The 110,552-nt window shown below is 43.2% G+C and overlaps 5 protein-coding genes across 11 annotated transcripts; 2 read left to right on the top strand and 3 right to left on the bottom strand.

Annotated features, from left to right (window-relative positions):
- Positions 1 to 5,535: 5,535 nt before the first annotated feature.
- mkrn4 (makorin, ring finger protein, 4) lies at positions 5,536 to 11,562 on the bottom strand. Of its 4 annotated transcripts, none has more exons than XM_046366197.1 (8): positions 11,104 to 11,562; positions 10,106 to 10,240; positions 9,715 to 9,998; positions 7,929 to 8,065; positions 7,310 to 7,569; positions 7,090 to 7,197; positions 6,777 to 6,897; positions 5,536 to 6,640 (listed from the first exon to the last, which is right to left on the bottom strand). In XM_046366197.1, exons 1-8 carry the CDS (start codon positions 11,154 to 11,156, stop codon positions 6,491 to 6,493), a joined length of 1,248 nt encoding a protein of 415 aa, XP_046222153.1. In that variant the 5' UTR covers positions 11,157 to 11,562; the 3' UTR covers positions 5,536 to 6,490. The 4 variants fall into 4 exon arrangements, with proteins under 4 accessions (XP_046222153.1, XP_046222154.1, XP_046222150.1 ...); XM_046366198.1 differs by having other exon boundaries at positions 7,310 to 7,566; positions 11,104 to 11,557; XM_046366194.1 differs by lacking the exon at positions 11,104 to 11,562 and adding an exon at positions 10,700 to 10,842.
- Positions 11,563 to 14,985: 3,423 nt separating this feature from the next.
- On the bottom strand, positions 14,986 to 30,360 carry ppardb (peroxisome proliferator-activated receptor delta b). Of its 2 annotated transcripts, none has more exons than XM_046366192.1 (8): positions 29,998 to 30,360; positions 27,003 to 27,455; positions 26,640 to 26,791; positions 24,267 to 24,405; positions 22,278 to 22,480; positions 20,377 to 20,583; positions 16,222 to 16,465; positions 14,986 to 15,880 (listed from the first exon to the last, which is right to left on the bottom strand). In XM_046366192.1, the coding sequence occupies exons 2-8, from the start codon at positions 27,379 to 27,381 to the stop codon at positions 15,633 to 15,635; spliced, it is 1,572 nt and encodes a 523-aa protein (XP_046222148.1). In that variant the 5' UTR covers positions 27,382 to 27,455; positions 29,998 to 30,360; the 3' UTR covers positions 14,986 to 15,632. The 2 variants fall into 2 exon arrangements, with proteins under 2 accessions (XP_046222148.1, XP_046222149.1); XM_046366193.1 differs by lacking the exon at positions 14,986 to 15,880 and adding an exon at positions 15,956 to 16,130.
- Positions 30,361 to 34,572: 4,212 nt separating this feature from the next.
- LOC124045168 (differentially expressed in FDCP 6 homolog) lies at positions 34,573 to 50,850 on the bottom strand. Its single transcript, XM_046364413.1, has 11 exons — positions 50,670 to 50,850; positions 42,316 to 42,456; positions 41,956 to 42,141; positions 40,351 to 40,578; positions 40,051 to 40,197; positions 39,683 to 39,791; positions 39,155 to 39,453; positions 38,758 to 38,924; positions 37,730 to 37,928; positions 37,167 to 37,257; positions 34,573 to 35,227 (listed from the first exon to the last, which is right to left on the bottom strand). Exons 1-11 carry the CDS (start codon positions 50,763 to 50,765, stop codon positions 35,016 to 35,018), a joined length of 1,875 nt encoding a protein of 624 aa, XP_046220369.1. The 5' UTR covers positions 50,766 to 50,850; the 3' UTR covers positions 34,573 to 35,015.
- Positions 50,851 to 52,931: 2,081 nt separating this feature from the next.
- Positions 52,932 to 70,879, top strand: LOC124046135 (trophinin associated protein). 2 transcript variants are annotated; one of them, XM_046366191.1, is made up of 14 exons: positions 52,932 to 53,095; positions 53,423 to 53,532; positions 53,724 to 54,051; positions 54,317 to 54,965; positions 55,112 to 55,233; positions 63,507 to 63,558; positions 64,876 to 65,013; positions 65,222 to 65,370; positions 65,636 to 65,690; positions 69,066 to 69,124; positions 69,311 to 69,406; positions 69,531 to 69,990; positions 70,164 to 70,381; positions 70,640 to 70,879. In XM_046366191.1, the coding sequence occupies exons 2-14, from the start codon at positions 53,471 to 53,473 to the stop codon at positions 70,712 to 70,714; spliced, it is 2,463 nt and encodes an 820-aa protein (XP_046222147.1). In that variant the 5' UTR covers positions 52,932 to 53,095; positions 53,423 to 53,470; the 3' UTR covers positions 70,715 to 70,879. The 2 variants fall into 2 exon arrangements, with proteins under 2 accessions (XP_046222147.1, XP_046222146.1); XM_046366190.1 differs by having other exon boundaries at positions 53,715 to 54,051.
- A 4,084-nt stretch (positions 70,880 to 74,963) lies between these two features.
- On the top strand, positions 74,964 to 101,725 carry pfkma (phosphofructokinase, muscle a). Of its 2 annotated transcripts, XM_046366189.1 has the most exons (22): positions 74,964 to 75,139; positions 76,730 to 76,803; positions 77,076 to 77,153; positions 77,708 to 77,897; positions 79,689 to 79,854; positions 82,708 to 82,861; positions 83,034 to 83,129; positions 88,448 to 88,540; positions 88,748 to 88,873; positions 89,089 to 89,153; positions 89,287 to 89,350; positions 89,456 to 89,602; positions 90,070 to 90,140; positions 90,322 to 90,409; positions 90,698 to 90,850; positions 97,102 to 97,266; positions 97,940 to 98,001; positions 98,165 to 98,276; positions 98,417 to 98,516; positions 99,036 to 99,141; positions 99,560 to 99,713; positions 101,653 to 101,725. In XM_046366189.1, the coding sequence occupies exons 1-22, from the start codon at positions 75,058 to 75,060 to the stop codon at positions 101,653 to 101,655; spliced, it is 2,349 nt and encodes a 782-aa protein (XP_046222145.1). In that variant the 5' UTR covers positions 74,964 to 75,057; the 3' UTR covers positions 101,656 to 101,725. The 2 variants fall into 2 exon arrangements, with proteins under 2 accessions (XP_046222145.1, XP_046222144.1); XM_046366188.1 differs by having other exon boundaries at positions 74,965 to 75,139; positions 99,560 to 101,725.
- Positions 101,726 to 110,552: the final 8,827 nt, after the last annotated feature.

The raw sequence follows: 110,552 nt of genomic DNA, 5'->3' as shown, positions 1-110,552 counted from the left end.
GAGAGCAAGCAATGAGTGTGGGCATTGCAGCCTGGTCTCATAGACTAACATAGTAAACATAGTAACATAATAACATAGTAAATGTAAATCCAAGACACTCAAATTAGTATGATATGTTGTTGGGCAGACAGGCTTCGCTCTGGCTCCACTTCCGATTATGCACATCACACTGGCAACTCTCTTGCTTACCCGTAGCTAACCAGTCACCAGCAGCCTTCTAGTTAGTTACATTTTGTCTGGTTAAGAAACACAAGTTGCTTTACGAAATTAAAAACAATAGCAGCATTAAGTTCAATGATAAAACAACGGTCAAGCTATGTTTTTCTCTACCTTGAGTATAGAAAAGTAGGCGGTCCTTGAATTTTTAGTCTCACTCAACCCTTCCACTTTCCCCACTGCATTTTATATCCAGGTTCTGTAGCAAAACGGATAGAGAGATTACCGTTCAAAAGATATGGCCCATAATACAGGCGCTATGTTTTTTTCTTTCTATCATGCATTGGAAGGCTATAGCTAACAACCTGGGGAGCGTTCAGTAGGATGCAATGTCTTGGAACGTTCAGATAGATATATGCTATGTAAAACAAACATGCCTCTCTGACATGTAGAGTAAGGAATAACGTTGGCTCCATTCATGGAATTTCTATATGCAACATTCGAGAACGTTTTGCAATGAACGGGACCTTTTTAACATTACCATTTGTCGGCACAGAAAGAAAGGAAAATGGATACCAAACAATTTATTGACTAAATTCCTCTTGCCACTACAATATATCCGACTGTGTAAATAACTTTATTTTGAGTTAATGTGGACGCAGTGACTGAGACATGGACCAGGACTCGAGCACTTCTGCCATAGGTACTTGTGACTCGACCATTGGTGACTCGGACACGAGCACAGGGGACTCAAGGTTTAGTGACTGACACCTCTCCCTCTCGCTTTGTGCAAAGGTGTCATAAAGGCAAAGTATGGCTACTTTGAAGAATCTCAAATATAAAATAGATTTAGCTTGTTTAACACTTTTTTGGGTTACTACATGATTCCATGTGTAATTTCATAGTTTTGATGTCTTCACTATTATTCTACAATGTAGAAACTAGTAAAAAATAAAGAAAAACCCTGGAATGAGTAGGTGTGACCAAACTTTTGACTGGTACTGTATGTCTATATACATATATAGTTTATTAGGTACACCACCCCAATCACAAAAATGGTTTTCTCCTACAGACAGTGAGTCACGTGGACGTGACTTGCTATATAAAGCAGGCAAACGGGCATCGAGGCATTCAGTTACTGTTCGATTGAAATGTGCAAATGATCGTCGGTGCCGGGCGTGCAGGTTCCAGTATCTCAGAAATATCTGGCCTTCTGGGCTTTTCACGGACGACAGTGTCTAGGGTTTACCGAGAATGGGACGACAAACAGAAAACACAGTCAGCGGCAGTGCTGAGATCAAAAGCAGCTCATTGATGATAGGCCGAAGGAAAATGGCAAGAATCAGGCAAGCTAACAGGCGGGCCACAAACAGGCCAATAACTGTGCAGTACGACAGTGGTGTGCAGAATGGCATCTCGGAATGCTCAACTCGGCAGTCCTTGCCACGGACGGGCTATGGCATCAGACAAACACACCGGGTTCCACTCATAGCTAAAAACAATAAGAAGCAGCTACAGTGGGCACGTGATCACACTGGACAATTGAGTACTGGAAAAACATTGCCTTGTCCCACGAATCCTGGTTCCTGTTGCGTCATGCTGGTGGCAGAGTCAGGATTTGGCGTAAGCAGCATGAGTCCATGGCCCCATCCTATTTGGTGTCAACGGTACAGGCTGGGTGGTGTAATACCAATTGAGCAATGTTTCCATGCCCCAAAGAATTCAGGTTGTTCTGAAGGCTAAGGGGGTCTGACCTGTTTCTAGATTGGTGTACGTCATAAAAATGACAGAGAACTGAGGCAGGTAGGCCTGGAGTAGCGTTACAGCTGTGACTAGACAGTGTGAGGCGGGTTTAGAGGGGGAGAAGACATGCCAGGGGAAACAGTATGGGAGAAGTAGTCTGACACAGGAGGGACAGCACCTCAAACATAGAGGATGTGTACTCCGAGGATGTGCAGACCAACTGGCAAGTGTCTTCACTGATATTTTCAACCTGTCCCTGACTGAGTCTGTAATACCAACATGTTTCAAGCAGACCACCATAGTCTCTGTGGTTCGAAAGGCTGGTCAAGGCTCACATCAACACCATTATCCTAGAAACCCTAGACCCACTCCAATTTGCATACCACCCCAATAGATCCACAGAAGAATCTCTATTGCTCTCAACACTGTCCTTTCTCATCTGCACAAAAGGAACACCTATGTGAGAATGCTATTCATTTACTACAGCTCAGTGTTCAACACCATAGTGCCCTCAAAGCTCATCACTAAGCTAAGGACCCTGGGACTAAACACCTCCCTCTGCAACTGGGTCCTGGACTTCCTGACGCCCGCCCCCAGGTGGTAAGGGTAGGTAACAACACATCCGCCACGCTGATCCTCAACACAGGTGCCCCTCTGGGGTGCGTGCTCAGTCCCCTCCTGTACTCCCTGTTCACCCATGACTGCAAGGCCAAGCAAGACTCCAACACCATCATCAAGTTTGCCGATGATGCAAGAGTGGTAGGCCTGATCACCGACAACGACGAGACAGCCTATAGGGAGGAGGTCAGATACCTGGCCGTACAGTGCCAGGACAACAACCTCTCTCAACGTGATCAAGACAAAGGAGATGATTGTGGACTACAGGAAAAGGAGAACCAATCATGCCCCCATTCTCATCAACGGGGCTGTAGTGGAACAGGTTGAGAGCTTCAAGTTCCTTGGTGTCCACATCACCAACAAACTATCATAGTCCAAACACACTAAGACATTCGTGAAGAGGGCATGACAAAACCTATTCCCCCTCAGGAGACTGAATGATTTGGCATGGGTCCTCAGATCCTCATGTGACAAATAGAATTGGATTGGATTTGAGACATACAGTACATATTCACTTATACTGGTACACCCTTCTCTGTTTTGTCTTTTTTCTAACTGCTGTTTAGTCTGCCGTTGTTTTTATCTCTGGTTGTTTGTGTTTTATTGTAAAGCAACTTTAGGTCCTTGAAAAACGTTATTTAAGTCCCATGTATTATTATTATTATATACATATTTGGCATCAGCCAATGTGATTTGAGGTGCAGCCCGAAAACCAGTGGAACAAAACTCAAAATACAGGTGCAACTCTCTCAGACACAATTACAAATGTGTAGATTGTATTAGTTCAGAGTTCAAAACATGACATTTTGCCAGCCATTGGCCTTCATCAGTAAAACATCTTAAGCCTGACATGCAGCTATGAGGCGAACTCCGCTCGACACCCCATGTTGAATGAACTGTGAGGTGAAGAACATGACCTTTCTCATTGGGAGGTTCTTGATGAGTGTGGCTGCTGTGCTGTGACTGAGATCAGGAGTGAGCGCCAGCAGTCAGCTACACAGCTGAGGTAAGGCATGAAAAAACAAATGCATGGTTTTACGAACTAAGAAAATTGTATCAACTTCAGTTAATCCGTGATTTCTATTTCCTACGATAATAGAATGCTGATGTGACTGAATATAGACAACGCTGTAATGCCTTTTAGTTCTCTCACCTTTACATGCTCAGGCAGGGCATCGCATGGACTCACTGCTACTGCTGGCTTCTGTGATGAGATTGTCGACTAACTATCTGGCCTTTCAAACCCTCCGTTCCTACTGCCGACCCCACACTGCTGCTACAGCTCCTCTCGGTCTCTACAGCAGGGAAGAGACTCATCTTCCTCTGCCGTCCGGAGTCCCCCTCAGGTTTCAAGTCCAGAGCCACACAGCTATTGCTCTGTGCAACCACTAACTCTAGCCCACTCTGTGAGGGTGGTTGTGGATCTATAGGTTCACCATCCTATTGCTTTAACACCACCCCTCGGAAGCTTGCATAGTCCCCTCAGTCTGTCTTTGCACTGGTGTGTGATGAGGGGCCAGGGACTCCCAGGAGCTGGACAATCAGAGCAGGCTCCTCCTGCCTGAGACATTCTAGCAGAAGGAGAATACTGGTCCTGTAAAGTACGAGGTGGAGGAAGGATAAAAGGCTCAGTTGGAAGGTGACTGGTTTGCTGAGGAGAAGACCATAGCTAAGGGTGATTGTTCGTTGTGAATGTAAAACAGTATACTATAGTTGTGTACAGCTACAATGAAAATATTAGCTATAGGCCCACTCAATGCTGTTCACATGTGCATTAAGATTTAGTGGAACAAACTCTGACATGTAATTTCTCCAGGGGTGTAAAGCACTTAAAAGTATTTTTGGGGATATCTGTACTTTACTGTTAATATTCGACTACTTTTACTTCACTACATTCCAAAAGAAAACAATGTACTTTTTACTCCATACATTTTCCCTGGCAGCCAAAAGTACTGGTTACATTTTGAATGGCTAGCAGGACAGGGAAAAGCTCCAATGCATTTATGAGGACAACCCTCGTCATCCCTACTGCCTCTGATCTGGCTGACTCACTTAACACAAACGCTTTGTTTGTAAATAATGTCTGAATGATGTTGTGACCATGGCAGTCAATTTATTTTATCCATTTAAAAAAATATATTTTTAAATGGTGCCATCTGGTTTGCTTGAAATGCTGTATTTTTACTAAATACATTGCCTTTCTTTACACAAGTATTTAAAACGAAATATCTTTACTCTAGTATTTTATTGGGTGACTTTCGCATGTCATTTTCTGTTAAGGCATTACTTTTACACAAGTATGACAATTGGTAAATTTTTATATCACCGCATTTCTCCAATTTCCCATCATTTCGGGATATTTCTGCCGGGCAAAGTGTCGAGAAGAGTGTGGATGCAGCGATCCGGGTCTGACGTCACCGGAACACCCACAGACCCTGGAGGGCACTGGTAGCCCCCCCATGAAGAGAGCAACAACCGAGAGAAGCCATCAAACCCTTGCTGGCTGGCTGAAGCTACAGAACCATTTAACTGTATGTATTAGAAGTGATTCACTCTTTCGCAATACAAAACACTTGAAAACGTGCAAGTCATCAACACAAAGCCGTTTCGATGACAACCACTATAGGATTATGGCTTTAGTATGAAACGGTTAGAACAATCAACCCAATGACCAAGTGTGACATGAAGCCAGCAATGGCTGTATTTAGACAGGAAGCCCAATAGGGATGTTGTTTTTACCAATTCACATCTTTTCAAAATCAGAGCGGTCAAAACATCAAATTTGGGCTGCTTGTGTAAACATTACATTTACATTTAAGTCATTTAGCAGACGCTCTTATCCAGAGCGACTTACAAACTTTATTGGCTTCAAGTCAAATTTGGTTACTGGTGTGTGTGTTCAACATTAATACTGAAGGCAAGACAGTGGTAGTCATCAAACCCCGAAGCAGGTTAGACACGGCCATTCCCCGAAGCAGGTTAGACAGAATGAGCAAAATCAATTAATAAAAACAGGCAAACTGTGAAACTATGTTTTATTCTCTTTTCTGTGCGTGCAAATACAAACAGGTTAGAATTAATAAAAATCAGACATTAGAGTCTTCAATCAGCATGTCAACAGGAGTGTCATGCCCTGTCAGCAGTACAGTAAAGCATCTCAAGTACAGTGGAGACTGCTGAGGGGAGAATGGCTCATTATGGCTAAAATGGAATGGTATCAAAAACATGGTTTTCATATGTTTGATACCATTCCCGCACATTATCATGAGCAGTCCTCTCCTCAGCAGCCTCCACTCAAGTATAGCAGACAGGTGACAAATAGCAGGGCAGGGCAAGGTATTACCCGGAGGCATGGCAAGATTTGTATGATGCTATAGGAGTATTCGCCATATCTTAGGTCAAGGCAAAGTATACTTCCAATTTAGATATAAAATATATAAACTACACATTCTAAAAAATAAATCTCACTTTCTAAATGGTGCAAAATGGCAAGTAACACTTCTTTAAATCTTTTCAACAGGACCAACCAATGGAACAGAGGGCAAGCCAAAGCAGAGCACCACATCAATTGACCAACTAATCAATTAACCCAGCCTCTACTTGCAATGAACCAACGCCATCAACAGCAAGAGAAGAACCAATCGTCCTGTCTAACAACCAGCCCTGGATCCAACCAAAAGGTTAGCGGTTTGTTAGGACTGTTCATATCAAGTGTGGGAGGCTTAACAATCCTAGTAAGCGAACCAGTGGTAATCCTAGCCTTCGGTACAGTTCTTCAAGCAACAGGTCTGCAAGTGCTGGGCCTATACCTCAAACGATTATTTTGCCCACCAGGAAAGCAGATATATGCAGCATATATAGGGACTTCAGTTCTGAGAGACAGTGAGTGAATAAATGGCAGTCTTCTTTAATTGGGTTAGAGTAGATGACCTAGCCAACCATTGCATACCAAATCCTTGGAGCAGGGTGGTGCTCAGAATAGGTCATAATCGTCATATTCACTCAGGTACAAGGGGAACTCATCGTCATCCTCATCATCCAGCAAGTCATCCAGCAGAGTCATAGCAATGACATAGTCAAGAAGTTGTAGGCTGCCCAAGTCATCCAGACTCATCGCATGGTGCTATTGGAAAAGAGAAAACAAAAAAACAAAAATCTGCAATTTAGATACGCATTGAGTGGTCACAATATCAACTGTTCCCGTTTACATGCATCTATGTTAAAATGTGTGTGAAGCAAAAGCGATGCCAAATATTTACAGAGTGAGCTGATCTGCGTCGGCGAGGTGGTCGGTAGCCATGAGGCAGGTCATGCCAATAGAGACACTCAGTCTTGAAGGGACAGCATCCATGACGCATGAAGAAACTACATCTTCTTTTACTGGAAAAAAAACAGCGATGTGACCAGGACAACAGAGTCAGAATTTTGGCTAGGGGACAGGGGCATTTCAATAACATGAATGGAGGAATAGCAGGAATCCTTGATTAATCAGGAAGAATCACATTACTTTAAAAGCCAATATCCCAGAAAGAGCACTATTTGACAATTCTAGACAGAATGACAAAAGCTAACCTGCATTTCGCTTTGAAGTTACGGATAAGGGTTTCCTTTGGTTGTCCCTCCACCCAGTACTTGTTAGGGACGTAAAACGCGGACTTCACTCTGCACTGTGGGCAGCTCCTTTGGGAAAGAAAACAAATGTTTAGCCCTTCCAGGCAAGTAAAAAAATAAAAATAAACAGAACTTAAAAAAAAAAAATACTGCCATAAACTATGCTGCCCTGCCATCTTACTTTATAACTTCTTCATGGAAGTTTTTAGTTTTCCTCCAGGTGACAATGCAGCTCAGGCAGAAAGGATGGCTGCAGTTGGGCAGGATGCCAAAGCGCCTCTCCTCAGCACTGGTCTTCTCGTACACAGTCTCCATGCAGATGCCACAGGTCACATCTTTACTTTGGTTGAAGGATTCCGTATTCTCCTGGGCCGTCTGGAAGGCAGCAGTGGCAGAGGAGGCACCATGCTCTGCTGCTACCTCCAGGGAGGAAGGCTCCTGCTAACAACAAATGTAACAGGCTTCATTGTGCTGCTTAGCAGTATTACTTCCACGCTCAACATCCTAACCAGTAGGTGAACTTGTGTGTTGGCGAGGCACAGGGCACATGGTCGCTCTGCTTGACAATATATTAACCAACTGCGCCACCGAAAATTATCCAATTCAGCAGCGGTGACCTTTCAAGCTGTGGCACAAGCATCTAGGACAAACTTGAAACCCTTAAACAAAGAACAAATACTAAATATTTCCATGTGCTATCTGGGTATATTCTACATCTCGACTTTGAGATTGCATTAAAAAAAAAAAAAAATCCTTGAGGTAGCAGAGAAAGTAACCTAATTTCCATAACAATGACAAACCTGCTGATTGACTAGAGGCCTCCATTCGCCTGCTTGAGCCGACAGTGTGCTGGATGGAACTGCAGTTTGGGCCGATGTGTTAGGACACTGTTGGACTGAAGCTTGGGGCTCTGGGACATGAGCATGTGATGACTCCGCTGCAAATAAAGGGACATTAGTAGTACTTGGTTGTAACACACAAACTCAACAAAGCAAGAAACGGCCCTTTTCGAGGACCCTGTCTTTCAAAGATAATTTGTAAAAATCAAAATAACTTCAGATCTTCATTGTAAAGGGTTTCCCATGCTTGTTCAATGAACCACAAACGAATGAACATGCACCTGTAGAATGGTCGTTAAGACACTAACAGCTTACAGAAGGTAGGCAATTAAGGTCACAGTTATGAAAACGTAGGACACTAAAGAGGCCTTTCTTACTAACTCTGAAAAACACCAAAAGAAAGATGCCCAGGGTCCCTGCTCATCTGCGTGAACGTGCCTTAGGCATGCTGCAAGGAGGCATGAGGACTGCAGATGTGGCCAGAGCAATAAATTGCAATGTCCGTACTGTGAGACACCTAAGACAGCGCTACAGGGAAACAGGACGGGCAGCTGATCGTCATCAGTGGCAGACCACGTGTAACACCTGCACAAGTTCGGTACAGCCAAACATCACACCTGCGGGACAAGTACAGGATGTCGGCAACAACAACTGCCCGAGTTACACCAGGAACGCACAATCCCTCCATCAGTGATCAGACTGTCCGCAATAGGCTGAGAGGCTGGACTGAGGGCTGGTAGGTCCGTTGTACGGCAGGTCCTCACCAGAAACAACGTCGCCTATGGGCACAAACATGTCGCTGGACCAGAAAGGACTGGCAAAAACTGATGAGTCGTGGTTTTGTCTCACCGGGGGTGATGGTCAGATTTGCATTTATTGTAGAAGGAATGAGCATTATTCCGAGGCCTGTTCTCTAAAGCGGGAATAATTTGGGGTTGGAGGGACCGTCATGGTCTGGGGTGGGGTGTCACAGCACCATCGGATTGAGGCGGTCATTGCAGGCAATCTCAACACTGTGCTTTACAGGGAAGACATCCTCCTCCCTCATGTGGTACCCTTCATGCAGGCTCATCCTAACATGACAATGCCACCAGCCATAATGCTCGTTCTGTGCGTGATTTCCTGCAAGACAGGAATGTCAGTGTCCTGCCATGGCCAGCGAAGAGCCCGGATCTCAATCCCATTGAGCATGTCTGGGACCTGTTGGATCGGAGGGTGGGGGCTAGGGCCTTTCCCACCAAAAATGTCCGGGAACTTGCAGGTGCCTCGGTGGAAGAGTGGGGTACCATCTCACAGCAAGAACTGGCAAATCTGGTGCAGTCCATGAAGAGGAGATGCTACATTAAGTACTGCAGTGCTGGTGGCCACACCAGATACTGACTGTTCATTTTGACCCCTCCTTTGTTCAGGGACACATTATTCAAGTTCTCTTAGTCACATGTCTGTGGAACTTGTTCAGTTTATGTCCGTTGTTGAATCGTGTTATGTTCATACAAATATTTAGACATGTTAAGTTTGCTGAAAATAAACTCAGTTGACGTTTCTTTTTTTGCCGAGTTTACATACACAGTCAAATTCCTCTGTACAGTACTACAATACAGCATCCTAGTCCCAGATCAATTTGAGCAACCTTTGTAATGCCAAACATTTGAGTTGGCAAGACTGGACAAACAGATCAGGAACCAGGTCAACAGTATACCCCGATACCAGGGTAAAACCAAGCTAAGGGGACCAATTGAAGTCATACCCCGTCGGTGCGGTGAAGTTTGCGATGAACCTTCGGCTACATCCTCTTCTGTGATATCAGTGTTCTGGCGGCCAAAGTTGTGCTGAAGGTGTGCTACATAGGTCTGCATGGACTCTGCGCCCCGACGTCCTTGGCTGTAGAAGCCCTGTGCCTGCAGTAGAGATGGCTCTGATCCTCTACGTTCTGGTAGTGCATGGCCAACCCACGGGGTGTGAACCACAGGTGCTGAACCCCTCCTACTCAACCCCGCATTGGCTGCCTCAGGAGCAGTGACGTGGAGATATCTGTAGAATAGGCAAAACATAATTAAATGACACAGAAAGTAGGTAGTGTAAAGGTTTATAAGGTAGTCTGATTAGTAAGTCAGGTCATTATGAATTTAATGTCTCACCTGCAGCCATCTCCAAACCAGCATCCACCTTTCTGGAAGTACCTGCATATTTGGGATGTCGGCGGCAACACTGATGGCAACTCGTGTAGATAATGACAGCGCGAACCGAATCTGCATGAACCGTTCAAAAATTGCCTGTAAAACAGATGTCATGGAACCATCACATTCACTGTAGATTTGAGACTCGGCATACAAAAAAAAGAAATAACCTGTCAAGACTGCAAGACAAGCTCATGCTCTTCTCGATGTGGGTGTGTAGTGACCGGGGTTCGAACCCTTTTAACCGAACATGTTAGTTACGCGTTAGCTAGCTAGTTAGCAACGAGAGGCAATTGAAGTCCATAGCAACGACATCTCAAAAGTGTAGTTATAACAATTTCCAATTAACGTCAAATCAATAACTGCTCTTAACAGAGTCATTATGCTTTAGTCGTACAAGAACTTGTGTGCGCTACAACCGGATGTAAACATCATTTGCAACAGATCAAGACACGCCTAGTGCGCGTTAGGTTAATCGTAGACTAAAACAACAAAAAAAATCAGAATGGGCTGTGTTTGCGAAACCCGACCCAGTTCTCAAACCAAATAACATACCTGCAAATACTTCTATTAAATGAAGGACGTTCATAAGAGTCATGGTACGGAAACCCATATTGTTCCATTATTGCTTGTCAAATAAAAGTCGTCTTTGTTTTTCAAGACCAAACTACAGCAAATGGCATACAAGCGGTTAACATACTACGTCACATACACCATGCCTCGTGCTCCACCACAACTTCACTTTTGTTCATGTTATTCAAATATAACAAGCAGGCAAAAAATAGTCAAGACCTGTGCAGCAGCCAACTACAAAAAAGCGCCCTGTGCAGCAGAACATTTTCAGAGGAAGATGAATTGTAGGCCTAGTACTGAACAAATGAATTACATTTAGTCACACAGTTCTTTCAAACAAATCGCATTCAAGGCCATATGAAACAAGTTAATTTTGGGATGCATACCTACAAGTCACACCACTACGAAAATGCGAAGATTGCCCTATATCTGACTCCATTTTGTGGCCTGCGTCTTGTTGATGTTATTAGCCCCCCTCAAAAACACTAGCTATAAACTTTCCAGCAAAATAGAAAGTGGGCGTTACTTTCCCATCTATCCAATTAGGAAAGGAACCAATGAGGGATTCGATTCATCTGGCCCGGGTAGACGTGTTTTGCACCGGGAGAAGGAATCGGGCAGCTTCATGTCGTGAGCCAGGTGCCCCGTTCAAAGTCCACTGCGAAATCGGCTCAAAACAAAAGTGACGTAATTCGTACGTGAGTAATGAGTACGATTCTGTTTTCATCTGCAACATCGATAGCTTTTCAAAATATGTATCTGCCTTCCCGATGAAAACTAGTTTGAAACTGCAAACACATTTTAAATTGAAAAGAGAGGTATGGTCCTGGACGATGCGCCATGCTGCCTTGTTGACATGACCAAGCAGCGCAGATCACTGATCGATTTGAGAATGGCGTTCCTTCCTCACAGCTTTTGCCCGTTCACGTCACGGGTAATAGACCGGAACCCTGTAGCTCAGCATAATCGAATCCGCACATTGAAAAGCCATGATCAAACACCACATCCGACCAATAGGAACAACACCCTAATTAAGCATAAATGTATCAATAACTGTAAATGTCTCATTAAAATATTGCTTATGATAATTTACTGGAATGTACTCGTCTTTGAGATTACCTTTGTAATAAAAAGCAGTATATCAAATACATATTAAATACAAAAATTGAGACAATCATGTACAAAAACTATTAAAGTGCTGCAACTTGTATCTGTTCATTATTTGGGCGAAGTCACAAAAATAACAGTTGCCTTCACAGAGTTTTTGCCATTCTGATATCTTGAAAAACTGTTTCAACTGTAGATATAATATTCTATTGTTCCCAATTTATCTCATGTGCCTCTAACAAAATTTGGCCCCACAAAAGGACACTCCCATATAATAAACTGATAAAACTTACAAACTTGCTTTTGGGGGTAATTTTGTGAATACATACTATATACAATAGCTACATATACTGCAATTGGAAAACATTTTAGTCTCACTTTATGTACAATGTACTTCTAGTATGCAGAGTGTTCATAGGTGTCACCAATTTCATGAGGTAGTTGAGTTCTACAACTTTACATAAAACACTTTTTATTTGCTATTTTGCATTTATTAAAATCCCAACCCCAGAGAGTGCAGACCTAGAAACAATAATGAAATTATAGAATACATAAAATCCTTGAAAAAGTAGTTTGTTCAGTGTTGTACATTGTAGTCCTGAGTGGATGCAGAGTCCAAAGGTGTGATTTTGGTCTTGATATTCATCTCTCATTATTCAAATGTATTATGCCAGACATATCTTTAATCCACAAAGCAGCCACGTTGTCTGTCCTGAGTCGTGGTAAGATAGGCAGGCACCACTACATTACATGTACCAGTAACGTAAGTAATACACTAAGGTATTTTTGCTGGTTCTCCATCCATCTAGATTAGATACAGAATCACACCTCTCAAAGTAAAAGGCCAAACTCATCTAGAAAATATTACTTCAGTATTTTAGAAAACATGTTGGGGGTAGTCACATTTCACAGTGGTACCTGTCCATAACCGATGATCACTGAAAGATGACAGCCTTAAAAACTTACGTAAGACTTTGTGTCATTAGTTGTCATAATTATCTATACATTTATAATTTGTGTACCCAGGTATATTATAACATTCCAACTCACCACTTAGGTACCTTGGATAAACCAAAGAGCACACATCTGTACAATCTAACAAAATTACCACCATTATTCTGGTGAACATTATTCATTAACTTTTTTTTATTCCCTAACTACAATTAAATTCCCTAAAACAATTGCTCTACTGCTAACAGTACCAGTAGTGTATGAAACGATTCTGAGAGAAGTATGAAAATGTTAACAAATATTCAGTTGAATACAGTATAACCAAGGAAAGGTAGAGGCTCAAGTTTATGTTAATAACTCGTTTTTCGAACTCTAACATTATCCATATTGATTAACATTCCTGTTTTCCTTTTGACCTGCACCATCCCGTTTTCCTTTTGACCTGCACCATCCCGTTTTCCTTTTGACCTGCACCATCCCATTTGCCTTTTGACCTGCACCATCCCGTTTTCCTTTTGACCTGCACCATCCCGTTTTCCTTTTGACCTGCACCATCCCGTTTTCCTTTTGACCTGCACCATCCCGTTTTCCTTTTGACCTGCACCATGTTGTTAAGAAACTTCTATATAGTCTCTTTAGAACTTATAAATACTTTGTAACCTGAATAAACAATTTCCTTAACAGCAAACCTCCAAATGCATTCATGAGACGACAAAATTTTACTCATAATGTGAAGTGAAACCTGTTAAAAAAAGGTTTGCCAGGTATTGGCAACCGACTCAATTAGGGTAGTAGTACCCATTCACAACATTACTCTGGAAGAAGAGGTCTACATAATTGGTCTCGTACCTCCATTAGTGTTAGTGTTACCTCCATTAGCGAAATCCCTACAGCAGCACCTACTCATTTATGGGTTTTTCTTTAATTGTACTATTTTCTACATTGTAGAATAATAGTGAAGATATCAAAACTATGAAATAACACATGGAATCATGTAGTAACCAAAAAAAAGTGTAGTGTATAAAACAATAAATCAAATAATATTTTATATTCTTCAAAGTAGCCACCGTTTGCTATGATGACAGCTTTGCACTCTTGGCATTATCTCAACCAGCTTCATGAGGAATGCTTTTCCAACCGTCTTGAAGGAGTTCCCACATATTCTAAGCACTTGTTGGCTGCTTTTCCTACACTCTGTGATCCATCTCATCCCAAACCATCTCAATTTGGTTGAGGTCGGGGGACTGTTTAGACCAGGTCATCTGATGCAGCACTCCATCACTCTCCTTGGTCAAATAGCCCTTACACAGCCTGGAGGTGTGTTTTGGGTCATTGTCTTGTTGAAAACAAATGATAGTCCCACTAAGCCCAAACCAGATGGGATGGCGTATCACTGCAGAATGCTTCGGTTGCCATGCTGGTTAAGTGGGCCCTGAATTCAAAATAAATCACTGAGCGTCACCAGCAAAGCACCATCACACCTCCTCCTCCATGCTTCACGGTTGGAACCACACATGCAGAGCTCATCCGTTCACCTACTCCGCGTCTCACAAAGACATGGCGTTTGGAACCAAAAGGACAGATTTCCACCGGTCTAATTGCTCGTGTTCTTGCCCCAAGAAAGTATCTTCTTATTGGTATCCTTTAGTAGTGGTTTCTTTGCAGCAATTCGGCCATGAAGGCCTGATTCACGCAGTCTGAACAGTTGATGTTGAGATGTGTCTGTTACTTGAACTCTGTAAAGCATTTATTTGGTCTGCAATCTGAGGTGCAGTTACCTCTAATGAACTTCTCCTCTGCAGCAGAGGTAACTCTGGGTCTTCCTTTTCTGTGGAGGTCCTCATGAGAACCAGTTTCATCATAGCACTTGCGACTGCACTTGAAGAAACATTCAAAGCTCTTGAAATTTTCCAGATTGACTGACCTTCATGTCTTAAAGTAATGATGGACTGTTGTTTCGCTTATTTGAGCTGTTCTTGCCACTCCTACTTTGTCACAACACAACTGATTAGCTAAAACACATTAAGGAAAGAAATTCCACAAATTAACTTTTAACAAGGCACGCCTGTTAATTGCAATGTATTCCAGGTGACTACCTCATGAAGCTGTTTGAGAGAATGCCTAGAGTGTGCAACACTGTCAAAGGGTGGCTACTTTGAATAATCTCAAATGTAAAACATATTTTAATTTGATTAACACTTTTTTGGTTACTACATGATTCCATGTGTGTTCTTTCATAGTTTTGATGTCTAAACTATTATTCTACAATATAGAAAATAGTAAAAATAAAGAAAAACCCTGGAATGAGTAGGTGTGTCCAAACATTTGATTGGTATTGTACATTAATATATACATAACATCATTATGTAAACATATTGCTGTCAACAACAGTCAGTATTTGCTCTAAGGGGACAATATTTGCTAAGACAGGGTTTGCTCTAAGGGGACAATAAAGTATTGAATTGAACAGTGTGGCTTTGCTTATGAGGAGGACTAGTACATGAATGTCTTTATAGATCTCCTACAGTAGAGAGTGCAGCAAGGTACGGTCCGATCCTGTTAAATCTGGTTTAGTCCAATTCCTGTAGGAGCAGATGCAACAAAGTCAAGTCCGAGTTCGTCCGGTTTAGGCCACTGTGTCCAGTCATGTTCTTGTTGAGCTCCTGCAGTAGCGGGAGCAATGAGGTCTCAGACTAGGGGTGTGTCTGAAATGACAACCTATTCCTTATGTTGTGCACTACTTTTGAGGAGACGAGTACATGTCCTTGTAGAAATCCTGCACTAGCAGAAGTCCCAGTCCAGTTCAGTTCAGTCTGGTTTAGCCCAGTCAGTACATGTTCAGTCTGGTTTAGTCCAGTCAGTACATGTCCTTATAGATCTCCTGTAGTAGAGGGTGCAGAGAGGTTTCCGACTCTGTCTTCTTGATCTTCTGCACCAGCAAGGCGTTCTCTGTGACAAGCTGTCTGAGGTCGGCCATCTTGTTCAGCAGCTTGGGGAAGAGGTAGAGGGAGTCCTGGTGGTTGGCCTGCAGGTGCTGGTCCAAGGCCTGGAGAATACCGTCCTGACTCTGTTCGACCTGCTTCACGTTCATTAGCCCTGGGCGGTCTGCAGATAGATCGAGAATAGTTAGATGGGTAGACCACAGACGTGACAGAGCTGCCAACTCGCAGCACAACCTCACTAAAAGCTTTCCGTGACTCCACGCATCCCATCTCCTCACCTTCTCAACCATATTGGACCATATCTTATTCTCCAATGTGTTTTGCGAAAGAGGTGTGGAGAGAGGATACCAGGAATCGAGGGAAAGATGAATTGAGAAAGAGCTCCCCCTCAACTCCAGACAGGATAATAGCAGCTACGAACAACATTAGAGCCTGGGTTATTTGGGGAGAACAGTACTAATGTCAGAGTTACTGTGATACTACTAGTACAAAAGTATCCCATACCTCCACACAGGATGATAATGGCCACAAACAGAGCCAGGTCACTGTCATCCAGCTCCAGAGCATTGAACTTCACAGCAAACTCAAACTTGGGCTCCATGATCTCACTGAAGGGTTTACGGAGGCTCCTCAGGAACTCCCGGGTCACAAAGCCCTTCCCGTTGGCCACCAGGAGGCCATCTTTGTTCATGAGGGAGGGCAGCATGGCGAAGATGGCCTCATGGACGCCATACTTCAGTAGTGTCACCTGAAGGAAGCAGGCAGGTAAATAGGGGAGAAAATAGAATTCAACACCAAAGTAAAAGTGCCATTAACAGCAGTTTGAACAGTTGACAAAAGAAAATGCATGATGATTTCATCGTATAACTATGGGAGATATTTCTACATTACTGTCAGTACATTTCACTGAGTGTGACAAGAAATTAAGTTGACAATCAATAAGTGAAAAGACAAGGTTGCTTTTTTTTGTTTTTCCCCCCCGACATAACATAGGTACAACATATCCCCTTTTTGTATGCGACACTTTTAAAATGTGCCTTTAGAGGCCATGCAATTCAGTACTCATCTATACAACAAAAGCAATTTAGATCAAGAGTCCATATTAACAAAGGTAATTGAAGGACGAACAGTACAGGTAGATAGCAATAAAAACTGTACCAGAGGCACAGAGTAAATGAGAGGAAAAACAAAAGATCCAGTGTAATATATTATAAAAATAGAGCGAACTGGATAGAATATGGGGAAAAATGCACCAAATGATATTTAAAAAAATCTTCAACATAGAAATGCTACCATTTTTCAAAATTGAAACTTCTTACAAGTGGAGTCACGCATGATTCACCGAATGATATTTTGGGGGGAAAAAAAGTCTCCTCCCTCTCCACTAACCGAAGCTAATTATAATATTTTTTCCCCAATTAATAATTTAAAATGAACATCTGTACAGAAAGACTCATGTGAAGGCCAAATTAGAGAAGGAACTTCTTGATGCAATTAAAGCTTTAAGGATGGGAAAACTCCAGAGGACCAGATATACTCAGAGGACCATTATTAGCATGTTTTAACAACTCCTATATAAACGGTAGATTATCAGACACACAACAAGAAGGTCTGATTTCATTATTACTAAAACAGGATCCAAATTGTATATATAAAGATCCAGTCGATTTTAAAAAATTGGAGGCCTCTTACACTTCAGAGTTGTGATGCAAATTTTTTAGCTAAATGCTTGGCGCAGATAATTAAAAAAGGTTTTGTCAGATATTATTCATCCTAGTCAGACAGGTTTTTTACATGGACAATACCTTGGAGATTACATAAAACAAGTGCTGGAAACACATGGAATATCAGGGAAACCAGAACTGGTTTTCATAGCTGATTTTGAAAAGGCTTTTGATAAAGTATGACTGGAGTTTATATATAAATGCCTATAATATTTCAATTTTGGATAATCTCTTATAAAACGTGTTAAAGTTACGTTTCATAACCCTAGGTACAAAATAGTAAATAATGGCTACATCTCAGAAAGTTTTAAACTGCCAAGAGGAGTAAAACAAGGTTGTCCACTATCGGCATATCTATTTATTATTGCCATCGAAATTAGCTGTCAAAATTAGATCCAACAATAATATTAAGGGATTAGAAATCCGAGGCTTAAAAACAAAGGTGTCATTGTACGCTGATGATTCATGTCGTTTTCTTTCAAATCCACAATTTGGATCCCTCCACAGCCTCATAGAGGATCTGGATACTTCTGCTAATTTCTCTGGATTAAAACCAAATTATGATAAGTAAATATTACGTATTGGGTCACTAAATTTTTTTTTTTTTAAATACAAATTAAAATAGAAAAATATAAAAAAATCAGCTTCTACATTACCGTGTAGTTTACCAATAAAACAGTCTGACACGGATGTGGACATACTCGGTATACAAATCCCAAAATAAATAAATGATCTAAAAAAAAAGGTATAATTTTTGTAAATGATATCATAAATAAGACTGGTGGAGTTGTCACACGTGCAGCTAACACAGAAATATGGAAATGTCTGCTCTACCCAAAATTACAACCAACTAATCGCAGCATTACCATAAAACTGGAAGAGGCAAATGGAAGGTGGAAAAAGTAAGGAACTTGTCTGTCAGCCCTGCATTAAAGACCATAAATGGTTAAAGAAAATTGTCACAAATAAACACATACACCAATTTAATTTAAGGACCAAAGAATTGACAGCTGTGCCAAATAAATTGCAAAATAGTTGGGAAGAGATTTGTGATGTACCATGGCACATGGTTTTTGAATTGATAACGCAAAACAACGCCGGATTCAAAACTTCAAATTTTCCCATGTAAATGATACAAAATTCTTGCAACCAATTATTGCGCAAAACAGAGAGGTAGCCATTTTTCCTCCCGGTCCTAGTGAAAAGCCAACTGTCCCGGTTGATATATTATCGAATAGATATTTGAAAAACACCTTGAGGATTGATTATAAAAAAACGTTTGCCATGTTTCTGTTGATATTATGGATATTATTTGGAATTTTTGTCTGTTCACCGCTATTTCCGGTGGATTCCTGGGCATAACGCATCAAACTAACGGAGTTATTTGGATATAAAAAATATCTTTATGGAACAAAAGGAACATTTGCTGTCTAACTGGGAGTCTCGTGAGTGAAAACATCTGAAGATCATCAAAGGTAAACGATTAATTTGATTGCTTTTCTGATTTTCGTGAACAAGTTACCTGCCGCTAGGTGTACATAATGTTTTGTTAGTATATCGATGAACTTACAAACGCTTGTATTGTTTTCGCTGTAAAGCATCATTTGTATGTATGTACAGTTGAAGTCAGATGTTTACATACACAAATACATTTAAACTCAGTTTTTCACAATTCCTGACATTTAATCCTAGTAAAAATTCCCCGCCTTGGGTCAGTTAGGAACACCACTATTTTAAGAATGTGAAATGTCAGAATAATAGTAGAGAATGACTTATTTCAGCTTTTATTTCTTTCAGCACATTCCCAGTGCGCCAGAAGTTTACATACACTCAAGTATTTGGTAGCATTGCCTTTAAATTGTTTAACTTGGGTCAAATGTTTTGAGTAACCTTCCACAAGCCTCCCACAATAAGTTGGGTGAATTTTGGCCCATTCATCCTGACAGAGCTGGTGTAACTGAGTCAGGTTTGAAGGCCTCCTTGCTCGCACATGCTTTTTCTATTCTGCCCACACATTTTCTACAGGTTTGAGGTCAGGGTTTGTGACGGCCACTCCAATACCTTGACTTTGTTGTCCTGAAGCCATTTTGCCACAACTTTGAAAGTATGCTTGGGGTGATTGTCCATTTGGAAGACCCATTTGCGACCAAGCTTTTACTTCCTGACTGATGTCTTGAGATGTTGCTTCAATATATACATATCATTTCCTACCTCATGATGCCATCTATTTTGTGAAGTGCACCAGTCCCTCCTGCAGCAAAGCACCCCCACAAAATGATGCTGCCACCCCGTACTTCATGGTTGGGATGGTGTTCTTCGGCTTGCAAGCCTCCCCCTTTTTCCTCCAAACATAACGATGGTCATTATGGCCAAACAGTTATATTTTTGTTTCATCATACCAGAGGACATTTCTCCCAAAATTACAATCTTTGTCCCCCATGTGCAGTTGCAAACCGTAGTCTGGATTTATTATGGCGGTTTTGGAGCAGTGGCTTCGTCCTTGCTGAGCGGCCTTTCCGGTTATGTCGATATAGGACTCGTTTTACTGTGGATATATACACTTTTGTACCAGTTTCCTCCAGCATATCCACAAGGTCCTTTACTGTGGTTGATTTGATTTGCACCACAGTATGTTCATCTCTAGGAGACAGAACGCGTCTCCTTCCTGAGTGGCATGACGGCTGCGTGGTCTCATGGTGTTTATACTTGTGTACTAATTGTTTGTACAGATGAAAGTGGTACCTTCAGGCGTATATATATATATATATTTTTACCCCCCCAAAAAAAAATATGGGGGATTGGAAATGATGCAGACAATTACATTGATGGAAGCAAGAATCTATCCACAATATTACAGCTGATCCACCCCTTAAAAAAAAGAAAAAAAGACAAACGTTAGCAAGCTCTGTTGAGAAGACTGTGGTCCATGCCATACCTGGTCGTTGAGGAAGAGATCCACAAACCCTGGGATGTTCTTGGCGAACTCAGTTAGCTCTCGTACCGTCTCCACCGTGGTGCACTGACAGCGGTAAAATACGTGTACCCCTATCTCCTTTGTGAGGGGCGCGCCCGGGATTAACTGGTTCCACACTAGACCACTCTCTGCTTGCCACAGGGTGTCTACATCATGGATCACAAATGGCTGTCGGGGTAGAGAAAGAGAAAGCATTAATCTTTTAACAGTCTGGTCTTCCTTTTCTTTAAAAAACGAACATATGTAATTGTTAATGACAAGTAAAAACTCATTACGAAAAACAGATTGATAAGAAGCTAATTAAAAACTAAAGAGCTCTACAAATAATCAGCCACTAAATATTTCTTTCTATGAAGAGGTTACTAGTAATATGCATACACATTGGTGCAACCAGAAAAGCCTTCCCCCTCATCCAAGTTCAGAGGGGTTGTTGTGAGTTATGACCATAAACATCATTGGTTTAGCTTGGAAGGCGTATCCTACCTTGGTGCAACCAGAAAAGTCTTCCTCATAATCAAGCTCAGAGAGTGTGCTCTAAAGGTTTTAACCAGAGGGGTAACCAATACCCATGCACTGTCAGGTCCAAAATTATTGGCACCGTTGATAAAGATTAGCAAAAAAGACTGTATAAAATAAATAATACAAATACAGCTACATTACGTGCATATATTATTTTATACTAAAAATAAAAATACCCCAAAAGATAAGGGTTAAAATGATTGGCACCATTTTTCAGTACTCTATCACCCTACCCTTGTGAGGATAATGACACTGAGCCCTTTTCTATTATGTTTTATGAGATTGGAAAACACATTGGGAGAGATCTTAGACCATTCCTCCATACAGAATCTTTACAGATCCTTGATCTGTGCTCCTTCCAAGCTGAACCAATGATGTGAGTTATGACCATAAACAACAACCCCTCTGAGCTTGCTGGAAGTGGATCTTCCAGCAAGACAGTAACCTCAAGCACACATCAAAATCCACAAAGAAATTATTAATTGACCACAAAATCATAATTTGGCAATGGCCATCTCAGTCTTTGGACTTTGAACCCATTAAAAACCTGTGGTTTGAATTGAAGAGGACAGTCCATAAGTGCAGACGAAGGATATCAAGGATCTGGAAATATTCTGTATGGAGGAATGGTCTAAGATCTCTCGCAATGTGTTCTCCAATCTCATAAAAACATTATAGAAAAATCCTGTCATTACCCTCGCCAGGGGAGGCAAAAAAAAGGATGGTCAAAATTATAGGCACCCGCCAATAATTTTTACCACCACCCTTCTTTTTTTTTTTTTACTGAGCAATTGTATTAGTATAAAATAATCTAATTTCCAAATGTTTTGGAGCATACAATACAGCTCAGTATTTGTATTATTTATTTATAGTATTTTTTGCTAATCTTAATCAAGGGCATCAACACTGAGTGTACAAAATATTAGTTACACCTTCTTAATATTCAGTTGCACCCTCCTTTTGCCCTCAAAACAGCCTTAAAATGTCGGGCATGGACTCTACAAGGTGTCGAAAGCGTTCCACAGGGATACTGGCCCATGTTGACTCCCACAGTTCTGTTAAGATGGCTTGATGGGTGGTGGACCATCCTTGATACACACGGGAAACTGTTTTTGCGTGAAAAATCCAACAACGTCGCAGTTCTTGACACACTCAAACAGGTGCGCCTGGCACCTACCACCACACCTTTGACCTGTCTCTCCCCTTCATCTACACTGATTAAAGTGGATTTAACAGGTGACATCAATAAGTCATCATAGCATTCACCTGGTCAGTCTGTAACGGAAAGAGAAGGTGTTCCAAATGTTCACACTCAGTGTATATTTACATAAGAGTGAGCGTACCGATGTGCAGCTGGTCTTGCCGGTGAGGATGCTGCGGGCTTTCTTCTTGGTCATAATGAGGTTCTTCAGGTAGGCTTGGTACACCTGTTTAGCCAGGGTCTTGAGGTCTGAGCCACCAAGGTGGTGGGGGTCCAGCTCCTCTGCTAGCAGGCCAGCCACTAGCTTCTTCTTCTCAGCCCCCGGCATACGCCCATACCGGATCGCTGCCGGGCGAACAGGCAGAGTAGTGTTAGCATTGAAGGTGAAACAGACATAGACAGTTTAGCATCATGCATACAGCCATATTAGATAACTGGGTAGACAGTAGCATTAGCATCGAAAGCTGTACAGTGCATTTGGAAAGTAATTCAGACCCCTTGACTTTTCCCACATTTTGTTACTCTAAAATTAAATGTATTGTTTTCCTCATCAATCTACACACAATACCCCATAATGACAAAGCAAAAACAGGTTTTTAGAAATATGTCATGGCATAAGTATTCAGACCCTTTGCTATGAGACTCTAAATACGAGTTCAGGTGCATCTTGTTTCCATTGATCATCCTTGAGATGTTTCTACAAATTGATTGGAGTCCACCTGTAGTAAATTTAATTGATTGGACATGATTTGGAAAAGGCACACACCTGTCTATATAAAGGTCCCATAGCTGACAGTGCATGTCAGCACAAAAACCAAGCCATGAGGTCAAAGGAGTTGTCCGTAGAGCTCCGACACAGGATTGTGTTGAGGCACAGATCTGGGGAAGGGTACAAAAACATTTCTGCAGCATTGAAGGTCCCCAAGAACACAGTGGCCTCCATCATTCTTAAATGGAAGAAGTTTGGAACCACTGAGACTCTTCCTAGAGCTGGACGCCCGGCCAAACTGAGCAAACGGGGGAGAAGGGCATTAGTCAGGGAGGTGACCAAGAACCCGGTGGTTACTCTGACAGTTCCTCTGTGGAGATGGGAGAACCTTCCAGAAGAACAACCATCACCAATCAGGCCTTAATGGTAGAGTGGTCAGACGGAAGCCACTCCTCGGTAGAAGGCAAATGACAGCCAGCTTAGAGTTAGCCAAAAGGTACCTAAAGGACTCTCAGACCATGAGTAACAAGATTATTTGGTCATATAAAATTAAGACTGAACAGAATGCCAAGCATCACATCTGTTAGAAACCTGGGACCATCCCGACGGTGAAGCATGGTGGTGGCAACATCATGCTGTGGGGATGTTCTTTAGTGGCAGGGACTGGGAGACGAGTCAGGATCGAGGGAGAGATTAATGAAGCAAAGTACAGAGAAATCATTGATGAAAACCTGCTCCAGAGCGCTGAGGACCTCAGACTGGGGGTGAAGGTTCACCTTCCAAAAGGACAATGACCCTATGCACACAGCCAAAACAACGCAGGAGTGGGTTCGGGACAAGACTCTGAATGACCCAGCCAGAGGCCGGACTTAAACCCGATCAATCATCTCTAGAGAGACATAAAAATAGCTGTGCTCTGAAGCTCCCCATCCAACCTGACAAAACTTGAGGATCTGCAGAGAATGGGAAAACCTCCCCAAATGCTGGTGTGCCTAGCTTGTAGCATCATACCCAAGAACACTCGAGGCTAATCGCTGCCAAAGTTGCTTCAACAAAGTACTGAGTAAAGGGTCTGAATACTATGTAAATGTGATACCAGTTTTTATTTTTAATACATTTCAAAAAAACATGTTTTTCTTTGTCATTATGGTGTATTAAAAAATATATATATATATTAGAATAAGGTTGTACTTTTCAAATGCACTGTATAGCTCCACCAAAATGAGGTTCAAGAGTTTCATAAATTAATATTGTTAATATTGAAACACATTATCAGTAGTTCTTAGGGACAGTTTTCAAAACACAGATTAAGATCCTCCATTCAGTCCAGGGCTTTATCTGCATCTGTGATACTGGCCCTTAATCTGTAAAAGGACCAAGTATTTCCAGACCCTGAAAGACCCATTAATGGTCTCCTCTCACCGTCATGGGACATGCCCAGGGCCAGGCACTTCTGGAAGCGGCAGTACTGGCACTTATTACGGTTCTTTTTCAGGATCTTACAGGCTCTCTCACAGCGCTCGTACTCCAGCTTCATCCGAATGGTCCGCCGGAAGAAGCCCTAGACCAATTGATACGCACAGGGGAGAGGGAGCAAGCGAGTTCAGTTTATTTACAATTGAAGGCATTACAGGAAAGACAGATATAACACTGCATTCACCACAAGTCACACATGATGGCCATTGAACTTGAGTTGCAGGTTAATAACATTTGACTGCAGTGGGCTAAATTAGGGTCACACAGAGTTGTAGTCAAACAAATCTACTTTGAAATAAAAGTATACAGTGGGGCAAAACAGTATTTAGTCAGCCACCAATTGTGCAAGTTCTCCTACTTAAAAAGATGAGAGATGCCTGTAATTTTCACCATAGGTACACTTCAACTATGACTGACAAAATGAAAAAAAAAAAAATCCAGAAAATCACATTGTAGGATTTGTAATGAATGTATTTGCAAATTATGGTGGAAAATAAGTATTTGGTCACCTACAAACAAGCAAGATTTCTGGCTCTTACATTTACATTACATTTAAGTCATTTAGCAGACGCTCTTATCCAGAGCGACTTACAGACCTGTAACTTCTTTAAGAGGCTCTTCTGTCCTCCACTCGTTACCTGTATTAATGGCACCTGTTTGAACTTGTTATCAGTATAAAAGACACCTGTCCACAACCTCAAACAGTCACACTCCAAACTCCACTATGGCCAAGACCAAAGAGCTGTCAAAGGACACCAGAAACAAAATTGTAGACCTGCACCAGGCTGGGAAGACTGAATCTACAATAGGTAAGCAGCTTGGTTTGAAGAAATCAACTGTGGGAGCAATTATTAGGAAATGGAAGAAATACAAGACCACTGATCATCTCCCTCGATCTGGGGCTCCACGCAAGATCTCACCCCGTGGGGTCAAAATGATCACAAGAAAATCCCAGAACCACACAGGGGGACCTAGTGAATGACCTGTAGAGAGCTGGGACCACAGTAATAAAGCATACCATCAGTAACACACTACGCCGCCAGAGACTCAAATCCTGCAGTGCCAGACGTGTCCCCCTGCTTAAGCCAGTACATGTCCAGAACCGTCTGAAGTTTGCTAGAGAGCATTTGGGTGATCCAGAAGAAGATTGGGAGAATGTCATATGGTCAGATGAAACCGAAATAGAACTTTTTGGTAAAAACTCAACTCGTCGTGTTTGGAGGACAAAGAATGCTGAGTTGCATCCAAAGAACACCATACCTACTGTGAAGCATGGGGGTGGAAACATCATGCTTTGGGGCAGTTTTTCTGCAAAGGGACCAGGACGACTGATCCGCGTAAAGAAAATAATGAATGGGGCCATGTATTGTGAGATTTTGAGTGAAAACCTCTTTCCATCAGTAAGGGCATTGAAGATGAAACGTGGCTGGGTCTTTCAGCATGACAATGATCCCAAACACACCGCCTGGGCAACGAAGGAATGGCTTCGTAAGAAGCATTTCAAGGTCCTGGAGTGGCCTAGCCAGTCTCCAGATCTCAACCCCATAGAAAATATTTGGAGGGAGTTGAAAGTCCGTGTTGCCCAGCAACAGCCCCAAAACATCACTGCTCTAGAGGAGATCTGCATGGAGAAATGGGCCAAAATACCAGCAACAGTGTATGAAAACCTTGTCAAACGTTTTCTGTAAGTCTTCACCTCTGTCATTGCCAACAAAGGGTATATAACAAAGTATTGAGATAAACTTATGTTATTGACCAAATACTTATTTTCCACCATAATTTGCAAATAAATTCATTAACAATCCTACAATGTGATTTTCTGGATATTTTTTTCTAATTTTGTCTGTCATAGTTGAAGTGTACCTATGATGAAAATTACAGGCCTCTCATCTTTTTAAGTGGGAGAACTTGCCCAATTGGTGGCTGACTAAATACTTTTTTGCCCCACTGTGTAGTTGAAATGTATTCAATATTAAGTGTGCACCCTAATATTACACTTTATATACAGCACAGAAAATTGAAATGAAACAAAACTGTTGGACATTGGAAGACCGGATTGACGGGTTATTTAAAATAATGTTTTAAAAAATATATTAATAACATTCCACCCATGAGGCCACTTGGTCATTTGACTGCAGGAAAGGGCTCCCGGACTGGAATGCTGCAACATAGGACACAAACTAAACTCAATCTAAGCTCAGGTCAGGTTGAGGCTGTTAGCAGCCATGACAAAACCTCCAGGATTTAAGACCTAAGAACATTAAGCACATTTGTTTTCTGATTATTAAGCCCCATTGTTAGACTTGTGAAATCTCTCACCTTGCAGCCCTCGCAGGCATGCACACCGTAGTGGAACCCTGAAGCTTTGTCAGCACAGATCCTACACTCCACGTTGATACCAGGCCCTGTGGCCTCATCCCGTCCCAGACGCAGCTGCTCCGACAGCGAGGGAGACGACGTGTGAGACAGGTCTGGCACACAGAGAGACAACACCCATCTGATTGTCGTACGAGAGACTCGTATTACCAGCTCAAACTGATTTGGGACCAGGCCATACCCATATGCTCTGGTCTGCTGATGTATTCACTATAAGTCCAAAATATTACAGTGAAGCATATCACATCCCACTTAGCGTATTATTTCAAATATAACCAATGACATGTACTTCATTTACTCTCTTACCTGTATAGTTGTTATCAGCAGCAGGACTGTCTTGTCTGCTGTATCTAGTCTTGTCCTTCTCCAGTCCCTCCTCTTCCCCTCCTCCCTTCTCTCCATTCTGTTGGCTGCCAGTCTCATTCCATGATACCCTTGAGATGGGGGACCTCGGCCTCTCCGCCCCACTGCCTTCACCCTCCTCAACCCCCAGCTCCTGCAGGTCCGTCAACCCTCCAAAGTCAGGGGCCACTGCCTCCACCTCCCTTGCAGTCCATATATCATCAGCTGCCGTGTCCAGGGAATGTGGAGAGTTTGGGCCACATAGGGGCTGCGGGCCTGTCCTAGTTTCCCCATTCACCTGTTCAAGGTGCTCAGGGGAAGGTAGCTGCTGTAACACATCCATGGCTCCTTACCTTGTGGTCAGGGTGCTAAAGCGCCTCTTCCCTGTCTGTCATGATGTTGCTGACATGGTCTCCCCTGTTAAGGTAAGGAACAGCGTAATTATGCAACAACATTTAAAGACCTATCTATGTCTCTATATACTTGACATATGACTGAATGGATCACTAGGTGCATATCAAAAGGAAACCCAGGTAGAGTTATTATGGCAAACTATAGCTAAACATTTAAAACAAAAAAATGTGCAATACTTATTGGACAAGTCTTGGTAGGCCCTCCCTGTTTCAGACTGTTTTCTTCCGTTTTGGTGCCTAATGAACATGACCTAGTTATTGGGGTTCTTTGTTGTAGGATTAGAGACAGGGTGAGAGAGCAAGAGTGAGCTCAAATGTCTCTGCTAGTGCAGCAATCAAACATTAGTCTCATAACCAACCTTAGCCTCTTTAAGTATCCAAGAGTAAAATACGTACACTCTCGTCTCTAACATGTAGGCTCGGCATTCCCAAACACTCCCATTACAAGTCAGAATGTTGAACAAACTTAATTTCAACGATATTGTGTATTAGAGGTCGACCGATTAATTGTTTTCGAGATGATAGTTCCCGGATCCGACCATATTAATGACCTAAGGCTCGTATTTCTGTGTGTTATTATGTTATAATTAAGTTTATGATTTGATAGAGCAGTCTGACTGAGCGATGGTAGGCACCAGCGGGCTCGTATGCTTTCATTCAAACAGCACTTTCGTGCATTTTGCCAGCAGCTCATTGCTGTGCTTCAAGCATTGAGATGTTTATGACTTCAAGCCTATCAACTCCAGATATTAGGATGGTGTAACCGATGTGAAATGGCTAGCTAGTTAGCGGGGTGCGCGCTAATAGCGTTTCAAACGTCACTCACTCCGAGTCTTGGAAGTGTTGTTCCCCTTGCTCCGCAAGGGCCGCGACTTTGGTGGAGCGATGGGTGGCTGTTGTCAATGTGTTCCTGGTTCGAGCCCAGGTAGGGGTGAGGAGAGGGACGGAAGCTATACTGTTACACTGGCAATACTATAAGGTGCCTATAAGAACATCCAATAGTCAAAGGTATATGAAATACAAATCGTATAGAGAGAAATTGTGCTATAATTCCTATAATAACTACAACCTAAAACTTCTTACCTGGGAATAATGAAGACTACTGTTAAAAGGAACCACTAGTTTTCATATGTTCTCATGTTCTGAGCAAGGAACTGAAACGTTAGCTTTCTTACATAGCAGATATTGCACTTTTACTTTCTTCTCCAACACTTTGTTTTTGCATTATTTAAACCAAATTGAACATGTTTCATTTTATTTGAGGCTAAATTGATTTTATTGATGTATTATATTAAGTTAAAATAAGTGTTCATTCAGTATTGTTGTAATTGTCATTATTACAAATTAAAAATTAAAAAATGGCCGAGTAATCGGTATCGGCTTTTAAAAAAAAACAGACCTCTAGTCTGTATAGCTTTTGTATTTTTATGATTGGCTCATTCATCCCCCTCCTCTCCTCTAACTATTCCCCAGGTCGTTGCTGTAAATGAGAATAATAATAATATATGCCATTTAGCAGACGCTTTTATCCAAAGCGACTTACAGTCATGTGTGCATACATTCTACGTATGGGTGGTCCAGGGAATCGAACCCACTACCCTGGCGTTACAAGCTTAACTGGTAAAATAACGGATAAATAAAAATAAATAAATTCCAGCTTCTTTTTTTCAATACATGACAAACACTTGCACGATATGGCCGAGCCTAACCGAACCACAGACCAAATGTTGCCCCACACTATCTGCTGGCAAATTTCACAGCTGATTGCGAGTTAACTTGCTTAGGTCCTCTACTTTTGGTAACATTCAGCTATTGTTTACATATTGTGCATCACATGCATGTTTCAGGAGATTTAAAATGCAAGCAACAGAACCTACTAGAGCAGCAATAATACCTATTCTAGGCTATTACTCAATAGAACAAGTCTAGTACAGACAAAAACTGTAGGAAATTACTGTTCAAACACTCGTTCAGACTTGTCACCTAGCTAATAACCTGTCATGCTAGTTCTTAGAAAATCTGCTGCTGTGCTTTGAGTGAGTCATTCTAAAGGGCTTGGCACCATTGATTGGCACAGACAGGGTCGAAAATAGCACAATATAAGTATACATGACACACAAAAAAAAAAGTGTTTACGAGTGAGTGCATCACAAACATCTCTGATGAATCCTCTTCCCAATACAGCCTCTTCCAACACCAAATGTTGCTTTGATGTCAAGTAGGCTCATAAGGTCAGCAATATAGGCTTATCATGAGACTTTTGTTTAAATCATGACTGGTAGATTTGATTGAATCCATATTCCATATCCCAAAACATGCATTCAAAAATCACATTGACAGAAAATGCAAACATGAATTGAAAGAAATCTATAGACTTAACTATAGTGACGTGAAAGCAATCATCCTAAATAAACAATGTCTGATAGTTCCCGAGTACAGACCAGAGGCAGAGGACAAGCTGGTGAATAAATTGAACTGTTCTTGTCTTGGTGAATATAGCTAACTAGCTAGCCTAGTATGGCAGCTAACCGTAAGTCCATTCTTACCTTTCTCAATGGTGTTGCTTGCTTTTCCAAAGAATGTGTACCGGTGAAGTTACCAAAACGTGTCCATTAGCACTCGATTCGATTCGCTGGCTGTGAGGTGTTGTTTGCTAGCAGCTAGCTAACGCTAGCTAGCTTACGTTAAATAGCTCTGAACTTGTAAAAACAAATCCCAATTCATCTGTCAATACTGTCAAATAGTATGTCCTGTATGCTTGCAGTACAGTCTCCGTGTCTGGTAGCTGGCTGGTTAAAGTACATTTTGTATCAAACTTTTCAGTGAGCTCTTGCTAACTACTGTTAGCCCAGTGTGAATCATACACCTCACTCAGTCAACCTTCTCTGCGCACCGCTGTTGCCCTCTGAGTGCCTGCTTCCATTAGTTCACGTTACATAATCACAAAGGCAAAATTGGCTATATCGTAAAAATTTATGAAAATAAAAATGTGCTTTTGAGTCTTCATTTAAGGGTTGGGTTAGCATTAGATTAGCAGTGTGGTTATGGTTAGGTTTAAAATCAATTTTAAGAATATAAATGTTAGAAATAGGCGGGGTTTATGACTTTGTGGCTGTGGTAACTAGTGACTACCCTGAGTTCCCCTCATTTTACAATTTAGTAATTTAGCAGACCTACAGTTAGTGCATTACTTTTAAGATAGCCAGGTGAGACAACACATTACAATCATATCAAGTACATTTTACCTCAACAAAATATTTATCAGCAAAGTCAATGCTAGTGAAAAAATAGAGGGGTGACATGGGATTACTTTGGAAGGTTGAACACCGGTGGTCACTGTGGAGGACAGGCCGCAAGCAATGTTGGGAGAAGGGAATAAGAGATTGAAGAGAATAAGGAAAGCAGAGATTTGAATTTGTGGAAGTTTCAGATGGGGTGTTGTAGAAGATTGGTGTCAAGTGCAAAATGAGTGAGCCATGTGCAAGACCATGACTTGGATGGTTGAGCTAACGCGTGCTAATGTGATTAGCATGTACTTGATGTAAGTAACAGCAAACTTTCCAGGACATAGACATGTCTTATATGGGCAGAAAGCTTCAATTCTTGTTAATCTAACTGAACTGTCCAATTTACAGTGGCTATTACAGTGAAATGTTATGCTATTGTTTGAAGAGAGTGCACAACAACAACAAAAAATGTATCACGGCAACTGGTTTGATACATTCACCTCTGAAAGTAAATAATGTACTTACATTCAGTAATCTTGCTCTGATTTTGTCATCCTGAATGTCCCAGAATTACAATGTAGCAGTTTTGTTTGATAAAATCTATTTTTATATTCAAATGTTATAACTGGGTTCTACAGTTCACCCCGGTTCACCTGGCCATTTAGATGTGTGAAAGTTAGTGTATAAGCTAATGAGCCATCATGTATGACATTCCTTTGAGTGTGTAAAACTTCAATGTGTTACCATATCATTTTTCTCTAGTTATGTAACCAAAAATAAATCAATTGACCAATTTGGCACATTTGGGCAGACTTGATAATAAATATTGTCCAGTAATTGCAATGCTTTGCTGGATCTATCTGAAACTTTGCGCATGCGCTGCATCATCTAAATTGCACCTAAACTGCAATATCATATTACCATATTAAGATGATTTTTTTGTTTTTAAACGCATGTTGTTGTTTTTTGTATTATCTTTTACCATCTTTTATCTTTTAATGTGTGATATTCTCCTACATTCATTTCACATTTCCACAAACTTCAAAGTGTTTCCTTTCAAATGGTATCAAGCATATGCATATCCTTGCTTCAGGTCCTGAGCTACAGGCAGTTTGATTTGGGTATGTCGTTTTAGGTGAAAATCCTTGCCTTTTGGCCGATCCATGTGCGGTTTAAGGGTGGCTAGGAAAGAAGTTGGTAGCAGTTAAGCAGTCGCTCCATGTCACGCAACTTGGGCCAAGATCTGTTTCTTGCTTTGCGCTTAGGAATAGGGCATCATTGAATGAAGTGATTCCTGGGGCAGTGTTAAGTGTGCAGGTGGAGAAGTTGAAGATTCCTGCCGTTTGTGATGCCTGCCGTTTGCTGCAACGCAGACCCGGTGGTGAAACTGTCAGTCCTTTTTGAGTTTTGAGTCTTTTTACCTGACAAAGTCTTGTTAGGATATATCAGTTATCCCGTTAGAGCTTTTGTGCCGAATCCATTGCGGTGTTTCAGGTGCAACGTCTATGGTCATGTCACAGCAGTTTGTAGGACTGATGAAAGATGTGGGAAGAGTGCAGGAGTGCATGAGATGGAGGATTGTGTAGTTTCGATTAATAAAGTTGTGTGTCAACTGTAGGGGTGCCCATGCTGCTGGGGATTGGAAGTGTCCGGTGCGAGAGAGGCAGGTGGAGCTGGCCAGAGTCAGAGTAGTGCAGAATGTGTTGTATGCTGAGGCAGTGAAGAAAGTAGAGGAGGATGTGTCAAGGGTGAGAGTTCCTGAGAGGATCCATGTGAGGAGTGGATCTGTGCCAGCACAGAGGGATAGGCCATCGAATGATACACTGTATGCTTTAGTAAGGTTGGCTTCTTAGCATTCATATCAATGGTTATTAACTGTAGCACAGAAATGGAACGAAAATCACAAAAAATAGATGTTGTGGTGGCAGCTGCAGAGAAGTATTTGAGTATACGAGATTTGACTTCAGAAGAGGTACAGGGTGTGTGAAGTGGTGGTGTCCCGTCCTCCCAGGCAAGTGGCATGGACCAGATAGGGTCAAAATAGTGGAATGGGGTGGTGATAAAAAATAGTGGTGATATATAGGTGTTGGGTTAGTTGGTGGTGCATATTATTATTTCTTAAATGTTTCCCCTTTTTATTTTTGTATGAGAAAATCCAAGGTGATTGAACACACACTACAGTAGGTGGCGGCATGCACAAACAAAATGTGTGAACGACATGATACCAAAGAAGAAGAATGTCGAACACCAGGCGGCTGCGGCATTCTGGATTAGGCCCTGCACCGCTTCCTGTATGAGGAAAGATCATACTCTACGAATGTTGCTGAGCATGAACCTGCAGGAGCGAGTCACTGCTTTGATGTTTGCAGAGAACAACAGAGTGTTGTCCAGGGTCATGCCAAGGTTCTTTGCACTCTGGGAGGGGGAGACCGTTGAGTTGTCAACCATGATGGAGATGTCTTGAAGCGGGCAGGCTTTCCCCCGGGAGGTAGAGCAGCTCTGTTTTGTTGAAGTTGAGCTTGAGGTGGTGGGCTGACATCCAAGCTGAGGTGTCTGCCAGGCACGCAGAGATGCGTGTCGCCTCCTAGGTGTCAGAAGGGGGAAAGGAGAAGAGTAGTTGAGTGCCATTGACATAGCAATGATACAATTTTGTAGGGCCTTTTTATAATGAATAAAAATACAAATGCAATCATTTCAAATATTTTACAGTTACAGTTCATATAAAAAAATCTGAAATAAATTCATTTGAACCTACTCTATGGATTTCATGACTGGGCAGTGGTGCAGCCATGGGTGGGCATAGGCCCACCCACTGGGTAGCCAGGCCCATCCAATCAGAATTAGTTTTTCCCCTCAAAAAGGCTTTATTACAGACATAAAAACTCCTCAGTATCCCCTCAGATGAAACCGCAGGTGAAGAAGCTGGATATGGAGGTCCTGGGCTTGCTTTTGTTACACATGGTCTGCAGTTTTGAGGCTGGTTGGACTTCCTGCCAAATTCTCTAAAATAACATTGAAGGCAGCTAATGGTAGAGAAATTAACATTAAATTCTCTGGCAACAGCTCTGGTGGACATTCCAACAGTCAGCATGCCAATTGCATGCTCCCTCAAAACCTGCACATTTTAAAGTGTCCTTTTATTGTACCCAGCACAAGGTGGACCAATGTAATGATCATGCTGTTTAATCAGCTTCTTGATATGCCACACCGGTCAGGTGGATAGATAAAATTGGCTAAGGAGAAACGCTCACTAAGAAGGATTTTTAAGCCTTGAGATAGTTGAGACATGGATTGTGTATATCTGTCATTCAGAGGGTGAATGGGCAAGACAAAATATTTAAGTGCCTTTTAAACCGGGTATGGTACTAGGAGCCAGGCACGCCGGTTTGTGTCAAGAACTGCAAAGCTGCTGGATCTTTCACGCTCAACAGTTTTCTGTGTGTATCAAGAATTGTCCACCACCCGAAGGACATCCAGTCAACTTGACATAACTGTGGAAAGCATTGGAGTCAACATGGGCCAGCAGCCCCGTGGAATGCTTTCGACACCTTGTAGAGTCCATGCCCTGACGAATTGAGGCTGTTGAGGGCAAAAGGGAGTGCAACTGAATATTAGGAAGGTGTTCCTAATATTTTGTACACTCAGTGTAAATAATGCAATGGATGCACTCAAATAAAAAGCAAGAGAATACCCTTGAATTAGACACGACAATTGAGAAACTGCCACGTCAACGTTGCATAATATGTAGGTAAGGCAGGCACCCCAGAAAGAGCCTTGATCTCTGTTGACTTACAACGGAAACAGGAAATAGAGACCACAGAAGCAGTTTGCATTAGTTTCCCTCTACAAATCAGTCCTCTCTGTTTGCATATCGAGCCCAACCCGTTATCGTTTGATAATACTTTTAATGGAGACACACAAAGAGGCGAGCAAAAACTAGATTCCAAACCATTTAATCTGGTCCGCCAGCCAGCTTACTTGAGCCTGGGGACGAGGTTACAAACTACTTAGTAAATATATCTACAAAATTCATAGTGGTGCATTATGGTTCTTTCATTCTTCATTAAAACATGGAGATCTGTTATAACATACTGTGAGAAAAGGTGAGAGAATAATACAAACTACTAAAAAGTTAATACAATTACAAAAATGTTTGTGGGAAAACATTTGAACAGTGTGTTTACTTTCCCTTTATCCTACCCAGCAATTGACAGGAAGTTAACCTAAAAATATGATTTCATACTAAAAGGTTCTCCACCTTGCTTTTCCATTAGAAAAAACACAAACAACATAAACAGTTGATGAGTTAGGCTTTGACGAGAAGCACCATATGATCCTCAGGGAATGTCCATGTCTCCGTTAGAGGCCTGAGAGAGACGCCTCTCTTCTCTCTCTCCTTCACACCCCGACCCTGCACTGCTGCTGTTGTCCACGTTTTCCTTGCTTTCCTCGTCTGGCTCCTCAGACCTCTGTCTCAGACGCAGACCTGGATCTCTCTGGGATGGGATCTGGAAGCTGGAGAAAGAGCCCCCCCCTGATGGTCTCTTCTCTAGAACCATGGGAGGGAGATCAGGAGACAGAACAACAAACATTTATTTTAACATATATGGCACTGAAGAAACAATGTTATCAAAGAAAACCAGGGTTGTCTGCAGCTAAAATATCAGTCACTCCCTGAAATGTAATTGGTCTAACTTGAAGCTGTCTAACTTTGGCAAAGATAGGAGACAGATCCATGTGATTCTGTGTCTGCCATGCAGGGAGAGTGGTGGCATGTCACCTGGTAAGGGTGACATGTAGAGTAGAGCCAGGGGGTTTCAGTTCAAAATATGATTAAGATCAATAAAATAGAAATGCACAAACGCGTCTTGTCTACACTATGTTTGAGGAAGACGTCTTCTAAAATGAGCTTGACAAACCCACAGCTGCTACCACCGTGAGAAAGAGGGACCTTTAGCATACTATACACCTACTATTGTAGGTCTTATCCACTACATACTCTTTGTGCATAGTTAAAAGCCACCCAAACCACAATGAAACGTAGGCTTATTCTAGTGACCTGGTTGCATAAATCATGGCTGAGCACTTAGCAGCAGGCTCTTGGCAGTGTACGCATCCCAAATGAAACCGAGTTTGCGGACGACACAACAGTGGTAGGCTTGATTACCAACAACGACGAGACGGCCTACAGGGAGGAGGTGAGGGCCCTCGGAGTGTGGTGTCAGGAAAATAACCTCACACTCAACGTCAACAAAACTAAGGAGATGATTGTGGACTTCAGGAAACAGCAGAGGGAACACCCCCCTATCCACATCGATGGAACAGTAGTGGAGAGGGTAGCAAGTTTTAAGTTCCTCGACATACACATCACAGACAAACTGAATTGGTCCACTCACACTGATAGCGCCTCTTCAACCTCAGGAGGCTGAAGAAATTTGGCTTGTCACCAAAAGCACTCACAAACTTCTACAGATGCACAATCGAGAGCATCCTGGCGGGCTGTATCACCGCCTGGTACGGCAACTGCTCCACCCTCAACCGTAAGGCTCTCCAGAGAGTAGTGAGGTCTGCACAACGCATCACCGGGGGCAAACTACCTGCCCTCCAGGACACCTACACCACCCGATGTTACAGGAAGGCCATAAAGATCATCAAGGACATCAACCACCCGAGCCACTGCCTGTTCACCCCGCTATCATCCAGAAGGCGAGGTCAGTACAGGTGCATCAAAGCTGGGACCGAGAGACTGAAAAACAGCTTCTATCTCAAGGCCATCAGACTGTTAAACAGCCACCACTAACATTGAGTGGCTGCTGCCAACACACTGACATTGACACTGACCCAACTCCAGCCACTTTAATAATGGGAATGGATGGGAAATGATGTAAATATATCACTTGCCACTTTAAACAATGCTACCTTATATAATGTTACTTACCCTACATTATTCATCTCATATGCATACGTATATACTGTACTCTATATCATTGACTGCATCCTTATGTAATACATGTATCACTAGCCACTTTAACTATGCCACTTTGTTTACTTTGTCTACATACTCATCTCATATGTATATACTGTACTCGATACCATCTACTGTATGCTGCCCTGTACCATCACTCATTCATATATCCTTATGTACATATTCTTTATCCCCTTACACTGTGTATAAGACAGTAGTTTTGGAATTGTTAGTTAGATTACTTGTTGGTTATCACTGCATTGTCGGAACTAGAAGCACAAGCATTTTGCTACGCTCGCATTAACATCTGCTAACCATGTGTATGTGACAAATAAAACATTTGATTTGATTTGATTTGAAATGGCACCCGATTCCATTTATAGTGCAGTATTTTTGACCGGTCAAAATTTGGGACACGACCAGTGTTTATGTTGCAGATCGTGACTACTCCTCCTTGCTTTGTCTGCGCCTCAAACATAATATATCAAACCTAAGCTTTCTGGTGTGGTGTGACGTAGCCTACCTCCTGGTCCAATAGGACGCATCAGTCGGTTCATCTGAACATTCCAGTGTTTGACATTGGTGCTGGCCTGGCGAAGCTTCCTCTGGGCAGCCTATAAGAACACAAAACAGATTAAAAACACCCCCGCAAACACAGTAAAACTTACTTAATTCTCTCACTATCTCCCACAATCCCATCCCTGCTCACATCCCACTTGGTAAAAACTGGTTGAATCAACGTTGTTTCCACCTAATTTTAACCCAGAAAATCTGTGACCACGTTGAATCAATGTGGGAAACTAATTGGATCGACCATGGCATTTTGTATTTTTTTCTCACAATTTTGAACCTAAAGCCAATGACATGGTGAATATTTGTAATTTCATGTTAAATTCACCATCGTTGACAACTCAACCAAATGTAAATCGAAACTAGACGTTGAACTGACGTCTGTGCCCATTGGGATGTGATACCCAAATAGCCAGGGCTGTTTTGAAGTACCATTAACGGTGTGGTAACTCATCACTATATAACTATAACATTATGCACAGGTATTTATATGATATAGTGTATCTCTGCACTTACCACAACGTCCTGGTCGACCCTGTAGCGGTTGGCCCTGACCTCCTCCAGCTGCCTTTGGGCCTCCTCAAGAGCGCGGGACTTGTTCTCCATCTCTTGCCTTAGCTCCTGCTTCTCCCTCTGGGTCTTCAGGATGTACTCCTCCTGCTCCTCTTGCAGCGCCATCAGGGCCTTCATCTTGTCCTCCTCCTCAGACAGCAAACTGTACAATAAACGTATAGGACAAATAGAAAATCATTAACTGGAAGACATACAGTAGATATGGCATTGTGTGGTAAGAAGTTGGACGAGACACATTTAATGTTTTTAGAAACGTGACACATGCAAACTCTTGACCTCGCAATCATCTCTCAAAAAGTGTCCAGTAAAACACAGGCGACCCCTAAAGCTGTTGCTTATTTCCATTACTTTTCATTATATACTGTACAATGTTATGTTTCTTTTTAAAGCATATATGAGCCTTTAATGTCGTATTGCTTCATATTTGTATGCTATAGCTGCCTTGTATTTGCAGTCACAAAATTAAATAGAGCAGGTTAGGATCGGTATGTTTCCCATCGAGCAGTCAGTGAATAAATGCATCAAAGCACACTGCTTATTCTTACATGTAAGATTGTGACAGACACACCATGAACACCCTATCAGTGTCAACAGATCCTACAGATCGTAGCTAGACAACTTCCTCTGTTAAACTCAACTTCCTCAGGAACCTAACTAATGCAACAGCCTCTCTTCAACAGCAATCGGCTTCTCTTAACACCATCTATCTCTCTGCTGTGTACTGTGCTCTGTAAAAAGACATGCAGCTTTTACGTGCCAACTTGGTGCCTTCTCACACCATGACAGCTAGCCCTAAAATGTGCCTGTGTCTTGTAAGCAAAGTAGTGAGGGTACTAGGTTTGTGAATCAGTGGGAGCGAAACAATGTCTGAGTGTGTCCAGCACCCTGCCCTCCGCCTGTGTGTGTGTGTATGCGAGAGTGTGTTGCGTGCGTGGGTAACTGCCTACGTGCGTGTGTGTGTATCCCTTTACCCAGTCTGTGCGTATCGAAAGACCTCTTCGTCCTGCCGAGCTTTGATCTCCTGCTGTAGAGCCTCCTCCAGACTTGTCTGCATCTCCTCCAGCTCCTTGATCCTCTTCCTCTGCCGCTCCGCCTCCTCCTCCTTCAGAACCATCTCTGCCTGCATGGTGGCCCGCGACTGGAAGAGGAGACCCACATCAGCATGGAACATCTAAACACCCACTCCTCCAGTCTGAATCAACCTCCACTCTTCTCCTGCGCGACACAGGTAAACATTGTGCAGTCGTCACTCTTCTCCATACATCAACACTCCTCCACCTTTCTCCTCCAAGCAACCACACTCCTCTCTTCCCTCCACCCTCTCCTCCCCCGTACACTTCCTACACCCCTGCCCCTCCCAGTCTTCACCTCCTTTGCCTCGCGGAGCTGCACCTCCAGGGCCTGTTGCATCTCCTCATGATGCTGGCGCCGTCTCATCTCGTCCTGCTCCAGGAGGGCTTGGGCCTGCCTCTGCGCCTCCTTTAGGAGCTCCAGCTCGGCCAGCTTGCGCTCCTTCTCCTCCTGCAGAGCCTGGAAACGTTGCTGCTCCTCCTCCTTGGCCAGCCGCCTCTTCTCCCGCTGCTCCCTCTGCTCCCTCCTCTTCAGCTTCAGGTCCTTGTGGAGAGAGGTCTTCCCTTCAGTGTGTAGACGGATGGCTGTCTGAATGGCTGGGGGTGAAGGGAGGGACAGGATGTCAGTACTCAGTATATGCTTACTGCTTGACTTTGAATAATCAACCCAGTAATCAACCCAACATATAGGGCAGGGGGAATAGTTGCCTTCACTACTTTTGTCATAAGTATGATAGTTGTTATAAGCTTGGTAATTCATCATATCCCTAAATAATTGTGTCAACAACATGTAAAAGCTCAATTAACAAATTATTGATTGTGGTACCTGCAGTCCATTCCTGTCTCTGCTTGGTGTCCGAGGCACTCATCTCGTAGGTCTTGGACAGAGTTTTCAGGCAGAACATACACCTCTTCCCATCCCGGTCTGGCAGCACCTGATCAACAGAAGAAGTACTCATTGTGACACATTAGCACAATGTATATATATATTTGTTGTACATTCATTGTAAATTCATTTATATTTTTAGCTATTTCAAATTAAGCATATGAGGGAGGGATGTGTTTACCCTGTAGCTCTGATTGAATAAGTTATTCCTATCTGTCACCCATTCTCAAAAAGGAGCAGGCCCATCTCAGCTGTGCCTGTCCCCACTGCCCCACCCCAGGTCCCACCCCACCTCAAACCCAGCCTACCTCCACACAGCAGTTCCCATCCAGAGCAATGCTTCCCTGGCGCTCCTTGCGGTCCTCACTGGTGTAGTAATCCAGGGTAATCGGCCTCAGGGTGAACCAGCGCTCCTTCCAGTTCCTCCTCAGCTGACTCTTTTTCCACAGGTACCCCTGTAGGCAACAGAGTCAACCCACACAGAACTGACACAATCAACACACGTCACTGAAACAGAATTGGAGGTCACAGGCAGGTAGGCAGATGGCAAGAAATTCAGACAGGCAGACAGTATAGAGATGCTGTATTGTTGTTTTTAAGTACCCTACCTCTTTGAGGACATCAGCAACTATCTCCCTGTAGACCTCCTCTATGGCCATGCTGGTGATTTCCTGGCCCATGCCTCTGGTTATCTTCCCAGTGTTCATCATCTCCAGGAAGGACCAGACAGTGAAACCATTCTGTCGCACTGCATCCTGGGAGATGAAGTCTTCCAGCTCCACACAGTTGAGCTCAACACTCATGGCCATGCAAATCTTCTTCAGGAGATATTCCACCTGAATAATTCAAACAAAACACAAATAATTTGTTTGTAAAAGGGATGAATTGGTTTATGGGGGGAATGGTTGCCTTTCAATTGTTTTGTAATTGGTTTATAATCTGAGTCTCAATCTCAATCTTGTTTATTTTAATAGTCCGTCACGACTCAAGATAATATTTGGATGATAATGTAACCTATGCTTTTGTTTTCAGTGAAACCACCCCGACTGCTGGTTGTTACTCTGAGGCACTGTAGTGCCCTGCTCTGAAATCTGTGAAATCTGTGGCTTATCACAATCATACTGCCAACACCGGTTGTGAAAAACAGACTACAGGCTGAAACCAAAAGCCATGCTACAAGTGACATAAAAGCCCATATTTAGGTATTGAAAGACACACAGCAATCAGTAGGAAGAAAAACAGTCCTCACGGGTTTGCTATATTTAGCAACCCTCTCTCAGAGCATTTCGTATTATTCTATACGTAATTCTGACACTATTTAGTATGATACTGTATGTTACGTTTTGTATGTTATGTATTCATTTGTGGATATCCATCACCCATTACGTAAATTGTTACAAATTACAATTCGTATTATATGTTACGAATTTCCAAAACATATAATATGTTACAAATTCTAGCTGGATGGCTAGGTGGCTAACATTAGTAATCTGGCTAACATTAGCGAGACTAGGGGTTAGGGGTTAAGTTTAGGAGTTAGGTTAAAGGGTTAGAGGAAGGGTTAGCTAAAAGGGTTAAGGTTAGGGGAAGGGTTAGCTAACATGCTAAGTAGTTGCAAAGTAGCTCAAAAGTAATAAGTAGTTGAAAAGTTGCTAAAGTTGTCCATAATGAGATACAAATTCAAACTTTGGGTTGCTAGATGTTCGCGTTACACGCACGCCCAACCTCCCTACTTTTGTTTTTGCCTTAAGTAACCTTACCAAATGTAACATATCATACTGATTTACATTTACTATGTTACGTCTAGTCTATGAGAGCAGGCTGTATAGAGGTTTGGCAGATAAATACTACATTTTACATTTAAGTAATTTAGCAGACGCTCTTATCCAGAGTGACTTACAGGATCAATTATGGTTAAGTGCCTTGCTCAAGGGCACAGACAGATTTTTCACTGAACAAGTCTGCGATTTGAACCAGAGACCTTTCGGTTATTGGTCCAACGAGCTTAACCGCTAGGCTACCTGCTGCCCCTATGATTAAATACTACAATTAGAATGAGTGTTTTGGATTTGGTTACAGCGGTTTTGAAAGTTAGTGATGGACCTTTTCCCTTTTTAAGTGACTAAATGTATTAGCATCCATCCACTGTATTCTAGGTGAATTTGTTGTATAATATGCTACAGAACCCAGCATGCTTTGTATACATAACTCACCTCATCAGGAACCATAACGAGAGGGTATTTATCCTCTGACAGAAAGTTAAACAGACTCCAGAGATGAAAGGCATCTTTCCCTGGCAACACGTTCTTATTGTCCTTCGCCGGTTTGTAGTTCTTCTTAGCAGTGAGAGTCCAGCACAGTTCATCAACCTGTTCTTTCACGAAACAGCCCTCTTCAACCTGTGAGGCATAATAATACAGCACTGAGTAAGGAAAATGTACCTAGCATTTTTTTAGCTCTCTTTTCCTTCTGTATAAACCAAGTGGTGGCATCTGGGTACACAAACAAAAGAAAAGGAACGACTGAGGCAAAAATGTCAGGTGACTTGGGTGTGTTTGTGTACATGACTTTACCTTGTCCAGTATGTATTTGTTGAGGTAAGGCATGTACCCCTGGCTGGAGACCGGTCCATCGTCATCATCCCTGAAATGTTCTTCCAGAGCCACCGGGTCGTGAGGGATGGACAGAACCGTACACAAGTTATGTGATAGGACCTAGAACACACAAACGACAGGGTTCTGAGGGCTGTTCACTCCCTTGTCGTCGGGCAAACAGTATCGGAGCATGAGGTCTGATACCCACAGGCACAGAGACATTTTCTATCTACAAGCCATCAGACTGCTAAATAATTGGACTGGACTGACCACCTGCTCTGATTCTCCGCACCTTAGCACACACACACACACACACACACACACACACACACACACACACACACACACACACACACACACACACACACACACACACACACACACACACACACACACACACACACACACACACACACACACACACACACACACACACACACACACATTCATGGTTCCTTCTATTAAGGCAAGTTGTCCAGGTCCTGAGGCAGCAAAGCATCACCATCACCATCGTACTACCACCACCATACTTGACTGTTGGTTAAAGGTTCTCACTGTGGAATGCAGTGTTTGGTTTTCGGCAGGCATAAAAGTTACACTTTTGACTGATCTGTCTATAAAACATTCTTCAAAGAGTCTTGATGATCATCCAGGTGCTTTTTGGTCAACTTTTTGGATGAGATGGGTCCCACTATGGCAAAAACCAAACACTGTATTCCACAGTAAGAACTTCATACCAATCGTCAAGCATGGCGGTGGTACTGTAGTGTGATGGTTTGGGGAATGTCAGGCCATCCGTCTGTGAGCTGAAGTGGAAGCACAGCTGGGTCATGCAGCAAGACAATGCAAAACACACAATCAAGTCTACATGAAAATGGTTAAAAATATTAAAAAATTTACGTTTTAGAATGGCGTAGTCAAAGTCCAGACTTAATCCCGATTGAGAAATTGTGGCAGGACTTGAAACGAGCAGTTCTCGCTTGAAAACCCACAGATGTTGCTGAGTTAAAGCAGTTCTGCATACAAGAGTGGGCAACAATTCCTCCACAGCGATGTGAGAAACTGATCAACCACAGTGAGGGAAAAAAGTATTTGATCCCCTACTGATCTTGTACGTTTGCCCACTGACAGAAATGATCAGTCTATAATTTTAATGGTAGGTTTATTTGAACAGTGAGAGACAGAATAGCAAACAAAAAAATCAGAGAAATGCATATCAAAAATATTATAAATTGATTTGCATTTTAATGATGGAAATAAGTATTTGGCCCCCTCTCAATCAGAAAGATTTCTGTCTCACAGGTGTCTTTTATATAGGTAACGAGCTGAGATTAGGAGCACACTCAAAGGGAGTACTCCTAATCTCAGTTTGTTACCTGTATAAAAGACACCTGTCCACAGAAGCAATCAATCAATCAGATTCCAAACTCTCCACCATGGCAAAGACCAAAGAGCTCTCCAAGGATGTCAGGGACAAGATTGTAGACCTACACAAGGCTGGAATGGTCTACAAGACCATCGCCAAGCAGCTTGGTGAGAAGGTGACAACAGTTGGTGCGATTATTCGCAAATGGAAGAAACACAAAAGAACTGTCAATCTCACACGGCCTGGGGCTCCATGCAAGATCTTCGCTCATGGAGTTGCAATGATCATGAGAACGGTGAGGAATCAGCCCAGAACTACACGGGAGGATCTTGTCAATGATTTCAAGGCAGCTGGGACCAAGAAAACAATTAGTAACACACTACGCCGTGAAAGACTGAAATCCTGCAGTGCCCGCAAGGTCTCCCTGCTCAAGAAAGCACATAAACATGCCCGTCTGAAGTTTGCCAAGAACAACTGGGTGAAAGTGTTGTGGTCAGATGAGACCAAAATGGAGCTCTTTGGCATCAACTCAACTTGCCGTGTTTGGAGGAGGAGCAATGCTTGGAGGAGAAGCAACACCATCCCCACCGTCAAACATGGAGGTGGAAACATTATGCTTTGGGGGTGTTTGTCTGCTAAGGGGGCAGGACAACTTCACCGCATCAAAGGGACGATGGACGGGGCCATGTACCGTCAAATCTAGGGTGAGAACCTCCTTCCCTTAGCCAGGGCATTGAAAACGGGTCGTGGATGGGTATTCCAGCATGACAATGACCCAAAACACACGGCCCAGGCAACAAAGGAGTGACTCAAGAAGAAGCACATTAAGGTCCTGGAGTGGCCTAGCCAGTATCCAGATCTTAATCCCATACAAAATCTGTGGAGGGAGTTGAAGGTTCGAGTTGCCAAACGTCAGCCTCAAAACCTTAATGACTGGGAGAAGATCTGCAAAGAGGAGTGGGACAAAATCCCTTCTGAGATGTGTGCAAACCTGGTGGCCAACTACAAGAAACGTCTGGGTTTTGCCACCAAGCACTAAGTCATGTTTTGCAGAGGGGTCAAATACTTATTTCCCTTATTAAAATGCAACTAATTTTATAACAGTTTTGATGTGTTTTTCTGGATTTTTTTGTTATTCTGTCTCTCACTGTTCAAATAAACCTACCATTAAAATTATAGACTGATCATTTCTTTGTCAGTGGGCAAATGTACAAAATCAGCAGGGGATCAAATAGTTTTCTCCCTCGCTGTACAGGAAGCATTTGGTTGCAGTCATTGCAGCTAAAGGTGGCACAACCCGTTATTGAGTGTAAGGGGTTAATTACTTTTAAACACTGGGAAATTGGGTGTTGCATAACTTTGATAATTAAATAAGTATCCTTCTTTTTGTTATTTGTAAACTCAGGTTCCCTTTATCTAATATTAGGTTTTGGTTGAAGATTTGATAACAATCAGTATCAAGAGTTTCACGGCACTGTAGATGAGATACAGCAAAATGTATATTGAAAATAAGTTACATAAAGTTTAAATCTTTGGTAGGTCCTTTTAAAAACTGTGACTTGTCTCTGTCAGACAGATGTCGTACAGTAAAAAGAGAAATACTTTGCCGGTTTATGAAGGAACTGAAACACAAAAGCTGAATCATGAAAGTATTTTAGTCTTCTATAAAAAGCAAAAAAGTTAGTTTACATATTCTAGGGAATTTAGGGGGTAGCCCCGACCAGAACTCAAACCCTGGTCCCGCGACTGGAAAGCCAACACCATATAGCCGTTACAACGAGATCTGAACCCTTTGACAAGATCGCTAAGTGTTGGGTTAAGGTTGCTACAATATTTATGATTTACCCATAAAAATGTCATTCAAGAGTGGTTCTCAACACGCACAACCATGTTTCAACTGCCATTTAGACCTCAGAGAAAATACAATGCTATTCCTGTGAAGTTAATAGTTTTTCAAGAGAGCATCAATAAATAACTGGAGGCTTATTGAAATAGAATTTGAGACAATCCTTTTTTTGAGAGGGAAGGGCGGGGGTTAGAGTCAGTGCACCCAGCCCACATCTTTTGAAACATCACATCCTGTCTTCCTCTCCTCCTCCCTCCCTCCCTCCTCTTTTCACTACGAAACCAAGAGTATGTGACCTGTGCGGCCTGCTGGCTTCAAAGCGTCTATTATTCTTTCACAATATCATTCCAACCTGAACCATACTGTGCTGGCTGGCTCTTTTTTTCTTCATTTTTCCAGCACGGTTCCATCACCTATGGTGGATGGTCGGTGTACTGTAGCCAACGTGATACAGCTCAGCTCAGTTTGGCTAAGTAGATTTTTAAAAGGGTATATGACTCCCTGGTCTCTGGACTGACTGGGCCATACTCCAGACCAGAGTACTTAGCCTCGATAAACCTAACTGCATGGTTCTGGTCTGGACAATACTCTAGACTAGAGCCTGCCCCACACACAGTATGACGGGATAGGCTTTGTCACAAGGTTCTAGTAGTTAAAGCCAGTAGCACATGGCTGAACGTAGGGCCGAATGGATAGATGGAGGGTAAATGTAATGATTATATATCCAACTTTCTACAGCACTACTTTGTCAATAACAATAAGCACTGAAGATGTACATGACCATAGTATTGAAGACAATGTGTGACACATTCTATTCCATTCACCACCTCTTTGGTCATGTTCAGTGCCACAGTACCAATTGCACTGTATGTGGTGACATCATGGACCAGTCTGGGTACAACTTGGTGATAAGGTCTCTTATTCATAGAAACACTGAGAGCAAACTGTTACTTGTCAGCTCCACACTCGCATTGCCTCTAAAACACAAGCACACATTGTTCACTCTCACTATCATTACTGTTTTGCTCCCCATAGGAAACATCTTCATCACTGAGTCAGCCATCTACAGTACATTACCAAAAGTATGTGGACACCTGCTTGTTGAACATCTCAAACCACCTCTTTACTGCTTTAACAGCCTCCATTCTTCAGGGAAGGCTTTCCACTAGATGTTGGAACATTTCTGCGGGGACTTGCTTCCATTCAGCCACAAGAGCATTTGTGAGGTCGGGCACAGATGTTGGGCGATTAGACCTGGCTCGCAGTTGGCGTTACAATTCATCTCAAAAGGTGTTTGATGGGGTTGAAGACAGGACTCTATGCAGGCCAGTCAAGTTCTTCCACTCCGATCTCGACAAACCATTTCTATATGGACCTCGCTTTGTGCATGGGGGCAGTGGCGGATTTAGGTATAGGCGACATGGGCAGCCGCCCAGGGCGGCATCTTGCCTGGGGCTCCACAGGGAGCCCGCACAAAAAAAAAAAAATGAATTTGCGTGATCGGTTTTCTATCGCTCATTTGCACGTCACGTCAATGATATTTTGTCACCGTGTGGGACTGTGGGCCAATTAACCATGTCGGAGTGAGCGCCCCTGATTCTAGTTTGTGAGCTAGGCAGGCTACTGCCTGGGAAGGTCATCCACTCAGAAGTACGAGATGGGGTGGGGGGCGGGGGTAGGTTGACCTTAGGTCTCCCCACTGGAAGTCCGAAGTGGGGGGAGCGGGGGAATCTATCAAATAGCACACCTCTAACTTTATACAGTACTAATGCAATTAGTAAAATCAGTCACACTACGAAATGCTAGCAAATAAACCACAATTAATTTATAATACTGTGAATATATAGTTTCACAGACATATTGTTTTTTCTGGTTTGTGTGAAATCATTAAGAATAATATAAAACCAGTCTGCACACCAGCAGGGTGAATTGGTTTCGTCTTTTGGTTGACAGTGTTGGGGGATGGGTAATGTATTGATGCTCGAGTGCCAAATCAACACAAATTTGTTTCCATTTGTCTTTGTTACTTATTTTTGTTACTTATTTTTGCATATATTTTTATATAGTTTTAAATGTTCTGATTATTTATTTGTGTTGTTCCAAATCTTAATAAAAATGACAGTTAATGCAGAATTGTGCTTTTTTTGTTGTTGGGGAGGTTCGCCCTTGGAGCCATACAAGCTAGAACTGCCACTGCACAGGGGCATTGTCATGCTGAAACAGGAAAGGGCCTTCTCCAAGCTGTTGCCACAAAGTTGGAAGCACATTATCATCGAGAATGTCATTGTATGCTGTAGCGTTAAGATTTTACTTCACTGGAACTAAGTGGCCTAGCCCGAACCATGAAAAACAGCCCCAGACAATTATTACTCCTCCACCAAACTTTACAGTTGGCACTATGCATTCAGACAGGTAGTGTTTTTCTGGCATCCGCCAAACCCAAATTCGTCCATAGGACTACCAGATGGTGAAGCATGATTCATCACTCCAGTGAACGCGTTTCCACTGCTCAAATGGTGCTGAGCTTTACACCACACCAGCTGACGTTTGGCATTGCTCATAGTGATTTTAGTTGTGTGAGGCTACTCGGCCATGGAAACCCATTTCATAATGCTCCTGACGAACAGTTATTCTGTTGACATTGCTTCCAGAGGCACTTCGGAACTCGATAGTGAGTGTTGCAACTGAGGACTGACGATTTTTACACACTTCAGCACTCGAAAGTCCCGTTCTGTGAGCTTGTGTAGCCTACCACTTCGTGGTTGAGCCTAGATGTTTCCAATTCACAATAACAGCACTTACAGTTGACCACGGCAGAAATTTGATGAACTGACTCTATGACGGTGCCACTTTGAAAGTAACTGAGCTCTTCAGTAAGGCCATTCTACTGCCTGTGTGCTCAATTTTATACACCTGTCAAAATGGGTGTAGCTGAAACAGCAGAATCAACTAATTTTAATGGGTTTTCACATACTTTTATATACAGTGCCTTCGGAAATTATTCAGACCCCTTGACATTTCCCACATTTGTTACGTTACAGCCTTATTCTTAAATTGATTAAATGTTTTTTTTCTATCCTCAATCTACACACAATACCCCATAATGACAAAACGAAAACGGGTTTTTAGATATAAAGAATTACAAATAAAAACCGAAATACCTTATTTACATAAGTATTCAGACCCTTTGCTGTGAGACTCAAAATGTAGGTTTCCTGGTTTCCATTGATCATCCTTGAGATGTTTCTACACATTGATATGAGTCCGCCTGTGGTAAATTCAATTGACTGGATATGATTTAGAAAGGCACACACCTGTCTATATAAGGTCCTACAGTTGACAGTGCATGTAAGAGCAAAAACCAAGCCATGAGGTTGAAGGAATTGTCTGTAGAGCTCCGAGACAGGATTATGTCGAGGCACAGATCTGGAGAAGGGTACCAAAACATTTCTGCAGCATTGAAGGTCCCCAAGAACACAGTGGCCTCCATCATTCTTTAATGGAAAAGTTTGGAGCCACCAAGACTCTTCAATCGAGGTAGAAGGGCCTTGGTCAGGGAGGTGAACAAGAACTTATGTTCACTTTGACAGAACTCTAGAGTTCCTCTGTGGAGATTGGAGAACCTGCCAGAAGGACAACCATCTCCACAAATCAGGCCTTTATGGTAGTGGCCAGACGGAAGCCACTCCTCAGTAGAAGGCACGTGACAGCCCGCTTGGAGTTAGCCAAAAGGCACCTAAAGGACTCTCAGACCATGAGAAACAAGATTCTCTGGTCTGATAAATTAAGATGGACCTTTTTGGCCTGAATGCCAAGTGTCACGTCTGGAGGAAACCTGGCACCTTCCCTACAGTGAAGCATGGTGGTGACAGCATCATGCCGTGGGGATGTTTTTCAGCGGCAGGGACTGGGTGACTAGTCGGGATCAAGGGAAAGATGAATGGAGCAAAGTACAGAGAGATCCTTGATGAAAACCTGCTCCAGAGTGCTCAGGACCTCAGACTGGGGTGAAGGTTCACTTTCCAACAGGACAACGACCCTAAGCACAGAGCCAAGACAACACAGGCTTCCGGACAACTATCTGAATGTCCTTGAGTGACCCAGCCAGAGCCCGGACTTTAACCCGATCGAACATCTCTGGAGAGACCTGAAAATAGCTGTGCAGCGACACTCCCCCTCCAACCTGACAGAGCTTGAGAGGATCTGCAGAGAAAAATAGAAGAAACTCCCCAAATACAGGTGTGCCAAGCTTCTAGTTGTCATACCCAGAAGACTTGTAATGGCTGCCAAAGGTGCATCAACAAAGTACTGCGTAAAGGGTCTGAATACTTATGTAAATATGACATTTCCAGGGGGGGTTTAATATATCCACATTAGCAAAAAATAATTGCTTTGTCATTATGGTGTATTATGTGTAGATTGATGAGGTAAAAAAATATATATTTTAGAATAAGGCTGTAATATAACAAAATGTAGAAAAAGTCAATGTTTCTGAATACTTTCTGAAGGCACTGAATATAGTATACAACAATGTGAGAACATGACTTTAAATAGAACCATGAGGAAAGATGTAGGAAATGCTATGCTGAAGCACTGAAATTCGCACAGAAGAACAATGTTTCTTAACACTCTCTGAACTATTTGAGAATATTTCCAATGTCAAACCAGTTGGAGAATGTTCCGTGAACATTAACTAAATTTAAATTACATGTGACCATTTTAGGAAACGTTCTGTTAAATTAATGAAATAACAAGAAAATAACGCTGTTTTGTCAAGTTCCTTAAATGTGTTAAGAATGTTCCAAAGCCAAGCAACTATCCTGCACCATTCCCAGAAAGTTGTGGGAAGGTAAACATATGGTTCCCAGAACGTTATGTGCTTGCTGGGTCAGGACCTGTTCTGCTCATCATCCAATGTCAATAAATGTATATTTTTGTGGATCCAGTTCACTTTATATATTGTTGGCTGACTCCAGCTACCTTAAGAAGAGAAGATTAATATGATGTTCCTGAGGTCGGACATTAGACAGCAAGGGTGCCTGGATAGAAGAAAGAGACCCAAAGCATTGGTCCAAAAAAACTCATAAAATCTACCTTTACCTAATGTAACCAGGTACTTACCTTAAGTTGAGACTTTGACACTTTCCCACTCTTCTCTAGATCCAAGGCTGTGAATCCATACCAAATGGACTTGAGCAGCTCTGAGCGTAGGTCCATGTCTACAGCAGCATAACTTTCAGTTTTTCTCCTTCTTTCACAGCTTTTTTTTCTCTCCTCTCCCCTCCTCTTGATACGTGGCCCTATGTATGACAGCCAACAGTCACCCACACACACCCTGTACTGTGGCTCGTGAGGACCTGTGCTGACAGCACTACAATCCAATCAGTCTCAGCTATCCCACCTGCTGGTGGGGCAGAACACTGCAGGTAGGGGTCCACAATCATATCAAATGAAATTGTATTTGTCACATGCGCCGAATACAACAGCTGTAGACCTTACTGTGAAATGCTTACTTACAAGCCCTTAACCAACAATGCAGTTCAAGAAATAGAGTTAAGTGCACAGTTGCTTAGGAGCCTGTAAAACGGCAGCCTGCGCCATTATTATGCTTTGCAAAAAGTATTCAGACTCATTTAATTTCTTCACGTTGTATTGTGTTACAAAGTGGGATTAAAAACAAGTCATTGTACATTTTTTGTCATCAAAATACTCTGGAGTGTCAAAGTGGAAGATATATATATATTTTTTAAAGATAAATAAAGAATAACCAAACTATAATCGTTGCTGAAGTATTCAGCCCCTCTGTTTAGGCAAGCTTAAATGAGTTCATCTGTAAAATGTGGCTCAACAAATCACATAATAAGATACATGGCCTCACTCTGTGTGAAATAATAGGGGTTGACATGATTTATGAATGACTAACCCTTCCTCTGTCCCCCATACATACAGCATCTGTAAGGTCCCTCAGTCAAGTATTGCATTTCAAGCACAGATTCAACTACAAAGACCAGGGAGCTTTTCAAAAGCCTCATAAAGAAGGGTAGACTGGGTAACAATAACAAATCAGACGTTGAACATCTCTTTAAGCATGTTCACGTTAATAATTATGCTGTGGATTATGTATTAAACCACCCAGACACGTAAAAAATATAGTTGTCCTTCTGATCTTAGCTGCAGGATAGGAATGCAACTGCTCAGGGATGTTACCATGAGGCCATTGGTAATTTTAAAACAGCTACAGAGTTCAATGGCTGTGATGGGAGAAAACTGAGGCGGGATCAACAACAAGACTACAAGACTCACTGAGAGGTCTGTCCGTAATAAAGCGCCGCTTTGCCTTCTGAACAACAATATCAACAAGGCAGGTCCTACAGGCCCTCGTTTTGTCGCACCTGAACTACTGTCCAGTCGTGTGGTCAGGTGCCAAAAAGAGCGACTTGGGATAATTACAACTGGCCCAAAACAGGGCAGCATGGCTGGCCCTTTAATGTACACGTAGAGCTAACATTAATAATATGCATGTCAATCTCTCATGGCTCAAAGTAGAGGAGAGAGTGACTTCAATACTACTTGTTTTTGTAAGTATTGACATGTTGAATGCACCGAGCTGTCTGTTTAAACTACTAGCACACAGCTCGTACACTCATACCCCACACGACATGCCACCAGAGGTCCCTTCACAGTCCCCAAGTCCAGAACAGACTATGGGAGGCGCACAGTACTACATAGAGCCATGACTACATGGAGCTCTATTCCACATCAAGTAACTCACGCAAGTAATACAATCAGATTTAAAAATCTTATAACAATATACCTTATGGAACAGCGAGGACTGTGAAGAGTCACACACACATGCACAAATACACACATACAAACATACATAACATGCACACTATACACACGCGTACACAGTTATGGCCGGAGGGCACACACTTAATGTATTGTGAAATCTGTTGTAAAATGTATTTTAATGTTTCAAATGTTTATTATAATGTATTAAATGTATTAAATGTATTAATTATAATGTATAAAAAAAAATGTAATGCCTTAATTTTTGTTGAATAACAGGAAGAGTAGCTGCTGCCAAGGCATAATACATACAAATACAAATGACAGGTTGAAAAGAAGAATACTAATATACAGAATACTAATATTTATATGTAACCAGGGGTGCGACTTGAAGCTCTGAAGGGGGCACAGGGACAAAGAAATTTCAGAGGGTGTGTGGGGAGGGACTCATTGGATCACATGGTGTAGCATCATGCGTCGTTTCCATGGAGTTGTTTTTGCACGCTTGATGCTGATTGGTCACAGAAAAGACGGCTCTTGAAAACAACTAGCGCAACGATTGGCTTCTAACTTTTCTGTTTTAACCAATGAAAATACTTGCTTTTTACAAACTGGAGCATGTTCAGGAAGTTTTGAGCTTGTCTTCTTATCATGCCTCTTTTGTGTTGAAAACAGAGGAAAGTCTGGGATATATTCATTATTTTTTAAGAAAACATTTTGTGAAGCAAGTAAACAATTCTCTATTTTGAAGTGTGCATGTGAGTACAGTCAGATTTTCTCTCTTGTCACGGTCAGCTACCCAGAGAGCAAGCTGCCCCTTCTCTCAGTAGCTCGCTTGAAGCTAGCAGCAACAGTACCGTTTAAATTGTTAAAAGTTTTGTGGTGTTTTCTAAGGGATTCGAATATTTCAGTGGGTTACTTGCTTTATACGACAGCTATTAAGCGAGTCATTAAACAATTCAACTAGCTAACTTGTAGCAAAGCAATTAAGCAATGTGGTTGCTGTTTTTGTCTCTAAAAAGTATATGCTCTTGCCAACTGTGTTAGCTAGCATGCTGAATTATGTTAACTAACATTTGGTTCAGGGTTTGTTATTTACAGAATTCTGTTGAAACTCTCTGACTGAGCCAACGATGGATTCCTCTCCGATTCTGCGTCAGCATAGTCAGAACAAAATCCTGAAAAACCATTCAAGGTAGGCCTACAGAGTATGAACAACTAACGAGTCAATTGTGCTTTATGTTGGCGGTCGCCGCTCCCTAATGATGCATGGCCACTGTTTATCAAGTACTGTTGATAAGTTAACCTGAATTAAAAACACTGAATACACTGCCTGGAAAGTATATATGTCTGTCTACATTGACTGTAAATCTCCAGTCCAAACAGAATGAAGATCAACAGAATGACAGCAGACCCCAAACCAGGTTCTAAACACCCGTCTGTACCCCACCCTGGCAAACACCCCTCTGTACCCCACCCTGGCAAACACCCCTCTGTACCCCACCCTGGCAAACACCCCTCTGTACCCCATGGACACCATTCCAAACGAGGGACTGAGAACAAGGTCCCAGCAGCAACCTCAGACAAAGACCCTAAGCCCCCTGTAAGACCACTGGGCATCAGCAGGCTGCCAGTGCTTGCTAAATCCCTGCCCCTTCAGACGCCCTCTGACTTCACCCAGTCACACAAGAGATGGGAGGAGAACTCTCTAGCGGTAAGAACTATAGATAGATTCTAAATGCATAACCCAATTATTGTTATATGGTAAACCCATTGCTTCAAATGAAATATATCACTGATTCTGGTCCGATATTAAGCCAAATTTCTGCATTAAAAAGTATGTGCGATGGGGAGTGTTTCTTAACCAGGAATAGCCCTAACTTTGTTGAGAAACCGGCCCTGAAAGTGTATCTTACTAGCATTACTGTCAGTGCTAAGGGATGTCATTTATATTTTTGTTCTTATCTGTTTTCCTAAAGGGTAAAGCAAAGAGGAAGAAGCCAAACACCAAGCCTGTACCTTTCAACTTCACCCATCCTAGAGCCAACCGAATGGGGGCAACGAACCAGAGGAGGCCGCTGGTTGCTCAAACCACCCAACCTGAAAATACTTTTAGCACTGCTGCCAGCCATAAAACAAGACCCACAACGACAGCTAAACTACCCAGTTCCGTCCCACAAACTCATAACAAGGCCCGAACAAAGTCAACAGTAGATCTCGCTGCTCGACTCCCTACACTCGCACAACACTTGGCGGCCAGAAAAGAAGGTCCAGAGCTAGCAGGCATCTTGTCACATCACGATGGAGAAGAATGGAAGACTCATTGGCCCCAGGCTTCCAGTGCTGCCACCTCCATGCCTTTGTCTCAACATCTGAAACCAAAGGCACAGCCTTCTTCAGACAATCCATTTCACGGATCTGGATCGGGACAGCTTGGTCTTTCCAGACCTCCCAGTTCATTTGGTCCTGGCTCAGGTCTATCGTCCATTGCTTTCTCATTTAGCAGTGACTCCTCCACTACCTCAGCCAAGCCCACTGCCCTCAGTACGGAAGCCTGCAGGGGCCATTTGGACACGCTCAGCATCAAAGATCTTTCCGAGCCTGGCCAGTTATTAAGTAGCACCGCTGGTGAGTTCAGAGCTCATCATATAGCTGCAGTGTCATGGTGTTTGTTCTCTCTCCCTTGTCTCTAGATTTTCTACGTTTTTGTCATCTTCAGATTTATATTTAGTTTTTGAAATTGTGTTCCATTGTCCCTTGTGTATGTGTTCCAGGGCGTGTGGAGGCCTTCTCTTCTGACCCCTTTGCCCTACGTAGTATCCTGCAGAATATCGGAGTCAATGCTGCTGGGGCTTCTATGTCTAGCCGTCCCTCTACAAAAGCCTATAACAACATGGTGAGTTGTCCTAAGGTTCCTTTACACAGCAGACCTGGTACTCTATTAGATTGAGAGACACAGGAGAGGAGTGCTTCTTTGGTTATATACTGAACAAAAATATAAACGCAACAAAATAAAAAAAATCCAAATGCACAAAAACCTTTTCTCAAATTTTGTGCACAAATGTGTTTACATCCCTGTTAGTGAACATTTCTCCCTTGCTATGATAGTCCATCCAACTGGCATTTCAAGAAGCTGATTAAACAGCACAATTATTACACAGGTGCTCCTTGTGCTGGGGGACAATAAAAGGCAACTCTAAAAGGGAGATTTTGGGCTACCATTACCTGTCTGTAATGTTTAGCATTAGCATTACTTATCGTTAGCAGTCCTTATAGCGTAGGCATGTTGACACCCTGTCCTTGAGCCTTCTCTTCGTACGTCCTATGTAAAAGCACCCACGTGGTCACTTCAGCTTGTACACCACATATGTAGTGTTGCAGTTGACAAATTATTGAACTTTATAGGTTCCAGGTCCACACGTGTCCCTGAATGTATTTGTTTTTTACAATGTGATTGCAGTGAATGCAGTTACCACATGGGAAGTTGCCTCTGGGCTTGGGGATCCAACTTGGTTTAGTTACTGGGATGAGTTCACTGTGCACCAACTTATCCTTGAGAGCAGGGGCCCTTCTGTAAGAGAATGCTGGGAGTTCAGTGAACACATCGCACAGAGTAGGATCACATTCAGTGATGCTCCAATTGCATTTAATGATGTTCTTAACTAACCCTGGCTGCGTCGAGTCACAAAGTAGATTGGTTTGGGGTTTTGAGGCCTCTGTGTGTGTTTGAGAAGACTTTCTCTTTCCAGAGATTGAGCTTTGGTGAGAGACAGGTTTAACAGGCTAGGTTTGTATCCCCGTTGCTGAAACCTAAAATGCATTTCCACAGCCTTTTTCCCCAAAATCCTCCTCCCGATCACAAATATGGTGCAGCTTTTGAAATTGCTCGAACAGAATGTCCCTAATCAGACTAGCGGGGTGAAAATAGTCCACCCTGAGGATAGTATTGCGGTCCATACTTTTCCTGTATATGGTGGTGTGGAGTGAGCCATCCCGAGTTAAGATTTTTAGAAGCAGAAATGTAAATTCCTTTTGCCTGTATTCTACACTCAGTTTAAAATTCTCATTGCGGGAATTAACATAGTTGTGTATTTCGAACTATTCATTTTCTGATGCAGAGAACATTCAAGGGACATCATCAATGTATCTGTCATACAATAAAAAAGGGTTAGCAGACCAGAGAATTAACTTCTAGTCCCCAAAAAACCTTCTGTTGTCTGAAGAGCTTGTCCTGGAAAATAAACACCTTTATCTGGCCTAAGTTGGAGATAATGCTTTAAAGCCTCCAGACCTTCATTGTGTACAATATTGTTGTAGGGATTCAACATCCATTGTTACCAAATAGGAAGATCCAACATCTTTCATCTCAGATGGCATGTTAAGAGTGTGAGTCTTATCTTCAAGGAAAAGGGAGAGTTTGGAAACAAGCTATATTGATTTCTACATGAATCCTTTTGTGTCCAAACTCTCCTCTTTCCTTTCCTTTTAGTGTTCTCTGAATCAGAAAATGAATTGTAAGAATTCTACAACTATAGAAGTGTCAAATTCTCATTGAGGGAATTGACAGAGTTTAGAATACAGTCAAATGGAAACTCTTAAAATCTCACTCCACACCACCATTTGCAGGAAAAGTATGGACCACAATACTATCCTTGGGGAGGGTAAGTTTTCACCCCGCAAGTCTAATAACACTCCCTTTGGACAATTTCAAAGGCTCTCTGGAAAGAGAGTTTTCTCAAACACACTCACAGACCTCAACCCAAACCAAACTACTTTGTGACCCGCCACAGCCAGGAGGCAGCCAGGGTTAAGGACATCATCAAACGCAATTGGAGCATAACTGAAAGTGCGACGTGTTCACTGCACCCCTGGCATTCTCTCGCAGAAGGGCCCCTACCCTCAAGGATAAGTTGGTGCACAGCGACCTCACACCAGTAACTAAGCCAAGTTGGCTTCCCAAACCCAGAGGCAACTTCCCATGTGGTAACCACATTCACTGCCATCACATTGTAAAAACAAATACATTCAGGGACACTTGTGGACCTGGAACCCATAAAGTTCAATCATTTGTCAACTGCAACACTACCTATGTAGTGTACAGGCTGGTGTGCCCACGTGGGGGCTTTTATATAGGACGTACTAAGAGAAGGCTAAAGGACAGGGTGTCTGAGCATGCCTATGCTATAAGGGCTGCTAATGACAAGTATCCTATGGCTAAACATTACAGACAGGTTGGCCATGGCAGCCCAAACTCTCTGAAAGCCACGGCCATTGAGGTGGTTCCCAGTTCAAATTAAATGTTTGTCACACCTTACAGTGAAATACTTACTTACAAGCCCTTAACCAACAATGCCGTTTTAAGAAAATACCTAAAATGGTAACAAATAATTAATGAGCAGCAGTAAAATAACAATAGAGGCTATATACAGGGGGTGTCGGTACCGAGTCAATATGCGGGGGCACTGGTGTCGAGGTAATATGTAGAATTATTAAAGTGACTATGAAAAGATAATAACAGTAGCAGCTCGAGGTCGACCGATTATGATTTTTCAATACCGATTATTGGATGACCCCAAAAAAACGATACCAATTAAATCGGACGATTTTATTTAAAAAATATATATATTAAAAAAACTATTTGTAATAATGACAATTACAACAATACTAAAGTAACACTTATTTTAACTTAATATAATACATAAATAAAATCTATTTAGCCTCAAGTAGATAATGAAACATGTTCAATTTGGTATAAATAATGCAAAAACCGTGTTAGAGAAGAACGTTAAAGTGCAATATGTGCTATGTAAGAAAGCTAACCTTTCAGTTCCTTGCTCAGAACATGAGAACATATGAAAGCTGGTGGTTCCTTTTAACATTAGTCTTCAATATTCCCAGGTAAGAAGTTTTAGGTTGTAGTTATTATAGGACTATTTCCCTCTATACCATTTGTATTTCATTAACCTTTGGCTATTGGATGTTCTTATAGGCACTTTAGTATTGCCAGTGTAACAGTATAGCTTCCTTCCCTCTCCTCGCTCCTTCCTGGGCTCAAACCAGCAACACAACGACCACAGCCACCACATCGAAGCAGCGTTACCCATGCAGAGCAAGGGAAACAACCACCCCAAGGCACAGAGGGAGTGAAGTTTGAAACGCTATCAGTGCACGTTAATTAGCCAGCCATTTCACTTCGGTCACACCAGCCTCATCTCGGGAGTTGATCGGTTTGAAGTCATAAACAGCGCAATGCTTGACGCACAACGAAGAGCTGCTGACAAAACGCACGAAAGTGCTGTTTGAATGAATGTTTACGCGCCTGCTACCGCTCAGTCAGATACTTGTATGCTCAGTCAGATTATATGCAACACAGGACACGCTAGATAATATCATCAACCATGTGTAGTTAACTAGTGATTATGATTGATTGTTTTTTATAAGATAAGTTTAATGCTAGCTAGCAACTTACCTTGGCTTACTGCATTTGCGTAACAGGTAGTCTCCTTGTGGAGTGCAACGAGAGGCAGGTCGTTATTGCGTTGGACTAATTGACTGTAAGGTTACATGATTGGATCCCCCGAGCTGACAAGGTGAAAATCTGTCTTTCTGCCCCTGAACGAGGCAGTTAACCCAACGTTCATAGGTTGTCATTGAAAATAAGAATGTGTTCTTAACAGACTTGCCTAGTTCAATAAAGATCAAATAAAGGTGTGTAAAAAAAATGGCGCCCAGAAATACCGATTTCCGATTGTTATGAAAACTTGAAATCAGCCCAAATTAAACGGCCATTCCGATTAATCGGTCAACCTCTAGTAGCAGCAGCGTAGAAGGGTCAGAGACCTGACCCTGGTGAAATGTAAATGGTCTGGGTAGGCATTTGATTAGATGTTCAGGTGTCTTATGGCTTTGGGGTAGAAGCTGTTTAGAAGCCTTTTGGACTTGGCGCTCCGGTACCGTTTGCTGTGCGGTAAGCAGAGAGAAAAGTCCATGACTAGGATGGCTGGAGGATTTGACCATTTTTAGGACCTTCCTCTGACACTGCCTGTTATAGAGGTCCTGGATGGCAGGAAGCTTGGCCCCGGTGATGTTCTGGGCCGTACACACTACCCTCTGTAGTGCCTTGCGGTCCGAGGTTGAGCAGGTGCCATATTAGGCATTGATGCAACCCGTCAGGATGCTCTCGAAGGTGCAGCTGTTAAACCTTTTGGGGATCTGAGGACCCATGCCAAATCTTTTGTCGTGCCCTCTTTACGACTGTGTGCTTGGACCATGTTAGTTTGTTGGTGATTTGGACATCAAGGAACTTGAAGCTCTCAAACTGCTCCACACAGCCCCGTCGATGAGAATGGGGGTGTGCTCCTCCCCCTTTTCATGTAGTCCCCAATCAACTCCTTTGTCTTGATCATGTTGAGGGAGAGGTTGTTGTCATTGTACCACACGGTCAGGTCTCTGACCTCAGGCTTTATCATGGTTGTCGGTGATCAGGCCTACCACTGTTGTGTCATCTGCAAACTTAATGATGGTGTTGGAGTCGTGCCTGGCCGTGCAGTCATGAGTGAACAGGGAGTACAGGAGGGGACTGAGCACGCATCCCTGATAGGACCCAGTGTTGATGATCAGCGTGGCGGATATGTTGTTAACTAACTTTAACACCTGGGCGAGGCCATCAGGAAGCCCAGGATCCAGTTGCAGAGGGAGGTGTTTGGTCCCAGGGTCCTTAGCTTAGTGATGAGCTTTGAGGTGGTGTTGAACGCTGAGCTTTAGTCAATGAATTGTCTCAAATATTTAATGTTCAGGATCTTTAAACTAAGGGCCACTGTATTGCCAGGTCTAAATGAGGAAATGTACAGTGCTTTGCAAAAGTATTCACACCCTTGGTGTTTTTCCTATTTTGTTGCATTACAACCTGTAATTTAAATGGATTTTTATTTGGATTTCATGTAATGGACATACACAAAATAGTTCAAATTGCTGAAGTGAAATGAAAAAATGTACAAACCACTTTTCTGTTTTTTTAAAATGTATTCACCCCCTTTGCTATGAAGCCCCTAAATAGCATTTGGTGCAACCAATTACCTTCAGAAGTCACATAATTAGTTAGATTACACACAGGTGGACTTTTTTTAAGTGTCACATGATCTCAGTATATATACACTTGTTCTGGAAGGCCCCTGAATCTGCAACACCACTAAGCAAGGGGCACCACCAAGCAAGCAGCACCATAAAGACCAATGAGCTCCCCAAAAAGGTCAGGGACAAAGTTGTGGAGAAGTACAGATCATGGCTGGGTTATAAAAAATAGCAGAAACTTTGAACATCCCACAGAGGACCATTAAATCCATTATAAAAAATATAAAAAATGGAAAGAATATGGCACCACAACAAACCTGCCAAGAGTGGGCCGCACACAAAAACTCACAGACCCCAGGCATGGAGGGCATTAATCAGAGAGTCAACAAAGAGACCAAAGATAACCTTGAAGGAGAAGCAAAGATTCACAGTGGAGATTGGAGTATCTGTCCATAGGACAACTTTAAGCCATACACTCCACAGGGCTGGGCTTTATGGAAGAGTGACCAGAACAAAGCCATTGCTTAAAGAAAATAAAAAGCAAACATTTAGTGTTCGCCAAAAGGCATGTGGGAGACTCCCCAAAGATATGGAGGATGGTAATTCTGGTCTGACGAGACTAAAATATAGCTTTTTGCTCATCAAGGAAAACACTATGTCTGGTACAAACCCAACACCTCTCATCACCCCGAGAATACCATCCCCACAGTGAAGCATGGTGGTGGCAGCATCATGCTGAGGAAATGTTTTTCATTGGCAGAGACTGGGAAACTGGTCATAATTGAAGGATTGATGGATGGTTCACAAGAAAATTATATTTTGCATCTTCAAAGCGGTAGGCATGTTGTGTAAATCAAATGATACAAAGTCCCAAAAAAATCTATTTTGATTCCAGGTTGTAAGACAGCAAAATAGGAAAAATGCCAAGGGGGTGAATACTTTCGCAAGCCACTATTATTATCCCTTCCTGTAAGAGATATGTGGTTAATACACTACTCAAAAAAATAAAGGGAACACTTAAACAACCCAATTTAACTCCCAAGTCAATCACACTTCTGTGAAATCAAATTGTCCACTTAGGAAGCAACACTGATTGACAATACATTTCACATGCTGTTGTGCAAATGGAATAGACAATAGGTGGAAATTATATGCAATTAGCAAGACACCCCCAATAAAGGAGTGGTTCTGCAGGTGATAACCAAAACCACTGTTTTGGTCACTTTTGAATGCTGGCGGTGCTTTCACTCTAGTGGTAGCATGAGACGGAGTCTACAACCCATACAAGTGGCTCAGGTAGTGCAGCTCATCCAGGATGGCACATCAATGCGAGCTTTGGCAAGAAGGTTTGCTGTGTCTGTCAGTGTAGTGTACAGAGCATGGTGGCGCTACCAAGAGAAAGGCCAGAACATCAGGAGACGTGGAGGAGGCCGTAGGAGGGCAACAACCCAGCAGCAGGACCGCTACCTCCGCCTTTGTGCAAGAGGAGCACTGCCAGAGCCCTGCAAAATAACCTCCAGCAGGCCACAAATGTGCATGTGTCTGCTCAAACGGTCAGAAACAGACTCCATGAGGGTGGTATGAGGGCCCGACGTCCACAGGTGGGGGTTGTGCTTACAGCCCAACACCGTGCAGGACGTTTGGCATTTGCCAGAGAACACCAAGATTGGCAAATTCGCCACCGGCGCCCTGTGCTCTTCACAGATGAAAGCAGGTTCACACTGAGCACATGACAGACGTGACAGAGTCTGGAGATGCCATGGAGAACGTTCTGCTGCCTGCAACATCCTCCAGCATGACCGGTTTGGCAGTGGGTCAGTCATGGTGCGGGGTGGCATTTCTTTGGGGGGCCGCACAGCCCTCCATGTGCTCACCAGAGGTAGCCTGACTGCCATTAGGTACCGAGATGAGATCCTCAGACTGCTTGTGAGACCATATGCTGGTGCGGTTGGCCCTGGGTTCCTCCTAATGCAAGACAATGCTAGACCTCATGTGGCTGGAGTGTGTCAGCAGTTCCTGCAAGAGGAAGGCATTGATGCTATGGACTGGCCTGCCCGTTCCCCAGACCTGAATCCAATTGAGCACATCTGGGACATCATGTCTCGCTCCATCCACCAACGCCACGTTGCACTACAGACTGTCCAGGAGTTGGCGGATGCCAGGTCTGGGAGGAGATCCCTCAGGAGACCATCTGCCACCTCATCAGGAGCATGCCCAGGCATTGTAGGGAGGTCATACAGGCACGTGGAGGCCACACACACTACTGAGCCTCATTTTGACTTGTTTTAAGGACATTTCATCAAAGTTGGATCAGCCTGGAGTGTGGTTTTCCACTTTCATTTTGAGTGTGACTCCAAATCCAGACCTCCATGGGTTGATACATTTGATTTCCACTGATAATTTTTGTGATTTTGTTGTCTGCACATTCAACTATGTAAAGAAAAAAGTAGTTAATAAGAATATTTCATTCATTCAGATCTAGGATGTGTTATATTAGTGTTCCCTTTATTTTTTTGAGCAGTGTACATTTTTTTGTTCTCCAATCTTAAGATTAGTAGCAAGAGCTTGTGTACAGTTTTTTTTTTTCCTTTTATGATATTGCATTTCTTTTGTGGTGTTCCATTCTCGTTATGCCATGTTTGTCTTTGTATCTTGAATGTTTTTTATCCTTAAGTCTTTTTTTGCTTTATCAACTACATATGTTAATGAATTGAGTCACTTCCTGTGAGAGTTGGGTTATACAACAGTTTGTCCACCACTATTCTTTGTCACCCTGATGGAGGCTGCAAGGCATCGGTGGGTTTTATTCTTACCATACATTAGGCGTTGTTATTTTTCCACTACATGAGATACTTGATTTTGTTTGCACAAAGACTGTTCCGGCATTGTTTACTATCCAGCATCAACTTATTTTTGTTCTATTAGATTGAGGTTGCCTGGCGCAATGGAACCAATAGAATAGTCAGTAATCAAACACTCAACGTATTTGAAAGAAAACAAATACCAATTGAAGTGAACCCAGATCTGCAGGGTTTTTACTGACTGTTGTGTGTCCAAAATCAGCCTGTGAACTAACTTGAAGTGATCTTTCCTCTGCAGCCCCAGAGAGTGTCCATCATGAAGAGTCAACAGAAGACTGCACCCTCTGCAGGTCAGTGGTAGTATTACTGGACATTTCCAAGCTGCATATAACGGTTTATGTACTGCTGATATAAACTCAGCAAAAAAAGAAATGTCCCTTTTTCAGGACCCCTGTCTTTCAAAAGATAATTAGTAAAAATCCAAATAACTTCACAGATCTTCATTGTAAAGGGTTTAAACACTGTTTCCCATTCTTGTTCAATGAAACATAAACAATGAATTAACATGCACCTTTGGAACAGTCGTTAAGACGGTAACAGCTTACAGACGGTGGGCAATTAAGGTCACAGTTATGATAACTTAGGACACTAAAGAGGCCTTTCTACTGACTCCGAAAAACACCAAAAGAAACATGACCAGGGTTCCTGCTCATCTGCGTGAACGTGCCTTAGGCATGCTGCAAGGAGGCATGAGGACTGCAGATGTGGCCAGAGCAATAAATTGCAATGTCTGTACTGTGAGACGCCTAAGACGGCGCTACGGGGAGACCGGAAGGACAGCTGATCGTCCACACAGTGGCATATCATGTGTAACAACACCTGCACAGGATCGGTACACCCGAACATCACACCTGCGGGACAAGTACAGGATGACAACAACAGCTGCCCAAGTTACACCAGGAACGAATAATCCCTCCATCAGTGCCCAGACTGTCCGCAATAGGCTGAGAGAGGCTGGGTTGAAGGCTTGTAAGCCTGTTGTAAATGCAGGTCCTCACCAGGCATCAACCTCAACAACGTTGCCTATGGGCACAAACCCATCGTTGCTGGACCAGACAGGACTGACAAATTTCTCTTCACTGACGAGTCGCGGTTTTGTCTTACCAGGAGCGATGGTCGGATTCGCGTTTATCGTCAAAGGAATGAGCGTTACACCGAGGCCTGTACTCTGGAGCGGGATCGATTTGGAGGTGGAGGGTCTGTCATGGTCTGGGGCGGTGTGTCACAGCATCATTGGATTTTGCCCCCCCCTTTTTCTTTTTCTTCAGGGACACAATATTCCATTTCTGTTAGTCACATGTCTGTGGAACTTGTTCAGTTTGTCTCAATTGTAGAATCTTATGTTCTTACAAATATTTACACATGTTAAGTTTGCTGAAAATAAACACAGTTGACAGTGAGAGGATGTTTCTTTTTTTGCTGAGTTTAGCATTGACATTGAAGGCTATTTCCGTGTGGAAATGTTGCATGTTGCACCCCTTTAAAAACACAATTTGCGCTGATCTGTTTAATTAGCCAGCCTATTCAAACTCCTACTCCAGCTCAATCTAAGGGTCTAGGATAGGCTAGCAAGTCTGTACCCTTTTATGTTCTTGAATTGTTTATAGGTCCCGTGAGATCTATTCAGTTCTCCCCTGAGCCTTCAGCCCTCAACAGCATCCTTCAGAATGAAGGGGTCACCTACCCTCTGCAGCCCCAGAGAGTGTCTGTCATGAAGAGTCACCAGAAGATTGCAGCCTCGGCAGGTCCGTGGTAGTACTACTTGAACATGTTCCATCTTTGAGCACGTTTTGAAGAGCAAAGTGTAGAAATGCCTGCAAACTAGCTTACTACTGCTTCATTATCATGGTGCAAAAATATTCATTGTAAAGAAGCTTTCTAGCTTCAACCAGTGCTAAAAGAAAGAAAAAAAAGTTTAATATGTCTGTAACCTTGTATGTGCTTGTGTTCCAGGTCCAGGACGGAGTGTCCCGTTCACCCCAGACCCCACGGCCCTGAGGAGCATCCTGCAGAATGAAGGGGTGACAGCTGGGGGAATGCTGGGGGCCACACCACAACGCACCTCTGTCTGCCCCTCTGGCAGGGGAACCTCCATCTACACTGTGAGTTAATATTTTGATCGATAAATGTATTTAAAATGTAGGATTTGATAATGCATATAAAGCCTCTCCAGCCAGGGTGAAAACAACTTTATATGCATTTCAATTAAGATTTAAAAGTCATTGCCATAGTACTGCCTCATGTCCTTATTTCTCATGTCATGTCTCCTTAGTGCTGCATGAAACAGTCAGCCACAGTTTACTGATGAGTATAGAGAGGCTTTAGGAATATAAACAGAATATTCACTGTGGTGCTTTACCTTTCCAGGCTCAGAGAGTACCTGTCACAAAGAGTTGCACTGAAGCATCTGGAGGACCTCTGGGTAAGTTATACTGAACAAAAATATAAAGGCAACATTTAACAATTTCAAAGATTTTACTCAGTTACAGTTCATAGACGGAAATCAGTCAATTGAGTAAAATTCAGTAGGCCCTAATCTATAGATTTCACATGACTGGGTCTGGGTGCAGCCATGGGTGGGCCTGGCAGGGCATAGGTCCACCCACTTGGTTGGATGTACCGCCAAATTCTTAAAAATGACGTCGGAGGCGGCTTTTGGTTAAGTTCTCTGGCAACAGCTCTGTTGGACATTCCTGAAGTCAGCATGCCAATTGCACGCTCCCTCAACTAGACATCTGTGGCATTGTCTTGTGTGACAAAACTGCACATTTTAGAGTGGCCTTTTATTGTCCACAGGACAAGGTTCACCTGTGTAATGATCTTGCTGTTTAATCAGCTTCTTGATATGCCACACCTGTCAGGTGGATGGACTATCTTGGCAAATGAGAAATGCTCACTAACAGGGATGTAAACCATTTTGTGCACAAAATTAGAGAGAAAGATGCTTTTTGTGCATATGGAACATTTCTGGGATCTTTTATTTCAGCTCATGAAAAATGGGACCAACACTACCTGTTGCGTTTTATATTTTTGTTCAGTATAGTTACAGTGCATTGGGAAAGTATTCAGACTTTTTCCACATTTTGTTACGTTACAGCCTTTTCCTCATCAATCTACACACAATATCCCGCAATGACAAAGCAAAAACGATTTAGACATTTTTGCAAATGTATTAAAATATATAAACAGATGCCTTATTTACATAAGTATTCAGACTCTTTCCTCTGAGACTTTAAATTGAGCTCAGGTTCATCCTGTTTCCATTGATCATCCTTGAGATGTTTCTACAACTTGATTGGAGTCCACCTAAGGTAAATGAAAATGACTGGAAATTATTTGGAAAAGCACACACCTGTCTATATAAGGTCCCACAGTCGACAGTGCATGTCAGAGCAAAAACCAAAGCCATGAGGTCAAAGGAATTGTCCGTAGAGCTCCGAGACAGAATTGTTGTCGAGGCACAGATCTGGGAAGGGTACCAAAACATTTTCTGCAGCATTGAAGAAGGTCCCCAAGAATACATTGTCCTCCATCATTCTTAAATGGAAACATTTATGGTCACTCTGACAGAGCTCACGATTTCCTCTATGGAGATGGGAGAACCTTCCAGAACGACAACCATCTCAGCAGCACTCTACCAATCAGGCCTTTATGGTAGAGTGGCCAGACGGAAGCCACTCCTCAGTGAAAGGCACATGACAGCACGCTTGGAGTTTGACAAAAGGCTCCTAAATGACTCTGACCTTGAGAAAAAATATATTTGGTCTGAATGCCAAGCGTTATGTTTGGAGGAAACCTGTCCCCATCCCCACGGTGAAGCATGGTGGTGGCAGCATCATGCCGTGGGAATGTTTTTCAATGGAGTGGCAGGAACTGGGAGACTGAGGGAAAGATGAACAGAGAAAAGTAGAGAGATCCTTGATGAAAACCTGCTCAGAACTTCAGACTGACTGGGGCCAAGTTTCACCTTCCAACAGGACAACAACCATAAGCACACAGCCAAGATAACACAGGAGTGGCTTCAGGACAAGTCTCTGAATGTTCTAGAGTGGCCCGCACAGAGCCCGGACTTGAACCCGATCAAACATTTCTGGAGACTTGAAAATAGCTGTGCAGCATTGCTCCCCATACAACCTAACAAGAGTATGAGATGATCTGCAGAGAAGAATTGGAGAAACTCTCCAAATACAGGTGTGCCAAGCCTGTAGCGTCATACACAAGAAGACTAATCGCAAGCAAAGGTGCTTCAACAAAGCACTGAGTAAATGATCTAAATACTTTGTTTTCTACAAACTTGTTTCGCTTTGTCATTTATGAGGAATTGTGTGTAGATTGATAAGGATTTTTTTAATTTTTTAAATCAATTTTAGAATAAGGCTGTAAAGTAATAAAACGTGGAAAAAGTGAAGGTCTGAATACTTCCCGAATGCCCTGTCTATGCTACTGTTTTCTATCGCCAGATATTCACCGGTTTGTCCCTCCTCTTGGGTCTGTGTTACTCAGGGGCCTTGAGGGGAAAAATGTATTTGCTACGACTAATATGTGGTTGTTCTACCCAGCTATCTTAAGAGGAATGCACCAAAGTGTAAGTCGCTCTGGATAAGAACGTCTGCTAAATGACACAAATGTAAATGTTCAAATGTTATGTCTGTCTTTATAACTTGATCTGAGCCCAATACTACATACCTGGTTTGAGGAGTTAGCGAGGTATCTTTGGTCAACCGGTACCATTTCTTTAGCCAGGTACATTTCTATGTTAACGAATCCTTAAGGACTAACTTGCTCCAGGGCAGGCTAACTACATTTATCCTGAATGAAGTGTGAGCTGTGAGTTGAGGACCAATGAAGTCCTATTCCCTCACTATCGCAAAGATTGCTTCGTTATCCCCGTCATTTATGGAACACAACTGATTGAGTATTCTCTTTTTTGTGTTAAATGTTAAAATTCCTATCACATTTAGTAATGACAGAATGCATTTGAATCTTCACGCACAGTAAAACTTTTATATGACAGTTACAAGCCTGCTAGAGTTGGTGGTCCTCTGAAGAGTATCCTATGAAGCAAGCTGGATCTCCTGAGGGTTTTCTCAAGTTAACCAGCTTCAGTTAGTTTCACATTCCAGCTCAGGCTTCATCCTTACTAAGACGGGGAATACTGCTTGTGAAGTAGGATTGTTCTTGTGCCATCTTCATTGTATTACTTATCGTTAATGCCGTCTTTGGTGTGCTTATCAATGCACAAGCGCCCCCCCCCCCCCCACCACACTTTATCGATATTTGTATTACATTACATGAAGTTACAAATGTATTCTGTCATTACTAAATGTGTAATGTGATATATTTTAACAACTTTTTTTTGCACAGGAAAAACATTTTGAGTAATAAAATATTGAATAATTAATCTTCCCCAAATGAAGGGGATGATGATGCAATCTTTGCAACGGAGTGAATCTGATTGGTCTTCAACTTGCGTTTGTCATTGCATTCAGGGTAAGTAGAGTTAGTTAGCCAGCCCCAGAGCAGGTTAGCTCTGAAGGATTAGTTTCCAAAGACATGTACCTGGCTAAAATGTGACGCACTTCCGCATGACTGTTTTTCTTTTAAATTGTACTTATTTATTTATTTAATCCTGATATGAACTCTGAGTTGACCACAGTTGCTAACTCCTCAAACCTGCTTCGTAGGATACCCCTCCGTCTCTGTGTTATGAAGTAGTCTGTCGCTGTCCGTCTGTCAATATGATCTGTCCGTCTGTCAATATGATCTATCTGTCTGTCCCTCTCGTCAATGATGCCAGTCGGCCAGAAGTGGACACCCCAGCGGGTCCCTGACACCAGGCATCAGCCCATGTCCATGGTAAGTATGTTACAGTAGACTTTTCACTCGTATGTCCATGGTCTGTATGTAGATTTTTTTTATTTTGAACTGTCAACACTAAAGTGGCACCTTCTCAGCAAATGTTGCCCATGGTGGAATCAAACTGACAATCCTGATATTGCCAGCACCGTAGATGCTCTAACTCACTGAGCCATCTTTTTTCAGGGGAGGCACCTGTCTGCCCACCGGACCCCCTATGCATGCTCTCCTAGACTCTGGGGCCTCCAGGGCCACAACCGAGATCTGGAGACACACAAGGAGGTGAGGACGAAGGCTTACTAATGGAATATATATATATATCCTACACCACATGACTGAATTAGGTTGCTAACGTCTATTTTATAATGTTGAGTCAGTTAAGTCATTGAGTGTATGTTTGTTGCAGGAGGTTGTTCAGAGATTATTCAAGGAGACGGACCAAGAGGAAGATGGGATAGACAACAGAGAGCTGGACGAAGACCCCGCTGAGACCCGAGCTGACAAGGACCAAGAGGAGGAGGAGGAAGAGCAAAATAACACTGGAAGAGGACTCCCGACCTTCTTTCAAGCCCCACACAGGGAATCTGTTATTTTCTTCTCAACGGGGAAGAAGCTGCTCAGAGCAGCTCCAGCACAAGAACAGGAAAGCCCTGTGGCTGGATTTCTGGCGGGAGGTGGGCCCCTGGAGAAGTGTTGGCCTGGGGCCAGAGCATCAGCACAGGGGACTGTCCTCGAGCTCCTGCTCCATCCAGTCAGACCCTCGTCTGGGCCAGAAGCTCTATCCACGGTTGCTACTGCAGCCGTAGCATCAGGCTTGACCAGGCCATCCAACCCCTCAGCCTTTGTCCCCCTGAGTCATCCCAGAGGTAGGACTGCTGAGACTATTTACCTTTTGATACTCCTTGTAGTGGGCAAAATCCATTGATAGATAAACATTTGATGGTTCTTATCCCATTGATGCAAAAAGTGCTTAATAAATACATTTGATTGACTGACCTCGGTCCTCTGAATGTCTAACCAGTAGCCTGTGTCTTTGCAGGTAGTATCATCATCCCAAAGAGCGGCGCTCTGAGTTCTGCTGCAGCCTTGCTCCGCCGGCGCCTCCCCTCTCTGCAGGAGCTACGTCTGGATGAGGAGGTGGCTACCTACACCACCTCCCCAGCCCCTCCCTGCTCCTCCATTGCCACCTCCTCCGGGCCCATGCAGACCCGCTGTGGAAACCCTGTGGCAGCAGCCCTGTATCTGCAGGACTACACTGTGAGTTTGGTAGCATTGTTTAATTGACATATTAGTCCTACAGGCATTTAGCCCATCTATAGCATCGGTTTCTAAGATTCCTCCAGTAGCCGAGTGATGAACAAGACTTGGAAGGGTGGCATCTTCAGACTTTCCTACCTATTGATGAGGATTCATGTTCATTGTCCAATAATCAGAAGAGCATCATTGATCATTTTGTGATAGTTCAAAGTAAATTGAAACTCTTTTCCTGTTCCTCCCTTCCTTTCTCCCCTTCAGAGTTTTCGGTCAATCATCTTGGACCCCTCGTCTGCTCTTTCCTCCCCCTGCTCCTCTCCTCTACAGGAGAGATGATGGCTTTTGCTTTGCACTGAGAATGTTAATCTTTTTATTTTTTTTGTCTGGTCTTGTTTACTGATAAAACACTGTAAAAATTACGGATTGTTAAGCAAAGACTTGAAGGAGTGTATGTATGTACAGGTAACTGCTCAAATAAAGGAAACACCAACATAATGTGTACATTGGCATACTGTAGATTCTACAAGTGTCTGGAACTCTCTTAGAAGATTGCAACACCATTCTTCCACGAGAAGTTCTATCACTTAATATTTTGTTTTTGATGCTGGTGGAAAACGCAGTCTCAGATGCCACTCCAAAAGCTCCTATAAGTTTTCGATGACTGAGATGGCGTATGGTTTACAGGTTCAACAAACCATTCAGTGACCATTCATGCTCTGGATGGGGGCATTATCATCCTATGGGGGGCATAGCCATGGTAGCCAAAAAGACCTGCCCAGAATTTTGAATGTGTATTCAGACCCCTTGACTTTTCCTACATTTTGTTACGTTACAGCCTTATTCTAAAATGGATTAAATCATATTCTTTTCATCAATCTACACATAATACCCCATAATGACAAAGCAAAAACAGTTTTTTTGGAAAAATGTATTATACATTTTAAAAACTACCTTTATTTACATAAGTTTTCAGCCCCTTTGCTATGAGACTTGAAATGAAGCTCAAGTTTATCCTGTATCCATTGATCATCCATGAGATGTTTCTACAACTTGATTAGAGTCCACCTGGGTAAATTCAATTGATTGGACATGATTTGGATTGGCACACAACTCTAAGGAATTGTCCTTAGAGCTCAGAGACAGCATTGTGTCCAGGCAGAGGTCTGAGGAAGAGTACTAAAAAAGTTATGTAGCATTGAAGGTCCCCAAGAACACAGTGGCCGCCATCATTCTTAAATGGAAGAAGTTTGGAACCACCAAGAGCTGGCTGCCCGGCCAAATTGAGCAGTCAGGTAGGTGACCAAGAACCCGGTGGTTACTCTGACAGTTCCTCTGTGGAGATGGGAGAACCTTCCAGAAGGACAACCATCTCTGCAGCACTCCACCAGTCAGGCTTTTATGGTACAGTAGCAAGATGGATGCCACTCCTCAGTAAAAAGCTCTGACCATGAGAAACAAGATTCTCTGGTCTGATGAAACCAAGATTTAACTCTTTGGCCTGAATGCCAAGTGTCACGTCTGGAGGAAACATGGCACCATCCCTACAGTGAAGCATGGTGGTGAGACTTGTCCCGAAGCCACTCCTGTGCTGAATGTCCTTGAATGGCCCAGCTAGAGCCCGGACTTGAACCCCGGGTAGCCTAGTGGTTAGAGTGTTGGACTAGTAACCGAAAGGTTGCAAGTTCAAATCCCCAAGCTGACAAGGTACAAATCTTGTCGTTCTGCTCCTGAACAGGCAGTTAACCCACTGTTCCTAGGCCGTCATTGAAAATAAGAATGTGTTCTTAATTAACTGACTTGCCGGTAAAATGTAAAAAAAAAAACATTTCTGAAGAGACCTGAAAATAGCTGTGCAGCATTGCTCCCCATCCAACCTGACAGAGTTTGAGAGGATCTGCAGATAATGGGAGAAACTCCCCAAATACAAGTGTGCCAAGCTTGTAGTGTTTATACCCAAGAAAACTCAAGGCTGCCAAAGTTAAATAAATCATTTTATTTTTGCCCGTATTTACAGTCTCCAAGAATGTGACGTTAAAAGTGTTTAATTCGAATCAAACAAAGAAAATGAATTGTCAAATCAATGTTGATATTTTCTAGACCACTGAACCCATTTGGACACTATTTAGAGTTTGTGGCTTGATCAATGTTACAAATATTTAAATTAAATGATCTTCCGGAAATGAGGAGGGGAATATGTAGATTTGATTCGATGTTTGATTGTAATTTTTCATAAAACTGGGTCAATATCGATGTCAGCATTGTTTCGTGTTAAACACTAAAGAAATGAGGCCGAAATCAGATTGTGTAGATTTCAGGGCGTGTAAAACTCGTACTATGCATGTTTTGTGAGTTTTATTATGACATGGTAGTGAAGCCCGTTGGAAACTATATTACTGAAATATAGTTTTTTTAGGTTCTGATGCACAGTGTCAACTACAGCAATCTCGCAGAGCCAGAATAGTGTCTCTTCATTTTTTTAACCAGTCTTATTTACAATGACGACCAAGAAGAGCCGCGTTAAAATGTCAAGGTAATTTCAGATTGAGCCGACGCTGCTTTTACCGTGAACGCAGTCCACGAAGGCGGGATCATTGCCTTTACATTTCAATCGAGCTATAACCTGAATTGAATCCAGCCCTCTGTGTCAACTGACTCTAGCGCTGTGTATGAAATTGCCATCTGGAATCTGAAGCCTTTAGCGGGGGAGTATGTATGACATTCCCTTTAACTGGGCTATACCGCATAACAGATGAATACCCTGGCCTGTGCTCCCACTTCTGAAGAAGAGCACGACTAGGGTCGCGTTCCAGACATCAGACACCTGTAAAGTAGTCACGCGACACACATTTACCAATTATTTAATGTTACGTCATCTACGTTGCAGTCTACATTGCAGTCATATATTGATTCAGTTAGTAACATGTAAAGCACAACAAAAGTATTTGGGAGATTTAGTGTGCGACTGCAATGTAGAACGCGACCTGTAGCGCATACCATTGGCTTTGGCAACTGTTCCGCTTGGCATGTTAAAAGATTTCGTGTGTCTTCATCTGAATTTTTCTGCCCCACAACCTCATAACAGATTACAATTTATAATGTGTGTCTACGGGTGATTGACAAACAACTTTAACATTCCCTGAAATTCTACTTGGGCCATACTCAAATTAAAGTATCTGTCTAGTGAAAATCTCACTTTTAATAGTGTATATTATGTTAACTCATCCTCATAATGTCGTCATAGACTCGTCCTATACTTGTATTTGTGGCCAAAGCATAAATTGGAGAGAAAAAGGGTTCAAACTATTTTTTTAAAACGTGTATGTCAAACTGGGCCCCGTTTCCCAAAAGCATCTTAAGGCTACGTTCATTGTTAGAGGTCTACTCGCATGAATATTTTTAATGGCTGGTATACCGCCCACACATTATGTCGTTGGGGTAGGCCCACACCATTCCAACACATAAAGGCTGCTTTTGAACATACTTAATTAAAACATTTTTGGAAGGAAAACAATTTCATGCATATTGTAATTAATTATAGGTCATATTTAACAGAAATCTGGAAACACTGGACAGTTACTTTAAAGACAGTGTTTTCAGGAAGCAAGTCATCTCTTACCACAGCCACTGTATCTCTGACACTGGGGGTGGTGGAGACCAGCAAGACTATAGTATATGTAACACATACTGGATGAGGAACACATGATGATCACGTAAGCAATTCTCTACTGGTGGTTATCTGAAATGTACCCTGTCTGTTTCTGAAGCAGCAGGTTCATTAAAGGACACGAAGACGGGGTAGAGATGACCCAGCACACTGTCTGTGGCCCGTGTCTTTTGATTGCCACATTCATGCAGGTGGGCTTGTCTATCCCGGTCCCAGATCTGTTTGTGTGTCTTGCCAACTCCTAGTCTACGGCCATTGTCGTCACTTTGATATACATAAGCCTGGTCCCGATGTCAATTTTGACTTAATGGTGACTTACAGTTTCTATGTTATCATGGTTTTCTCACATCATCTGTGCTGGGTGTACCAAAACATAACAGACATGCAGTCTACTAGCAGTATCCTGATGTGGGTAGAGTCACATTTGTTATTTCTTTTTGAACACAGGGACCCTTCAAGGTCTCTGGTCTCAGAGATGAATGTATTATAATTTATTCGTTTTAAATGTTCACATTTTAATCCCTCAAGCACGTTTAAATGTAGCCTACATTCTATCATATGTTCTGTTACTGTGCCCTCTAGGAGGTGACAGTTACTGTGATGTATATTTAGTTCAGTCATGAGGTGTGTGTGTGTGTGGATGTGTTTAACTATACTTGTGGGGACCAGAATAGTAAACAAACAAAAATTGACCAACTGGAGACATTTTTCAGTCCTCGCAAGGTCAAATGTTATTTATAGAGGGTAAAAGTTAGGGTTATAGGAGCTAGGGTTAGGAATAGGTTAGGTGTGAGGGAAAGTAGGATTTTGAATGGGACTGAATTGTGTGGTCAGTTAAACAAGGCTGTGTGTGCACGTGTTTGAGAGAGATTCGGGGGCAGGGCTATGGGGCAGTGTCCTTATAAAGCCAGTGACCTTACCATTCTCTCTTGAGAAACAGGGTAGCAGCCAATCTATCCTTTTCCTTTCCTTCCTTAGTGCCACCACCTAGTTGGTGTGGAGCTCCGTGGACACCATGTCACATACAAGCATGGATCCAACCAAGATGGGCATCGGCCGGTCTATAGCCGTGCTGACATCTGGTGGTGATGCCCAAGGTAAGAAGTGTGTGTGACGTCAGAGAGGCAGTGTGTGTGTGCCTGTAACTGTTTTGTGTGCCTGTAACTGTGTGTGGAGGTTTTTGTGTGTGTCAGTGTTAGTACTGCAATAGTCTGGGTTTGACTGTGAGGACCTCCAGCTCTGTAGGTGAAATCAAATCATCACAGTTTATATTAACTCAACACCCCGAGTTGAATTATTGAGTTAGGGCTGGAGTTATCTCTGAAGAACATCCAAAGCAAGCTAAAAGCAGCCAAAAAATATTTGGGTAACTGAGCGATCACTTATGCCAGTTAGATTCTGGAATTATGTGTCTTCATGATCACTTAGTCCCAGAGGCCAGGTGTCAGGAGTTGATGAATGTCTTTAGCTTTTAGGTTTATCTTTACTGTGGTTGGCAGGGTAGTGAGGACAACGTGATGAGTACAGCGTGATAGCTTTCCTGAACCCTTAGAGCCAAGGGACTTTTTAGGCTGACACCCGATACAGATAACTTAACTTCCCAACTTGACCAGGATCTCAAATTGGCAATATCTACACAAACATTGTTGACCTGCATCTTTCCCTAGCAGAGTACACTTCTTATCTTCAAGTTGCATAACTTATCCTTCAAATTTGTGTACTACTCCATGATTGTTGAGAGACAAATAAAAGTAGAGTAAAATGAGACTGTAGTTTACTGGCAATGTCATATAACTACATTTCAGTAGTACTGACTGTGTTTATACTTTAAATTCACATAATACCTTAGCTGGCCCACCAGTAAATACCATTACATTATATTTATTTGGACTCTACTAAGTTGTTGCAAGAGACATTGCCAGTGCGGCAAGGTCTAGGGTGTAGTGGCTATTAAACATTATTATTATGGCTGATGTTTGTCTAGCTGTTTCATCATTGTAAATAAGCATTTGTTCTTTAACTGACTTGCCTCGTTAAATAAAGGTTCAATAAAAAATAAAAAATGAAAACCATTGCTAGATATATGATTCCAAATGTGTCCCATAACCTTTTCTCTAAGCCACTTATCTCCCGCCTATTCCCCGTCCGTCTCCCCCTCTAATTTGGTGTTAATTTTAGACCCTCTGACCTTTTTTTGTGGAACGTCACGGTATGAAGGATATGGCCACGCTCTTCTCTCAGCTGCTCTACTGTAACAAGAGACGGTCCCGTACCATGCTTGTCTACCAACCAACCAATCACAACACGCACCCGCACATCTTGGCCTTTAGTGTTCTGAACATGGAGAGAAGATAGAGTACAGTCTACAGATCTGTTTACAGACACGACACCTCTCTATTCCAATTCTGAAAATAAGTTTGAGCCATTTTGGAAGTGTCACGCGGATGTTGTAGCCAAAATACTCTTGAGCACAAAACACAAATGTCAAGGGACTTGATACACATTAAATATGTTTTACGCCATAACTACTGTACTGCCACTGTGAGATGTGGTCCTGTGTATGTCGCAGTTTGGCTTTGACGAGCAGCTCGTTATTGTGCAGTGCACTTTATAACTTGTTATACGCATGTATACGCCTTCAGTCAATCCTGTAAACCCATGTTTGTCTGTCTCTCTGTGACTATCAGGTATGAACGCGGCTGTGAGGGCCACAGTCAGAGTTGGTATCTACACCGGAGCCAAGGTCTACTTTGTTCATGAGGTAAAGTCATACAGTAGAATCACAGTTCTGTTATCCAAGTTTATTCACTCGATAATGTGTTGTCTATATCATCACCCATAGAGGCCTCTTACTATCCATTTGATCCTGATTACCATTGTGATTTATCTGACTGAAGTTTTAAGAAATACCCCCCCAAAATGGATTCTATCACAACCCACATTGAGAAAGAAGTTGTGTGGCTGCAATAGCATGGTGTTGTCTCCCATTTCAGATGATAATGGAGTTTGTATTTGTTTTGATGATGTGTGCAGGGTTACCAGGGTCTGGTGGATGGAGGAGACAACATCAAACTGGCCACCTGGGAGAGTGTGTCCATGATGCTGCAACTGGTGAGTCATGTTATCACACACTCACAAGCACTGATGCCAATACAGTACACAACTGTCATAAGCTGTTATTGTCTAGAGAGGGTATTACAGTAAATGAATGACAAGAAACCAAGAGTACTGGTTTATTTTAATATTAGAGACCGATACAAACACACAACCAAATGTGTTCATAGATGGATAGACAATGCCTACTGTAACTAAGGGAGAGCAGGGGTCGGCTCCAGTAATACACGCTGACCTCCACGTACACAGGGTGTTTAAGTTGAGTTTGAATGTGGCCAGACACCATGGAAAGATCCCAGCAGGGTGTGATTACAGAGCTGCCTCTCTTTCATGATGGCCTGACATATTCTCAGTGCTCAAACCGACCTAGAGTTGAGCTGCAGACAAGATGCAAGATTCACATGCATCACTAAAGATCACATTTAGAAAAGTTTAAAAACACTGTTGTTTCGGCCATCTGGGTCTTCAATGATTTTTAACAGGCTCCACCAAATTGCAGTCCACAACTTTGTCCATTATTTCTTATAATTCTATGAGTCTCTCTCTACCAGGGTGGCACAGTCATCGGCAGTGCCCGCTGCATGGACTTCAGAGCCAGGGAGGGCCGCATGAAGGCTGCCCTGAACCTGGTCAAGCTGGGCATCACCAACCTGTGTGTGATTGGGGGTGACGGTAGCTTGACTGGAGCTAACCAGTTCAGGAAGGAGTGGGCCACTCTGCTGGTCGACCTGGTCAAAGCCGGTAAGACTGAGCCCCCGAACCCCGGGAACCATAGGAAAGCCCTAAGAACATTTAGTGTATTCCAGACATGGGTTCAAATAATATTTGTTTTCTTCCATAATTCTTTGAGCGTTTCATTGAGTCTGCCTGGAGGGCCAAATTGGCAAGTTTGCACTTTTTAGGCTATTTCATTGGTTCCATGGTGCCAGGAAAACTCAATCAAGCACAATGAAAGTATTTGAAAGAAAACATAGAGTTGAAGTCGGAAGTTTACATACGCTTAGGTTGGAGTCATTAAAACTCGTTTTTCAACCACTCCCCAAATTTTTGTTAACAAACTATAGTTTTGGCAAGTCGGTTAGGACATCTACTTTGTGCATGACACAAGTAATTTTTACAGCAATTGTTTACAGACATATTATTTAACTTATAATTCACTGTATCATTTTCAAAAGTTTACATACACTTAGGTTGGAGTCAATTGTTTATAGTTTTGGCAGACATCTATTTGTGCATTTAATTGTTTACAGACAGATTATTTAACTTATAATTCACTGTATCACAATTCCAGTGGGTCAAAAGTTTACATACACTAAGTTGACTGTGCTTTTAAACAGTTTGGAAAATTCCAGAAAATTATGTCATGGCTTTAGAAGCTTCTGATAGGCTAATTTATATAATTTGAGTCAATTGAAGGTGTATCTGTGGATGTATTTCAAGGCCTACCTTCAAACTCATCTTTGCTTGACATCATGGGAAAATCAAAAGAAATCAGCCAAGACCTCAGAAAATAAATTGTAGACCTCCATAAGTCTGGTTCATCCTTGGGAGCAATTTCCAAACACCTGAAGGTACCACGTTCATATGTACAAACAATAGTACACAAGTATGAACTGCTCTAAAACCGCCATAAAAAAATCCAGACTACAGTTTGCAACTGCACATGGGGACAAAGATCATACTTTTTGGAGAAATGTCCTCTAGAACTGTTTGGCCATAATGACCATTGTTATGTTTGGAGGAAAAGGGGGGAGGCTTGCAAGCCAAAAAACACCATCCCAACCGTGAGGCACGGGGGTGGCAGCATCATGTTGTGGTGGTGCTTTGCTGCAGGAGGGACTGGTGCACTTCACAAAATAGATGGCATCATGAGGTGGGAAAATTATGTGGATATATTGAAGCAACATCTCAAGACATCAGTCAAGCATACTTCCAAAGTTGTGGCAAAATGGCTTAAGGACAACAAAGTCAAGGTATTGGAGTGGCCATCACAAAGCTCTGACCTCAAACCTGTAGAAAATGTGTGGGCAGAACTGAAAAAGCATGTGCGAGCAAGGAGGCCTTACAAACCTGACTCAGTTACACCAGCTTTGTCAGGAGGAATGGGCCAAAATTCACCCAACTTATTGTGAGAAGCTTGTGGGAGGCTACCCAAAATGTTTGACCCAAGTTAAACAATTTAAAGGCAATGCTACCAAATACTGATTGAGTGCATGTAAACTTCTGACCCACTGGGAATGTGATGAAAGACATAAAAGCTGAAATAAATAATTATCTCTACTATTATTCTGACATTTCACATTCTCAAAATAAAGTGGTGATCCTAACTGACCTTAGACAGGGAATTAGTACTTGGATTAAATGTCAGGAATTGTGAAAAACTGAGTTTAAATGTATTTGGTGTGGTGTAGGTAAACTTCTGACTTCAACTGAATACTATTTAAGCCCAGGTCTGGTTACATTGGTGAAACGGCTGCTGTGTTTGACTGACAGTGTAGGACTGACTACTTTGTTACCATGCTTGGTCTCCAGGTAAAATTACAGATGACGAGGCCCGGAAATCGTGCCACCTGAACATCGTAGGCATGGTGGGTTCTATCGACAATGACTTCTGTGGGACGGACATGACCATCGGGACTGACTCTGCTCTGCACCGCATCATAGAGGTGGTGGATGCCATCACCACTACTGCACAGAGGTGAGGAGAGGTCATCACTGTCACGCAAATGTGCAACTGTGCGCACACAACACAAGCAGACACACACACAGTTGATGGGCTTAATTACTGGAAGTAACAACTTGGACACACTCCATAAACGGCAGCCTGACACACACGCATGCGCAATCTAGTGCTGAGCGATTAGTGCTTTTAAAGGTTGGTTCGGTTTCAGTTGGATTATTTTACAAAATACTCATGGTTTTTGATTTCCGTTGCAATCATTTTTTTCAAACACTAAATGCATTATGAAACAATGACAAAATGATTTTAGATCTTTTTCAATTGCTAAAACAGAAAATATTCCATTGTCTCTGTCAGGTGCATTGGGTATAAATCAATAGAAAAAGAGGAAATTACTATGAAATAATGAAATATTTCAGTTTTGTATATAACTTTTTTTATTTGATGACTTAATTTTTTGTATTCCTTATAGTCATCATCTCATCTCTGCTAAGGCAGTAGCAGCCAGCCAGCCAGACATCCATCTAACGTTATCTCTGTACTGTTAGTCATCATCTAATCTCTGCTGAGGCAGTAGCAGCCAGCCAGCCAGACATCCATCTAACGTTATCTCTGTACTGTTAGTCATCATCTCATTTCTGTTAAGGCAGTAGCAGCCAGCCAGCCAGACATCCATCTAACGTTATCTCTGTACTGTTAGTCATCATCTCATTTCTGTTAAGGCAGTAGCAGCCAGCCAGCCAGACATCCATCTAACGTTATCTCTGTACTGTTAGTCATCATCTCATTTCTGTTAAGGCAGTAGCAGCCAGCCAGCCAGACATCCATCTAACGTTATCTCTGTACTGTTAGTCATCATCTCATTTCTGTTAAGGCAGTAGCAGCCAGCCAGTCAGACATCCATCTAACGTTATCTCTGTACTGTTAGTCATCATCTCATCTCTGCTAAGGCAGTAGCAGCCAGCCAGCCAGACATCCATCTAACGTTATCTCTGTACTGTTAGTCATCATCTCATCTCTGCTGAGGCAGTAGCAGCCAGCCAGACATCCATCTAACGTTATCTCTGTACTGTTAGTCATCATCTCATCTCTGCTGAGGCAGTAGCAGCCAGCCAGCCAGACATCCATCTAACGTTATCTCTGTACTGTTAGTCATCATCTCATCTCTGCTAAGGCAGTAGCAGCCAGCCAGCCAGACATCTAACGTTATCTCTGTACTGTTAGTCATCCTATTTATGCTGCAGAGCTGTCTGACTAAATCGTTTGACCTGTTATTCAAAGTAGATCAGCCAAGGCATACTTTCACGAACTGCTTCTATCCCTCTCATTGTTCTGTTGTGTACATTCCTCTCTCATGCGGTCTGTGTGTATCTAACCCAATTTAGCAGGCATAAGAGTGTATCCGTCTCTGTTCCAGCCCGGAAAGAACAGGGGCCATGGATTATGGTCATGGTAGTTAATTACCATGTTTCTGCACTGAACTAGGTTGAATATTTGCTTAATGAAAACTACAACTCCTTTCAGCCCAGCATCTCACATAGTTCTTGACTTGATTTCTTTCGTGAATGATTTGATTTCTCTCTAGAGCAAATGACACTGTTGGGCTCACAAAAAAAACCCAGAACGAAACTGAATTCAAATACTTGAACTTACACTACAGGTCAAAAGTTTTAGAACAACTACTCAGGTTTTTCTTTATTTTCTAAATTGTAGAATAATAGTGAAGACATCAAAACTATGAAATAACACAGTAACCAAAAAAGTGTTAAACAAAGCATATTTTATATTTGATGTTCTTCAAATAGCCACCCTTTGCCTTGATGACAGCTTTGCACACTCTTGGCATTCTATCAACCAGCTTCACCTGTCTTGAAGGAGCTCCCACATATGCTGAGCACTTGTTGGCTGCTTTTCCTTCACTCTGCGGTCCAACTCATCCCAAACCATCTCAATTTGTTTGAGGTCTGGTGATTGTGGAGATCAGATCATCTGATGCAGCACTCCATCACTCTCCTTGGTCAAATAGCCCTTACACAGCCTGGAGGTGTGTGTTGGGTCATTGTCCTGTTGAAAAACAAATCATAGTCCCACTAAGCGCAAATCAGATGGGATTGCATATCGCTGCAGAATGCAGTGGTTGCCATGCTGGTTAAGTGTGCCTTGAATTCTAAATAAATGACAAATGTCCATTGCTCGTGTTTATTGGCCCAAGCAAGTCTCTTCTTCTTATTGGTGTCCATTAGTAGTGGTTTCTTTGCAGGAATTTGACCATGAAGGCCTGTTTCACACAGTCACCTCTGAACAGTTGATGTGGAGATGTGTGTCTGTTACTTGAACTCTGTGAAACATTTATTTGGGCTGCAATTTCTGAGGCTGGTAACTGTAATGAACTTATTCTCTGCAGCAGAGCTAACTCTGGGTCTTCCATTCCTGTGGCGGTCCTCTTGAGAGACAGTTTCATCATAGCTCTTGATGGTTTATGCGACTGCAATTGAAAAAACGTTCAAAGTTCTTGAAGTTTTCCGTATTGACTGACCTTCATGTCTTAAAGTTATGATGGACTGTCATTTATCTTTGCTTATTTGAGCTGTTCTTGCCATCATATGGACTACATGATTCAATATGTATTATTTCTTTAGTTTTGACGTCTTCACTATTATTCTCCAATGTAGAAAATAGTAAAAAATAAAGAAAAACCTTTTGAATGAGTAGCTGTTCAAAAACGTGTATTTTTATGTCTTTGTTTACTAACAACAACAAAAAATACATTTTGGTTAATAACTCAGCACTATGTCGCTCACACACCCTGTTTCAGTTTTCTCCTCAGAACCTGGTTTATAACAAAGATGTTTATTCTGTTGTTCTCCTCAGTCACCAGAGGACCTTCATCCTGGAGGTGATGGGTAGACACTGTGGCTACCTGGCCCTGGTGACTGCTCTGGCCTGCGGTGCTGACTGGGTGTTCATCCCAGAGATGCCCCCAGATGAGGGATGGGAGGGGCATCTGTGCAGAAGACTGGCTGATGTAGGTTTACATGCACAGACAGACTGACTTCAGACCTGAACGATTCCTTTATCCATATTGAATTACTTTTTAAACACACCACATTACAACAGAATTTTTAATCCCACTCATCGGTTTCCATCGTTGGTACCTAATCATCAGGCTGACATCTTGTGTCTTTGGTCTCTGACAGCAACGAGCCAGAGGATCTCGTCTGAATGTGATTATTGTGGCTGAGGGAGCTATGGACAGAGCTGGAAACCCCATTAGCTCTGAAGACATCAAGAAGGCAAGCTCTCCCTCATATTACTGTATCTCGCGGTTGAAATGAGTTTGTTTGCTTGTTATTATTTTAGGACCTCTTTTAGTGTTGCTCCATCCACCAACCGGCGACCAGTCTTGGGGATTCAAATCAAAGTTAATTGGTCACGTACACAGATTATCAGGTGTTTTTAACAGCTGCAGAGAAATGCTTATGTTACTAGCTCCAAAAGTGCAGTAGAATGTCTCGCAAATACAATACAATTCCCGCAAAAAAGTATTTAGTCAGCCACCAATTGTGCAAGCTCTCCCACTTAAAAATATGAGAGAGGCCTGTAATTTTCAGCATAGGTACACTTCAACTATGACAGACAAAATGAGAAAAAAATCCAGAAAAACACATTATAGGATTTTTAATGAATTCATTTGCAAATTATGGTGGAAAATAAGTATTTGGTCAATAACAAAAGTTTATCTCAAAACTTTGTTATATACCCTTTGTTGGCGATGACAGAGGTCAAACGTTTTCTGTAAGTCTTCACAAGGTTTTCACACACTGTTGCTGGTATTTTGGCCCATTCCTCCATGTAGATCTCCTCTAGAGCAGTGATGTTTTTGGGTTGTTGCTGGGCAACATGGACTTTCAACTCCCTCCAAAGATTTTCTATGGAGTTGAGATCTGGAGACTGGCTAGGCCACTCCAGGACCTTGAAATGCTTCTTACGAAGCCACTCCTTCGTTGCCGGGGCGGTGTGTTTGGGATCATTGTCATGCTGAAAGACCCAGCCACGTTTCATCTTCAATGCCCTTGCTGATGGAAGGAGGTTTTCACTCAAAATCTCACGATACATGGCCCCATTCATTCTTTACTTTACACGGATCAGTCGTCCTGGTCCCTTTGCAGAAAAACAGCCCCAAAGCATGATGTTTCCATCCCCATGCTTCACAGTAGGTAGGGTGTTCTTTGGATGCAACTCAGCATTCTTTGTCATCCAAACACGACGAGTTGAGTTTTTACCAAAAAGTTCTATTTTGGTTTCGTCTGACCATATGACATTCTCCCAATCTTCTTCTGGATCATCCAAATGCTCTCTAGCAAACTTCAGACGGGCCTGGACATGTACTGGCTTAAGCAGGGGGACATGTCTGGCACTGCAGGATTTGAGTCCCTGGCGGCGTAGTGTGTTACTGATGGTAGGCTTTGTTACTTTGGTCCCAGCTCTCTGCAGGTCGTTCACTAGGTCCCCCCGTGTGGTTCTGGGATTTTTGCTCACCGTTCTTGTGATCATTTTGTCCCCACAGGGTGAGATTTTGCATGGAGCCCCAGATCAAGGGAGATTATCAGTGGTCTTGTATGTCTTCCATTTGCTAATAATTGCTCCCACAGTTGATTTCTTCAAACCAAGCTGCTTACCTATTGCAGATTCAGTATTCCCAGCCTCGTGCAGGTCTACAATTTTGTTTCTGGTGTCCTTTGACAGCTCTTTGGTCTTGGCCATAGTGGAGTTTGGAGTGTGACTGTTTGAGGTTGTGGCAGGTGTCTTTTATACTGATAACAAGTTCAAACAGGTGCCATTAATACAGGTAACGAGTGGAGGACAGAAGAGCCTCTTAAAGAAGAAGTTACAGGTCTGTGAGAGCCAGGAATCGTGCTTGTTTGAAGGTGACCAAATACTTATTTTCCACCATAATTTGCAAATTAGTTCATTAAAAATCCTACAATGGGATTTTCTGGATTTTATCCCCTCATTTTGTCTGTCATAGTTGAAGTGTACCTATGATGAAAATTACAGGCCTCATCTTTTTAAGTGGGAGAACTTGCACAATTGGTGGCTGACTAAATACTTTTTTGCCCCACTGTAACAATCCACGGAGATATATTAGAGTGAGCATGTGTGAGAATCCAGAATATAAATATGTGATGTGTACAGACAGTATATCATTTGGAAAAGGAAATGGTACATATAGTATTAGGATGAGAACAGTTGCTGCTGCTCCCGTTTCAACTGTTCTGCCTGCGGCTATGGAACCCTGACCAGTTCACCGGACGTGCTACCTGTCCCAGACCTGCTGTTCTCAACTCTCTAGAGACAGAAGGAGCGGTAGAGATACTCTGAATGATCGGCTATGAAAAGCCAACTGACATTTACTCCTGAGGTGCTGACCTGTTGCACTATCGACAATTATTTGACCCTGCTGGTCATCTATGAACATTTGAACATCTTGGCCATGTTCTATTATAATCTCCACCCGGCACAGCCAGAAGAAGACTGGCCACCCCTCATAGCCTGGTTCCTCTCTAGGTTTCTTCCTATGTTTTGGCCTTTCTAGGGAGTTTTTCCTAACCACCCTGCTTCTACACCTGCATTGCTTGCTGTTTGGGGTTTTAGGCTGGGTTTCTGTACAGCACTTTGAGATATCAGTTGATGTAAGAAGGGCTTTATAAATACATTTGATTTGTATCAGACCCCTTCACTTTTTCAACATTTTGTTACGTTACAAAATCTTCTCTCTAACAAAGTAATTCCAATCTTGCTACTAGAAAGCCAGAACTATAACTTGATTCACTACAGGGTGTGAAAGTGTGATAAAACTGGCCAAGCCCCCCATCTCTCTGTCGTTCATTTGCCAAGCTGATCTGAGGCCTTGGATCCTCGACCAGGAGAGTCATGACACTCCAGAGATGTTCGATCAGGTTCAAGTCTGGGCTCTGGCTGGGCCACTCAATGACATTTAGAGACTTGTCCTGAAGCCACTCCTGTGTTGTCTTTGCTGTGTGCTCAAGGTTGTTGTCCTGTTGGAAGATTAACCTTCTCCCCAGTCTGAGGTCCTGAGCACTCTGGAGCAGGTTTTTATCAGGGATCTCTCTGTAGTTTGCTCGGTTCATCTTTCCCTCGAATCTGACTAGTCTCCCAGTCGCTGCCGCTGAAAAACATCCCCACAGCATAAAGCTGCCACCACCATGCTTCACCGTAGGGATGGTGCCAGGTTCCCTCCAGATGTGACGCTTGGCATTCAGGCCAAAGAGTTCAATCTTGGTTTCATTAGACCAGAGAATCTTGTTTATCATGGTCTGAAAGTCCTTTAGGTGCATGACAAACTTCCAAGCGGGCTGTCATGTGCCTTTTACTGAGGAGTGGCTTCCGTCTGTCCACTGTACCACTGGTGGAATGCTGCAGAGATGGTTGTCCTTCTGGAAGGTTCTCCCATCTCCACAGAGGAACTCTGGAGCTCGGACATAGTGACCGAGTTCTTGATTACCTCTCTGACCAATGCTCTTCTCCCTCGATTGCTCAGTTTGGCCAGGCGACCAGTCTTGGGGATTCCAAACCTCTTCCATTTAAGAATGATGGAGGCCACTGTGTTCTTGGGACCTTTCAATACTGCAGAAATGTTTTGGTACCCTTCCTCAGATCTGTGCCACGACACAATCCTGTCTCGGAGCTCTACAGGCAATTCATTTGACCTCGTGGCTTGGTTTTTGCTCTGACATGTCCTATCAACTATGGGACCTTTTATAAATTGGTGTGCCTTTCCAAATCATGTCCAATCAACTGAATTTACCACACGTGGACTCCAATCAAGTAGAAACATCTCAAGGATGATCAATGGAAACTGGATGCACCTGAGCTAAATTTTGAGTCACATAGCAAAGGGTCTGAAAACTCATCTAAATAAGGTATTTCTGTTTTTTATTTTTAATACATTTAGCTAAAATGTCAAATCTGTTTTCATCTTTGGGGAGTGTTGTGTGTAGATTGATTATGAATTTTATTTTATTTCATCCATTTTAGAGTAAGGCTGTAATGTAACAAATTTGGAAAAAGTTAAGGGGTTTGAATACTTTCTGAATGCACTGTACATACACAGTGAGTAAACAACAGTATATAAACTGAATATGAGGTGACCAGCGTTCACTGACTCTATACATGAGGCATTAGTCTCACGGTGCAGGGCTGAGTGTCTGGCAGGTAGCCAGTTAGTGATGGCTGTTCAACAGTCTGATGGCCTGGTATAGAAGCAGTTTCTTGGTCTCTCGTCCCGGCTCTGATGCACCTGTACCGTCTCTGTCTGCTAGGTGGTAGCAGAGTGAACATACCGTGGCTTCAGTGGCTGAGGTCCTTAATGATCTTCTTGGGCAGGCAGCATGCCCCCGGTGATGTATTAGGCTGACCACACCACCCTCTAGAGAGCCATGCGGTTGAAGGTGGTGCAGTTGCCGTAACAGGGCGGTGTTGCAGCCCGGCAGAATGCTGTCAATGGTGCATCTGTCAAAGTTTGTGAAGGGCTAGGTGTGTGACTGTTAAAACGTTTGATTGAAATTGGGAGCCTTAACGTTAAGAAACATTCCTAACCATAAAACAATATTTTTTTATTACAATTTTTACATAGATGCAGAAAATAAACAGCGTAGTGGGTCAATTTCTGCAACAACGAAAAGTTTTCAGGTCCTCAGTGATGTGCACGCCAAGAAACTTGAAGCTTTTGACCCTCTCTACTGCTCCCTGTTGATGTGGATGGCTTTTCCTGGTACCACACCGCCAGGGCTCTAACCTCCTCCCCTGTAGGCTGTCTCGTTGTTGTTGGTAATCAGGCCTACCACTAATGTCGTCAGCAAATTTGATGATTGAGTTAGAGTCGTGCGAAGCCATGCAGTCATGGGTGAACAGGGAGTATAGGAGGGGTCTGAGCACACACCTCTGTTGGGCCCCTGTGTTGAGGATCAGCGTGGCATAGGTATTGCCTAACCTCACCACCTGGGGTCGGTACGTCAGGAAGTCTAGGACCCTGTTGCACAGGGCAGAGTTCAGACCCAGGGCCCTGAGCATAGTGATGAGCTTGGAGGGCACTATGGTGTTGAAGGCAGCGCTGTTGTCGATGAACAGCATTCTCACATAGGTATCCCTTTTGTCCAGGTGGGATAGGGCAGTGTGCTGTGCAACGGCGATAGCGTACAGGAACAATGGTGGATATCTTGAAGCAAGTGGGGACAAAAGTCTGGGATAGGGAGAGGTTGAATATGTCCCTAAACACTCCAGCATCAAGAAGGCAACACACAAAAAGATGGCTTTGAAAACAACTGGAAGACACACAAGATGCTAGCCCACAACAACCCTCCAGATACCAAGGGGGGACAACGGCTACACAATTAACACACAAAATATTACTTAAAAGACTATAAAACTGACAGAACAATGTGTCAGCATATTTTAGCCCACAATAGGACCGATTTCCCAAATAATACCTCAGAGTTAAAGTGCTAAGATTCTACTGCATTGTCATGTTTGAATACGGTTAAACTGACGGTTGTTAACAGCTCTTTGTGTGTGCTTCTTACATTTGTAGCTGGTGGAGAAGAATTTGGGCTTTGACACCCGTACCACTGTCCTGGGACACGTGCAGAGAGGCGGCACTCCCTCAGCCTTCGACAGAATCCTGGTAGGTCTCTCTCTCTCTGTCTCTGTCTCTGTGCGTACGAGCATGTCTAAATGTGTGATGCGTGTGTGTTCTCCCTCCTCCCCATGGCAGCAGGATGGGTGTGGAGGTGGTCCTGGCTCTGTTGGTGTGGTGTATCTAGCTACGGTGTGTCGTGATTGTGTTTGACCGTGATGTGTGTGTCTAACCCTGGTGTGTGTTCTCCCCTAGGGCAGCAGGATGGGTGTGGAGGCTGTGATGGCCCTGTTGGAGGCCACTCCAGAGACCCCGGCCTGTGTGGTCAGTCTGTCCGGTAACCAGGCCGTCAGGCTGCCCCTCATGGAGTGTGTCCAAGTGGTCAGTATCAGTCACTAAGCCACATCAACTGTTGTATGTGTGCCATTCAAATGGGTTCATCATAGATCTGAGCACTTTTGCTGTCATTTCAACAAGAATTTAATTGACTACTAAAGGGTTTTGATTATTATATGGCAGAGAAAAACAATGACATGGACTGAGATGGCAGATGATTCAACTTCTATGTAAATTTGCATCAATGATCCCCCCCCCAGACTAAGGATGTGACTACTGCCATGGCTGAGAAGAGATGGGAGGATGCGATCAAGCTCAGAGGAAAGTAAGAACACTAGCCTACTTTTACCACTCTTACAATGGCTTCACTATTACTGAAACTACTCACTCGGATGTCACATATGAACTTTATCGCAGTCTACTAACAAACACATCACTGTTTTGTTGGCCGTGTCCAGGAGCTTTGAAAACAACTGGAACACATACAAGATGCTGGCCCACATCAACCCTCCAGATACCAAGGTGGGGAACAACAACAATGAGTTTAGTTAAATTAGTCACGACTCTAGCACTGACAGCAATGTGTCACCATTCTCTTCTTGTCACCTCTCCTCTCCTCCTCTTCAGAGCAACATTAACGTGGCTATAGTAAACATTGGTGCTCCATGTGCTGGTATGAATGCTGCTGTGCGTTCTGCAGTGAGGATCGGCATCATTCAGGGACACAACATGTTGGCCGTTCATGATGGGTTCGAGGGTCTCGCTCAAGGAAAGGTATGTACACCCTACGCACTACACATTGCGTACTAGGCAGAGCCCATTCCTCTCAGCCAAAACTCCTCTTTTTATCAGGGCCCATATTCATAAAGCGTCTCAGAGTAGGAGTGCTGACCTAGGAGCAGGTCCCTTTTGTCCATGCAACATCTAAAAGGCTCAACTGATCCTAGATCAACACTCCTGGATGCTTTGTGTGTACAGATCCAGGTCATCTCTAATCTAAATATACAATAAGTGTGGCCTGGTACCAGAAGAGGCTGGTAGGAGGAGCTATAGGAGGACAGTATCAAACATATGGAAACCACATGTTTGACTCCGTTCCATGTATTCCATTCTGGTCATTATAATGAGCCCATCCTCCTATATCTCCTCCCAGCAGCCTCCTCTGCCTGGTACAGTAACTCTTGTCCAGTGAATCTGGAAACGTCACTCCCTTGACCCCTTGACTTTGTTGTCTTCCACAGATTGAGCCTATCACCTGGACTGGAGTGTCAGGCTGGACTGGAAAGGGGGGCTCTGAGTTGGGCACCAAGAGGTACTACTCAGAATGATTATTGGGATGCAGGATGAATACAGTGCAATAGTTTGTGTTGTCAGCAGGAGTGGAACTGAGGGGCACACAAAACTCATTTTGACATGTAAAATCATTTTTGGGGCAGTGATACGGTAAATCGCTGATATTTCACACTACTAACTAAATCGTCCTTTATTTGAAGAGTCCTTCCTTCTGAGTACATTGAGGAAATCAGCTTGACTATCGCTAAGTTCAATATCCACTCTCTGGTGATTATTGGAGGGTTTGAGGTAAGAGTCAGAAGACTATCTCATCACATGCATGTCTTCTTTAATGTGTGGCTGTCTTATGTCAATGTTCTAAAAGTAGGTAAGTCATCATGGATAAGATCATTTGATGAATGACTCAAATGTAAATGTAATGTCTATGTGGGATCTCACATGTAACTACAAAAGACACATAAGCCCAGTACCTCAGTAGTATAACCCCTGCTGCTCTTCTCCCTCTTCTCGCATCTCCTTCCCTCCCCTTTTCCCTCCCCTTTTTCCTCTCCTCTCTCCTCCTGTCCCCTCTCCCAGGCGTATATGGGTGGTCTGGAGCTGGTGCAGGGCAGAGATAAGTATGAAGAGCTGTGCATTCCCATGGTGGTCATCCCCGCCACTGTCTCCAACAACGTCCCCGGCTCAGACTTCAGTATCGGAGCTGACACAGCCCTCAACACCATCACCTCGGTCAGTACCGTAATACATCAACGCCATCGCCTCGGTCAGTACTGTAATACATCAACACCATCGCCTTGGTCAGTACTGTAATACATCAACACCGTCGCCTCGGTCAGTACTGTAATACATCAACACCATCGCCTCGGTCAGTACTGTAATACATCAACACCGTTGCCTCGGTCAGTACTGTAATACATCAACACCGTCGCCTCGGTCAGTACTGTAATACATCAACACCGTCGCCTCGGTCAGTACTGTAATACATCAACACCGTCGCCTCGGTCAGTACTGTAATACATCAACATCGTCGCCTCGGTCAGTACTGTAATACATCAACACCATCGCCTCGGTCAGTACTTTAATACATCAACACCGTCGCCTTGGTCAGTACTGTAATACATCAACACCATCGCCTCGGTCAGTACTGTAATACATCAACACCATCGCCTCGGTCAGTACTGTAATACATCATTTACATTTACATTACATTTAAGTCATTTAGCAGACGCTCTTATCCAGAGCGACTTACAAATTGGTGCATTCACCTTATGACATCCAGTGGAACAGTCACTTTACAATAGTGCATCTAAATCTTAAAGGGGGGGGGTGAGAGGGTTTACTTATCCTATCCTAGGTATTCCTTAAAGAGGTGGGGTTTCAGGTGTCTCCGGAAGGTGGTGATTGACTCCGCTGTCCTGGCGTCGTGAGGGAGGTTGTTCCACCATTGGGGGGCCAGCGCAGCGAACCGTTTTGACTGGGCTGAGCGGGAGCTGTACTTCCTCAGTGGTAGGGAGGCGAGCAGGCCAGAGGTGGATGAACGCAGTGCCCTTGTTTGGGTGTAGGGCCTGATCAGAGCCTGGAGGTACTGAGGTGCCGTTCCCCTCACAGCTCCGTAGGCAAGCACCATGGTCTTGTAGCGGATGCGAGCTTCAACTGGAAGCCAGTGGAGAGAACGGAGGAGCGGGGTGACGTGAGAGAACTTGGGAAGGTTGAACACCAGACGGGCTGCGGCGTTCTGGATGAGTTGAAGGGGTTTAATGGCACAGGCAGGGAGCCCAGCCAACAGCGAGTTGCAGTAATCCAGACGAGAGATGACAAGTGCCTGGATTAGGACCTGCGCCGCTTCCTGTGTGAGGCAGGGTCGTACTCTGCGGATGTTGTAGAGCATGAACCTACAGGAACGGGCCACCGCCTTGATGTTGGTTGAGAACGACAGGGTGTTGTCCAGGATCACGCCAAGGTTCTTGGCGCTCTGGGAGGCGGACACAATGGAGTTGTCAACCGTGATGGCGAGATCATGGAACGGGCAGTCCTTCCCCGGGAGGAAGAGCAGCTCCGTCTTGCCAAGGTTCAGCTTGAGGTGGTGATCCGTCATCCACACTGATATGTCTGCCAGACATGCAGAGATGCGATTCGCCACCTGGTCGTCAGAAGGGGGAAAGGAGAAGATTAATTGTGTGTCGTCTGCATAGCAATGATAGGAGAGACCATGTGAGGTTATGACAGAGCCAAGTGACTTGGTGTATAGCGAGAATAGGAGAGGGCCAAGAACAGAGCCCTGGGGGACACCAGTGGTGAGAGCGCGTGGTGAGGAGACAGATTCTCGCCACCTGGTAGGAGCGGCCTGTCAGGTAGGACGCAATCCAAGCCTGGGCCGCGCCGGAGATGCCCAACTCGGAGAGGGTGGAGAGGAGGATCTGATGGTTCACAGTATCGAAGGCAGCCGATAGATCTAGAAGGATGAGAGCAGAGGAGAGAGAGTTAGCTTTAGCAGTGCGGAGCGCCTCCGTGATACAGAGGAGAGCAGTCTCAGTTGAATGACTAGTCTTGAAACCTGACTGATTTGGATCAAGAAGGTCATTCAGAGAGAGATAGCGGGAGAGCTGGCCAAGGACGGCACGTTCAAGAGTTTTGGAGAGAAAAGAAAGAAGGGATACTGGTCTGTAATTGTTGACATCGGAGGGATCGAGTGTAGGTTTTTTCAGAAGGGGTGCAACTCTCGCTCTCTTGAAGACTGAAGGGACGTAGCCAGCGGTCAGGGATGAGTTGATGAGCGAGGTGAGGTAAGGGAGAAGGTCTCCGGAAATGGTCTGGAGAAGAGAGGAGGGGATAGGGTCAAGCGGGCAGGTTGTTGGGCGGCCGGCCGTCACAAGACGCGAGATTTCATCTGGAGAGAGAGGGGAGAAAGAGGTCAGAGCACAGGGTAGGGCAGTGTGAGCAGAACCAGCGGTGTCGTTTGACTTAGCAAACGAGGATCGGATGTCGTCGACCTTCTTTTCAAAATGGTTGACGAAGTCATCTGCAGAGAGGGAGGAGGGGGGGGAGGATTCAGGAGGGAGGAGAAGGTGGCAAAGAGCTTCCTAGGGTTAGAGGCAGATGCTTGGAATTTAGCGTGGTAGAAAGTGGCTTTAGCAGCAGAGACAGAGGAGGAAAATGTAGAGAGGATTGAGTGAAAGGATGCCAGGTCCGCAGGGAGGCGAGTTTTCCTCCATTTCCGCTCGGCTGCCCGGAGCCCTGTTCTGTGAGCTCGCAATGAGTCATCGAGCCACGGAGCGGGAGGGGAGGACCGAGCCGGCCTGGAGGATAGGGGACATAGAGAGTCAAAGGATGCAGAGAGGGAGGAGAGGAGGGTTGAGGAGGCAGAATCAGGAGATAGGTTGGAGAAGGTTTGAGCGGAGGGAAGAGATGATAGGATGGAAGAGGAGAGAGTAGCGGGGGAGAGAGAGCGAAGGTTGGGACGGCGCGATACCATCCGAGTAGGGGCAGTGTGGGAGGTGTTGGATGAGAGCGAGAGGGAAAAGGATACAAGGTAGTGGTCGAAGACTTGGAGGGGAGTTGCAATGAGGTTAGTGGAAGAACAGCATCTAGTAAAGATGAGGTCGAGCGTATTGCCTGCCTTGTGAGTAGGGGAGGAAGGTGAGAGGGTGAGGTCAAAAGAGGAGAGGAGTGGAAAGAAGGAGGCAGAGAGGAAAGAGTCAAAGGTAGACGTGGGGAGGTTAAAGTCGCCCAGAACTGTGAGAGGTGAGCCGTCCTCAGGAAAGGAGCTTATCAAGGCATCAAGCTCATTGATGAACTCTCCGAGGAACCTGGAGGGCGATAAATGATAAGGATGTTAAGCTTGAAAGGGCTGGTAACTGTGACAGCATGGAATTCAAAGGAGGCGATAGACAGATGGGTAAGGGGAGAAAGAGAGAATGACCACTTGGGAGAGATGAGGATCCCAGTGCCACCACCCCGCTGACCAGAAGCTCTCGGGGTGTGCGAGAACACGTGGGCGGACGAAGAGAGAGCAGTAGGAGTAGCAGTGTTGTCTGTGGTGATCCATGTTTCCGTCAGTGCCAAGAAGTCGAGGGACTGGAGGGAGGCATAGGCTGAGATGAACTCTGCCTTGTTGACCGCAGATTGGCAGTTCCAGAGGCTACCGGAGACCTGGAACTCCACGTGGGTCGTGCGCTGGGACCACCAGAGTAGGGTGGCCGCGGCCACGCGGTGTGGAGCGTTTGTATGGTCTGTGCAGAGAGGAGAGAACAGGGATAAAAAGACACATAGTTGACAGGCTACAGAAGAGGCTACGCTAATGCAAAGGAGATTGGAATGACAAGTGGACTACACGTCTCGAATGTTCAGAAAGTTAAGCTACGTAGCAAGAATCTTATTGACTAAAATGATTAAAATGATACAGTACTGCTGAAGTAGGCTAGCTGGCAGTGGGTGCGTTGTTGACACTACACTAATCAAGTCGTTCCGTTGAGTGTAATAGTTTCTGCAGTGTTGCTATTCGGGGGCTAGCTGGCTAGCTAGCAGTGTTGTTTACGTTACGTTGCGTTAAAAGAACGACAATAGCTGGCTAGCTAACCTAGAAAATCGCTCTAGACTACACAATTATCTTTGATACAAAGACGGCTATGTAGCTAGCTATGTAGCTAGCTACGATCAAACAAATCAAACCGTTGTACTGTAATGAAATGAAGTGAAAATGTGATACTACCTGTGAATGCGACCGGGTTGTTGAGTTCTATTCAGAAGACGTTGGCTAGCGTTGGCTATCTAGCAGTGTCTCCTACGTTAATGACGACAAATAGCTGGCTAGCTAACCTCGGTAAATTAAGATAATCACTCTAAGACTACACACTCTAAACCTAAACAACACAATTATCTTGGATACGAAGATACGAAGACAGCAAAGACAGCTATGTAGCTAGCTAACACTACACTAATCAAGTCGTTCAGTTGAGTGTAATAGTTTTCCCAGTGCAGCTAATCAGTGGACGTTAGCTAGCTGGCTAGTGAAGACTACGTTAGGACGGCGAAATACGATAATTACGCAATTATCTTTGATACAAAGACGGCTATGTAGCTAGCTGAGAAGAAATTGCTAAGATTAGACAAATCAAACCGTTGTGCTATAATGAAATATAATGAAATGTAATTAAAAAGTTATACTACCCGCGGGAGCGAAGTGCCGATGCGACCACTCGCTCCAACACCATCGCCTCGGTCAGTACTGTAATACATCAACACCATCGCCTCGGTCAGTACCGTAATACATCAACACCACCGCCTCGGTCAGTACCGTAATACATCAACACCGTCGCCTCGGTCAGTACCGTAATACATCAACACCATCGCCTCGGTCAGTACTGTAATACATCAACACCATCGCCTTGGTCAGTACCGTAATACATCAACACCATCGCCTCGGTCTGTACCGTAATACATCAACACCATTGCCTCGGTCAGTACTGTAATACATCAACACCATCGCCTCGGTCTGTACCGTAATACATCAACACCATCGCCTCGGTCTGTACCGTAATACATCAACACCATCGCCTCGGTCAGTACTGTAATACTTCATCATCGTGATCAGAAATGTAACATATCAACACCATAACTGTGGTCAGTACCGTAATACATTAACACACCATCACCATAAGTAACACCAACACCTGGATCATGTTCAGTAGGGTGAAAACATTTTAAACTGGAACAGGGAGGTGCTGCTGTCCCTGAAATTGTCCCATTAAAACAAAGATGTTAATGGCCTAGCTCAATAACAGTTAGGGCACATGGTCTACTCCAAACCATAATCTCCATATTCTGAATGTGAGCATTGAGTGGTTGGAAATCCCGCTCATCAGCTCCTGCGCTCCATTTCAAATAGGCTACATGTCATATTAACCGCATATAAACAGTCTATATAGGTCAGGAGCCAGACAGGGAGCCTAAGAAGGAACGAAAATGAATTATTTAGGCTATAGTATTTCAATTATTTCAAGGCTCTAGCTTACAAAGAAAAACATTGTGAAGCATTTGCGAGTGCAACTGTAGGCTGGTAGGGACATAAAGTGCACAGCATTTAAACAACATTTCGTTGTATTAAATCATTATAGTCTATAAATTATGCATATAGGCTGTGACTTACTCAGAATTCAATACAAATGAAATGAAAAATGACTTATTATTGCCTTTTGAATTCATTTTTAGTCTGTGACTTCAGTCACATGCGATGGGAGAGTATCCTCTCAACACTTGTAGCGCCACTGGGGATGATAAACACCCTCTTGGCCACTCTTGCCAGGCTAGGCAGAGATGCAGAGTTAATTTTTTATTTTTCTATAGGTAGAAAATAACCCGATCAAAACGGAAAGCTCATTGAACGTAGGAATATGCCAGGCCTATTGGGACAAAATCTATTATGGCCTATTGTATAGAAAATAGAACAAAAATGACCGAAACGTTTAAGAGATCTGATTTTTTGTTTAGAAATACTTTGCTACAATGACCACCTCTATCGGCCTCGTTCCTTTCTTTTAGCATGTGCACGTAGTAAGTACACCATCATGTTTTCAGTATACATGTCTTTTCAGATTCCACTATGATTCTTTAGTTGTGGATTCTACATCACCACACTCCCTCTCTTGCTCTTGGTCCTCATCTTTGTAAGTCACCTTGATTTAGCACCTGTGTTCTATCAGTTTCTTTATGAAAATATTTAGCGAACTCCATGACAGTAGATAAAGCAAGGGGCTATAGCAGCACACAAGTAGACTACTAATTAATGCTGGCACGGGCATACCCTGAGCTTGTTAAGTGAGCGCTACTTGGAGCGAAATTTGAGCGGGCGAGAAGGCTCCACGCTCCAGTGACAAATTGGGCAAGCTCCACTCCTCGCGCCGCTCAGCTCACATACTCTGATGCTGTAAAACTGTCAGTCTCCCCTTCTTAACCCGTCTCACCTCTATTCCCTGTCCCCTCAGACCTGTGACAGGATCAAGCAGTCAGCAGCAGGCACCAAGCGTCGCGTGTTCATCATTGAGACCGCAGGAGGGTACTGTGGTTACCTGGCTACCATGGCAGGTCTGGCTGCTGGGGCTGATGCTGCATACATCTATGAGGACAAATTTGGTATTAGAGACCTGGAGGTGAGCTGAGGCAGGATACACACTTTCTTGCAGTTTTTCTCTCTCTCTCTCTCTCTCTCTCTCTCTCTCTCTCTCTCTATCTCTATCTCTATCTCTATCTCTATCTCTATCTCTATCTCTATCTCTATCTCTATCTCTATCTCTCTCTCTATCTCTATCTCTATCTATCTCCCTCTCTCTCTATCTCTCTCTCTATCTCTCTCTATCTCTATCTATCTATCATGACATGGAGAGCTTTAGACACATACATAGACTACACCAGTCTGTCAGCTTGTGAAAATCTTTGGGCCAGTTTCCCGGACACAGATTAAGCTTAGACATGAACACTATTCCTGGAGAGGCGCTGTCCGTGGAGAATCTTCATTGAACATACTTTCTAGTCCAGGACTAGGCTTAAGTTTCTCCTCTACATAAAAGTATGCATGGTACAAACTGGCCTCTATATAGTTTACATGGTACAAACTGGCCTCTATATAGTTTACATGGTACAAACTGGCCTCTATATAGTTTACATGGTACAAACTGGCCTCTATATAGTGTACATGGTACAAACTGGCCTCTATATAGTTCACATGGTACAAACTGGCCTCTATATAGTTTACATGGTACAAACTGGCCTCTATATAGTTTACATGGTACAAAGGTGTGCTGACCGACGGGCTCTGGTTTACAGATGAACGTAGAGCATCTCGTGCAGAAGATGAAGACAGACGTGAAGAGAGGTTTGATTCTCAGGTGGGGTTCATTCAAGCATTCCCTCATTCATTTCATTATCTACCCATGCTTGTACCTTTCCCAAAAAAACAAACTGCCATGCCACTTCAACAGTGTATATACACATTACATTCATGTTAAGAACGGCATCTGTACACCTTTTGATGATCCCTCTGTGTGTCAGGAATGAGAACTGCAATGCCAACTACACCACAGACTTTATCTTCGCCCTCTATTCTGAGGAGGGCAAGGGCATCTTTGACTGCCGCAAGAACGTTCTGGGACACATGCAACAGGTCTGTTAACAGTGACAAGGCCGCATCCCCAAATGGCACCCTATTAGAAGTAGTAGAAGAGTGTCCCTAATATTATAGCTTTTCCAGAAAATACAGCACGTCGACTTCAGATGCAGTAATACAACCTTCCCTCTCCCCAGGGCGGCACCCCAACACCTTTCGACCGGAACTTTGGCACCAAGATGGGTTCCAAGGCTGTTTTGTGGATAACAGAGAAACTCAAGGAGGTCTATAGACACGGTAAGACAGACAGGCTGTGGGATGTCTCCAATTAGACCATGTGTCTTAATGGTAATTGTAATGTACACATACGTAGAAGATAGGATGTAAAAAATAAATGTGCCCATTGATAGTACATTTTGTGTCTGTTGTATCCCTCGGTTTAATCTCGGAAGCACAGAACTAAAATCTTGCATAATTGCGTCAGATGCTTGATTAAGTTCTGGGGGCAGACATCTTAGAAAATATACTAGAATGAGGAGCTGAAGCACGATGGTAGCTCCACCCCCCTCTCGCTGCATAATTCGGGCAAGTCTATGGGCCAAATGTCCCCTCTTCCAAAATTTGAAAGCCTGTGAAATCGTAATTTGTCCAAATGATCAGTGATGTAGAAAATCTGACAGACAGATGCTACGATACCATCCTCTGTTACGTGCGTTTGTCCATGTGAGATAACCCCTGCCTATACCTCACAAATTCATATACTTGTTTTTAAATCTCTGTCTCTGTGACAGTTAATCTTCTTCTCCTTTTCTCCAGGTCGTATCTTCGCTAACACCCCAGACTCTGCCTGTGTGCTGGGCATGAAGAAGAGAGCACTGACGTTCCAGCCTCTTGCTGAGCTGAAGGAACAGACAGACTTTGTGTAAGATCCTTTAAATCATACATATTTTCAAAAATAAAATCTATGACGCTTAACTTGAAAGTGGCAGTTGCTGATTATTCTATAATAATATAATATTTGCCATTTAGCAGACACTTTTATCCTAAATGACTTAGTCATGTGTGCATCCATTTTACATATGGGTGGTCCTGGGAATTGAACCCACTACTGTGTCATTACAAGCGCCATACCGTACCAACTGAGCTACAAAGGACCACTTTTTATATTGGCCTTGTCCAGAAATGAACCCTAGCACCTGTTATCACCATATTGCTATCCAATCCTTTCAGATCTCCACAAGTGTCTAGAGGTAAGGGCTAGTGGTTGTTCCTGGACAGGGCCAAAATATCCCTAACATTCCTATTAATGCTTCTCTACCCCCCTCTGCTGTCCTGTCCAGGCACCGCATCCCCAAAACATCGTGGTGGCTGAAACTGAGGCCAATCATGAAGATCCTTGCTAAATACAACATCAGCCTGGACACATCTGAGCATGCCCACATGGAGCATGTTATCAAGAAGAGGGTGTCGATGCCAGCGCCACTGATGAATAAGGCATGTCCTCCCACGAAACACGAGGAGGAAGAGTAATTGGTCTGTGTTACATGTATGTCAGTGGAGGGCTGGTGGGTGGAGCTATAGGAGGATGGGCTCATTGTAATCGCTGGAATGGAATAAATGGAACATCAAACACAAATATATGGAAACCACATTTTTGACTCCATTCCCTTTATTCCATTCCAGCCACTACATTGAGGAATCCTCCTATAGCTCCTCCCACCAGCCGCCTCTGATGTATGTCTATATCAGGGTTCTCCAACAGGTCAATTGGAGCAGCCCACCAAATAGTTATGAAAAATACATGCACTTCCCAAATTGTTTAAAGTCAGTCTTGTGGGTTCATTTCATCACTGTTTTGATTGTGACTGCTCCATTGCGCTCTTTTTGCGACAAGTGTGGGGGGACTCCTCTTGCTAAATCAATGTCAGATTGGATATCCAAATATTTTGGATATTTGGTAACAATTAGACTGGGAAAATGTTAGTTAAATTGAGGTGAGTGATAATCTTTATTCTAGTTTGCTCATATTCGCTGATTAGAACATTTTGCAAGCATGTTATGTGGCCTAAGAAGTGTATTTTGCTCTTCACTCCGTAGTAGCCTGTGATACACCCGACCTAATGCCTGTGACTTGACTGATAAATCAATATGGTTTTGTTTCACTGAATTTATGTCTGTATATTGCTTAAATGATCTCTGGCTGGGCAAGTGGAGGTGGTGGTTCATTTATTTGTTAGCTCATCCATCACTGATCAGAAACATTTAGCAAGCAATAGCCTAAATTATGTATTATTTTTGCTCGATCCACCTCGTAGTAGCCTTTTATAATCAATTCATCTACCTGTCAGCGCACGTTATGTCTTAATTTAGCCTACTAAAATATAATCAATCAATAATTCATGCCATTAGACAGCAAACGAGTAATTAATGCCTTTAAATACAATCAAGCGTTTTATTATTATGTAGGACTAAAAGACTGGGCCGATCGCGGTTGGATTCGGGCTGAGAATGAGCACTCTGCAGACTGTCAAGTATCACACACACCAAGCTCCCGGCTACTATCAAATCCACATTGACATTACCCATAGTTAGTCACAACTGGCTTAAAACCCAAACGTAACAATATCTGTCAATATATTTCCCGCAATATTGCCCCTGTATGTCTGTGTGGTGTGCGCGTTTGCCTATCATTCACTTCGTATAACAGTTAGCGGAAATAACAATTGTCTTCTCGGTAGACAGACATAACCCCAAACCTAATCATTTTAATGTCAACTGAAAACCAGGTTTATCTGGGAGAATTATATCATGATTATTTGTATCAATTGGGTGGGCGTTTGTTTTGCAAACTGGTATGACATATGCAGTTGCAAAAACATTGCTAAACCAGCAAGTTCCTCTCGCAAAATGTGCATTTAAAGTGGTATTACACTCAAATCAGAATTGTTTTTTTTTCCAGGCCGAAAGATGGTATTCTGGTGTGATTTAAGCATTGACATTGATTCAGAACATAAAATTGCATTGTTTCTCTATGAATAATTGTAATTCTGAGTTAAATAAAAATAAATCCCAAACCACAAAAAAATAAAACTGAGAGAACAGAATTTGGGAAAATACAAGGAGTGCATGTTTCAAAGCTAGGAAAGCAATTGTGAGTAGCTCACATGATTTAACAGTAGCTCTCATGCCAGAAAAGGTTGGAGACCCCTGGCATATGGAGAAGGAAGAGGTGCATGAAAGGGAAGAGTCATTTTTTAAATGTTACATGAATGTCTGTTTTGCATGTATGTTTCTGGTTTAATGAATCATCTGACTCATAAACTAAACAAGAGCTACATTCTTTCTTACTGTTGTCTTCTTTTTGGACTTGCATATCCTCTTCTTTTTGATCTTCTCAAACATTTTTCCTTGCACTTTTTTATTTCTCAACCAGTGAACCCTGTGTGTGCTGCCCTGATCTGGAAACCCGTTTTACTGCTTCAAGAATTAAACACGTTACGATTTTGGCTCTTCTGATTTATTTTGTGCATGATTCACAGCTCACTAATTGTCATGTATTTCCTCTAAAATACAAATAAATGCATTGTCAAGACGTAAGAATCATAACCTAATCCTTAAAAAAAAAGGTTAAATGCTTATTGCTTCAGTGAAGTACAGTTGCAGTCACCTCGCGAAAGTGGTAACTCTTTCGGGCATTCGTAAGCTAAATGTTGTGGAAAATGTAATGTTATGCATTGGAAAGACACCCAAAGTTGCTAATGTTCTCACTTCTCTTGCAAACTTGTCAAAGCTTGACCTCCATCCAATACACAGACACAACGTCTGGACTTTCTTCATGACCCCTGACTACTGTCACATTGGTATCTTCCATAGGGCTACATTCATAACCATCACCTTTCCTACGATGTTGACTCAATGCTCAAGATTACTAATACTGGGATCCCCAGGAGGAGACCAGGACAAAGAAGGTAATGTGTTTTGGTCGCCTTTACAGTAAATGTCAATAAGCAAATATTAACTTGCATGGGCTCACCTAAATAAGTTCAGGAGTAAAAATTGCATAGACTCATTCTGTGTGCAATAATATTGTTAAACGTGATTATTGAATGACTACCTCATCTCTGTACTCCACACAAACAATTGTCTGTAAGGCCCCTCAGTCGAACAGTGAATTTCAACCACAAAGAACAGGAAGGTTTTCCAATGCATCGCAAAGAAGGACACCTATTGGTAGATGGCTTTAAAAAAAACTGACATTGAATATCCATTTGAGCATGGTGAAGTTATTAATACACTTTGGATGGTGTATCAATACACCATACAATTACAAAGATACATTACATTTAAGTCATTTAGCAGACGCTCTTATCCAGAGCGACTTACAAATTGGACATGTGTCCTTCCTAACTTAGTTGCTGAAGAGGAAGGAAACCGCTCAGTGATTTTACCAAGAGGCCGATGGTGACTTTAAAACAGAGTTTAATGGCTGTGGTAGGAGAAAACTGAGGATGAATCAACAACATTGTCACTCAATAATACTACCCTAAATGATAGAATGAGAAGGAAGCATGTACAGAATAAACATATTCCAAAATATGAATCCTGTTTGCAATAAGGCTAATGCAAAACTGCAAAAAATGTGTGGCTGGTGTCTGACAATTGTTAGGACCTTCCTCTGACACGGGCTGGTATAGAGGTCCTGGGTGGCAGGGAGTTCGGCCCCAGTGATGTGCTGGGCTGTACGCCCTACCCTCTTTAGCGCGGATACCAAGAAGTTGCCATACCAAGCGGTGATGCAGCCAGTCAAGATCCTATCAATGGTGCAGTTGTGGACCATGATAGATCCTACATTATGTGGACACCCAGGAACTTTAAACTTTCAACCTGCTCCAATAGTGCCCCATCAATGTGAATGGGGGCGTGCTCAGCCCTCCGTTTCCTGTAGTCCATGATCAGCTCCTTTGTCTTGCTGACGTTGAGGGAGAGGTAGTTGTCCTGGCAGGTCTCTGACCTCCTCCATATAGGCTGTCTCATCGTCGTCAGGGATCAGGCCGACCACAATCATGTCGTCAGCAAACTTAATGATGGTGTTGGGAGTTGTGCGCGGCCACACAGTCGTGGGTGAACAGGTAGTACAGAAGGGGACTAAACACGTACCCCTGAGGGGCTTCCCCGATGTGTTGCTGCCTACCCTCACTGCCTGGGGGCGGCCCGACAGGAAGTCCAGGATCCAGTTGCAGAGGAAGTTTTTCAGTCCCAGGGTCCTTCGCTTATTGATGAGCTTGGAGGACACTATGGTGTTGAACGCTGAGCTGTAGTCAATGAACAGCATTCTCACGTAGGTGTTCGTCTTGCCCAGGTGGGAGAAGGCAGTGTGGAGTGCAATATAGATTGCCTCATCTGTGGATCTGTTGGGGTGGTATGCGAATTGGAGTGGGTCCAAGGTGTCTGGGATTATGGTGTTGATGTGAGCCATGCTCAGACTTTCAAAGCATTTCATGGCTACAGACGTGAGTGCTACGGGGCGATAGTCATTTAGATAGGTTACCTTAGCGTTCTTGGGAACAGGGACTATGGTATTCTGCTTGAAACATGTAGATATTACAGATGGGGTCAGGGAGAGGTTGAAAATGTTAGTGAAGACACTTGCCAGCTGGTCAGTGCGTGCTCTGCATAAGCGTCCTGGTAATCCATCTGGCCTTGCGGCCTTGTGAATGTTAACCTGTTTAACGCTCTTACTCACATTGGCTACGGAGAGCGTGATCACAGTCTTCCGGAACAGCTGGTGCTCACGCATGGTTCAGTGTTGATTGAAGGCATTTCACTCCCCTGGTAGGCTATCGCCACTAGGCAGCTCACGGCTGGGATTCCCTTTGTAACCCACAATAGTTTGCAAACCCTGCCACCTTGTGTTTTGCCACACAGACAGACAACACAGGCACACAGCTGTGCAGCGACCATGGTAACTGTGTGTCTCCGATGCTTCTGCTGGGGCAAACACAGGGGCCAGTGTGATGACCTTCACAACAACAGGGGAAGGAGAGGTCCAAAAAACATCTCACTTCAAGACACTTCACGTTGTGAGTTTCTAAAAGAAGCGGTGTATAGAATGTGGGTCTGCGAAGGATGTTGTAGAGTCTTACTCAGTTGTTTATCTTTCATTGTTTCTTTTCTGTGACTGTTGGGGAAGAGCTAAAGGAACTGTAATCCTTAGATCGCTGGTTCAAATCCGTCTCGAAGGAAATATCCACAAAATGTGGGCCTCAAAATGATGGATCGCCACTGACTACACAGATAATCCAAGTCTGTTTTATATTGTTTTACTGGAATTTATGGGGAATTACCATTTATTATGTTAGACAAACCTGGTTAGTGAAATCCTAACCAACATTCCTTGGTAATGATTTGTATTTTTTTGTCTCTGGTCTTCTGATATCTTCCTCAATCCCTGAAAGGGGGATTGACACATGGATTATAAATGTTGTGATTGCAGTGGGAGGTATCGTTTTACTTGGTGTCATGATAATAATCTACCGGCTGAAGGTAGAAGTGTCGTACCAGAGGGAGTATAGAAGGTTCCTGAAGGGAAAGGAAAATATCCAGTGGGAAGATATGAGCCGAAGAAAAGAGAGGCGAGAATTATAATATGCACTAGTCTAGGCCTGTCTAAAAATATACATTTTCTGAACCTTTTGCTGAACCAAAAAAGTATGTTGATGGCTTGAACAGTGTTTTCTTCCTCGACTTTGACCCACAACATGCTGTGTTATATTAGACTTGTGATAATCTTGATGAAACTATGGCGGAGAGTGAATAAACCACCTCTACCCTCTGTCCTATTGGCGAATGTACAATCACTGGAGAACAAACTAGACAAGCTCCATTCCAGACTATCCTATCAACAGGACCTGAAAAACTAATATCCTATGCTTCAGGGAGTCATGGCTGAACAAGGACATGTTTAATATGAATCAAGCTTATTTTTCTATACATCAGCAGGACAGAACCCCATTGTCTCTTAAACTCAAGGGCGGGAGTGTGTCTCTGCACACCAGCTGTTGTTAACAATCTCTAATATTAAGGAAGTCTGGAGGTTCAATGTAAGCTGTAAACCATACTATTTACCAAGATAGTTGTCATCTATATTTTTCGTAGCTGTCTATTTAACACCACAAACCGATGCTGGCACTAAGACCACACTCAACAAGCTATATAGGGCCATAAGCCAACAAGAAAATGCTCATTCATTGATAAATACAGAGAAAAGAGTCGGCCCGAGAATTGAACCCTGTGGCACCCCCATAGAGACTGCCAGAGGACCGGACAACATACCCTCCGTTTTGACACACTGAACTCTGTCTGCAAAGTAGTTGGTGAACCAGGCAAGGCAGTCATTAGAAAAGCCGAGGCTACTGAGTCTGCCGATAAGAATATGATGATTGACAGAGTCGAAAGCTTTGGCCAGGTCGATGAAGACAGCTGCACAGTACTGTCTTATATCGATGGCGGATATGATATCGTTTAGTACCTTGAGCGTGCCTGAGGTGCACCCGTACCTGGCTTGGAAACCAAATTGCACAGCAGTACGGTGGGATTCGAGATGGTCAGTGATCTGGCTTGGCTTTCGAAGACCTTAGATGGGCAGGGCAGGATGGATATAGGTCTGTAACAGTTTGGGTTCAGTGTGTCTCCCCCTTTGAATAAGTAGATGACTGCGGCAGCTTTCCAATCCTTGGGGATCTCAGATGATACGAAAGAGAGGTTGAACAGGCTGGTAATAGGGGTTGCGACAATGGCGGCGGATAGTTAGGGGGGGGGGCTGTTGGCCGAGGTTGGAGTAGCCAGGAGGAAGGCATGGCCAGCCGTTGAGAAATGCTTGTTGAAGTTTTCGATTATCATGGATTTATCGGTGGTGACCGTGTTACCTAGCCTCAGTGCAGTGGGCAGCTGGGAGGAGGTGCTCTTATTCTCCATGGACTTTACAGTGTCCCAGAACATTTTGGAGTTAGGGCTACAGGATGCAAATTTCTGCTTGAAAAAGCTGGCCTTTGCTTTCCTGTCTGACTGCGTGTATTGGTTCCTGACTTCCCTGAACAGTTGCATATCGCGGGGACTATTCAATGCTATTGCAGTCCGCCACAGGATGTTTTTGTGCTGGTCGAGGGCAGTCAGGTCTGGAGTGAACCAAGGGCTATATCTGTTCTTAGTTCTGCATTTTTTGAACGGAGCATGCTTATCTAAGATGGTGAGGAAGTTACTTTTAAAGAATGACCAGGCATCCTCAACTGACGGGATGAGGTCAATATCCTTCCAGGATACCCGGGCCAGGTCGATTAGAAAGGCCTGCTCGCAGAAGTGTTTTAGGGAGCGTTTGACAGTGATGAGAGGTGGTCGTTTGACCGCGGATACAAGCAATGAGGCAGTGATCGCTGAGATCCTGATTGAAGACAGCGGAGGTGTATTTGGAGGGCCAGTTGGTCAGGATAATGTCTATGATGTGCCCATGTTTACAGATTTAGGGTTGTACCTGGTGAGTTCCTTGATGATTTGTGTGAGATTGAGGGCATCTTGTTTAGATTGTAGGACTTCCGGGGTGTTAAGCATATCCCAGTTTAGGTCACCTAACAGAAGCTAGATGGGGGGGATCAATTCACAAATGGTGTCCAGGGCACAGCTGGGAGCTGAGGGGGGTCGGTAGCAGGCGGCAACAGTGAGAGACTTATTTCTGGAGAGATTCATTTTTTAAATTAGAAGTTCGAACTGTTTGGGTATGGACCTGGAAAGTATGACATTACTTTGCAGTCTATCTCTGCAGTAGACTGCAACACCTCCCACTTTGGCAGTTTTATCTTGACGGAAAATGTTATAGTTGGGTATGGAAATCTCCAAATTTTTGGTGGCCTTCCTAAGCCAGGATTCAGACACGCAAGGACATCAGGGTTGGCAGAGTGTGCTAAAGCAGAGAGTAAAACAAACTTAGGGAGGAGGCTTCTGATGTTACATGCATGAAATCAAGGCTTTTTCGATCACGGACATCAACAAATGAGGGTGCCTGGGGACATGCAGGGCCTGGGTTTACCTCCACATAACCCGCGGAACAGAGGAGGAGTAGGATGAGGGTGCGGCTAAAGGCTTTCAAAACTGGTCTCCTAGAGCGTTGGGGACAAAGAATGAAAGGAGCAGATTTCTGGGTGTGGTAGAATAAATTCCGGGCATAATGCGCAGACAGGGGTATAGTGGGGTGCGGGTACAGCGGAGGTAAGCCCAGGCACTGGGTGATGATAAGAGAGATTGTATCTCTGGACATGCTGGTTGTAATGGGTGAGGTCCCCGCATGTGTGGGAGGTGAGACAAAGGAGCTATCAGAGGTATGAATAGTGGAACTAGGGGCTCCATTAAACTAAAACAATGATAACTAACCTGAATTACAGTATATAAGGCATATTGACATTTGAGAGAGACATACAGCGAGGCATAAAGTAATCGCAGGTGTTGATTGGAAGAGCTAGCTAAAACAACAGGTGAGACAACAACAGCTAATCAGCTAACACAACAACAGCAGGTAAAATGGCGATGACTAGGCAGAGAGGGTCGGATTAACTACACACAGAGCCTGAGTTCGCGGCTAAACAGAATGGAGTACCGTGATTAATGGACAGTCCAGTAGGCATCAGCTATGTAGCCAAGTTATCATAGTGTCCAGGGGGCAGCAGTAGATGGAACAGGGAAGCCGCCACTACGCTAGCACGCGGGCGACACAGCGTTTAAAGTTAGTAGCCCGGGGCTAGTAGGAGCGTCTGCTCCGACGGAGACCGGTTGAAGGCACAGCGGATGGAGTATTCATCGGCAGACCAGTCGTGTTGGTGCGGCGGGGCACCGTGTCGACAGAGAAACCAAGCCAGATGGCGAAAGAGGTATTGTAGAATTTAGTTTGCTAGCCGGGAGATGCGCCTGGCTCACGGCTAACTGGTGCTAGCTTCATGGCAGTGGCGTTAGCCATTATAGCCAATCGGTAGCAGCGGTGATCCGGTGCCAAGGTCCAGAGTTTACAGCAAGGATCCGGTGGTGTATTGGGCTCTACCCTAGGCCGGGAGGTGGGCCTCAGGGACAGCTTCATTACTGGGTGCCACGGTGAGTGCAAGCTAGCTGTGAGCTAGCTAGCTGCAACTTGCAGAAAATTGTCCAGTGTTCATATCATCTACAATAAACAGTACTGCAAAAAAATGACACCCAGAGTGCATCAAACATGATTTAGACCTTGTTTATGGAAAAGTGTTTATTTCTGTATTTCAATGTAGCAACTTGTTGAAAATGTTCCAGTGTTCATATCATCTCGAATAAACAGTACTGCAAAAATGTTTACATCCAGAGTACATCAAACATGATTTAGACCTTGTTTATGGAAAAGTGTTTATTTATGTATTTCAATGTTGCAACTTGCTTTATTTTATTTATACGAACTCTCTTGCACCGACTCTGTACACACATACTGGACTATAACCATACACTCATGCATACCTGCACTAACACCCCAGCACACACACACCCACATAACATGCACACACATGCATACTAATGCCACACACTACATACACTGCTATTAGTCATTTTACCCCTACCTAAACTCAGCAAAAAAATAAACGTCCTCTCACTGTCAACTGCGTTTATTTTCAGCAAACTTAACATGGGTAAATATTTGTATGAACATAACAAGATTCAACAACTTGAGACATAAACGGAACAAGTTCCACAGACATGTGACTAACATAAATGGAACAATGTGTCCCTGAAAAAAGGGGGGGTCAAAATTAACAGTCAGTATCTGGTGTGGCCACCAGCTGCATTAAGTACTGCAGTGCATCTCCTCCTCGTGGACTGCACCAGATTTGTCAGTTCTTGCTGTGAGATGTTACACCACTTTTCCACCAAGGCACCTGCAAGTTCCCAGACATTTCTGGGGGGAATGGCCCTAGCCCTCACCCTCCGATCCAACAGGTCAGTATGGCTGGTGGCATTGTCATGCTGGAGGGTCATGTCAGGATGAGCCTGCAGGAAGGATGCCACATGAGGGAGGAGGATGTCTTTCCTGTAAAGCACAATGTTGAGATTGCCTGTAATGACGACAAGCTCAGTCCAATGATGCTGTGACACACTGCCCCAGACCATGACGGACCCTCCACCTCCAAATCGATCCCGCTCTAGAGTACAGGCCTCGGTGTAAAGCTCATTCCTTCGACGATAAACACGAATCTGACCATCACCCCTGATGAGACAAAACCGCGACTCATCAGTGAAGAGCACTTTTTGCCTGTCCTGTCTGGTCCAACAACGGTGGGTTTGTGCCCATAGGCGACGTTGTTGCCGGGGACGTCTGGGGGGGACCTGCCTTACAACAGGCCTACAAGCCCTCATTCCAGCCTCTCTCAGCCAATTGCGCACAGTCTGAGCACTGATGGAGGGATTGTGCTTTCCTGGTTTAACCCAGGCAGTTGTTATTGCCATCCTGTACCTGTCCCGCAGGTGGTACACGTGGTCTGCCACTGTGAGGACGATAAGCTGTCCATCCCGTCTCCCTGTACCGCTGTCTTAGGCGTCTCACAGTACGGATATAGCATTTTATTGTTCTGGCCACATGCCTCCTTGCAGCATGCCTAAGGCACGTTCACACAGATGATCAAGGACCCTGGGCGTCGTTCTTTTGGTGTTTTTCAGAGTCAGTAGAAAGCACTCTTTAGTGTCCTAAGTTTTCATAACTGTGACCTTAATTGCCTACCTTCTGGAAGCTGTTAGTGTCTTAACAACATTTCCACATCGCTGCATGATTTTACAACTGCCCCATTGACGGGACGCCTATCCATTAGAAACAGTGTTTAAACCCTTTACAATGAATATCTGTGAAGTTACTTGGATTTTTAAGAATTGTCTTTGAAAGACAGGGTCCTGAAAAAGGGACATTTCTATGTACAGCACATAGACTCGGCACCGGTACTACCTGTATATAGCCATGTTGTTTTCTACTCCCTATATATAGCCATAATATTTTTACATGTTATTTTTATTCGTTTTTCACTGTTTCATTATTTCAATGTTTTATTTTATTTATTGTCTTATCCTTAACTATGCATTGTTGAAAATGGACCTGTAATTAACCATTTCACTGTTAGTCTACACCTGTTGTCTACGAAGCATGTGATAAATAATATTTTAAATAGAGTGCCTCATCTGTTTCACCACGCTTGACACCAGGCATTTTCCACTGCTCCATCTTCACCTATACCCCAGTAATCATTCCTTTCATTGGTGCCCTATTCTTGGGAGCAAAGCAAGTAACAT

The sequence above is a fragment of the Oncorhynchus gorbuscha genome, linkage group LG10 (assembly GCF_021184085.1).
Source record: "Oncorhynchus gorbuscha isolate QuinsamMale2020 ecotype Even-year linkage group LG10, OgorEven_v1.0, whole genome shotgun sequence".
Taxonomy (NCBI): Eukaryota; Metazoa; Chordata; class Actinopteri; order Salmoniformes; family Salmonidae; genus Oncorhynchus; species Oncorhynchus gorbuscha.
Note: the sequence above shows the minus strand (reverse complement) of the source record. Positions and strands in the feature narration are given on the sequence as shown.

Bases quoted from the DNA above. Each gene is read 5' to 3' on its own strand.
- mkrn4 (XM_046366194.1), bottom strand. From the start codon at position 10,767: ATGGAACAATATGGGTTTCCGTACCATGACTCTTATGAACGTCCTTCA. The intron at 8,066-9,714 runs GTATGACTTCAA...CTTTATTTGCAG, and splicing joins AACTTCACCGCACCGACGGG to CGGAGTCATCACATGCTCAT. The intron at 6,641-6,776 runs GTAAATATTTGG...CTTTTCCAATAG, and splicing joins GACGCAGATCAGCTCACTCT to CACCATGCGATGAGTCTGGA.
- ppardb (XM_046366192.1), bottom strand. From the start codon at position 27,381: ATGGATGTGTTACAGCAGCTACCTTCCCCTGAGCACCTTGAACAGGTG. The intron at 22,481-24,266 runs GTGAGAGGAGAC...TTCGCCCGGCAG, and splicing joins CCTGGGCATGTCCCATGACG to CGATCCGGTATGGGCGTATG. The intron at 15,881-16,221 runs GTATGGGATACT...ATCTATCTGCAG, and splicing joins CATTATCATCCTGTGTGGAG to ACCGCCCAGGGCTAATGAAC.
- LOC124045168 (XM_046364413.1), bottom strand. From the start codon at position 50,765: ATGGACCTACGCTCAGAGCTGCTCAAGTCCATTTGGTATGGATTCACA. The intron at 37,258-37,729 runs GTAAGTGCAGAG...GTGTTCTTATAG, and splicing joins GGGTCGACCAGGACGTTGTG to GCTGCCCAGAGGAAGCTTCG. The intron at 35,228-37,166 runs GTAGGCTACGTC...CCATGGTTCTAG, and splicing joins GCGTCCTATTGGACCAGGAG to AGAAGAGACCATCAGGGGGG.
- LOC124046135 (XM_046366190.1), top strand. From the start codon at position 53,471: ATGGATTCCTCTCCGATTCTGCGTCAGCATAGTCAGAACAAAATCCTG. The intron at 65,014-65,221 runs GTCCGTGGTAGT...CTTGTGTTCCAG, and splicing joins GAAGATTGCAGCCTCGGCAG to GTCCAGGACGGAGTGTCCCG. The intron at 69,125-69,310 runs GTAAGTATGTTA...ATCTTTTTTCAG, and splicing joins GGCATCAGCCCATGTCCATG to GGGAGGCACCTGTCTGCCCA.
- pfkma (XM_046366188.1), top strand. From the start codon at position 75,058: ATGTCACATACAAGCATGGATCCAACCAAGATGGGCATCGGCCGGTCT. The intron at 75,140-76,729 runs GTAAGAAGTGTG...TGTGACTATCAG, and splicing joins ATCTGGTGGTGATGCCCAAG to GTATGAACGCGGCTGTGAGG. The intron at 98,517-99,035 runs GTAAGACAGACA...CCTTTTCTCCAG, and splicing joins CAAGGAGGTCTATAGACACG to GTCGTATCTTCGCTAACACC.